Source organism: Physella acuta, unplaced genomic scaffold (assembly GCF_028476545.2).
Source record: "Physella acuta isolate Inbredline_101_S28 unplaced genomic scaffold, ASM2847654v3 ptg000141l, whole genome shotgun sequence".
NCBI classification, from domain to species: Eukaryota; Metazoa; Mollusca; class Gastropoda; family Physidae; genus Physella; species Physella acuta.
The window spans coordinates 378,734-522,912 of NW_026731660.1; the positions used below are offsets into that span (position 1 = coordinate 378,734).

The following is a 144,179-nucleotide window of genomic DNA, read 5'->3' on the forward strand; positions in this document are numbered from 1 at the left end:
GGACGTGTGTGTACTGTGCTCGCGTTGTGATGTTTCTCTCGTTTACAAAAAAGCGCGAGCAAGCGAGCACTCGTGGCTTGTGACGATCTTATCAGTTTCAATGCGCTGACATTTTTTTTCGAGCCGTGGAAAAAAAATGCGCATGCGCAATGGAGAGAAACTAAGATTTGCTTCGCGGCGATGTTTTCGATGGTACTGCGCATGCGTGTTTTTACAACCCTAACCCTAGCCCTATCCCTAACTCTAAACCTTGCCCTAGCCCAAACCCTAGCCATATCCCTAGCTCAGCCATTAAGGTCACTGTACATGCACAGAACTATCTTTCACGGACCAAGTGGAGACACAGAGGCGAACATCTTTTTCCGAGTAGTCACTTCGTTTTATATAATAGGCTTGATACACTGTTTGTATTAGTTAGCTTCTCTCGTTGATAAAACTACGAGAGCCTTTGTCGCGGAATGGAATGCATTTCTCGCCTACATGCGATAGATTTTAATACGGCGAAAGTTGTTAAAAGAAAAATTAAATAGATAAAAATCTCAACAAAATATTTTAAACTCAGTCTTTGTGAATATCGTGCCGGTCCCATGCCGCAGTATTGAAGGATGGTTAGATTAATTTTACTATGATTTTACAATCACATCTCAATCTGTTATAAATTGTCCTAATTAAACCTTGCTAAAATACTTACACTTATTTTTCAAAACTAAATAAAACGTGAATAAGAATTTCCTTTAAAAATTTAGATATTTTAAACAACAAAACATTATTATTTTTGGTTTCTTTATTTGGCCTATACAAAAAAATATAGAAACTAGGTTACATAACTAAGTTACAAGTATCCTTTCAATTATGTTTTATTGCAGCATACCTCCACTCCCCCCTCTCCACACATTATCCTTTAGAACATCCTAGATCGTTTTCAGGTCAACTTTAAGAGTCAGATCTCAAAGTGGTTGTCGCTGAAAAACATTTCCCAGCTAGGCTATAAGGGGTAACTCATAACTGAATTCACGCTATTTTGGACGATATTTACCCCCTCTCCCCTCTTTCATACATTTTCACAAAAAGCCAGACCCCCCTCCCCCCTAAAATGACACCACACCTCAGCCTCAGTGGCGGAACTAGAAAAAAAGGGCCACCCCGCAAAAACATTTTTGGGCCCCCCTATATATATATATATATATATATATATATATATATATATATATATATATATATATATATATATATATACATATATTTGTATATATATGTATATTTTATTTTTATTTTTTTTTTTTTTAAACAAATTTTTCCTTTTGTTTTTTTTTTTTTTTTTTTTTTTTTTTTTTTTTTTTAAATACTTTTATTTGCAATTAAAACAAGTACATCAACATCAAATTTTTTAACATAATTTTGAACACCAAATGAAAACGAAAGGTTTTGCAAATGTACATAATGAATATTTACATGAAGTCATGTATTTGATTATAAAAAAAAACTTGCAAAGGATGACAATAAAAGGGGTGAAGGTCAAATGAAAGTGTCAGAAGTCTGGGTGGGGAGAGGAAAGGAAATTTTTCAGAGAGGGTCAATGGGACAGTGAAGCATTTTCTATGTAGGGAAACAACTTAAAAGTTGACTAGTTGAAAGGGTGTTGTAGTGGTCGCATTGAGTATATTTATTTATTTTTTATTTATTTATATAATATTATACATGTTAGTTTAGTAAGCGGTCAAAAGAATATGAAGCATGAAAGCTTTGTATGTGTAATGGTTTCTCGCCTTATGTTTATCTTAAAGATTTTTTGTACTTATATTATTAGTTTTTAATACATTTCCTTTTATACTATGTTATTCTTTATTATGTATTTTTTAAAATAATAAATAAGAGAAGTAATTGCTTTTTTAATTTGTTTAGTGCAAAAAAAAGTTTCTTAATTAAGAGCACACATATTAGACTATTTAAAAAAGGGAAATAAGTCATGGAAGTGGTTTGAACGTTTGCCTATCTTTCCCGCTACAACTCATGTAGCCATATATGTTTTTCCCTTATGAAACAGCGTGTGTTATCTACTGCATCACTACTGTAGTAGATCTGTTTTTTGTTGTTATTTTCTTGCAAAAAATATATTTTTTTAACTATAAAAAGTTGATTCTCGTCGGCTATGGGCCCCTAAATGGCCTGGGCCCCCCCCCCCCGCATTGCGGGGTCTGGCGGCACTGTAGTTCCGCCCCTGCTCAGCCTCCAACCCTTTCATGAGTGCAGTTGAATTTTTTTAAAACAGCGATATTTTCACCAAATCTTGTCTGAACTCGGGCAACCTAATGTGTTTTAATCAATTTCTATTACAATTTATTAAAACACTTTTCTAAAACGCGAAGTAACGGCTAAAATTCGTTTTTTGGCATTGCTTTTTTAAAAAGAAAAAGTGTGAAGTTACACCATCTGAACACCCTCTCCCCTCCCCCTAATCACATACCGCCAAAATATTACGAACCCCCCTCCCCCTACGAGTGTGACGACCCCCTAAGGCCCCAATAATTAAAAGCATGTATTTTAGCCCCTATTGAGCTAGAACCATCAAATGTAGGGCCTGGTTGGTTACAGATATATCTATAGTTTTCATTGGTATTGTTTAAACTTAAAATAATAAAAAAAGATTTAGTGAGTTTATCTGTTAAATATGGTGAACCTTTATTATTTGTAACGGTATGTGCCATTTGATAATTTTATTTAGAAGTGAAATTACAGACACATTTACTGCTTGAATACATTTTAAAAAATAAAACGACAACAGGGAAAAGTTAAAATAGGAAGTAAATCATATCATTGTCATATGTAATACGTGCTATTTGACAAAGCATTCATTAACAAAATTGTAATACTCACACGTTGCGATTGTTTTGTTTTTAGTTTCGGATATAGAATACGACTCAGCCCCAACTATTTACAATTACTGAAATTGGGGATTTTCAATAAAAGTCAGCAGTAACAGTAAAGTGTGTTTAACTTCACCAGCTTAGCCAAACACTGTCATCGCAGATTGCTCAGAGCTTGGTCAAGTAGTTTATTTTTAGCACTTCCGTTTGAACATGGTAAACACGGAATTTCCCCTGTGTAGATAAAAAGAAAGTGATTACTTTATAAATAATATGTAAACAAAATTCACACATAAAATAAAAAAGCTCGTAGGTAAGTGTGAACAAAACAAAAAATAATATTTGGCAATATGTAGCGTCTTTAAAAAAGCTTTAAGGCATTAGGCCGTTGTATTGACAAATGTATCTGGACAGTTGACCGCAATAAACATCGACGAGGAGGGGAAGAAGTAGTCCCGGAGAAAACATTGCGCAGTCTTTAGCAACAGATAAATTGTCCGGGTTACCTAAAGCATGAAAAATACAAGAAAAAAAATTTGATCGAAAAATGAGCATTCGAAAAACAAAATCATGTTCATGTAAAATGAATAGCAGTAAACAGTACCATTATAATTACTATCGTTGCTACCACCAACTATTAAAAATATACAACTAGCATCACTGTATAAGTAGCATTTATTTTAAATACATTAGTGCGCATTGTTCCTACATTTAATAGCAAATACGATAAATCAAATAATATTAGTATCCACAATTATAGCAAAGATTACTATGTTTATTAACCATCATTGTTTCTTTAAGAGATACATAAGTAGATGTTACTTAAAACTGAATTAAACCCCATTCGCTTTTTCAATCAAGTTTCTTCCCATACGTCTGATAACTCTTACAAAACGTTTAGTATAAATTGCCCACAGTAAACATTATATTACTCTACAGTTTGATACCTTAAACCCGTCATTTTATTCGCTAAAACAAAACATTTAAATAAGCGTCCCCCTCACCTAGAGAAAAGTAATCTGCATACGAATTCACGTCCAGCCTTGACCTATCATCCTCAAACAGGAATTGACCCTCAATCTCCATGTCCGTGAGTCCGTACCAGAATGGTGCAAATATACCCTTAACTATGTCCAGGTAAAGGTAAAGGTCGTCTTTGTTCTTTCCAGAGTAGAGATATCCATTTTTTGCTTGAATAGAATTGAAACCATTAATTTTCAAATTTTCTTTGTCATTTGAGTACTTGCATGTTTTATTAATATTCTTAGCAGGAATCTTAACGAAATTAAAAAAAAAATGGCGCTGTGAGGTAGCTAAAGGGGGTAGGGGTGGGGGAACCAGATGAAACTATTTAAGGTGAAGACACCCATGTAAAAAAAAAAAGAATTAAAAGCTGGTTAAAAATATCTGTGTTTACGGTTTATTTAATGATTTATGTACATCGCAGGGCGAACAATCACATAGTCAAATTAGTGGGGGCAGGGGCATGGTGCGTCAATGGGCATGAAGGCGGACCTTTTAAAACTTTACTTACCAGAGATACGATAGGTGGGTTACACCAGAAATTATCCCACTATTTGACACCCAACATAGTGACGCCACTGCATCTCAGCACGAGAATTAACCCTAATCGGTCTAAATGAGATTATAGTTAATACTAACCAGTCTCAATAAGATACGGTACAACACAAGCTGGTCTTAATGAGACTGGGATTAACCCTAACTAGAAGTGGTTCTTTCAGCCTTTTTTTTTACAGGTCGGCACTTTACATTTTTTTGGCGGGAGGGGGCGGACAATAAGCCAATCGAAGAAATGCCTGGAAGAAACTCTGCTAATATCGATGAGATTAGGATATTTAACCCTAGCTGGTCTGAATCAGTCTAGAATGAACCATAATAAAGAGTACATTTTAGCGATACTTGTTTTGACAAGACGGTATCAGCGGGATTTGTCCTGCGTGTAATGTTACAAGATTAACTTTCTAACCATTGTTTCTTGTCCTGCAGACGTGGTCAAATGCTAGAATGCTCGGCTGTGAGGATACAGTTCTTCAGTTCGAATGTCGGCTAGGCCTTGAGATTGCCGTTCGTCTCTGAGTCCACACAGTTCTGATGGGTACCTGACCACGTTAGAGAAAATAAAGGTGGCTGGGCAAAGTGCTGACCACACGAACCCTTAATATTTCGAGGTAAAAAAAACAACATTCTTTCTTATCTGCCCTATGTGACGTAGGTCTAAAGGGGAACTTAAACAAAAGATAGTTATTACTGGATCAAATCAGAATGGATGGTTTTCAAGGAAGTTGTTTAAAAATGTGACGTACATGGTAGAAGTTAATCTGAAGCCAACTGGAGTTAATAATTTTCACTTGCGACAAACTTTTTGATTATTACATCAAACGGAAAAAATGATGACTATTTTTCTTTAATGCATTCGAAACTTGATTAAAAGAAGAAAAAAAACTTTATTTATTAATGTATGACATGTCTTTTGTGAATATTTATATAACGAAAAATGGGATTATGTTTTTTTTTAATTCAAAATTCTATATAATTTTAGTGATAGATGAAGCAAACAAAGTCTATTTATCTGCTACTCAACAAGGACTGCAGCTACGTACCGGGTCACACAACAAAACATACAAATAGTAGCAACTGTAAAACAGCTTGTATTTTTTAAAAATATACCACAAATAATATTATATAATTAAAATTATTGAATATAATTACAAAAGAGTTGCCTAGAACCTGTTAGTATAAATAAGCTACGTACATTTAGGTAGTAAAATGACTACACCTCTTTATTTCAAGCTGGGCGTTTTTACTAAATTTAGAAATAATTATTTGATTTTAAGAATTTACGTGCGAAATAATTTATGTAAATACGTGTATATGCTTTACCGAAAATATATTTACATTTTGTTACAATTTTCAAATAAAAAGTGTTCATCTTTTTAAATAAAATGTTTACAGTTTGTTAATTTTTTTTCAAATAAATAGATCAGACTTTAACAAATAAAATGTTACGAGCCGACCCGCGGCGTATCATACGCCGCTATTTAAATGTTTTTTTTTCTACTTTTCAGTAATTTATAATTTGTGAATTCGACAGTACCATTGCTGTCACTTAAAAATATTTGCTTTAAAACACTAAAACCCTCCTCCCCCCCTCCTCCCCCCCCCCCCCGTGAAAGCAGCCTCCGCATAGTTACCTCTCCTAAGTTTAAAATAGTTTCAAACTAAATTATCTGCCCCTAATAGGCGTCACTAAACACTACGATTGTAAACATTTAGTGTGAACCACAGCTCACCAGACCATGTGGGTGTGGGGGTGGTTGCTATATGCCTAGAGAGGAAAAGAGGGGACTGCTCGGCGCGCTTACAGCTTGTTTTCTAACGTCTCTCAGAAGAGAATTATATATATAGATAATTGAGTTCCTAAAACACGTCATTTTTAAGCTACAAAAAAAAGGTTACACTTGTGTTAAATTTATCAAAAAAAGACTTACATGATGGAAGTAATCTCGCAGCTTCAGCGTCTGGCTTCAAATGTATCCACAACTATATCGTAACTAACGTCGTCATAGTGCAAGAACCACCCTGAAGCTAGTATTAAATATTCAACTTAGACACTTGCTTGCCTCCTCTATTACTTTACTTCGAGATTCCATAATAAGAGAATGTGCATTTCATCACAAAGTGTATAATTAATATTGTATGTTGATAAGGAGTCTCTTTGATTTTTAAAACCTGTGTATCTCTCTCTCTCTCTCTCTCTCTCATCTGTTTTTTTTATTAAATATGCAGTATAAACATGTCAAATGTATTGAGATTGTTTACATTATGTTTTAAATATGATCTGAATCCGTGGACTAATCTAGTACTTGAGTGTCAACACAGATATTTTTTAAACGTTTTTTTGTTTTGTTGGTTAAATAGAATTGACCGTATTTTGTTCATTTGGATAAATAGCAAGAATGTTTACTGGTTATTCCTGTTAGTAACACACAAAAAATTTCGGAATAAGTGCTAATATTTGAAAATTAGACTATTTTAAAAACTTGCGCTTTAACAAACTGTAGTTAAATTCATCATAAAACTGAATTCGATATGTGAATACTTTAAAATGTCAAAAAATTTTATAATCACCACTCCCCACCCACTCCGATTTCTGAACTTACCAAACCATTCCACCAACATACAGCATATTAGATTTAAGATATTACTGTACAAAATGCTTTTTAAGTTAACCCTAACCCCATTACTTACTTCCGATCCACTCTCGATAATATAGTCTTGCGCACGGGTTCCCAACCTGGGGGTCGCGACCCCCTTGGGGGTCGCGAAGGTCTTTCTGGGGGGTCGCCAACTGGTATACTAAACCTTAGTAATTTGAAACAAAACATAAATATTTAGAAGAATTTTTGAAATTCGACTTCATTAATATCACTGGAAATGTAATAGAGAAGAAATAAAGCGCACTGTACAAAGTTGTTCTCAGTCACGAATATATGAAATCTTTAAAACTAAAACGTCATTTGAGTCGCGATAGAAAAAGCCAAGCAAAAAAAAAAAACAATAGGAGAAAATCTCATCAAACGCTGCATGTACGTAAATGTTAAACAACACATTTTTATTGAAATTAAGCTTTCACCATTGTTTGCTTTTCAAGTTGATAAATCAACAGACGTGAGTTCGTGTTCGCAGTTGCTGTTCTGTGTCTATATTCATGCGGATGATAGCAAAGAAGGGTTGCTCTTTTGTGAAGATAGCATGGAGAAAATAAATACCTTTTTTTGAAACTTGATGGTTAAAATGGGTTAGAACGGCTGTGGGGGTTTGTACGGATGGTGCGCCATCTATGTTTAGCTCAAAATCTGGCTTTTCAGCTCCCTAACCACTGCCCTAACCAATCGACATCATGAGTCAATTGCTGGTATAAGTCGTAAATTATATAAAATCTGGAGCCTTCAAAGAACTGAGCAAAAACATTAATATAGATCACAAGGTTCTGCTCTTCTACACTACAGTTCGCTGGCTGTCAAACGAAATGTTGTAAATTGTGTTTATGAAAACTAAATCTGAAATCAAATTGTTCTTGGGAGTGCAAAGGAAACAAGACTTTACTTTTTGGTATACTTAAAACGACATAGAGTGGTTGGAGAGAGTATCATACCTAGCAGATGTGTTCGAACACAAGCTTAACCTGAAGCTTTAGGGAAAATGAACGAATATTATCACTTTCCATGATAATCTCGGGGCTTTTTTTTATCAAAGCTGCAAAATCGGCGAATAAAATAAATCTTGGAAATATTGTAAATTTAAGAAACTCTGCAGTGTGGTAGATGAATCTGATTGTGAGATTTTAGTTTTGAAAGAAGCGATTTTTGGGCATCTTGAATCTCTTGAAAACGAACTGCATCGCTATTTCTCTGAGCTGAAAAAAGAAGAGTCTGCATTTACGCATTACCCATTCTCTTCTTCCCTTGATGTTGCCAGCATTCCCGATGAAATTACAAGATGAATTCTTTGATTTGCAGAATGAATCCGAGTAAGATGAAAAACTGCAGACACAATTCATACCCAAACGTAAAATTGATTGACTTTTCGAGAATATATTTTCAACACTATTCTTCGATTAAAAACAAAATTAAGATAATTATAATGACATTGGTTGGCGTTAACAATTTTTTTAAAATTAAAAAGTTAACCACGAAGATTTAGTGAATAGTATGCAATTTTACTCATGCTATTAAAACAGTTATCAAGAGTAGTTCATATTGAAAGTCTACTAGAAAATCTTATTTTAGTGCTTATTAATTTCCATACTAATTTCGGCTTTTTAATTCTATGGGGGTCGCGGGTCACTTACTTTTTATAAAAGGGGGTCGCCACTCTAAAAAGGTTGGGAACCACTGGTCTTGCGTATAAAATACGATGAATAATACTAGTTGAAAAGTAAATTACTCTGAGTAACAGTCGAAGTACTAATAGATGATTGGCATATTGGAGTAAAATAAACTCGAGTTTCGCATTTTAGACTTTTATTTATATAGTCTGTTTTTCAGAGACGTTCCTCTGGTTAATTAACCAACACAATATCTTTTAGATTAAACAAACCATGCGACCCATAGACACATAATGTAGACACCCTGTTTCTCTTACCACAGGTTATATACAGGGCCGTTGGGTAGACATTACACTAACCCGCCTTTACTTTTCCTTTCAGCATCTGAACTAGTTAGTTCACTGTTAATATTTTATTTTCAAATCTATTTAAGACTGACTCCATAATAATAATTGATTTAGTCGATTTGTAATGTGCATCTGACGCAAGCTAGTTAGCGTGACGCGGCTAGGCAAAGAACTGACTCCGTATCTGCTGTGTTCTATCAGCTATTTGAGTCTAAAGTTGAATGGACGTATGGAGTAATTGTCATGCTTTTCACGCTTTATCAATTGTTTACTTCTTAAATAATAAATACAGAAAATGTTAATTTTGATTCCTGCCTTACAACCGAAATTCTATGTTTAGCGGATCTCATAAAATAAGCCATTTTTTATAGTATGGTTGTGTTAAATATTGCTTTTTAAAATTATTTTATTACTTGTACTTGTTTATGTCTATATCGTGCCACCATATTTAATCAGATATAATCAAAAGAAACAAGATGGTGCTGGATGAGGCATATCCTTAGAATGAGTCCAGGTGATGTCGAAAAAACGGTGCTAAACTGGACGCCTCTTGGGAAAAATGAAATATTGTATTATGGGTTAGGGACCGCTTTTAAACTTTCCCGGGACTCTTGGACACATTCAGTCAACCACAGAAATTTAATCCTGTATCATCAATTGAAAATGAGGACCAGACTGAAAATAAACAAATCGGTCATTTTCTTTAATTGTTTTATTTTTTAAATAACCAAGAAAATTTGTAAAAAATTAAAATTACTATACGAATTTACTTTTAAGAGATGCAGATACCTACATTTTTAAAAACAATTTTTTTACTATATTTACATAACTAAGTGTAAGATTTATTAGCAAAACCTGTTTGCATAAGTGATTTAGTGTTTCTTAAGCTACTACTAAATGATTAAAAAACAAAGCAACATACTTTATTAACAGAAAGAGTAGCCTAAATGTGAAAAAAATGCTTACAAAAAACTGGTTAGGAACTATTTTAGCAGTATCATACAAAATTATGCAACACAAATTAAGGAAATAATAAGAAAGAAGTCAATCGTCAAGTTGTGCATCTTTTAAGTACATTGGTGCATTTGTCGTTTTGATGTTTAGATTCAAAACAAAACAAAACATCCAACTGAACCTATGTATCTTCTTAAGATATTCAAACCATTCATCATATTCGTATTTTACAAACATTCATTACTTCTGGTTTATCTTCAGTAGCTACTAAAAAGAAGTCGGCATCAAAACAGCGTAGTGCCTTGAGATCGCATGTGCTATGCTGGTAAATTTAAGATACCGATCTCGATGCATGGGAGACCATTCATCTCTTCATCACTTGCGTAATTATACTATTTGGTTAAGACTCTATAGTGAACGTTCATTCCTTTTCACTTAAAAAAAACCCACAGTGTGTTACATTTTTTTCCTCACTTGACTGACTCTAAAAGTGAATTAATCTTCAATTAGCCTACATCACACATTTCACTAATTATTTTTTTAAATCTGTAAACACATCGTAATATCACAACTTTTAAGAAATTAACCGTCAAAATGGGCCTCAATGAACCTAAAAATAAAATTTCTTGCCATTTATACCACATGCATGATACATTTAGGGCATCCGGCCGTTATACGGGCAAATATATTTGACGCTTACAGCACAAGAGAAATCGATGTGGAGAGGAAACAAAGATGAGAGCATCACACAATATTCAAAGGACAACTTGTTGTTCGGTTCTCCTACAGCGAAGGGAAACAAAAGAACAAAAACATAATCAGAACATACATTCTTTTGAAAACAAAAATAATTATAGCTGGGTATCAATATCACTCTCATCGCATACAACATAAACGTTTATCACTATATTTATCATAATCACTTACAACATTTCTGTCACAATATCATAATTATCAAGGGATGGCGTGGTGTAGTGTTGAGGGCGCTTGACAGCTCGCGAGATGGTCTCGAGTTTGGAGTTAAATCCGGACTTTGGACTAGAGTGTTTATGTTCTGATGTGTGCCTAAAGTGAAATCGATTGGCAATTGTGCTGATCACACTATCCCGTGACATGCTGTGATCACGGAAGCAGATAAACTCTACATCACCTTCCCCATGGACCGTCTGGCTTGTAAGGGCACTATAATTTACTGACCTATAGTGAAGAACTCTGGGTACGATGCCACCTCCAGTCTCGACACATCGTCCTCAAACAGGAAGTGGTCCTCTGGTACCTGTTCCGTCAGTCCGTTCCAGAAGTGAGCACTGAGTCTTTTAACTATACTCAGATACATGTGAAAATCGTCTATGTTATTTCCTGAATAGAGGTAACCCTTTTTACCTTCAGGGGAATAGAAAACAATTCTTACTTATTATTTTTTTACGGTAGATCAGATTAAAATTATAACCTTTCACATATCATATATTGAGGTGATTTCTAGAAAAAAATATTTTCAATCTATCATTAGCGTGAAGTTTTTTTTTTCAATTGTCTCGTTTTACTTTCTCGTATACAGAGTATAGAGTTTAGTAATCGTGCTTAAAAATCATCTGAAATTTTGACTGTTTTCACCGTTTTACACATTAGTACTTCATTACATATGGAGTATAGGGGACTTATTTTAATAGGGCAAAAATTATAAATCCAGATGTATCAAAATGTCGACGTTTTATTTGTATTCGAGTCGGAAAAACTGGACTGCCATTATGTCCGTATGTTTCTGTGTGTGAGTGTGTGTATGTCTGTAAACACGATAACTTGAATAACGTTACAACTAGGTTGATGAAATTTCATATATAAGTATTATATCAAATTGTAAATTCTATAACAACTTTTCAGCGTTTTCCGATACACGGAATTGGGACTTATTCAAAATACTATAACGTGAGTACTGTTTTAGGTAGATAAACAAAATTTCATGTATAATTAAAAGATCTGATGTTTTGCCTTTTTGCAAATTTTGAGCAATTCCGTTGACAGGATATAGCAATTTGGGATTTTTCAAAAAACAAATATGAATTTATAAAGTACTAATAATATTCCGCACTATTATACAGATATTGTTTGCCATTCAATTGGTGCGCGATCATTTTTTTTCTACTAGATTCTATTATATTTTTAAAAGTTTAAGTAATAAAAAATGGATTTAAAATAGTGTCTATATCGCGAGTTGCCATCCCCCATAGTGTTATATAAGAATATTCGAGAAAGTTTAGGGGGGGGTCACTCCTCGTTAGTGTTACAGCTACAGCTACAGCTACAACTACAGCTAAAGTTGGAGCTAGAGCTAGAGCTAGAGCTAGAGCTAGAGCTAGAGCTAGAGCTAGAGCTAGAGCTAGAGCTAGAGCTAGAGCTAGAGCTAGAGCTAGAGCTAGAGCTAGAGCTAGAGCTACAGCTACAGCTACAGCTACAGCTACAGCTACAGCTACAGCTACAGCTAGTGCTAGAGCTAGAGCTAGATATAGAGCTAGAGCTAGAGCTAGAGCTAGAGCTAGAGCTAGAGCTACAGCTACAGCTAGAGCTAGAGCTAGAGCTAGAGCTAGAGCTAGAGCTAGAGCTAGAGCTAGAGCTAGAGCTAGAGCTAGAGCTAGAGCTAGAGCTAGAGCTAGAGCTAGAGCTAGAGCTAGAGCTAGAGCTAGAGCTAGAGCTAGAGCTAGAGCTAGAGCTAGAGCTAGAGCTAGAGCTAGAGCTAGAGCTAGAGCTAGAGCTAGAGCTAGAGCTAGAGCTAGAGCTAGAGTTAGAGCTACAGCTACAGCTACAGCTACAGCTGCGGCTGTGACTACGGCAGCAGCTGCGGCTAACGAAAATTCTTACCTATTTTTCAGCAGAGTACACATTATTCAGCCTGCCATTTAAAAAAAAGACTTAAAAATTACAATTATAATTATAAACATAAATGTGCAAACAATGCATTCAAAAAGATGTACTCACCCACAGTACGCACATTGGTTGACGCCACCTTCGTTTAGCACGAGCACAGTTTTGAGTGCTCCATATACATCACACTACGCGCCAGGTTAGAACTACAGGTATACCTTGTCACATTCAAGGGGCTGATGGTATAAGCGTGTTGTTTGGTCGTTTGAACAACACAGATCTTTTAGCACAGTTGATACGTCTCACTGCTGTTTTTAGGGGAGGAAAAAAATCGATATTGTAGAGCTAGATAGAACGACACAAATACGTATTAATAGATATGGCGACACAAACAATGTTAAAAATTATTCCTAAATACAAAGAAGCAATTTTTTTTTCAAAATAAAATATTTTAAACTTTAGCGACACAAATGTTTTTACAAAAGTATTCCTAAATACAGCGAATCAAATAGTGTTAAAAATTATTCCTAAATACAGCAAATCAAATAGTGTTAAAAATTATTCCTAAATACAGCGATTCAAATAGTGTTAAAAAAATGATTCCTAAATACAGCTAATCAAATAGTATTTTAAAATTATTCCTATACACAACGACTCGAATAGCGTTCAACACTTATTCCTTACTAGACTACCCGTTATCTAGTTAGATAACTGTGGGTTTCGGGGGTTATCCATAAATGACATCACGTCGGTGACTTATCATCACAAAATAACCAGACCCCACGTTAAAAAAAAACACGTTTTTTTATCTTTTAAAAACACCGATTTCGGTTGAGCATGGGTCTGACCACACTATCCATTCATAAACTGACGTCACATGTGACCTTTTAAAAGTTCTATTAATTTTAATGAAACCGACTTCAAAATTTAGCCTTCATTCTCAAAAGCAAATTTTAACATGCTTTTCTGGCAATCTAGCCCTGGCCACCTATAGCATGCTTATATAACGTGAAAACCCGCCATTTTACTCGTGGTAAACATGGCCTAAAATGGTGAGAAGTCATGCAACCGGTCCGGACGCCATTGTTGATAGCAACCGACCACGCCTCCAAGTTAGCGAGTAATCCTACTATATCTAGATCTAGAACCCAGATCGATATATCCCATGTATTCTCAAATTAGATGTTCATTGAAGCTAAACAAAGATTTATATAAATAATTAAGGCCTGAAATAGATTCTAGATCTAGAATTTACGTCTTGTGGCCTAGATTTAGATCTAAATCAAGACCTCTAGATTCATTCATAACTTTTTCTTCTTTCGACAGCTGATCTGTAGATCTAGAGAAATGTATTGTATAATAAAATAAAAAGAAGTGTTAAAACTTTGATAATAATGTTGAAAAGTAATAAATACAGCAAACGGACGTATTATTAAAGTTATAGCCGGCAGAAAATTAGCTTTATAACGCGTTAAACTTTTGAATGGGCCATAAAGTCAATGATGGAAGTCGCCATATTATTGTACTAATAAGTAAACATTTCATGTGACATCACTATTCAGTCAAAGTTAAGCCATTGTTCTAAAACTTTAAAATTAATGTGGTTAATCTACCTATGAATAAATCAATAAATTAATTAACGTCTTTAAATAAATTTGTGATTGACAGTCTGTCTGAAAACAAAATTTTTCTCTACCTACATACTATTTTACAGTTCTGCATTTAGCTTAGATCCTCTACAGTAGTCAATCAGACAAACAAACAAATAAATATTCAAACATGTAAACAAACTTGAGTTTTAGTAGTATATAGATAGATTGTTCGCCAACACTATTTGCAAAATTCATTTTGGTTTTGTTTACTTGCGAAATAATCCTTAAATTATGCAAAATAACCTTATTTGACTTCAAACGACGATCTTCCTTTTTGATCAGAAAGAAAGTCAAAGCTTGCCACCAACTTAAATCCATTTTTTCCCCAAATACCCATCAATATGAATATATTTGTTTAGGTTTTTTTAAGAGAAGTACAATAATTATGGTGCAATAAAACAATAGTAGTAATAATTGCAATATTTAGATTAAAACAGTATTTGTTAAGTTGCAAAAGTGGGCGTCATAATTTCTACGCTACCTCTCCCTAAACTCATCAAAGATCGTCACTAAATCCCACTACCGACCGCCATTCTTTGCAATGACCCGACTAAAATAACGCTTTTGCTATTCATTACTGATCTAATCAATATATCGATGAGTAAATTTAACAAAGCAAGTTAATAAAAAGTCTAGTGACAATTTAAGCACAATTTCCTTATGTTATCCATAACAATTTTTATTTTTTTGTGACCGAACGAAAGGATATTTTTTTGCGCTAAAAAAAGACAATTATATTAACCTATATCAACGGAAATAGTTTTATTTTAACGAGTAGGCCTACACGATGCTCAGTTTAAAAAAGTTGTATATATCATCCTAGGCCTACACGATGCTCAGTTTAAAAAGTAGTGAAGATCATCCTATAAATATAAACTTATTTGTTCTTAATTAATTTTTTGTGACCAAACGAAAGGATATTTTTGAAAACTTTCTTTGGCAATATTGTTCTAAATCATGGAAGGAATCGATTGGTAAATGTCTCAAGTCGCTAAGTGGTCTGGTTGCCGAGACAGGGGCCAAAAACTGCATTTTTTTTAGGTTTTTTGGCTTTTCCGGGAAATCCAGGAAGGAATTCCGGGAATTTTTTTGGCCCACAATCATCCTCGGAACTTGCTTAACATATTTGCTTTTGGAACTAGTCCTCGATATTGCTTCGTTGAGGAAGAGATACGACTCAAAGCTGCCCACATCCATCCATCCATCCATACAGAAATGACGAGTTAAAAATCGCAATTCCTGTAAGGAAATTGCGCTAAAAAGTTAAACGTTTACCTGCAAAAAATATTATGAGTAAAATTTAAAAAAAAATGAAATATTTGAAAATTGTTTGTTGAGATCACGCAGCAACCTAAATGGGAGAACATATTAAAAGGTAAATATTTATCAAGTCTTTAGCCTAGTCATAATACCTAGATTTACCTATCTTTTCTTTTGATGAGACGTCGTGGTCGACTGGTAGAAAGTTTGGCTGTTAAGCTTATAGTCTTAAGTTTGGTTCTTCGTTCGGACTCAAGTTTACCCAGCTTAATGAAATTGCGGCTAGGTATAGTGCTGACCACTTTATCCCTTGAAAAGCGTATAGTTCACCCCGGGCGCCGGAATGGGCGCTACGCCTCTGATTCGAGCTCGACACTTTCGAGTTAGCAGTCTAGCACTCTACCGTCCCATAGTTGAAGCATTGAGTCAAGGTATAATGAATCTGTTTCTGATAGTAATTTAATGCAATTGATTAGTGTTCATAGCGAATTAACTTGTATTTCATTGGAACTGAGTTTTTTTGTTGTATGTATTTTTACACTGGAAATACCGACAAGTCTTAAGTTAATGAAAACGACTTATATTAATGTACATATTAAAGTACCCCTCGCTCCACACTACCAATTGTAATTGTTTGGTCGAATGGTAGTGATCATAATATCTAACCTAATAGATCGTATTGCAATAACATTTAAACATCAATTTCAATAGATTTTTAAATTAGACGTAAAACATTGTTAAAACATTATTATACTTAATAAGGAAAAAATGTTGAAAATAATCTAGCGTGAGTTAAATAGTTTTCGTAAGCGACCAACGTTTTATTATTGCATCATAATAACAAAAAATTTTAAAATGTTATTTATTGGGGGGGGGGGGGGAGACGCGTTTGTGTTATTGTTTTAACTTTGTCCCCTTTAAAAACTCATTGAAAAATGAAATGTTGGTTGCTGAAGAAAGATATTCAGTCTTTTCAACATATTTTCGGGCTTTTACTATATCTATATATTACACTCTCCCACTCCCTAATAGAAGAGATGCATGAAAGAAACTATTCTCTAGTATGTCAAAGACACAGAAATAGGTCTACAGCTTTTGCCGCTATACTTTCAGGTCATGGCAAGTAACTTCATCTTCGTGTAAAGTTTTACAAAATCTATGGACAATATTATTTGTGTATGCAAAAATACACACACTCACAAAATCCATTATTCAATTATAAACAGAGAAAATGTTAATTTTGATCCATGCTTTACAATCGGAATTCTTTTCTATGGGGAGTCTCGTAATTTTTGATACAACATTCATGCTATTTTGTGTTAAACATTGCTTTGTTTGAAATATTTGGTTATTTGTTGTTGATAATCTCTAAATCATGCAACAATTCTTTGACAACAAGACATTTTCTGGTTGCCTTATTAATTGGCTATGTGGTTCTGTGTGTGTTAGTAAAATCTACATATACTTTATTCTAGTATAGCAATGTTATTCAAAAACAATATGGTATTGAATCTGTGGATTTCACATGTACGTAACATTTTTACCAACCTACAAATTAAATTTTATTTCGGCTTATCGATCAACATATATGTTTAAAATAGTTTACTAGTCAATTTACTTTTTCACACCTTGAGATTCATTAGGTTGATAAAATAGAGTTCACCTATTCGTCTTATCTCGGCTATGAATGGATATTTTGATCTTAACTTTCCCTGAAGCATTTTTTAAATTTAGCTAAATGAACTATGTGATTTAAAAAATGTAATTTTTTGCTCTATTGGGAAAACTAATAGATTTATTCTTTAAAAAATAATACTATTTGAGAGTTATTTATTTAATAAATATATACAAATGTGTTTTAAAGTATGTTTAATTTACATGTGCGAAAAAAATATTACGCCTCGAATAATAAAAAAAAATATCGTTTTTGTGAATTATTTCTCTAAAAATGTGAATAATACTAGGAAGAAACTATTTTAGGTTAAATTATTTACTTTTAAATAATACTTCGATCACACTTAAGGAAGCGATACAACACACTCAACAACTGTATTGGAATAAAATCACTTATCTTAAAATGCGCCGAATTATTATTAAAAGTAAATAAAGTATAAGACGTCAATCTTTATAAAACTGAATTAAAAAAAATAAATGAAAATAAACCAATAATTAAATTTAAATGAATTTTAAAAGTAATTTAAAGATTTAAATGAATAATAACATTGGAACAAATTAGCAGATTTAGTGTTACCTATAGTGCGTCGAAGCTCATGAATGAGAAAGGTAATCACGCAGAAAATTTGATATAGAAAAATTCAAGATTTGACAAAAAGTATTTTGATGTACATTGATATAATGATGAAAAAATAAAAGTATTAATTGGACCATATTGACCAAATATATCAATTTAAAATTATGAAAATCATATGCCTTCTTAATGAAAATGAAAATAAATAAATAAATAAATAAATATATATATATATATATATATATATATATATATATATATATATATATATATATATATATATGGCCTCTCTCTCTCTCTCTCTCTCTCTCTATATATATATATATATATATATATATATATATATATATATATATATATATATATATATATATATAATTTCTTTCTTAATATTTATTGAAAAAAACGTATCAGATACAATCACATATTTGAAACCAACCACTTTATACCCACAGAGCTACATTTGGATGTGGTGAGAAATAACTAAATATTTAAAAAAAAACTAACAAAAAGTTATTTGAAATAATATTTTCAGCTTTTGTCATTAGAGTTTTCAATGAACTTCTTAGGGGTGCAGATAATTCTCTTACAAAATATCAACCAGCGTTATGAAGTCAATTAAATATAATAAACATTTTAAATTTGAGTCGGCATGGGCTTCGAAATTACATACCTCATAGCATCAGTAATCAATAACTTATCGGCATGGTCGAGACGGTAAAGCCCATGGATTCTAAACCGAAAAATCTCAAGTTCGAACCCTCGGGCAGATGAGCAGTGGACAGCAACTCTTCTATGAGAGACAACTCCAAAATCAACCAACTGCTACCTTGTAGTTTGTTTTTTATTATGGGGGCAATTCTAAAAAGAAAAGCAGGCTGAATTTTGAGTAAATTGTCTAATTGGCGCATAACCAGTTAACACATATACTTACTTGTACTGGAGGGAATCCCTTCCAACACTTAAATTAAGAGCGAAGAGGAAAAACACGAATAACATGTCTTAATTAAACATTTCTTTAACGTATTTGGTCGTTAAATTAAAAAATGTCACTGGCAAATGAGCCGGTAACTCAGAGAGTATAACTATATAAATTCGATTAAGACGATTGGGTATAAGAATGATGTTTTTTGCTGCAAGATATTTCATGAAATCTTTTAAAAATTGTGCTGTTTATTATATTCATGGAGTAGAGTATAAAGTGTAATAAAGGATACAGTCAAAACAATTTTTATCATAAACAAATTTGAACATCAATAAAACATCACTCGACAGTAAACAGTTTTTAGCATATATTATTATAACAAAAATATGTCAAAAATATTATAAATAATTGTAGTGTACATTTAAAGATTAAAGTGAACAATAATAAACACGGAAATAGTAGCGTTAAGTAAGAGGAGTTTTGTTCATGCAGTATAATTGTAATCAGCAAAAAATTAAAAAAGACAGAAAGATCAAATATTGAAAAAAAAATGTAAGTAAAACATGTTTATAAAAACCTTGAATAAAATTATAAAATGAAAAGAATAAAAAAGGATTTGTTTAAATTATGTAATAATGCACCATTATTTAAATAACTAAAAATATTAGCTTGTATAGCAAAATGTATTGCATGCTTTTGTCCATTACTAAATTGTAAGCTTTTTAGTTCTTTAAGTTGTATTTAATTGTACTTAATGTCAACATTTTAAAAATAAAATAAATGTATTAAATATTAAATGCATAAAAAATATACAATACTCTGTTTTTCTCATTTTAGATTTTATTACAACAACATATAGTGATAGAAATCTAATTTTACTATTGCAAAATATCATTCAACTTCATTATAAAAATAAAATTATAAGGGTCCAAATATAAAACAAACAACAAGTTTATTATAATAATTAATATAAAGTCATAATGTTATATTTTAAATACATGTTTTTCCCAATAAAGTTTAAGATAAGTCAATTTCATTACATCTAAATATATATATAACTGTCTGTGTGCCTGCCTGCCTTCCTTCCTTTCTGTCTGTCTGTGTTTCTGTCTGTCTCACGGTCCATCTATCCATCTATCCATATATGAATATATATATATATATATATATATATATATATATATATATATATATATATGAATCATTAAAATTTAAAATACATTAAAATATTCAGACATGTACAAATTGATGCTATGTCCATTAAATTAGTTCTCAAACTATGTTAAATAATAAATTGATTTTCCATTAAGTAAATCATCCAATTACAAAATCAAGTTTGGCTACACGCCTTGGTTTGAATATTGTTCACACGTGTTTTTCTATCAACACTGATGCAGATTAGTTTTATATACATGTGCTGATGTGTATTGTAACACTACTGATTATTGATTTTCATTTTAAAAAATCATTTAATGTCATCTAAACTCTCCAGACCGTCACTGCCCAGAATAAACGGATCATTTTTTAACAGCCATTCAGCTGTTGGCCTTAACTTAGAGTCCCGATGTAAAATCCTGTTTAAAAACTCCTTGAAGTAAACGGATGAAGATTCAGGCAGATGATATTGTAGTGGATTCCCCAAAGCAGTGTGGAAGATTATTTGGGGTGTGAGAACTGATGAATACGGAGGTTTTCCTGTCACCATCTCTACCGCAGTGCAACCTACACTCCTGCAATAAAGAAAAAAGCGTTTATATATATATATATATATATATATATATATATATATATATATATATATATATATATATATATATATGGACAGAAAAATTAATCTTATTACTAAATTGCTATTAAATAACCCTAAAATTAGATTTGAAAATAAACAAATAATTCCGTCTTATATTTTAGATAATGTAAAGAGCACATTCTTATTGAATAATAAATAATAGATTTGCAATCTATGTTTAGCAGGCAGTAGGGATAGATATTCTTATATTGAATCGTTTTTTTATTATTTTTCATAAACTATTTTCAAATATCCAAATGTTTACCATATATCTGCTCTGCTTGTGTAGTTTCGTATTACGTTGCCTTCTGTATAAATCACTTCTGGTGCCATGTATCGCACTGTACCAATTTCTGTAGAGACCCCATTGGCATCTACAAACTCAGATAGACCAAAGTCTGTAATCTTTAGGTTCCAGTCATCTTCCATAAGAACGTTATTGCCTAGAAAAAAAAGTTTGTATTACACATGATAACAATAATCGATGTAAGTTTTCATTACAAATGGGCCAAAATTTAATTTTATATTATTTCGGCAATGTTTTTAGTTATCGGATTGTATTTAAACGTGGCAATAGAAAAGCAGAATATTTACTACACTTTTATTGAAAATTTAAATATTTGTAACGAAAGCTACAATTTTTACTCTAATTTCTACAGAGCATAGAAAAAGTGTAATCATGCTGCTATTTGGATAGTTTCCGAATACGAAGTATTAAGGATGTTGTGTAAAACCTTGACGTTTTACATGAAAACATAAGTACCGTTTTAGTTATGTTGAAGACATTTTATATATAAATATTATTTCACTGTAAAGTGTTTTGTCAGCTTTTGAGCAACTTCTATTCACCAAAAGTGATACTTACCTTATTTTATGTTACTCCTAACCAATATATAGAGCAGCATTTAAGTTAAGTAGATGTCATTTCACATATAAATATTAAATTGTATGCTCTTGTTTCTATCAGGTTTTAAATTATTTCCGTTAAACGGATTAAACTGTACTTTATTGCACGTGAATTCAAAAACTTAAGTACTGTTTTACTTAGATAGTCAGCTATACAGATGCATATAAGATCTTATTCTTAAATTATGATCAATTAGTGATTAACCTCTGACAAACGAAAGTGGCACTTTGTTCTATTTCTAGTTTCTAAAATAACTCTCAGCTACTCACTGTTTCAGTTAGGTGGACGTGGGAAGAGGGTAATCTTTAATATCACAATGCAGAATTTGAATAGTTAAGTGTCTTGTCAAACTTTTCATCAAAATTACCTCTCTCTCTCTCTATGATATGCAACAAACCTTTGATATCCCTATGCAGAATACTGTTCTCATGCAGGTACTCAATACCTTCCAGAATTTGAGTAGTAAAGTGTCGTGTCAACTTTTCATCCAAACTACCTCTCTTAGATATAAATTCTGCTAGTGTGCCCTAAAAATGACAAAAACAATTATTCATATCTAATAGAACTGACAATATTTTATACTCTATATTACAAAACTCATTAAAATATTAAAATTAAATAATTTCATGGAGTTTTGCTTACATTTTTCAAAAATTCTAAAAATATGTAAAATGCGTCTTCTGTTTTCTTAAATCCGTGAAATTGAACTATTCGTCTGTGCTTTACTTTAAGTAAAATCGTTGCCTCTTTTTTACACATATCCTAAAAAATATTTTTAAAAAAGAATATTTACAGAGTAATACATACCTATCTGATTCAGCTTCCTACAAATAAACTAGACTTTTCATTACTTAATTTAATGAGGAAAACTATAGCCACTGAGGTAAGTGGAAATATTGTGTTGTTATTAACTCTTGTTTTATTGACAGAAATATGTGCCTCGTGCAAAAACGACTTGTAATTGAGCCTGTCTCTATTAAGTGATTATGTTATCAGTGGCGTAGCGAGGTCCGGTGTCACTCGGTGCGGCACTTAATGGTGTCAACCCCCCCCCCCAGAGGCCGTAGCGACCCTTCCCGGGGACAAACTTTAGATTTTCGATTTGCACCCCCTCAAACTTTCAATTTGCACCCCCCCCCCTCAAATTTTCTCTCTATATTTTTCTATTTTTTGCCTTGCTGTCACCCCGTAAATGGTGTCATCCGGTGCGGTCCGCCCCCTCCCCCCCCCCCGTCGCTATGCCTCTGTATGTTGTAAATGCTAATAAATTGTGGTTGTGGTTGTAGATAATAGACATAGGTCTCTGCTCTGGTGTGTCGGGTGAGGTTGGAAGTGGATCTAAAGTTAGATGATACACTTTCACCACCGAAAAGGAATATTAAAAACTGAATGTAAGTCATTTAAAAGTTATTTTACAATTGAAATAAAAATGATAAATATATGTACCGTTAATGGGGTTTAGTAAATATTTTCGAATGAAGTCGCTGTTTTAAAAACAAAAACACAATTTAACAAAATGAGTTTATTATATTTATAAGCCTAATATAATAATACAGAACATGTTTCTACTGATTAACCTTTAATTTGTATTAATCTAGGTTCCCGTTTCCGCGCGATGCCTATCTCACTTCTTAAACGAACTTGAGCGCTATGGAGCATACGTTCGTTTAAAACATTGCGATAGGCTATAGATAAAATCGGGCATTATTGTTCACTAACTTGAATCAGGCGCAAGTAGTATATTAGGTCCCTTTTGGGTATCATGGGTGAGGCGGATGCGGATGCGGAGCAGGATGCGGAGCAAAAGATATATAGTAAAATACTCACCCGCCTGGGTGAGCCGTAGGGACAATGACATATAGTAAAATACTACCACACCTGGGTGAAGGTGGGCGAGGCGGAGGAACCGCAGGGACAACGACATATAGTAAAATACTCACCCACCTGGGTGAGCAGGTGGGTGAGGGTGGGTGAGCCGCAGGGACAATGAGATATAGTAAAATACGTCTGGACAACAAGTCATAGTCAAAAAGGCCTAATTCATTACAGATCTATAGGAAACCCCCTTTTACATTTACTTACGTTAGGGAAAGTAAACTCGGTTGAATCAAAAAATGTATTTAAATATATAGTTATAGAACCTTAACGTCAACAGATGTTAAAAAATAAAAAATTAAAATTAAAATTAACATCCACCTCCTCACCACCCTCACCCAGGTGGTGGAGTCTTTTACTATATATCCTTTACTTCTACTTCTACTCCCCCTTCACCCACCCGCTCCCCCTTCACCCACCTGCTCTCCCTTCACCCACCTGCTGACCCTTCACCCACCTCCTCACCCACTTCACTCAGGTGGTGGAGTCTTTTACTATATATCCTTTACTCCTACTCCTGCTTCCCCTTCACCCACCTGCTCCACCTTCACCCACATGCTCTCCCTTCACCCACCTGCTCACCTACCTCACCCATGTTACTATAAGCGAGTATGTATTGAACGTTTGTTAAGTTTACAGCATGATATTTTAAAAGCCTTTGATGACTTGGAAAAAACGTTAATAAATAAATAAAATATAAGAAGAGTTTTGTTATAATTTTAGTGTACTTGTGAATGTGTATACGTGTATCTCAAAAAAGGTGTATCACACTGTGCGTATAACTGTTAGTGGAAGGTGTGGCGCCAGCCTGTCTCGCGCTGGCCGGGTCATAAAAAAAACCACGACGCTGCACGACGGGTGGCACTCAGTGCATTCCCATTAATCCGCATTCCACCGATGGTGCGTACGTACCAAAGCACTCAGTGAACTCACCCGTCAGCTATAAACAAGGTCAAACCGACCGAGAAAAGCCATTAATCTCCGTGCGGTACCTGTCAAAAGGAAAGCTTCGTTGGTGGTCAATATCTTTGATGTGTGGGAAAATTTGAAACAGATGTCGTTAATGGTTGTTGGAAGTCGAGACAAAGAACTTTCTATTTTTGTACACGTTCGTTGTGGTGGATAATTTAAAAATTAAAAAACATACAAACAAATAAAATGAATTAAACCAAACAATCAAATAAACAACAAATAAACAACAAAAACAAATATTAAATTAATTAAAAAATAATAATTTTAAAAATTAAAATTAAAAATTAAAAGTTAATTAAAAAACAAGCAAAAATTACAAAATAAAAATTTAAAAATTAAAAAATTTAAAAATTAAAATCAAATTAATTAAAATCAAACTAATTAAAAACTAATTAAAAATCAAATTTAAATTAAAAAATAATAATTAAAATAAAAACAATTTAACTAATTAAAAAATAAACAAACAAAATATAAACAAAGTAATTAAATTAAAATTATAAATTGAAATAAAATTAATTAAAATCAAACAAATAATCAAATTACGTAACTAGTTAATAAAAATTACAAAATTTTAATTTAAAATTTAAAATTTAAAAAAAAATAATTAAAAAACAAACTAATTAAAAACTCATTAAAAACTAATTAAAAACAACAAACTTATTTTAAAAAAATAAAAGCTCTTTTAAAGTACGTAAAAAGGTCACCGATGTTGATTACGTCACAAGGTCACCCCCTCACCTGACCTACTGACCTACTCCCCATGCGCCTGCGCCACCTGCTCCCCCACCACCAGGTGCGGCTCATACACCCTCACCCACCTGCTCACCCAGGTGGGTGAGTATTTTACTATATGTCGTTGTCCCTGCGGTTCCTCCGCCTTACCCACCTTCACCCAGGTGGGGGAGTATTTTATTATATGTCATTGTCCCTGCGGCTCACCCAGGCGGGTGAGTACTTTCCTATATATCCTTTGCTCCGCATCCTGCTCCGCATCCGCATCCGCCTCACCCATGAAACCCAAAAGGGACCTAATATACTACTGGCGCATCCCTGATCGCCCCGGCAGGGTACGATTTGGCGTCCCAGACTATTGTATGGGCACTATGACTATCCTGAGCCCACGTTACACTACCGAAGGGGCGTCGCGTAACACCCCTTGCTCGGTTTTATTATCAAATGTCGTATGCCTCCCTACCAATATTTTAGGATGCATTCCAAACTAACGTAGGCGCCATAGTTTCTCACTTTTACGCACAGTAAATAACGTACTCTTGATCCTGTAGTGTTGTCAAACCAGTGCCCCAACATACATGATCTTAGAAATATAACGCGGGCATTGTTTACATTTAAGTAACTCAGTTTTAGAAAACAAGGTCACGCAGCAAAAAACGTAGGATTAGTTACACTTTGTTAAAACTATCTTTAAAAATTTCGTCATTCTTTGTTCTAAACTAGAAAAAAACACCTTTTTAACTATTTTCTGACAGGCTTTGCAGCTATTGTTAATATAATTTACAGTTCATAAACCATGTAACATACTAGGAAACTATCCCCGTTTTCAAGTGACGTTAGACACGATTTCTTAGCAACGAATTTTTTCTCATCAGGTCTAGCTTCATTAGTCACAAGATGAACGCTACCAAACGAGCCTGCACCTATTGCTGATACATTAATTGTGAAGTTTTTCGGGAATTCTTCAGATAGGACAATATCTGCGAAAAAAATTTCCATTAATTTATAAAATCACAGAGCATGTTAACCTCTTTTGTTATAATAAAGAGCTAAAGTGTTTAGCGTACAGTGGAAGTTTAATTGTCTATTTTTTTTAAAGAAACAAATGAAAAGTGGGGGAAAAAAGGTAAAAATGTAGTGCACTTAACATATTTTTCTTCGTACTTTCATAAAGCACACAGATTCATTTTAATATACACATTCTTTGAAATTTAAGAATCAAACCTCTTTTAGTAGGCAAAGTTCCAGTACTTTGGCCTGATCTCCAAAATATTGAGTTAGCATTTGCTGAAATAATTTCGTCTTCACTGGTGGTAAGCTGCCCTAACAAGTCATTGAATGTTTCGTCAAATAAAATTCTTTGGCTGGCCTGCATGCTCCTACATAACTCCTTTAAACACGCCGTCAAATTTCTGTGTTCCGAATCATTTTCAAGAGCGAGAATTTCTTTAAATCTTGGAAGCAATGGGAGTATCTATAAGATCATTGTATTATTAGTATATGCAAGTAAACATATACAATTTTAAAATATAAATGCATGAATATCAAACAAAATAACTATCTTTCCTCATTACTTACACACATTATCACAATGAAGTGGTTGAAGAGAAACATAATTATTAGTTAGTCTCTAGTAAAGTAAATTAGACATACCGATTTCAGATAATATTTTAAGGGATAAGCAATTTTGGTTTTAAAAACAAAAAGTTCGATTACACGATTAATTGCGGATAAAGAATTAATAATTCATCGGTCCAAATTAAAACTAAATAACATTAATGTAACATTTAAATTATGGAATGGTAAAATAAATTTAATAATACGTCTTGAAATTCATCTTCTCCTTCTGCCAGTTTAGCCAGACATTTCATAAGACCATTCAATTTTATATTAAAATGTGTTCTACTAGGATTCATAGCAGCTAAGGTAATGCCTTCAATTATTGCTCGTTTTAGCTCAGCTGTTGAGACAATGAAAAAAATTTGATTTAAAAATTGGAGACTCAAAAGCTATGTATAAACTCTGTAAACTAAAATACATAGGCCTACGTTTTTATTTTTCTTTCATTTAAAAGCGTCCCGAAATTTTTATATTGGTATTTTCCATGCTTTCGCATTTTCTAGGGCAGGGTTAGGGTAAGAGCACTTGGTGTGGCGACAGAAAACAAAGCATGTGGCTACATAAAATAAACATTGCTTTTGCTGTGTAGGTTAAGCACGTATCATACTTTGTTTAAATTCAAGGTAAATGCTTTTTTAAAAATAATTGTATTCGTTAAAACTAAAAACAAAATCTAAACAACTGCAATTACCAATGCAGAGTTAATTTAAATATCAGCATAAAACGAAATATTTGTATACCTTTCTTCTCATAAGTCAAATTTTCTCCAATCAAGGAAAGTAAAACTTTTATATACATTGAGACACTTTTATTGCTAGATTTCAATTTGATGATTACCTTGTAGGAAAAATAGAAAAAAATCGTAAGTAAATGTGAAATTCAGAAATACATTTTATGTATACAACACTGAACAAAAAAGACTTTCAACAACACATAAGACCATAATAAGTAACTTTGAGCTAACTAAGAAAATATAAATACTTCTATGTTGTCAATTTTAGTTTCAATAAAATAATATTTTTTTTTCATCTTTGTTTTAAAAGTAGCAAAATATTAATGCTTGGTTTAAAGCTAGTAGAGAAAACATGTAAATTAGCCATAATCATAATTTTCGTGAGTTATTAGCAAAACAAATACTAAGGGACTCTCAAAACTGTACTTACCGCTAAAATGCTTTATGGCTGACAAAAAATTATAGAAACTAGGCGCCGAAGCTTGTATAGTTTATATACATTGTCTATGTAATACATATATACGTTAAAATGGAAAAATGCTTACGTATAAAACTAGAATTACACAAATCTTAAAACATGACTTTAATACATGATACTTGTAGTGGCAAAAGCTCTTGGATCAAGATTTTAAACGGAAAATTATTTGTACTAAATATAACTTGACTTTGTGAGCCTTCTATACCGTTTCGTAGGTATGGGTCTTAAACAAAGCAAAGCCTGCTCAATTAAATTTTCGTGCCCGACACGTTGCGATTTTGCCTCACCGGCTTTCCTGTGAGCACTATATCGTTTTAAACAGCGCAGTAGACTATGGGTAAGATGGCGTCCCGGCAGGGTGCGATTCAACATCTCGGGCTATAGTGTCAGCACTATGGCGCCTAAGTTCGTTTTACAATATTGACACGGTGGCACACGACATTCGATGCTGAAACCTAGCTAGGGGCCGTAAGCTGCGCTTTTTGCGGTAGTGTAACCACGGGGGCTCCCGAGAGCTCCCCACACGTCCGTGACACATTGGCGGTTGCCAGTGTGTTTATTTCGCTATAACGTAGAGTGATTAAAATGCACACAAGGCTTTTTCATCGTCAAAAGGAGAATACAATACTAACATTATACTTTGAATACTAGAACTACTTTTACTGTCGATCCACAATCTCATCAATTTCTAGCAAACGAACTTTACTCCAAATAAAAGACCAAATAATAATTTATTGACTCTATCTTAAGCTCCATCCCACAAGTGGTGAAAATATGGCTAAGACTCCTAGCTGGCGCTAACTAAAGTCTCTTTGATTTTTCTCTCGTGTTACTATTATTGGCGATCAAGTTATTTTTTCTGCAGGCTAACTATAAGTTATGAGGATCTCTATCCTTTTTATAATCAGAGAATTTTTCGACAGAAAATACACCAACAGTTGAAAAAGATATCCATTAAAATAACTTAGAAGCTTTGGGGTAAACAGTACTGTGCTCGCTTTTAATCAACTGGTCGTTTTAGGTGTTAAGCACACATTCTCTAAATGTATTAAATTTTTTTGCATTTTGTTTCAGGAGCTCAATTTAGCCTTATTATTTGTGAATTGCATTTGATTTAGGAAGAATATTTTCATACTATTGTTAAGTAGATATTTTTAATTTTATGAGGAAACGGGTTGACGCATCAAGCATTATTGGCATTTCACGAAACATATCTGCATCTAAATTAAAGGGTTTAAAAATTTTCTTATTTAAAACAGGCATTTTAAACTGAGGTTACTGGGGGGGGGGTAGTGGGGTGAGAAGACAAGAATTAAGATTTGTTTTAGGGAATTGATGTTCAGTTACGTCTAGACCAAAAGTTGTGATACGCTATAGGCCTATTTCTCTGCAGCCAAATTGTTCGGTGAAGTTTTGTAGGAAGTCTTTTTTTCTGGGAACTAATATATTAGGAGCTAATTTGTCTAAGAATGAAGCAAATTCGTCGAGGCTTTTTTTTAAAGAGTCGTGTTGTATAGGGTCGTTTTATGGGGTCAGGGTCTGTTTTGTTACTGGATTAATTATTTGTTTACGATTAGTTTATTTCGATTTGCAGTTCGTCCAATCGTCTATTTTTGGAAATATAAATGAATAATTGTGAAATAAAATTAAAAGTAAAAACCTATTTAGAATGCACTAAGTGTATCATCCTAATAATGAATATGCATATTAAGGAATAAGTCTTCAGATGAATATTAAGATTGGATTTTAATTTTATTCAAAGAAATGAGGCATTTCTTTTCTCACTATCATTGTATAATGCTAAGTGCATTGAAAATGTTCTTAATTAAATTTTAAATAAAGTTAGTTTTCAATTTTGATATTTGGATGTTTTATCTATAAAAACCAAAGTGTAAACTCCTAATGGATAACAAGTATATCTCTCAAAATACTCATTACTTACCTCATCAGTATTTGCATTACGAAAGTAGTCAATTCTTTTTGTGTGGCAAGCAATATTGTATAAAATGAACAACAAATTGTTCAGAATACAGTTCGAGTTGGTACTCTGGTAAAAAAGATGTTTTCAAATATAAATTATTTGTACGCTGACTTTAGACAGGTCTACTAAAAGAATTTAATTACAGTTTGTTTCTATTTTAAAATTTACCTGCAAATTACTTTGCCTGTTTAGACAAGCTGTCAATATTTCAACAATGTTACATTCGGCTATACGCTTAAGAAAATAATGGGATTAAAAAATCATTATTATTAGATATTATTTCAAGATTATTGAGTATTTTAGTAAATTGATGAATCTTAAACTACGCAATTTTAGGAAATATTAAAGTACTAAAAAGTATGAAAACAATCGAGGCACAGAAAAAGGTTAACTCTATTTTCCCAGACATATGGACCGCCAGGTTCTGAAAAGTATAGTACATTTTTATTTTTATAAAACTTGAAACCATTTATAAATGTGGCTTATTATCCAAACAACTTTACCTTTGAGAATTCAGGGCAATTAGTAAAAGCCCATCGTAAAAACAGCAGCAAATAAACTGTTAAAGAAGATTCTGTAACTGTTGTGTTCAGTAGATCTTCTTCAATGATGTATTTAACTGTAATCTCTGTTTGATATATATATATATATATATATATATATATATATATATATATATATATATATATATATATATAGCTTATACCCGTGCTTCGCTACGGTGTGGATATTGATAATACCTCAGCGCACCACGCTGACCGTGGTGGGGGTCCCCGTATTGAGACGGATATTTCTACAGCGCAACGCGCTGCGCACGGGTTTCGGTAGCACCTTGGGGTGTACATGAATATTTACGAAAATTAAGCTACTGTAAAATAAAGTGTCGCAATGCTCTCATGGACGCCCAGATATCCCTCCTGGAAGCCAGGAAAAATCTCTGCTCCCTTCCCCCCCCCCCCCCCATCTCTTCCTCATTTCCAGGACTTTCGGCATGATAGTTCCGCCCCTGACTCTATACAACATGTGTATAATTTAAATATTGCTAACTTTATAATAGTTTAATGTGTTACGAATTGTATTTATAAACCATATTTAACTTTGACCTTTCATTTCCCCAGACGTCTGCAACACTATTTAAGACAACAATTTCCGATCAAGGCTATATTCCGTTGAAACAAATTATCCCGTGCCAATGCTTATCATTACTCAAAGAAATAATATCAAAACAGAAAAACCTCCGACATTTACCTTACCTACCAAAACAAAAGAAAAACGTGCACTAGCATTGAGAAAAAATCAAGCACACCAAATATCCAAATGATTATAAAAAAATCGGGGTTTCCTTCTTAAATTCCGGTAATTGTTTTCAAAGCATAATATGGTGACCCACGCGTTTTGTTTTAGTTTTTCAAATGGTAGTGTGTTGATATGTATTAACAAAAATAATATATTTTCTCGTTTTTAGTGCATTATGAAATAAAAGTGTTATATTAAAACATTTTTATGAACTTTTTCACTTTTGGTTACTAAATAAAAGTAATTAGAACATTAGGAAATTGGATTTGAAGACAAAATTAACATTGACATATTAGATTTTACCACCATATTTGTACTGTAAAAGTAATTTCTGTATGTTTGTCCTTTTGTGGTGGTATTCACTGTACAAAATATCGACAAAGCTGTATAATATTCTGTGATAAACGTAGAAATTCACTGCGGAAAATGGTCTCACAGATGAATATTCTTCTAACACTTCAGAAATACTGCTTAGTAGCAAATCCTCAGTTAAAATCTGGGGGCAAAAGAATAGGAAGCGTTGAATTTTAGTTTAAAATTATGCAATAAGAATTAACAATAAATAGATTGATAATTTTTTTTTTAAATGATTGATACATTTTTTCATTGTAAATGAATACTATTACTATACGACTATCATGCAGAATATAGCATACGATATATAATATACGCCGTAAAGTCGTGTACGCCAGCCATTGGTATGGACACTTTTTTCTTCGATAAATCTGTAGAAAATAGTCTTTTACAAGCTTTTACTTAGCATACAATGTCTATAAATAGGTAGATTGCAAATTTTGGAAATCAATTTTGACCTAGTTCTAATGCAGCGATTTTAATTAAACATTCGAAAGACAATACAGTGATATGTAGTTGAAATCAAATTAGATAGATGATCATTTAATAAACTTTAACTTTATAATATGTGTAAATTTGGTATCAAACCTTCAGCGATTAAACGATAAGCCTATTTACAGCGATGAACTTATGTTTTTTCCCTAGCATCTGCCACAAAATGAATAGAAGCAAATAACTGATTTTTCAAAGATTATACGCTACTTGTCGTGTTTTTGAACGAATACATTTTAGTAATAGCTTTTGTAGTATTAAACTTCATTTAGAACGAATTAATAAAATGTGAAAATAAACCAAATATAAAAATCGTTATAATAGCATGGTTTTTAAATGCACTGAGAATAAGAATTAATTCAAACTATAATAACAACTGTGCTTGCTAAAATATGTTAGAGATTACATGATTTACAAAAGCTTTGTTTTTTTTTATTTTAAAGAAAGCACGTTTGTTTTTTATTTTCTTATTTCCAGTGCATTATAAAGCTTGCTTGTTAATGTATTGGTTTTTATATTTGGTTAATGTTGTCCTCATACACATCTCTATTTATGCTTCAATTAAATTTAAATAATTATTTAAAGCTAAGTGGTTAACTGTCGGTTACGGCACTTGCCGCTGCTGCCAGAGTCATCTTATCCATTAAGCACTTTAGACATTGTGCCTAAGGCCTACGAACTTTTGGGGGCATACGAAAACAAATAACTGGAAAAAAAAATTTAGAGGTCTGCAAAAATCAGAAAATGAGATACTGAGAAAATACATTTCTTGTATACTACGACTAAACAATTCTAAAATATAAAAACCCATGAGTGGAATTCTCTCTCTCCCTCTCGCTGATGGTCTGTTAACATTCTTACTTGGCAATAATATCAGTACTTTCTATAATGTGTGTAGAATATAAAGATTCGTACTTTAGTTAACAAAAACCTAATGATAATTCTGAAAGAATACCGAAAGTACAAAAGAAATTTTAATTAAAGACAGAAATAAAAATAAAGTCGGATGCGGAAACAGACCTTTAATTATGCATCTTTAGAAATGTTGCTTTCTTCAACAAGAACGCTTTAGAGAAAATAAACATAATAACTAACAACGGCAACGGCAACGAAAATTACATAATTTGAACTACGGCAAAGTACCTACAATAAATGACGTTTGTGACCTACTTAGGTCTGGTAATGTTTATTTTTACATTTGGCTTTAATACCATATATGGTCTGTGGTGCAATGACCGGTTTTTTCCGCTGTCTTACTAAGAGAGTCTTAGACTCAGAAATTTTCCATCAAAAGATGATTGATTGATTCAGACCAGATGACCACCCCAACCAATGGCCTTATGATTTGAAGGTGACCTTCCATGTTGCCTAAGTCTATAAATAGACTGCTCACAGGCGTCTCGAGGCAGTTCATTGATCAGACGTCGTTGAGAGACATAAGCCCTGTGTTGCCGTGTGCCACTAAGTTGTTTAAGTAGCATATTATTATATTACTTGTGGTTAAGTAATTCTTTATGCTTATAGCATAGCAGTGATGTGTATACTGTGGAGATTTTTCTGAAGTGTTAAAAGCTGTGATAGTATATCATATTATTATTTCCCACACATTGTAAGTTGGGTTTTGTTCATTCTGTAAATCTATTTTATTCCTGTATAAATCTAGTGTTCTGCCACGACTTTGTACACTCATTACAAGTTATATGCAGATTAAATGTATTGTTGGCATCAGTAGTTTCTCTAGTGTTTCCCCTAGACATCAATTACGAGTCCTAGCGAACTAGTGTGTTAACTTTCTTTTATTTAGGCTTGTCGCCATCTGTGCATAATCAGTTAAACGAATCCAGGAGCGTTCGCCATCTATCTGGCTGATAGATTGGTGTCCGTTACACGTTCTTGATTTTAGAATAAAAGTTGCAATTAAAAGTTTAATGGCGAAAAGGATATACATTACTAATTACTTCACTTAATTTAAAAAAAATTATTATTACATTTCTCTTACTGGTTAAATTTCCGTTTCTTGTTGATTTTCCGTCTACGGATAACGTTCTGTTTTTTTATTAAATGTTATCTCCGGTTAAATATACGGATCAGGATTAAACGCTTAAATTTTTTTTCGGCTAAAGGATATATTCTGCAGAAAATTGCAATTGTTGTTTAAGTTCCTTTTTTTGCTTATTTTGAGATCAAATTTCCTGTTAAGATTAAAGTTTCGGTTCGCTTTGATGTTTTGTTTCAGACTTAAGTTCTGATTGCGGTAAAAATAACAGTCGTGTTACAGCTGTTGTTCTAGTTAAATATCAGTTTCCAAATTAAATTTTACTCTTTATTAAAATTACATTTTATTTTTAAAGATTTTAAGTTCATGTACTGTTAAAGTTCCTGTTTTAATAGAAAGTAAAATGTTCCGGTTCAAATCCTTATCCGAATGTGAGAACATTTCCAGTTTAAAAAAAATTCCGAGTTCCACTAAAATTGCGGTTTCCGATGTTGGTTCAGATGTTAGGGTTTAGATTTAGTTTTTGGTGTTGATAAAAGTTATGGTTCAACTTCCTGTTCTGGTCAAAGTTTAAGTTCCAATTAAAATACCGATTTAAGTTTATTTTCTGGTTAAGTTAGGGTTTCAGTTATAGTTCAGATTCCAGTTAAATGTCCGTTTCCGATTGAAAATCCAGTTTCAGTTTACGTTCTAAAATAGGTTATGTTGCCATTTTTTGGGTAAATTGTATGGTTCCAACAAAAGTAACCATGACAATACCGACCACGAATAATTTAGCGCTTCTTTAGAAATGTTGCTTTCTTCAAACAAGAACGCTAAGAGAAAATAAACATACACATACATTATTGTTTCCCGTTTAATTTCCTTTCCAGGTAGATTTTCAGTACCGATTCAGAGTTTTCAGTTGAGATTTTGGTTTTATGCAGGTATATGTTATTGTTATTAGCTAATACATTGTTTACGATTAAAGTTATGTTCTTGACAATTCTATTTTAGTCACACTAGCTACGTCACAACAACTTGTTTATATCGCAGTTACACAGTAACTCTGTTCAATTTTGGCCTTGACTTTGTCCTTGTTGACAGACAATTATAACGTTGTTATCAATTGTGGCGTTGGAAACTTTCAACTAGTTACACACACATACATATTATAAGGGGCGGAACTACAGTGCCGCCAAACCCCGCAATGCTGGGGGGAGGGGGGGGGGGGCTATTTCGGGGCTCACGGCCGACCATAATTTTTTTTTAAATTAAAAATAATAATTTTCGTGCTTTTTTTTTACTTGATGGTTGTTTTGTAACAAGAATACTGTAGCTGCTGTTGGATTATCTTTATTCTATAGACAGTATTTCACGAACTTGTATATTATTTTTCTCTTTGTTTTTAAACAATTGTAAAAGTCAAGCAACCATTTTTCTCCTACAATCAAAAACACGCAGTTGTTAATTTTAAAAATTTGAAAAAAAAATCAAAGTCCATTGCCCGAGAGGACGCTAGATATTAAGACAACTATAGGTGCTTCTTTATAGCGTAGGTTAGTGTCCACAATTCATTGAGATTTTAAAAGCAAAATGTACGTTGTTGTATTGGTGGAGCTACTATTCTATACTATAAAAATCGAAAATTATATAATAATAATAATTACGGTTTTATTTATTTACTTATTTTTGTTTTACCAAAAACGTGTTAGTAAACGTGTATAAATTTGATTTCTCTCCCTTGAGTATTTTACAATAGCATTCATTTTTCTAATTCCGAAACTGGCACCTTGATAGATCTACTACAGTACTGATGCTCTATAGTAGCTAACACAAGCTGTTGCGTTAAAGAAATAAACATACATATATACATGAGCTGTAGTGTGAAAGATAGGTAAAATATCAAACCACTTCCATAACTTATTTCACTTTTTAAGTTAGGTTTGAACGTAAGCTCATTTTAATAGATTTGTACTAAACACATTAATAAGTAATTACATATTAAAGTTATTAGTTTTCTTAAAATACATAAGAAAGAATGACATAGTATAGGAAATTTATTAAAAATTAATAATTTAAATAAAAAACAACAACATAAAAATAAACATAAATAAGAAACCATTACACATGCAACATTTCATGTGCATACAATGTTGACGGGTTCGCGTGGATTAGGGCAGATATAAAATGAAACGGGAATTTTCTAAACAGACTTATGCACTCACACACATTATTTGTTTGTCTAATGTGTATATATATATATATATACATATATATATATATATATATATATATATATATATATATATATATATATATATATATATATATATATATATATACAAAATATCTCAGGACAAATTATCTCAGACAAAATATCTCACGGACAAATGATCTCAGGATAAATGATCTCAGGACAAATGATCTCACGGACAAATGATACCAGGACAAAATACAAAATATATCAGGACAAATGATACCGCGGACAAAAGATACCATGGACAAATGATCTCAGACAAAATATCTCACAGCAAAATTTTAATAGTGTATTGGATGATTTTAGTTGATCTAAACATTTTTTAAATTGACTGTCATATGATTTAGTTATTGTTATTTTCTCGTATATACGAAGTATAGAGAAAATCTTGAAATCAAGCAAAAAAAGAACATGAAATCTTGACAGTTTTCACCGTTTTACACCTTAGTCCTTCATCACATCCGGAGTATAGTGGACTTATTTTGATCAGGCAAAAATTATAAATACAAATATATAAACATTTTGGAGTTTTATGCGTTATCAAGTCGGAAAAACTGGACTTTGCAATTCTGTCCGTATGTCTTTGTGTCTGTGTGTCTGTGTTTGTGTGTGTGTGTGTGTGTGTGTGTGTAAACACGATAACTTGAGTACCTTTACAGCTAGATTGATGAAATTTCATATATAAGTATTATGTCAAAATCGTAGATCCGCATTAACTTTTGAGCGATTACCGATAACCGGAAGTGGAACTTTTTTTACTTTGAATTTTCCGAAACCCTATAACTTGAGTACTATTTCAGATAGATAAATGAAATTTCACATGTGAGTAAAACATTTAATACTTGACCTTCTATTAATTTTTGAGTAATTTCCGTTGACCGGCAGTAGTAATTTACGCTATTTCCAATTTCTCAAAAAACCAAATGTAAATTTTTAAAGTAATAATAATATTCCGCACTATTATGCACATTTAATTTGGCGTTCACAGGTGTGCAATTTTTTTTTTCTACGAGATTTTATTCTATTTTAAAAACTTTAAGTATTTAAAATGGATTAAAATTCAAGTCTATATCCCGAGTTCCCATCCCCTGTTTTTTTATATAAGAATATTTGAGAAAGTTTGGGGGAGATCGCTCCCGGTTTTTTTTTTAATATTGTTAATAGCCTATATAAAAAGTGTGAGAAATGCTTGCCGTATAAATTGTAATATTGCACTAAACATTTTAAAATTAAGATTGCTAATATAGGATGCGAGGATTAAAGAAATTTGTTCGATAGACAGCGTAGGTGCTCTTGACAAGCAGGAGAGAATCCTACCACGTCAGGTGGACGAAACCAGATCAAAGGGGATGAAATAACAATAAAGACATCTTTGTATCAAGGTGGCCGCCTGCTTTGATAGCAGAGACATGCCTTTAAGGGAAAGACATCCGCCCTCCATGGACAATACATCTAGCATCTAAAGCCAATAGTTATGCTTCGGTCAAACGTTAGTGATCAAGGGCCAAATACTTATTTAAACGACAGCGGTCATCGTTTTTCGTAGTGTGCATGCAAACAAAGCAATATTAGTGGTGCTTATTAAGCTATGGCCCCATTCGTTACCTAGCAGAGAGGTTTTAGGACATTAGACAGCGGTTATCGTAAGTTTATCGTAGTGTGCATGCAAACAAAGCAGTATTAGTGGTGCTTACTAAGCTATGGCCTCATTCGAGCAGAGAGGTTTAAGGACATTTGTTTCTGGTGAATTTATGTTTATAAAAGCCATAAATGGCGCAGCAGGCAAAGAGATTTGTAAATGTGAAGTTAGAACATGTCGAGCAAAAGTTTACACAATACATAATCACATAATCACATAGTGATCATACCGATGTAACTTCCAGCAAAGAAACGTAAACGCTTGTGTTGATAATGCAATAAAAACAATAGTTTTACGTTACGAACACGTAGACCAATTCAGATTTTTAAAAATATTTCGCGTGTTTTGAACATTAATGTTATATTATTTGTTATATTTTCAGGCTAAAGGAGTAAGTTTGTTTTAATTTTTACAATTTCAAATCAAATGCTAGTACAAAGATTAAGTTTAATAAATCTTTTGATGATTTGTTAAGTTTAAGAAATTCATTTTATTCTCAATTATTATGCGTAAAAAAGTAAACAAAACCATATTGACAGTCAATTGAAAAAAAGTTCAAATCAACTAAAATCATCGTACATACTACTAAAATTTTGCTGTGAGATAGTTTGTCTGAGATATTTTGTATGTGAACATTTGTTCATGGTATCATTTTGTCCTGGTATCTTTTGTCCTGAGATAATTTGTCATGGAACCATATATATATATATATATATATATATATATATATATATATATATATATATATATATATATATAGGTGTGTGTGTTTGTGTATACGACAGTCTGGCACAGATTAAGTAATTAATTGCGGTGTATGATTTTTGCTCGATAAAACTTTACTCGACGCCAATTAAATTCCCCTTAGGATGCGTTATCATTTAAAAAAAAATTAGTAATGTCAGTAAAGAATAAACCTCTCAGTTAGGATGGAAGTTTGTAGCAGGAGCTAATTCGTTTACGGCAGTCTTTTTATTTTCTATCTTTGGAGCTTTCTCTATTATGATATGTTAAATAATTGGATTATATGTTTGTTGGAATAAGATCATACAAGTGACATACAATAGCAAATTATCAAAAACATTCATTGTTCAGATTGGAATACATGGTTGACTGTATAATGAAACAAGCTAGAGGAAATAAACTGGAATCCAACGGACACAACAGCTCGAAGTCTTTGTTTTCGCAGATGTGCGCAGCCTTCTTGAAATATTCAACAACAAATGCAGAACAAAATATTCTTGTTAAAGAGGTAGTAATAATCGGTTCAGATTAGAATTAGCATCAATAAACTGCGTTTTAACATTTTTTTAACCATTGTGGAATTCAAAAGAATTGTTAAAATAATTTAATCAGTGTCTATAGTTAAATATGTATCTTTTACTGTATGGTTCGGAGCTAGGTAACAAATAGTTGGTAATGAAATAAGAGAAACGACAAAGTGGTGGTTAGGGCACAATAACAGAAAGAGTAAATAATATAACTAAGCAGGTGCTGGTGTATAGTACACGGGGAAAGAGGGATATAAGAAAACAATTAAACATTGAAGGAAATAGTGTCAAACAGATAATATGGGGGAGGCTGGATTATAAGGGTGTGTCCTTCATAAAAATCAAGTGCGTTGACGAAGTGTTGCCTACGCCTATGCTCGTTAGGAAGCCGAAAAGAAGAAGAAAATCAAAAGAGTTTAGACCAGGGGGTTCATAAAATGGGTTTGATGGAGCCCAAAATTTCGGTAAGTCAGTCTCAAGGCTACGACAGCGATCAAGACACTAGTATGATTTACGATCGGATTTTGTCAGGGTGGACGATAAAACTATTTAGAAGTGTTCGGTGAATGAGTATATGTAACTGGTGGGGTCCGTACCTCCAAAAAGTTTAAGAACCACAGGTTTAGATGTAGTTGCTAGAAGGGGTGCGCTTATTTGGTCTACTTTTTGTCGTGTCTTTTGAACAATTTCCATAGTAACATATTACAGTTTTAAATTATCGGTTAGGTTGAACAAAGTAACAGTTGTCCTGTTGTAACTTTTTTACCTCGTTTAGTATGTCTAGTGGCCATAATTATACGAAAATCGCAGTATTAAAACATGTCATAAAACAAGCAATAAAAATGAGCTATTCGGTACAATATACTAGTTTTCTTACTTCTTAAAATTTTAGCAATGAGTACCGCCTTCACCCACCCGTTTCGACTGTATTCTATTTTACTGATCGGTTAGAGATACAAGAATCCGTAATATTTTTTTTTATAATTGTAATACTGTGATCCAGGCAAGAAGTAATGCAATCAAGAAAAAGTATCTGATATCTAATGTTAAAGTTGAGAGAATCGTAAAAATTGGACAAAGAACTGGTCGTGTTATTTCTCTATAAACCTGGCTAGTGAAATCGTACAATACGCGTTAATACAATTAATTTCTATTTGAAGTGTTAAAAGATTTGTCTAACCACTTTTCCGGTGTAAACCCAACCTATTTACCTTGGCAAAAATGCGCCCCCACCCACCACCATTTTCTTATTTTACTGTTACACAAATATATACTCGGTTTCTTTTCAAAGCGTTTGATGACTAACCTATCACCAATCCTTGATTATTGTTTACGAGAAAGCTTTCCCTCCCCCTCCCCACTATCTTGGACAAAGTTGGTAGAGCAGGTTTTTAACGTAAATAACTCTTTTTTAATGTTACACAATCGTACAAAAGTAATCATACATTAGTAAAATTATTTCATTCCTTTCTAAGTGATAACGTTTATCAAACAAAAATTTTGGGTAAATCTTCTGATTTTAGTCGTCGAAAAAGCGCCCCACCCCCATTTTACAAAATCTGGAAAGCAGTTTTAGGGTCACTGCTTCTTAAGGGTATATGCTTTACAATTACATAATCAATGTAGAAAACAAATACATCAGTACGCACAGGCTTGTAGCCGCTATGTTTCTTAACTTTGACTGTTTATAATTCAAAACTGCAGTTTAAAATAAGTTTTCTACATTTTCTTTCTATCCCTTTTCTACCCCCGCTCCCACCCTCTAGCTATGCCTCTACTTACAAACTGTTAGAACATAACATGTTTTGAGAACTGGTACCAATGATATAAATTTTTTGGCGTCTGTTTTATTCAATAAACATACATCGATTGTATATATTAAAACTAAAATTGCCAATATACCTTAGTATGCAGCTTGTTCAAATATTTAGCTAAAAAGCTGATCATGGACCTGAAATAAAAGACATTCAATCAGTTACACACACAATACAATTTAACTATTTAAATGTCGTTATCATCGGTAAGTTTCTTGAAATGAATTATTTAAATACCTTTAAAATGGCATGTAGCATTTTTACTTTCTCGTAGATAAAGTATTGTAATCTTTAAAAGTAATCTACATTTTGGCATATTTCGACGTTGTACAGAACAGTATGTTAGTCTATTTTTTTTTAAAATACCGTTAGTTTACAACTTTCGGAACCAGAAAATCGTTGTCGTAAATATCGTTTAAGCTATAGGCCCAGTAATATGTCAAATTTGTAGATTCGTTTCAACATTTTAGCAAATTCCCGTCTACCATAGCGTATTTAATCTACTTCCGGTTTCTGTATGGTCATTAACTTAAGTATTGTTTATGGAGGATGAAATTCACATGACTGTATAACATTCTCGAAGTTTCCTATCAAGTTGAGAATTTTTTTCTGGTAACAAGAACCGCTACTTTATTTCCATATGAACACAATAGCATGAGTACTCTTTCTTTTAGGTAGACGAAACTTCTCATAAAACATATTTTACTCTGACTACGTACAATATTTGAGTGACCTCTAATAACTTAAGTGGTACTTTACTCTTTTTTTTAAAATAAGAAATACTAAGTAAAATACAAGTTAGGTCGACAAAAATTCGTATTTAGGTAAATGGTCTTATATATATATATATATATTTAAAGTATTGAATGATTTCCTGTAACAGTATTACTTGCTTTTCTTTACAAAACCATAAGAATGTAAACTGTTTATATCGCTTTTAGAGCGCAGTTATTTTTTTTTCTTTTTAAATTACGTATGACAAAGCTTTAAAATTGAGTACAGATGTTCAGAATAAGATTATTTTATATTGTATTCTTATAAAGCTCTTCGATCAAATGTTCTCTCAAAAACTGGTGTTTTGGGGCCTCTGAAATCTAACTCTCTCTCTCTCTCTCTCTCTCTCTCTCTCTCTCTCTCTCTCTCTCTCTCTCTCTCTCTCTCTCTCTCTCTCTCTCTCTCTCTCTCTCTCTCTCTCTCTCTCTCTCTCTCTCTCTCTCTATATATATATATATATATATATATATATATATATATATATATATATATATATATATGTATATATATATATATATATATATATATATATATATATATATATATATATATATATGTTACGGTCAAAGCCCGAAGTGCGGCCAAAGCAGAAATCAAGCTTAAATCCTATTCAAGTACCGATTCTGGATAAAAATACGTTTTCAGTGTCATTTTTCGTTTCCGGTTAATTTGAATTAAGGTGGTGATTTTGGTTTTGGTTTTAGTTTAGAGAAAATAGACAGCACTATCAACCTAGCGCCCGTTGTATTCTTCCTCAACGGGCCATTTTTCTTGTTTATTTATAATTTCGCAAGGGCGGCGTCAATAGAGGGTGCGATTTTTCTATCTGTACGGTATATAAAAATAAAAGATGATTTTGGTTTGACACCGATCCACCGATAGACTTTGGGGGAGTTGATTAGGACACTCTGGGGAAGGGTTCTTAAAAACAAATTATTTATAATTTCGCAAGGGCAGTGCCACGGGAGGGTGCGATTTTTCACTATATATAGTATATAAAAAATACTTGATTTTGGTTTGACACCTTTCATCCGATCGCCATCAAACTTTGGTGAGTTCATTAGAACACGACCTGGAAGGGTTCTGCAAAAGTATTTTTTTTTTATTTCGGCGCCACTGGAGGGTGCGATTTTTCACAATATATGCGGTATATAAAAATAAAAGACGATTGCGGTTCGACACAGTTTATCCAGGTGCCATAAAACTTTAGGGAGTTGATGAATACTCCCTAAAGGGTTTTTGGTGTGGGTGGGAGGTGGTGGGAGGGGGAATTCAATTTTGCATGGGCAGCCCCCCCCCAACCACCCGGAAGGATGCGATTTGGTGCCCTGGACTTTTCCGTGAGCGCTATGGCGACTACGTTTGGTCTAAAGCAATGGTTCCCAAACTTTTTCGAGTGGCGACCCCCTTTTATAAAAAGTACGTGACCCGCGACCCCCATTTGATTAAAATGACTTAATTAATAAGGAAATTAATAAGCAATAAAAATAAGATTTTCTACTAGACTTTCAATATGAATTACTCTTTTAGGGGGAACGACGACACTGTTAAAAGTATATATTTTCTACATAAATTCCATTTGTTTCCAGGGGGGGGGGGGGTGAGCTGAGCCGCAACTCCCCCCCCCCCCCCCCCGAATTCGATTTCATCTTTCAATTAAAAACACGATTCAATACAGTTCGTTTGACATCCAGCGTCCTGTATTATAGAGAAGCAGAACCTCGTGATCTTTATTAATGTTTTTTGTAGTTCTTTAAGTGCTGCAGATTTAATATAATTTAAGACTTTTAATAGCAATAGAGTCGGAAGAGTCTTACTGGCAAGGACATACAAGTGAAGCATGCAGTAGATTCCCGTTGGTTAAGGAGCTAAATATTTTACTGTTTTCTGAAAGCCCAATTTTGACCAAAATATAGATGGAGCACCATCCGTACAAACCCCCACAGCCATTCTAACTTATTTTAACCATCCAGTTGTTTTTTTTTTAAACAAAGGTATTTATTTTCTCCATGATATCTTCACAAAATAGCAACTCTTCTTTGCTATCATCTAAATGAATATATTTCACAAAGACAAGCAACTGCGAACACGATTCACGTCTGTTGATTCAATTCAAAATGTGTTCCTTTACATTTACGGACATGTCTGCTATACGCCGCTGAATAGTATTATAAAACAGAGATATTTGTTGCATCTTTACTGCAATGGAATCCCCAAAAAATAATTTCACCATCTACAACATGCATGGTTTGATAAGAATTTCTCCTATTGTGTTTTTTTGTTTGTTTTTTTTGCTTGACAATTTCAATCGTGACTTCATATGATGCTTGCACTAATGCAGTGTTTCCTTGGTGAAAACTTCCTGTTCGAACAGGTCTCTGACGTTTGCAACTAGCTTCATGCCGACGAAAGAACTCCATATCTTTTTTGGTGTCTTTCGAATGACTCGTCATAAAATGAGGTTTTACTTTTGAAGGTTTCATAGAAGCAAGACGCGGAACAACTTTGCACAGTACGCATTGTTTATTCAATTTCCAGTGATGTTAGTAAAGCCAAATTTCAGATATTCACGTAAATATTTAAGTTTTGTTTATTATTTGCTAGGGTTTAGTCTACCAGTTCGCGACCTCCCAGAAAGCCATTCGCGACTCGCGACCCCCAGTTTGGGAACCCGTGGTCTAAACAGTGTGATAGACAATTGATAGGATAGGGCATTACAAACGTTCACTAAATTGAATCAGGCGTCTTCACCTGTGCCCTGGTAGGGTGCGATTCGGTTGCAAACAAAAATTTCAAAAAAAAAATATTTCAGTTTCGGCACCCAAAGGTTTACAAAGGCCGCTCAGGCCATGTAATACGTTTTATTTTAATAATCAGAAAAATTTACCAAGGTTAGATTATTAACTGGGGTGTTTTTTCTTGTCCGTAAAAAATCCAAACAGTTTCGTCACTTTGCGAATGATGCAATTAGCATCTATTTTTAGCTAATTCAATCAGAAATTGATAACTAGCATCTAATAATAGACCATTAGTAATGGTAACATATTGCATCAGCCAAACTGATGTTTAAAACACGTCAAATATTTTTTTTACGTATTAAAGAAACAATCCTGTTCATTTGGTGAATGACGCAATCTGCATCATGGTTAACTGGATGCTATTTGGCACGATGGCGTCTGTTAGTTTTAAGGAGCCAGGGGCCGTACTCGGCGCCTATGCGGTAGTGTAATCGGGGGGGGGGGGCTCCTGAGAGCACCCCTCTACGTCCCTGACACATGGGCGGTCACCGAAGTGTGTTCTACCTTATTATTTCTGTGAGTGATTAATGTGCACTCAAGGTTTTCATACGGTAAAGTAGGTAAACTCGTGTCCCGATATTTATGATCCAAGCACATGCATTGTTTACATTTAAATAACTCAATTAAAAAAAAACAAGGTCTAAGAATATAGGATTAGTAACGCATGGATGAGACCCTTCTAATATATTTCGTCGGACTTTCTTCTATTCCTGCGGCGACGCGTGGGGACCGGTACGCCAGTATATATATATATATATATATATATATATATATATATATATATATATATATATATATATATATATATATATATATATATATATATATATATATATATATATATATATATATATATATAACTTCTTAGTATTATTTATCATTATCATTGGAGTTATCTAGTCTACTGTATTATGCGCTATACTTTAAGTAGTCGTTTAAAACCCCTAGACTTAAGAAGCGAACACTACAGTTATACTTACATCCATTCTTAAAGCAATTTGTCCTTATTTTCTATATTGAATAGGGTTTTCAAATTATTTGTTAATGAACTTGTCTTACAAAAGTTTGAACCAAAAAAGAGCGAAATTTGTAAAATTTGCATTATTTTTATCAACAGGTTGAAACAACTGCCAACTTTGATATTGTCGACTTTAAGAAAAAATATTATTGAACTCAAAAATAGAATAAAGATGAGTGTGAGGTTATTCTAAGTTGTGAAGCATTGTAACTATACAAGTTAACTTACAATTCAGATTGAATTGAAGTATAAGGTTCATAAAATAAAAGCTACCTTTTTATGTTTTTGAAAACGTCTTGATTTAGACTATTCACATTTAATTCCGGTTTTGTTTTCCAAGAGGCAATTATTGTACTGCTGTTCAATTCCTTACCTATAAGATAAAGAAAAAGTTATTTACTCAAAAATAATCATTAAAAAAAAGATTTGTCTGGTAAAAATATAATCATTCATCTCGAATATATAAAGTGGGGTAAATAAGTGTCTACAAGTAAAAGAACTTGTACAATACCAGATAATATGGGTAGTGGTAGAAATGGAGTGCCTTCAAAACTCCTAATGCTAAACGTGTGTGATCTATAGATGCCCCAATTCCAATTTTGAATAAAATAAAAAGTTTAACTTTAAGATGTAGATTTCGCGCAACTTAGTCTGGATATAAGATACACATGTTTTCGATTAAAAAAACCATTTGCTCCCCAAAATCTTTATTTCTAAATATCTATCTAACCTGAACATTTCGGACTTCTACAGCCTACGGTTATCCATTTATTGCGATGTGAAACATGGTACCCTCCGGCAAATTTCCATTCTACTACGCGGACAGGGCTATCTTCGAGCGGGTATTAAATTATTTATTGTCCGCGGGGCACCATAAACTCTACAGCAATCTATCGGCCAAGCACTCGTGTACCCGCTAAAGTCGTGACCTTTTCTTTTGTTCTAAAAATAAGTGGGAAAAAACGCGGTTTTCTACAAAGTAAATATTTGATGTCAAATTCCATATAAGGAAATGCGCGTAAAAATAATGAATGAGGAGCGATTCATTGATACGCTTGACCAATAATATTATAGTACCGTAAATCAATAAGTTGCAACTATCCACGTGTGCTAGGCAGCCATCTGGTTTCTAGATAAAAAAAAACAATCGCCTGTTTTTTTTGTTTACTTTATTTGCATAATATACTCTTTTATTTGTTATTTTGAAGTTACACATCAACATTAAGTTTAATAATTGAAACTTTGCCAAGAAGTGCATTGTATATTGTCATTTATAACACGATTAAACACTGATTGGCGCGCTTTATACAAAGCTGATGCAATGCGTCATGGACATGTCTGTCAGTGTTAAGAATGTACTAAGTCTATCCCCTTCACCCCCCTCATCCCCTTCTCGCTATTCAACCAACGGCCAGTTTATAAACTTGTTACTGCATGCAGTGATAGGCTTGAAAGCGTTCATCATACTTTAAACCGGACTGTATACGACACATGTGTTAATGTGTGTGCCCTTCTCTCCGTATAGGGTATGCTAGCAATGAATGTAAATACTAGATGGGATAGCTGATAAGTATTCACTTAGGCCCTGTACAGAAACATAGTGCTTAACCCTATCTACACGGGTGTAATATTCACGGTTCAATAAACATCGGTAATCTATATCTCATTGGATCTTCACTCACTATTCAGCGTTGGGGAGGTGTGGAATAAAGGCGTGTCTATTTTTACTAAAATAGGAAACGCACAGTGCCTTTTCCGCCCCTCTTTTCAGGTTTTCTCAACTTTGCATTTTTACTCAAAATTCATTATTCAAATCGCTAAGGCTTTAAGAATAGGAACCACGGATATATATTTTTTTTTAATTTAAGGGGTAAGGCTCCGTTAAAAAAAAAACTTTTTTAAATACTCGTTAGAAAACAGTTATTTCTTTACAGTTTTATTTAGATGCATCCGCATATGCATTTCAACAAAAAAAAATTCGTGGAAAAATCTTGGTAACTATGACAACGGCGGCCATCTTGAAAAAGTAACCCCTTCGTAGGTTTTCCACCATAAATTTTTTGAAGATATGCACATAAAAGTTTTAGCTGAGTGCCCCAAAATATGGAAGAAAATTATAAATTCATTGTTTATTGGGCATAAAATATAATATTTTACAGAATAAAGTTCTATTTCGGGTTAAATTTCCTTACATGATAAATTAAAATTACAATATTTAAGGTTAAATATCGTTTCAAGGTAATTTTTTAAAAATTTTCTCTTAAATGTCCGGATTAATTACAAATACCGTTTCCGAATAACGTTCCGTTTCCGATTAAATTTCTTACCTGCTAAGGTTCTAAATTTCTGTTTCAGCCAAAATGTCTGGATTCGGTTAAAAACCTGATTCTTGATAAAACTCCGTTTACAAAGAAATTTAATTTCCGGTTAAATTTCCGTTCATGCTTCAATTTCCAACATATGATACAGTTAAAATGCCGATTTTTAAAAAATAAATGGTTCATTGAAATTTTGTTTTGAAGTTAATCTCCGGTTCGTATTTAATATTCGGTTGTGATTATATTTCCAATTCGGTCCAATTATGGTTCCGTAAAATTTCCGGTTCTGGAAAAAATGTAGATGTAATTTCTCTTTTCGGCTCTGAATACTGTTAAATTTTAGGGTTAAATTTCCGTTAAGATTTAAGCTCCAGCTCGGTTAAAATTTTGTTTTCGGAAGACATTCCAATACCTATTACAATTCGGCGATGAAAAAATACCGGTTTCGATTAAAGTTCAAGTTTCTGAAAGAATTATGTTTCAGGGAAAATTCTAGATCAATAATATCTTCGTTTCCGGTTAAATTTCAAGTTTCGGTTTCTGTTTGATTTTCGGTTTCTTTTAAATTTCCCTATTCATGTTAAATTTTCTTTTCACTTTGAAAATTACTTTGCTGTTAAATTGCAGTTTGGATATTATTATTTTTGTTGTTTAAACTGAACTTTTGGTTTAGGTTTAGGAGGGTATTTTAGTTTTGGTTTCGGTTTAGAGAAAAAAAAACAACTATCAAACTAGCACCAGTTGTCTTCCATCTATACGGGTCAGTTTACTAGTATATATATAGTATATAAATATATTTGTAATTTTAAGTATATATAAACACACATAATATTATTCAAACATAAATACGTACATATTTCATAAAGCAGTCGAACAAGCCTCATCTCTTTAAACGACATTTTTGAAATTCCACTCTCAAAATAAAAGTTTGCAATATATTCAAATGTAGTTAATTTCTGGTTTTCTACTGCGATAAAAAATGATTCTAATATTGAATTATACATTTTACGCTGGGACTCATACGAAAGATGTACATTTCTGTAATTGTCATCAACAAGTTTTTCTTTCTTAAGTTCCGTATTTATTAACATCTCTGCGTTTATGTATTCTATATTTAGGCAAGCAATCATTAAAGCGTTTTGTCCAAATATATTAACAAAATTTATATCACATCCCATGTTTATCAGTATTTCAACAACATTTACATTGCCGTCTTTTGTTGCTTGCATTAAAGCACTATTTCCTTCATTATCACAGTTATTTAAATCCACTCCGATTTGTATCAGCAATTTTACTATGTTGAAATGTTTTTTTCTAGATGCATGCATTAAAGCATTATAGCCATCACAATCTGTACGACTAAAATCATCGATATGTTTTTTTAAAACTTCTATAATTTTTAAATGACATTTTTTAAGTGAAATCTTTGCTTCAGCTGATTCCTTTTTATTTATTTCATCAATGCCCAATCCTTCCTGGAATAATAATTCATAAGCTTTATCAGAACCATAAACACTTGTGAATAATAATAGGCTCCAACCATCTTGTGCAATGCGTTTACGAAAGTCTTTGTGACTGTTAAACAACAACACAAAAATGTCAACATGTAATTCTCTGCAGGCTATTTGTAAAACATTTAAATCCTTTTTATTTACATGATTTAAATTACATCCACTTTGAATAAGTAATTCAACAATTCCAATATGTCCTTTTTTTGTTGCATGCATTAATGCATTGTTGCCATCAATATCAATAAAAGTTAAACACGCCTTATGTTCAATAAGTAATTCAATAATTTTGTAATGACCCTTTTTACAAGCAGTCATTACAGCCTCACATCCACGTGTATTTATTATATCTATTTCAGCTCCATGTTGTAATAATAGTTTTAAAACTTTGTCATGTCCATGAACACATGCGAATAATAATGGATTCCAGCCATTTTTTGCTGAGCAATTCGCATCGACGTCATATATGAGCAGTAACTCTAAAATGTCGATATGTAATTCTCTACATGCAATCAGTAAAGCATTTTCACCTTTTTTATTTAAATGGTTTAAATTACATCCTTTTTGTAGCAGTAACTTTACAGTTTGAATGTGTCCACTTTTAGTTGCGTGCATTAATGCAGTATATCCATCTCTGTCTGTGAAATCCATATCTGCATGATAATTAATTAGTAATTCAATAATTTTACAATGACCCTTTTTACAGGCAGTCATTACTGCCTCACATCCACGTGTATTTATTGTATCTATGTCAGCTCCATGTTGTAATAATAGTTTAAGAATTTTGTCATGTCCATGTACACATGCGAATAATAATGGATTCCAGCCATTTTTTGCAGAGCAATTTACATCGACGTCATATTTGAGCAGCAACTCTAAAATGTCGATCTGTAATTCTCTACATGCAATCAGTAACACATTTTCATTTCTTTTATTTAATTGGTTTAAATTACATCCTTTTTGTAGTAGTAACTTTACAGTTTTAATGTGTCCATTTTTAGTTGCGTGCATTAAGGCAGTATATCCATCTCTGTCTGTGAAATCCATATCTGCATCATAATTAATAAGTAATTCAATAATTTTATGATGACCCTTTTTACAAGCAATCATTACTGCCTCACATCCACGTGTATTTATTATATCAATCTCAGCTCCATGTTGTAATAATAGTTTTAAAACTTTGTCATGTCCATGAACAATTGTGAATAATAAAGGGCTCCTGCCATTTTTTTTTGCGCAATTCACATCGGCGTCATATTTAAGCAGCAACTCTAAAATGTCGATATGTAATTCTCTACATGCAATCAGTAAAGCATTTTCACCTTTTTTATTTAAATCATTTAAATTACTACCGCTTTGAATAAGTAATTCCACAATACCAATATGTCCATGTTTTGCTGCAAGCATTAAAACAGTGTTACCTTTCATGTCAACAAAATTAAAAGAACAATCATATTTAATAAGTAATTCTATTATTTTTTTGTAACCTTTTTCACAAGCAGTCATTATTGCTTTACATCCTTCATTATGCAGTGAATTAGTTTGAGCTTCATGTTTTAATAATTGTTCTAGAAGTTTGTCATGCCCATGAATACATGCAAATACAAATGGAGTCCAGCCATATTTTACATAACCGTTTACATCAACATTATTACTAAGTAGCAACGCTGTAATGTCCACATGTAATTCTCTACACGATATCAAGAAAGCAGTATCGTATTTTTTATTCAAGTGATTTAAATCAATTCCACTTTGCATAAGCAGTTCTACAATTGGATAATGCCCATACTGTGTTGCATACATTAAGGCAGTGTTACCATCTATGTCAACAAATGTTAAACAAGCATCATATTCTAGAAGTAACTTTATAATCTCGAAATAGCCTTCTCTACAAGCAATCATTACCGCCTCACAACCTTTCTTGTTGATAATATCAATTTCAGCTCCATGTTTAAATAGAAGTTGTAAAAGTTTGCGATGTCCATAAACAATCGCGAATAATAATGGACTCCAACAATCCTCTGCAATATAGTTTACATCAATGTCATATTTTAGTAGAATCTCTAAAATATCGACATGTAATTTCTTGCAAGCTATCAGGAAAGCATTATATCCTTTTTGATTTGTACAACTTAACTTTATTTCATGTTTTATTAGTAACTTTACTATTTGAAAATGTCCATTTTCGGTTGCATGAATCAACGCATTATTACCCGAACTGTCTACACATATTAGACTTTTACCATTCTCTATTAATAACTCAACAATTTGGGTATGCCCCTTTTTTATTGCCAAAATTAATGGACAATAATCGAGATGGTTGTGATTGTTTACATCCAACCCAGCTTTGATAAGAAAGACACATATTTCAAAATGTCCATTTTTACAGGCACCCAATAAAACTTTATAGTCATCGCTTTCTTTGTTGCTCATATCGGCACCATATACGGTTAGTAATTCTTTGATTTGATATTGTTTTGTTTTATATGCAGTCAATACTGCCTCACATCCCAGCGTTTTCACTTCTACATTATATTTGAGTAGCAAAACTAACATTTCTTCATTTAATATTCTAAAGGCTATAGATAAGGCATTTTCATTTCTATTATTTAAATGGTTTAAATTACATCCTTTTTGTAGTAGTAACTCTACAGTTTGAATGTCTCCACTTTTAGTTGCGTGCATTAAAGCAGTATTGCCATCTTTGTCTGTGAAATCCATATCTGCACCACATTCAATAAGTAATTCAATAACTTTATAATGACCCATGTTACAAGCCGTAATTACTGCATCACATCCACGTGTGTGTGATGTTTCTATGTCAGCTCCTTGTTGTAATAATAGTTCTAAGACTTTGTCATGTCCATGAACACATGCGAATAATAATGGATCGATGTCACATGACGTGAGTAACTTAACACATTTGTAGTGACCTTGATCACAAGCAATCATCAAAGATGTCCATTTGTTCTTGTTGACCCTGTTAACATCAGCTCCATGTTGAATAAGTAAATCTACAATTTTTTCATGCCCAAATTCACAAGCAATCATTAATGAATCCCTTCCTTGTGTATCAACTTGATTTAAATCAGCACCCATTTTAAAAAGTAAATTAACAGTTATTTCGTGTCCTTTTCCACAGGCAATCATTAGCGCACTCCAATTGTCTGATTGCAGTCTTTTAACATCTGCACCTTCTTGCAAAAGTAGTTCCACTATATTAGCACGTCCATTTTCGGATGCAATCATCAATGCATCCATTTTATTTATGTCTGTTTGATCTAACTTGACACCTTTTCTGATCAGAAGCTCTATAATTTTACAATGACCATTTAAAGCTGCAATCATTAAAGCATTCCATCCAAATGTAGAAACACGTTCATAATTTGCTCCGTTTTCTATTAATAATTTTACAACCGAATAATGTCCATTTTGAGATGCAAGCATAACGACATCGAGCTCATCTTTATTAATAATATTTAAGTCTGCACCCTTGTCTATTAGAAGTTTAGCAATTGTATTATGTCCATTATAACATGCAAACATTAAAGAATTCCATCCTGCGTCATCCAGAGTGTGTACATTATTTCCATTTCTGAGCAGCCGTTCTACCGTTTGATGATGACCATGTAAAGATGCGGCCATTAAGTCATCCATGATCTTTGTTTTTTTTTATTTACTTCTTGCAATGTTTTGACTTCTTTTACATTTATAAAAACTTCAAAAATTGTTTTTAATGTCTGCTCTTCCAACACCATAGAAGAATCTCATGGTCGTTAATACATCTGAAATAATTATAACATTTCAGGATTACATATTGCTATACTAGTAAACTATATAAAATACAACTTGTGCACTAAAACGGATGATGTTATCCTGTGGTTTTCCCATCATCTAATACATACACACATAACTGCACGGAAGCAATACTAAAAGCAATAATAATGAATACTCAAGTAATAAAAAAAACATTTACACACAAAAAAAAGGATGACAACTATTCAAAGGTTATTCAAAGGCTCATTCATTACCTACATTTTAATTGCTGGTGCAGAAAATACATTTTATTGGTCTACGCAACAGTTTTAGTGAATATTGCCTTTTGTCCATTTTGAACAGTTAAGCTATGGAAATGTACTGTATTCATTGTTGATTTAACTATTGTAAATGAACAAATGAACAATTTATCTTCTGTCCTTAAAAGAAGAGACCATAAGAGCAACCTTGAGTCCATTTTAATTTAGTCTACATCATACACACTTGTATAAACCAAGACGGCCCAATATTGTTACAACATACATAAAACAGTATATAGCTACATATTGACAAATAGAAATAACAAAATCATCAGTTTTAGATTGCCTTTACATTTTAGTCCTGTGGTTTTTTTTTCGATGTACAACTATCTTGTGCAAATATTATAGAATAAATTAAATAATAAAACCTAAATATTAAATATCTATCTATAAAATATATAAAAAGCAATGCATGTCTGTGTATCTGTCTGTCTGTTTGTCTTGTATGCATTAATACACCTCTAATCACATCGCCATGAAACGTTGGGAAGTTGTTAAAAATATTCCTGGGGAGGTTTCTGCGAAAAAATATTTCAAATTCGCAGGGGTGGCGCCTTGTCAAGGAGCGATTTGTTTTTTCTCAATGTACGTTATGTAAAAATAAAAGTCAAATTTGATTTGACACCGTTCATGCGATAGGCATGAGACTTTGGGGAGTTAATTATAAATCTACCTGGAAAGGTTCTGCAAAAAGATGTTTGTTTTTTTTAAATTTCGCGATTTTTTCTATGTACTGTATATAAAAATAAAAGTCTATTGCTGTTTGACACCGTTCATCCGATAGGCATGATAATTTGGTGAGCTCATTAGAACACTCTGGGGAAGGGTTCTGTAAAAATTCATTTTTATTTCGCAAGGTAGGCGCCACAGGAGGGTGCGATTTTTCTCTGTATACTGTATATACAAATAAAAGACGATTGCGGCTCGACACAGTTTGTCAGGGTGCTATAAAACTTCAGGGAATACTCTCGAGAAGGTTTCTGGAGTTGGAGCGGGGCGGGTGGGGGAGGGTGTTGGGGGGATTTAATTTTGCATGGGCGGACCCCCACAGGATGCGATTTGGCGCCCTGGTCTTTCCCGTGAACACTATGGCAACTACGTTCGGTCTAAACAGTGATGTAGACAATGGAAAGGGTGGGGCGTTACAAACGCTCACTAAGTTGAATCAGGCGTGTCCTCTGGCGCCCTGATAGGGTGCAATTTGGCTGCAAATAAAAATGTCTGTTTCGGCCCCCAAAGGCTCACATGAGCCGCTGAGAGCCCTGTAATACGATTTATTTTAGTAATCAGAAAAATTAACCAAGGTTAGATTATTAACTGGGATATTTCCAAACAGTTTTGTCACTTTGCGAATGATGCAATTAGCATCTATTTTTAGACAATCAAATCAGAAATTGAGATCGAGCATCTAATAATAGACCATTAGTAACTCTAACATATTACATCAGTCACACTGATGTTTAAAACACGTCGAATCATTATTTTTACGTGTTAAAGAAATGAAGGGTGTTCTACGTCATTGTTTCGATGAGTGACTAATGTACCCTTGCGGTAGTGAATGTGAACCCCTGTCCCGATATTTAATGATACAAACGCAGGCATTATTTACATTTAAATAACTCACTTTTAGAAAATAAGGTCACGCGTCTAAGAATATAGGATTGGTAACGCATGGATGCAATTCTTCTTACATATTTCGTCGGACTCTCTTCTATTCCCGCGGCAATGAGCGGGGACGGGTACGCTAGTGTTTTATAAGGAATAAACAAATATTTTAAAAAGTAAAAATAGAAATACTGACATTAACTTGACATCATACCAAAGACAATCATTATAACTAATTCAAAAATAATAGCGTTTTTACCATACAATTAAGATATATCCACATTTAATCCGATTTACGATTCATGAACTAAACGGTATTATAAGAGCAGCACTGACTAAGCTAACACACTAACGGCAACGATATGCGATAAGAGATTTAAAACGGGTTATCTAAAAATAACATCAAGTAGCATTGAATAAGTATACCTTTTGCGACCAATCGTTGCTATTTGTGACAAGCAAGTAAGATAAGCCTTTAAACAACTTTCCTGATCTCATCTTAAATCAGCAAAATAAGCAGCAAAATAGAACATGTAAAAATTCAGTACTTAAATAAAATTCCAAAATAGCAAGCGTAATTTATGTCTATTTTAGACACCGGTATTTAGTAATATAATACTTGAAAAGACACGAGTTGCTTTTTGTAAGAATGGATCTAAAAACACCATTATTCATTGGCTTAAAACGACTTTTCTTCGACCATATTACTAAGTAGGCAAACGTACTAAATGTAGTCGTAGTCATAACCCTAAAATTAACATATAAGCTCATACTTGACAATAGTCGCATTTAGAGGTTAACTAGCCGTCCAGGCCAGGCCCTGCACTGACCTCTGTGAAAAACCTTGTCTTGTGTGTTTATTACGCAGCATATACCCGGCAATGCTAGGGCTTAGGAAATATATTAATTTTCGAATTAACTCAAACCACAAACAACCAAAATCAAATTACACAAAAAAACGCAAGCATAACACAAACGAAAACAAAAACACAAACCGACCACAAACCCAATCACAAACGCAAATACAGATAGAAGCACAATCGCAAACCTAAACACAAATAATAACGCAAAATAATGTAAAAGTAGATGAGAATATTAACATAAACTTAAATAGAAATACGAACGCAAAATGCTCACAGTCAAAAATTGCACTCTGCTGGGGCGCCGGCGGAACAGTCTGAATAAATTTAGTAAACGACTATTCATAGTCTTTTGCACTCACTTAAACGAACGTAGACGCCACACCGAACATGTGAAGGCCCGGGGCTCCAACTAACACTCTGTTGGGGCGCCAAAGAACGCTCTGGATTTGATTTAATGAAGGACATTAGTAAGCCTTCTTATATATAGTCTATCCGTAGCCTATCACACGGTATAAAGCGAACGTATGCGCTATAGTGCTCATGGAAAAGCCCGGGGGCTAAATAGCAACCATTCGGGATGCCAGAGAACGCCCAAATTCGGTTTAATTAAAGATTAAGTAACCTTTCTCATCCATAGTCTATCGCACTGTTTAGAACGAAAGTATGCGTCATAGCGATCAAAGCATAGGCCAGGGCACCAAATGGAAATCTGCCTGGGCGCCGGCAGAAGGACGTGATTACATTTAGGGAACGACACTAATACCCCCAGCTTTTCTGCAAACTGAAAGATAGAAACATTTAGGAGCGGCTTTTAAACGGTTATTGAATAAAAATTATAATTATAATTTGAGTCTCCGGCGTCTGCGCCTGTTAAAGGTTTAACGCTGAATATAGTTGTACCCCTTACCCGCTACATTTCCATTTTATTTTCATCAAGCCTATGACCCAATGTTTCACTTTCGTAAGACAAACATTGATTGGCTGTAAAGGAACTCCGTGATCGATTTCTGACAGCCCCGCAATATATTTTTTTTGTTTACAAAATTTTGCAGATTAAGTTTTTATTTAAAAATGCAAATTTAAACCACATGACATAGTTCTGCCATTTTTTGTTTACAATAAAATTTATGATAGCCTATCGAATATCAGGATGCCATTGTTTATGTCGCCATTACACGTATAAACCAAATTGTTTTTGCCTCTTTTTTTTTCCTTAAATTTTTATTTAGTTACCGAAAATATTAAAAACATCAAATGCATCCAATATTTAATAAAGTCCGAAAAACCAAACAGATAGAATGTTATCTCCATAATAATTTAAATTAAGCCGCGCATGATTTTTTAAATTTTTAATGGGCCTCTGGAATACCTTTGAGACTTTTCTCGCCTGCGTCCATTAGAATACCCAAGTGTTATGATGTGTGTCTAATCAGGACATATTCGAGCGAACAAATGTTGGTGCGAAATATAAAATGAACGTTTAAAATAAAATGACTGTTTATGGTCATGGTATCCTAACATAGTTGTAGATAAATTGGCCCAACCGTATCAAAGTCACAACACCAAGTTTGGAACATGTAAACTGCTCCAGTTTAAAAAAAAGCAGTGTTCTATGGCACTACTTAAAAAAAAACCAAGTTCTCGCCCAGTGGTTTTAAAGAGATAAGACGTGTGTTTGAACTAAGGCGTGTTTTCAACAAAGTTATCGTACGTTTTTTAACGTGTTTGCCAGAAATAAATATGGTGGTTGATAACAAAATCTCAATATAGGTGAATGTGAGACACGTAGTTTACAGTGATAAAACATTTTTAGCTTACCTATTTATTCCCGTTATTATTTTCTGTTAACTGACGTGTAAAATATGGACTTTTATGTATTGATATTAGGTATTTAGGCCTTAGACGTTTAAAGCCCAAAAATAATCTGATCACATCTTGTCCACTATTAGTTGTGTCTTTAGAACCTTATTAAATTACACTTTTAAATAATCACATAGGTAGAACAAAGTAACAAAGTAGTAATCCTCCCTTGCAGGGGCGTCGCAAGAGGGAGGCGGGGGCGAGATTTGCAGACCGCACCGGATGACACCATTTAGGGAAGTGATACCAATGTGTAATAGTAATATATATATTCCCGCTGCAACGCGCGAGGACGGGTACACTAGTATATATATATATATATATATATATATATATATATATATATATATATATATATATATATATATATATATATATATATATATATGTGTGTGTGTGTGTCCACATATATGTGTGCACATATATATATATATATATATATATATATATATATATATATATATATATATATATATATATATATATATATATATATGTATATATGTTTATATATATATATATATATATATATATATATATATATATATATATATATATATATATATATATATATATAACCCGATCATTCCAGCTAAATACTTGATTAATTAGAGTTAAAAAGTCTTTTAATTAAGAGAAAAATTGACAAATCATGACAACATGACTTAAACCTGCTAACGATATAGAAAACAATATTACATGCAGCTGTTATAACTGACAAAAGATGAACATCGTTAGTTTTATCTGTGGACAGTTTTAAGATATAAACGGAGACTGTGGGAGGATGGGTTAGGCGGACACCAACTTACCCTTGGAAAATTTGCCTGAGGAAAAATATTTTCTTGAGAATTGTAATAACTGACACAACACGTCTGGCCTAGATATCACCACCTTTGTTAAGTATGCCCTACACCAACTTGCAACTGAAGAATGTCACGTGTTAGGAAAAACCCGTATCTGGCGTTCTAGTTTGCTTGTTTACCATATAAGGCGTGTATAATATCGCCACGATTCCTGCATACTTGACGTGTACGCCGTTTGATATATCAAAGTTGAACCAGCCTACAAGTCGCCCTGTGAACATACTATAAGAGATCACATAACATGTTTGTAGTAAAAAAAAAGTATCACGACTAAACGTACACATCATCCTATCTAGGTGAATGCGTTGACTGATTATAATAAATGATGAAAGTAGTTTTGAAGATTCTTTATGGGTTTTAAACATAAAACCTCTTGACTTTATTATTTATTTATTTATTATTAAATAAATCAAATTATTTAAATCAAGAAAAGAAATAAAATCACGAAAGCCGCCTTTGGGAATTTTGTTTTTTATCAATCCACGATTAAAACCTCACATTTCCATCAAATATCTTCACAACTAAAGCTCAAAACATTACATAGTTTGGAGCTTTCCGTTAAAATATATTTAAAACGTTAACACATGCTAGCATACAAGGTGGTAGCTATCACTGGCTAGGTCAAGAACGCTAGTTAAGATTTAGTTAAGAAGGAAGAAAGTAAATCGATATTTCAAAAAAAAGAAAACCAATAACTGAAGTGTCGACTTACACTCATACTAAAATGGCTTTCATAGAAATAAAAAGTTTTAATATATACTGAAATATAAGCCGTTTAAATGTGATTACTATAAATGCATACATAAAAAAGCCTTAGCATTTTTAAAAGTACCAAAAGAATTAAAAATCGCGAAGGTTTTTTCAGGCCATCATGACAACCAAAATGGTTTTCGACCTTTCATTTTTGCTTTTTAATGCTTACTTTTATGTTCAGAACATAATAAAAGGATTCAAAAGACTATATATCTTAAATTGTAAAAAGGAGAAAAAACAGAGCATGTATCCTTATTAAAAAATTTGAAATACATCGAATCATTGAAGGAATAGAGATGAGTGAAATTATTTTTAATTTGTATTGATATGTTAACGCATATGTGGGTTTTTGTATAGGTAGGATTGTGAATGTAAGCACTCTAGTGTGTTTGTTCTTCTGTATGTGTGTTCATGTGTGCAAACGGGATAAATCTGTTTGATAAAGATTGATGGCACATTTTTATGCAGGGTTACACCGTAAGTTTCTTAAAATAGATGAGGAAATTATGTACGTTATAAATATAGTGACGTGTGTAACAACGTGAATAAAACGTTCGCAGCAGTCGAATCAGCAGCCTATTTATTAAAAGAAGCCCAGCAACACATTTTTGAACAGATAAATGTAGTGTTATATCTGAGTCCAATATTGATACTAGTTGGTTATCTACCCCCCCTCCCCACTCCTCTCCCGTCCCACATCTAAACTGGCAGAGCCGGCGTTAGGGGGTGGCGAACGGGGCGGTCGCCATAGGCCCCGCGCTTGAAGGGGCCCCGCTCTTCAGCAATGTCATTGTTATCTGAATTAGTTTGTAAACTTAAAAAATTGTTGATGAATTCAATTGGGAAAAACAAAATGGTCGAATGCCGACGTTGTTGATTGTTATAACTGTGGTCACGGTCGATGTTGGTGAGTCCCACCTGAACTGGGAAAGGCCGTAATTCGATACAAAAATAGTGCCACACCTCCCCTTTGTGTAGGGTACGGTCGCCTGGCATTTGACCTGAGCTGACTGGAGATGGCGGTCGAGAATTAGCCCACGACGTAAAGAGATACCCTATTGTATGCGACCCATGAAGACGTCCTTTTAGTGAGCCGACGGGATGTATGTAATAGACAGTTAGTGACCTGATGAACTCTAATCCTGATTTTCTTGTTGTAGATGTCGTATAATGTCGTATATGTACAGTGTTTCTTCCAGACTTTTTTCTCCGGGGGGAGGGGGGGAGGGGCACTTGAAATTTTCGGGGGGGGGGGGTAGATTTTCTTCGGGGGGGGGGGGGGTGGACACTGTTAAAAGTATATGTTTTCTATATAAATTATATACATTTCATTTCGTTTTCGGGGGGGGGGGGGGGAAGAAATGCCTGGAAGAAACTCTATATGTAGGCCGGTATAACAAAATTAACATTCAGTTGCGTGCAGAGGGGTGGGAGGAGGGCGACGAGGGGGGGGGGGGCGCCTTAGGATCTAAATCAGGCAGCATTAAACAGAGTGATTTATTATTATTTTTTGGAAGAAAGTTAAAACTGTTATGTTGTGTCATCTTAAGGATTCACCCGTTTAATAATTAAGACAATAATGTTTTTGGTTTTAAAATATTGTATGAATTCTAAACAAATTTTAAAGTCTATACTGTTTTGATAAATCAGGCCGAGTTCGCTGTATTGTAAACTTTATTTTCCTAATTATTCGGCACATGATTAAATGTTCTTAAGTGATTTGGTATGAATTACATAACTGTCAAAAGTGATTTAATATCTTAGCAAAGGAAAAAAACTACGAACGTTGGGTTAATACATGCCATGGGAGAGATAAAAATCTGTTATTATAGTGGAAAGTTTGACATTAGCTTATAAACTCCAAAACATTTGTGTTATTATGTGTACATCACATTATATAGGCCTTTATATATATATATATATATATATATATATATATATATATATATATATATATATAATGGAAAGGCCCCGCGCGGATGGTTGGCCCTAGGCCCCGCGTATTCCTAACGCCGGCTCTGTAAACTGGCACACAATTCATCCCTGTCCCACCTAGCTATGCGCAGGCTAGGGCACCCGCCCCTCCCCTCGCTGGAATGCCGGGGTCAGGCAGGGGTTAAAGAACCCGAGGGTGAAGCTTGGGTCGATAGAATAAATTAGGACAGTTTAACGTTAGCCTTAGTACTAGAAGGATGTAGTCGTGATATATATATATATATATATATATATATATATATATATATATATATATATATATATATATATATATATATATATAAATTTGAACCCCCCCCCCATGAGACGACCCTAGCTGGCGACTGCTCACATATGTTAAGTCTAGCCAACATGGCAAACTGGGTCGACTTCGTGGCAACATGGGAATGCGGAACGTCTAATGTTTGAACAGTTTCTATCGATTTACTTATAGAACAAATGCACGACTCGCGAGTAGTCGTGTTTCTCTTACCACAGCTTATAAACACGACCGTTTGTTAGGCGTTACGCGCAGCCGTCTTTACTTTTACATTTCCTTTCAGCAGCTGAAGTAGTTAGTTCACTTTTAGTATTTCATTTTCAAATCTATTTACGGATGGCTTCTTAGTACTAATATATTTAGTTCATTTGTAATGTGCATCTAACGCAAGCTAGTTAGTGTGACGCGGCTGGGCAAAGAAACGACTCCGTATCTGTTGTGTGCTATCAGGTATTTGAGTCTAAATTTAAATGGACGTGTGGATTGATTGCCAAGTTTTTAAAGCGTTAACAGTTCTTTACTTCTTTAATAATAAATACAGAAAATTATAATTTCGATTCCTGCTTTATTACCGGAATTCTTTTTTGAGCGGGTCTCATAAATAACGAGTATGTATAGTATGGCTGTGTTAAATATTGCTTTGTTTGAATTATTTCTTTACTTGCACTAGTTTATCTCTATAACTTGCCACCATACTGGTAAACGGATATAATCGAAAAAAACAAGATGGTGATGGATGAGGCATATCCTAAGAATAAGTCCAGATGATGTCGCAGAAAAGGTGCTAAACTGGACGCCTCATGGGAAAAATGAAATATTGTATTATGGGTTAGGGACCGCTTTTAAACTTTCCCGGGACTCTTGGACACATCCAGTTCACCCTAGAAATTTAATCGTTTACTATCCTTTTAAAAAAAATTACAAGACTAAAAATAAAAAAATCTGTCATTTTATTTAATTGTTTCTTTTTTTTTTAAATAAACAAGAAAATTAAAAAAAAATTACTATACGAATTTACTTTTAAGAGATGTAGATACCTACATTTTTCAAAACACTTTTTTATACTGTATTTATATAACTAAGTGTAAGATTTATCAGCAAAACCTGTTTACATAAGTGATTTAGTGTTTCTTAAGCTACTACTAAATGATTAGATAAACCGGGAGTGATCTCCCCTAAACTTTCTCGAATATTTTTATATAAAATAACAGGGGATGGGAACTCGGGCTATAGACATACTTTTTAATCCATTTTAAATACTTAAAGTTTTAAAAATAGAATAAAATCTCGTAGACAAATTAATTGCACACCAAGTGAACGCGAAATAAAAAAGCGCATAATAGTGCGCAATATTATTAGTACTTTTAAAATTTACATTAGTTTTTTGAGAAATCGGAAGTAGCGTAAATTACTACTTCCGGTCAACGGAAATTACTCAAAATTTAACAGAAGGTAGAGAATTAGATCTTTTACTTACATGAGAAATTTCATGTATCTATCTGAAATAGTACTCAAGTTATAGTCTTTTGAAAAATTCAAAGTAGAAAAAGTACCAATTCCGGTTGTCGGAAATCGCTCAAAAGTTGAAACGGATCTACGATTTTGATATAATACTTATATATGAAATTTCATCAACCTAGCTGTAACGGTACTCAAGTTATCGTGTTTACACACGGACACACAGACACACAGACACACAGACACACACACAGACATACAAACAAGATTGCAAAATTATGTTTTTCCGTATCAGTGAGGTGTAAAACGTCGAGATTTGTAAAAATCTCGATTTTTTTTTGTGCACGATTACAATACTTTCTCTATACTACGTATATACGAGAAAGTAAAAACAAAGCAACATACTTTATTAACAGAAATAGTAGCCTAAATGTGAAAAATGTCCTTACAAAAAACTGGTTAGGAATTATTTTAGCAGTATCATTAAAAAATTATGCAACAAAAATTAAGGAAATAATAAGAAAGAAGTCAATCGTCAAGCTGTGCATCTTTTAAGTACATTGGTGCATTTCTCGTTTTGAAGTTTAGATTCAAAACAAAACATCCAACTGAACCTATGCATCTTCTTAAAATATTCAAACCATTCATCATATTCGGATTTTTCAAAAATTCAATACTTCTGGTTTATCTTCAGTAGCTACTACAAAGAAGTCGGCATCAAAAAAGCGTAGTGTCTTGAGATCGCATATACTATGCTGGTAAATTTAAGATACCGATTTCGATGCATGGGCGACCATTCATTTTTTCATCACTTGAATAATTACACTATCTGGTTAAGACTCTACTTCATTGTGAACGTTTATTTCTTTTCACTTAAAAAAAAAACCACAGTGTGTTAAATTTTTCCCTCACTTGACTGACTATAAAAGTGAATTCATCTTCAATTATTTTTTTTAAATCTGTAAACACATCGTAATATCACAACTTTTAAGAACTTAACCGTCAAAATGGGCCTCAATGAACCTAAAAATAAAATGTCTTGCCATTTATACCACATGCATGATACATTTAGGGCATCCGGCCGTTATACGGGCAAATATATTTGACGCTTACAGCACAAGAGAAATCGATGTGGAGAGGGAACAAAGATGAGAACATCACACAATCTTCAAGAGACAACAGGTTGTTTGGTTCTCCTAAATCGGGAGGAATAAAAAAATATAATAAGAACATAAACTCTTTAAAAAACATAAATAATTATAGCTGGATATCAATATCACTCTCATCGCATAAAACGTAAACGTTTATCAATATATTTATCATAATCACTTACAATATTTCTGTCACAATATCATAATTATCAAGGGATGGCGTAGTGTAGTGTTGAGGGCGCTTGACAGCTCGCGAGATGGTCTCGAGTTTGGAGTTAAATCCGGACTTTGGACTATAGTGTTTATGTTCTGATGTGTGCCTAACGTGAAATCGATTGGCAATAGTGCTGACCACACTATCCTTTCACATGCTGATATCACGGAAGCAGAGAAGCTCAACATCAGCTGCCCCATGGACCGTCTGGCTTGTAAGGGCACTATAATTTACTCACCAGTGGAGAAGAACTCTGAGTACGATGCCTCCTCCAGTCTCGACCCATCGTCCTCAAAAAGGAAGTTTCCTCTGTTACCTTGTCCGTCAGTCCGTACCAGAAGTGACCACTGAGTCTTTTAACTATAATTAGATACATGTGAAAATCGTCTTTGTTTTATTTCCGGTTTAGAGGCAGCCCTATTTACCTTCAGGGGAATAGAAAACAATTCTTACTTATTATTTTTTTACGGTAGATCAGATTAAAATTATAACCTTTCACACATCATATATTGAGGTTATTTCTAGAAAAAAATATTTTCAATCTATCATCAGCGTGAAGTTTTTTTTTCAAATTGTCTCTTTTTACTTTCTCGTATACAGAGTATAGAGTTTAGTACTCGTGCTTAAAAATCATATGAAATTTTGACGGTTTTCACCGTTTTACACATTAGTACTTCATTACATATGGAGTCTAGGGGACTTATTTTAATCGGGCAAAAATTATAAATCCAGATGTATCAAAATGTCGACGTTTTATTCGTATTCGAGTCGGAAAAACTGGACTGCCATTATGTCCGTATGTTTCTGTGTGTGAGTGTGTGTATGTCTGTAAACACGATAACTTGAATAAAGTTAAAACTAGGTCGATGAAATTTCATATATAAGTATTATATCAAATTGTAAATTCTATAACAACTTTTCAGCATTTTCCGATACACGGAATTGGGACTTATTCAAAAGCCTATAACGTGAGTACTGTTTTAGGTAGATAAACAAAATTTCATGTATAATTAAAAGATCTAATGTTTTGCCTTCTTGCAAATTTTGAGCAATTCCGTTGACCGGATGTAGAAATTTGGGATTTCTCAAAAAACAAAAATGAATTTATAAAGTACTAATAATATTCCACACTATTATACAGATGTTGTTTGCCATTCAATTGTTGCGCGATCATTTTTTTCTACTAGATTCTATAATATTTTTAAAAGTTTAAGTAATTAAAAATGGATTTAAAATAGTGTCTATATCGCGAGTTGCCATCCCCCATAGTGTTATATAAGAATATTCGAGAAAGTTTAGGGGGGGGGGTCACTCCCGGTTTATTTTTTATGTGATTCTCTTCTATGTAAAAAAAAAAAACAATTAAGGGGAGATCATTCTGCTTTACCGAAAAATTGTAATAACCACTACAGTTATCTCTTGCTTCCACGAATGTTTGCGTATCTGTTGGTGAGGAGATCCATATGCAGACAGTGGTTTTCTCGTTAGTGCTACAGCTACAGCTACAGCTACAGCTAAAGTTGGAGCTAGAGCTAGAGCTAGAGCTAGAGCTAGAGCTAGAGCTAGAGCTAGAGCTAGAGCTAGAGCTAGAGCTACAGCTACAGCTACAGCTACAGCTACAGTTGGAGCTAGAGCTAGAGCTAGAGCTAGAGCTAGAGCTAGAGCTAGAGCTAGAGCTAGAGCTAGAGCTAGAGCTAGAGCTAGAGCTAGAGCTAGAGCTAGAGCTAGAGCTAGAGCTAGAGCTAGAGCTAGAGCTAGAGCTAGAGCTAGAGCTAGAGCTAGAGCTAGAGCTACAGCTACAGCTACAGTTACAGCTACAGCTACAGCTACAGCTACAGCTAAAGTTGGAGCTGGAGCTAGAGCTAGAGCTAGAGCTAGAGCTAGAGCTAGAGCTAGAGCTACAGCTAGAGCTAGAGCTAGAGCTAGAGCTAGAGCTAGAGCTAGAGCTAGAGCTAGAGCTAGAGCTAGAGCTAGAGCTAGAGCTAGAGCTAGAGCTAGAGCTAGAGCTACAGCTACAGCTACAGCTACAGCTACAGCTACAGCTACGGCTACGGCTACGGCTACAGCTACATCTGCGGCTGTGACTACGGCAGAAGCTGCGGCTAACGAAAATTCTTACCTATTTTACGCATTATTCAGCCTGCCATTTAAACAAAAAGACTTAAAAATTACAATTATAATTTTTAGCATAAATGTGCAAACAATGCATTCAGACAGATGTATTTACCCGCAGTACACACATTGGTTGACTCCACATACGTGTAACACGAGCACAGTTTTGAGTGCTCCATACACCTCACACTACACGCCAGGTTAGAACTACCGGTATACCTGGTCACATTCAAGGTCTGATGGTACACAGCGTGTTGTTCGGTCTTTTGAATGACATAGATCTTTCAGCGCAGTTGATACATCTCACTGATGTGGTAAGGAGAGGAAAACAAATCGATATTGTAGATCTAGATACAGTTATACGAATCGTCATAAATTATTCGTAGATACAGTGACATAAATGCTAATAAATTATTCCTAGATACAGTGACACAAATATTCATAAATTATTGGTAGATACAGCAACACAAATCTTCATAAATTATACTTAGATACATTGACACAAATCTTCATAAATTATTCGTAGGTACAGCGACACAAATCTTCATAAATTATACTTAGACACATTGACACAAATCTTCATAAATTATTCGTAGATACAGCGACACAAATGCTCATACCTTATCCCTAGATACAGTGACTTAAATCATATTCAAAATATTTTCGCAGGTACAAAGACTAAACTGATGTTAAAACATATTCCTTGATACAACTACAAAAATGTTTTTTTTAAAATTAAACTTATTCTCAGATACAGTGACACACATGCTGTTAAAAGCTCATTCCTAAGTACAGCGAATTAAAGGATGTTAAAACATTATTCCTTGATACAACAATACAAAATATGTCAAGAAAATATTCTTAGATATAGCGACGTAAATGTTGTTAAAAAATACAGCGAATTAAGTGCTGTACAAAAAAAAATACTCCTTATTGGCCGCCAACACGAATTTTCAAAATGCATTTCGGTTTAGCTTCCTTGCGAGGTATTTCTTTAAGTATGCAAAAGAACCACGATCTCCCTTCTTGTTATAAAATTAAGTCAAAGCTCTCCGCCAGTGGCGGAACTACAGTGCCGCCAGACCCCGCAATGCGGTAGGGGGGGAGGGGGTAAGGCCGTTAAGGGGCACACGGATGACAATAATTAAATGTTTTTTTACAAATTTTGAATTTAATTTTCGTGCATTTTCGTCTTGATATTTGGTTTGTAAAAGAAAAACACTGTAGCTGCGGTAAGATTATCTTTATTTTACAGTCACTATACTACGCTCTTCCACAAAAAATAAAATCCATGACACAAACTACAGTGTAAAATATAGGCAACTCTTCAAATTTGAATTATTTCTTTGACTCGTTGCCCCCCTTTGATCCTCCAAAGTGTACTGTGGCGGATGGGGCAGAGGATGGGGACAAAAAAGGGGGCTAAAAATTGTCGTCAAATTTTTTATATTTTTAAAAATGTTATTTATCCCATATTCTGCTAGCGTCCCACTTATGGGACGCTTGTGAAAAAAATTGCTAAAATTTATTAAAAACTAGTTAAAACACAAATTATGTTTCATTGTATTTGAAAATGGCTAGACTATTGACTTTGTGTGTGTTTTGTGAAAAAAATTAATTTAGAAAAATGTTATAGTGCCGGATTTGCAGGACTTGTCAAAATGGCGGAAAAAAGAAAACATGCGCACAGGAAAATGCATATCTTCTAAAATATTAACATTTTAAGTGCAAAATGCATTTGAAACTTGTAGCAGTACCATATTTCTATCTGATAAAAATTTAAGAATAACAATTTTTTTTTACTACTTCGTTATATCAAGTGTACAACAAGCGTCCCATAAGTGGGACGCTAGCAACGAATGGCCCCATGTAGATTGTTGCACAAACGTCACATTTATTGGACACTAGCGAGAAACACAGATGCAAATGTTTATGTTAAATGGTTATTTATGGTGAAACAATTGTTGACTTTGTTAACTGCTGACTTTGGGGTGTTAAGTAGTATTTATAGATATTTAATTATGACCTTGACCTATATTTATGCAGATTGTTACACAAACGTCACATTTATTGGACACTAGCGAGAAACACAGATGCAAATGTTTATGTTAAATGGTTATTTATGGTGAAACAATTGTTTACTTTGTTAACTGTTGACTTTGGGGTGTTAAGTAGTATTTATAGATATTTAATTATGACCTTGAGCTATATTTTCTTATATATTATTGTATTAAAGAATTGCAAATATTGAAAAACTTACATTTTATTTTTAAGTTTTCAGAATTACACTTACTGAAGTATTTAATACCATTGAATACAAACTAATTTAGTATTGCTGTAAATTTACTAGCGCGTGATATTAAAATTATAACAAACCAGAATAATAACAATGGCCACGATTTAGGTGAAATGATTCAGTCATGGGGGTTGGTTAACTCTCTTCATATAAGAGAGCTTAAGCTACATATAGTAGAAATGTGAATTAGCTGTGTACAGTTGTCATGCCCCAATACTATTCCCCTCCAAAGGTTACCGATACCAGCTTTACTTTGTTAACTTTTTAAGGAGATTCCTGGTGTTAGATTGGGAGCTGTTCGCATAGTGAGGTGCATACATGGATGAGAGCCATGAAGACTCAATACAAGCCCCCAGAGACGGATCCGTGCCCTAGAAATAAGATGTCTGATGTCCTAATGTACGCCTGTGGGGGGGGGGGAATAGCGAGGGTAACAAAAGAGAAGATGGCTGGATGACATCTGGGACTGGACCGGATCATCTTTTGCAAATTCACTGAGGGCAGAGTTTCTTTCAGGCATCATTTCGAAGGAGGCGGGGGGGGGGGGCTCTGCCCCCAGAAGAAAATGGAATTTATATACAAAACATACTTTTACCAATGTCCACCCTTTCCCTGAAATTTAAGTCCCAACCCCTGAAAATTTCAAGTACGCCCCCCAAAAAAATCAATTATTTATATATAATTTTATTACAATTTCGATGAATAATAACAATATTTGTGATCATGTGTGTATAATTAGATGTACTAGTCACAGATTTACTTATTTCCAAGTGTTGTTCACTTTGATGGATGCTAGATTGAAAGAAAACTAGACTTTTGAACATAATTTCTGCATTTTAGACCATGGTATGGCTAACCCAATTGATCATTATCAGTATTTTTAGCTGTCCTAAACAATGTAATCATTGGTCTAACAATACAAAATCAGTATACAGCTTAATTTTTGCGTGATTAGCAATATTTCGTGAAAAATGATTTTATTTTTCAATAAATGTACATGGGGCCGTTCGTTGCTAGCGTCCCATTTATGGGACGTTTTTTAAAAAATCGATATTTAAAAAAGTATTGATTTTAAAAAAAAATCCATAGTCATTCCTTCATTCAGTGCCCAAAAGCTAAACCATATCAAAAAATTATCAAAATTTGAGACCTTGGGATAATATGGGTTAAAGTTGTATTTTTTAACCATCGTCAAGGCCGAGTTCTATTTCCCTAAAATCAAACACACTCTGTCGCCGGGAAAATTCTTTAAAAAAAAAAAACAAAGTCCATGGCACGAGAAGCCCCTTCATATGAATGGGCTTTCATGATGCGCGGTTCTTCTTTGCGGCATTAGTTAGGGACCCGAAATCTATTGTACATTTTTCAATGTTAATATGTTTTTGTGATAGTGGTTGAATTTGTATCCTGTACTATCTTGTATCCTACAAATAATAAAAAAATAATATAATACTAGAAACTTCGGTTTTATATACGTTTACTTGTTTTTGCTTTTACAAGAAATATCATTGTAAACGTTTAAGGCCTATACTTGGAATTATCTCCCCTGAGTAAGTTTTACAAAGGGCGATGCTGACGTACATAGGCGTACGATTCACCACTTCAGCACATTTTGTCAGACTCTAGACAGCACTAGTCAACAGATATTAATTTACTCACATAGTATTAGGCACATCTAATTCACAAAACAGGGAAGGTAAGATTATTTTTAAATGATTATTTAGAAATTAATTTGAACGTTTAGAATTAATTGAACATTATTAATAGTCACTTACTATTTATAAATGACGAAATTTAGGTGGGGGGTGTGTGAGGGTCTGGCTTTTTGTTAGTCGTTAAAAAATGTGACGTCATTTGTGGATTCCACCCCCCCCCCCCCCCTCTAAATCAGAAGATTATCTGACGCGTGAGCTGGCCACATACAGTTGTACATGAGCAAAACATTTTTCTGTCTATCATGCATTACTGTATCATTCACCCAATCGCCATGAAAACTTGGGAAGCTGTTCAGTACAGCCCCGCAACGGTTTCTGCCGTAGACCTAACATTTGTTTACATATTGGAGTGGGGACGCCTAACAGAAATATGTGATTTAGCGCCCCAAAATCCTGCATAAGTGGATGGGGTTACTACTTGAATACACCGGCGGCAGTGTCATCTTGAGCGCATCACATATGAGCAGATTGGCCCCCACAGACAGTCGTTTAAAAGTTCCCACAACACTAGGAATAAGTCTCGCTACTATACTGGATGACTAAATCTAATCAGGTAGTGCCCCAATGTTTCTTCCAGACTTTTTTTTCTTCTCCGGGGGGGGGGGGGGGGGTAAGGGAAGGGGTGCACTTGATAATTTCGTGTGTGTGTGTGGGGGGGGGGGGGGTCAGATATTGGTAAAGGTGTAGATTTCACTATATAAATTTCCATTTCGTTAGGGGTGGGGTAGACTGTTTTCGGTGAAAGGGGGGGGGGGGCTTTTCCGGAAGAAACAGTGTGTCGCACAAATCACTTGTGTATCAGATGGAAATTTTGAAAGAAAATTAGATCGACCCTTGTTTTCCATATATATATTTCAACTGGTTAAATGTTTACCTGCAGAAAATATGACGAGTAAAACAATAAAAAGGAAATATTTAAAAACGTTTGTTGAGATCACGCAGTAACCTAGATGGGAAAACATTTTAAATGACTGAGATTATCAATTGTAAGCTTAGGCATAGTATGCAGATTTCACCTGTTTTTCTTTTGGTGGTATGGCGTTCCGTAATGGAGCTACTTAATATAAGTACTCAAGCTTGTTCTAAAAAAAATCTATTTAATTTAAAATATGCTACTAAATCTAAAAAAAAAAAACAACTTGAGATGTTACTAGCTTTATAAAGTTCACATATCAATGTGATTTTTGAGAATGTGATGTAGCCTTTACAACTTAACATCTGAACATTTTATTAAATTTTGCAATGAAATTTCAACACAAAAAAAGTAAAATTTGAATGAATCCATTTGAATATACTTGGGTACTTTGGGGTTCAATACAATTTATATTAGCACTATCTTCTATTTTTGGTCAACATATTTTCCACGGTGTCTTATTGATTTAGTTCAATAGAAATAGTTGTTTATTGCTATTCCAAATGGTTATTTACTTAAAGCCTATGCTATTCTATAATTCAACTCTCCCTGATCTATACGTAGTGTTGCGTCCTCCTAGAGAGTTGTATTTTTTAAAAATGTATCTACTTTACGAACTGACTTTATAGGACGTAACTGCTTCCAGTGTTTCTTTGTTTTAATTTTATTCTGGAAGGGAGGAAAGGCACTTTAAGCTTTCGGGTAGACGGGTTTAGTTATGCATGGGGGGGGGGGGGGGGAGAATGAATACTGGGTAAAGTGTATATTTTTGATATACATTAAGGGGTCGGCGTGGTCGAGTCGGTAAAGCTCCTGGTTGCTAAACCGAAAAGTCTCAAGTTCGAACCCTCGGGCAGATGAGGCTCGTTAGCTGGGGACAGCCACTCTGCTAGAAGAGACAACTCCATAATTAAACAACTGCTGCCTTGCAGTTTGTTCATGGTTGGACAAAGGCTATGGAAGCAAATCCAAAAAGAAAAGCAGGCTGAAATCGGAGTCAATGGTCTCAATGGCGCATAACCAGTTGACACGTAACGCTTAATTGTGTTGGAGGCGTGGTCGAGTCGGCAAAAAGTTCATGGTTGATAAATTCGAACAAAGTCTCGAGTTCAAACCCACTGGCAGATAAATCTCGATCCCCTTCTACACTAATAATTAAGAACAAAGAAGAAGAAGAAGAAGATATACATTATATTTCGATTGGGCGAGGAAACTGCAGATGGGAATAAGTGGAGACGACCCCAAGTCCATCCTCAGCAGAAGAGATGCATGCAATCAACTATTATTTAGTATGTCAAAGTCACAGAAGCAACAGTATTTTGTCGTCGTACTATCAGGTATGTGCGAGAACATTCAACTCGGCGTGTAAATCTTTACTAAATTCAACAACACACCGTTGTATGCTAATATCCACTCACTCATAAAACCCCATGTTTCAATCATAAATTGAGAAAATGTTAATTTTGATCTCTTCTTTACAGTCTGGTATTCTTTACAGTCCTGGTCTGGTAACTTTGATACTTCCTACATGCATTTATGTGTTAAATAATGCTTTGTTAAAATTATTTGGTTATTTGTATTTGATAATCTCTAGATCATGGCAACATTCTTTGACAAAAAGACATTGTCTGGTTGCCTTATTAATTGGTTATGTGGCGCTGAGTTTGTTAGTAAAATTTACATATATTTTATTCTCGTATAACAATGTTATTCTAAAACAATCTGGGGTTGAACATTTTTACCAACCTAACAATTAAATCTGATTTCGGATTATCGACCAACATATCTGTTTCAAAATAGTTAGTAAATTTACTTTTTCACACCTTGAGATTCATTAGGTTGATAAAGTAGATTTCACCTATTCGTCGTATCTCGGATGTGAAAGAATATTTTGGTCTTAACTTTCTCCAAAGCATTTTTAAAAATTAGTTAAATGAACCAATGTGACTTAAAAGATGTAATGATTTGCTTTTCGGGAAAATAAATAGATTTATTTTTTTGAAAAAATAATACTATTTTAGAGTTAGTTATTGCATAAACATATACAAAGGTGTTTTAAAGCAAGTTTAATTATCATGTGCGAAAAAATATAACGACTCGAATAATTTTTAAAAAATTGGCTTTTTATGAATTATTTTTCTAAAAATGTGAATAATATAAGGAAAAAACTATTTTAGGTTAAAATATTTACTTTTAAATAATATTTTGATCAACACCTTTCTTGGAATGTAATCAATTATCTTAAAATGCGCAGAATTATAATCAAAGTAAACGAAGTATAAGACTCAATCATTTAAAAAATGTATGAATTCTATTATATTTATGTTCTCTTGATTAAAATGATAAGTGATAATCACAAAAACATGCTAATCATTTTTCAATCAACCAAACATTTTGACATCTTTAAGCTAAATACAACTGAATTGAAAAATAAAAAAAAATTAAAACCAATAGTTAAATTTAAATGAATTTCAAAGGTAATTTAAAAAATTAAATAAATAACAACATTGGCGAGAATTAGCAGATTTAGTGTTACTTATAGTGCGTTGATGCTCGTGCATTAGAATGGTAATCACGCAGAAATTGCAATAGAGAAAATTTCAAGATTTGACAAAAAATACTTTGATGTACATTGATATAATGATAAAGACAATGTAAACATTTAATTGTGCCATATTGACCAAATATATTAAATTAAAATTATGAGAATCGTATGGATTCTTAATAAATATATAAATATATATATATATATATATATATTATATATATATATATATATATATATATATATATATATATATATATATATATATATATATATATATATATATATATATATATATATCGAAAAAAACTATCAGATACAATCACATTGTTGTAACGAACCCCTTTTAACCTACACCTACAGAACAACATTGGGACGTGGAAATAAATAAATAACATTTACAAAAAAGCTAATAAAAAAGTAATTTTAAACAAAGTTTACAGCTTTTGTCATTATAGTTTCCAATGATCTAATTTAGTGTGAAATACAGTCTCTTTCCTATTATCCACCAGGTTTATAAAGTCAATTAAATCAAATAAACTTTTTAAATTGGAATCGGTATGTTGTTTTTTTAATTCATTCATGATATTTCATAAAAACTTTTAAAAATTGTACTTTTTATTATATTCATTGAGCTAAGTAGGCTATAAGATGTAATAAAGCAACCATGTTAAAAACAAATCATAAAATATCATAAACAATTTTGAACATCAATTAAAAAAATAATAAACCGGGAGTGATCTCCCCTAAACTTTCTCGAATATTCTTATATAAAATAACAGGGGATGGGAACTCGGGCTATAGACATGATTTTTAATCCATTTTAAATACTTAAAGTTTTAAAAATAGAATAAAATCTCGTAGACAAATTAATTGCACACCAAGTGAACGCGAAATAAAAAAGCGCATAATAGTGCGCAATATTATTATTACTTTTAAAATTTACATTAGTTTTTTGAGAAATCGGAAGTAGCGTAAAGTACTACTTCCAGTCAACGGAAATGACTCAAATTTAATAGAAGGTAGAGAATTAGATCTTTTACTTACGTATGAAATTTCATTTATCTATCTGAAATAGTACTCAAGTTATAGGCTTTTGAAAAATTCAAAGTAGGAAAAGTACCACTTCCGGTTATCGGAAATCGCTCAAAAGTTGATACGGATCTACGATTTTGATTAAATACTTATATATGAAATTTCATCAACCTAGCTGTAACGGTACTCAAGTTATCGTGTTTACACACGGACACACACACACACACACACACACAGACACACAGACATACGGACAAGATTGCAAAATTATGTTTTTCCGTATCAGTGAGATGCAAAACGTCGAGATTTGCAAAAATGTTTTTTTTTGCACGATTAGAAGACTTTCTCTATACTTCGTATATACGAGAAATAAAAATCACTCGGCAGTAAACATATTTTAGCGTATATAAATATAACAAAAATATGATAATTATCATAAATAATTGTAATGTACATTTAAAGATTAAAGTGAACTATAACAAACACTGAAATAATAGCGTTAAGTAAGATTTGTTTTGTCCATGGAGTATAATTGAAATCACCGAAAAAAATTAAAAAGACAGAAAGATCAAATATTGGATAAAAAATGTAATTGAAACATGTTAATAAAAAGCATGTATGTAATTATAAAATGAAAAGAATAATATAAAGATTTGATTAAATTAGGCAATGATGTACTTCAATTTAAAAAAAAACTGAAAATAATAGTTTGTGCTGCAATATTTATTACATGCTTTTGTCAAATTACTAAATTATATAATAGGTGTCCCAAACTTTTTTTCTGTTATTTATAATAAACTTCGCTTCAAAATTTGAAATAAAACTGTAAAAGTAAAATTAATTCAATATATAATGGATATATAAATACATACATACATATATATATATATTCATATATATATATATATATATATATATATATATATATATATATATATATATATATATATATATATATATATATATATACATATACATATATATATATAATTATGCTATGATTTTTTCTCTTTTTAGATTTAATTACAACAACATGTAGTGATAGCAAGCTAATTTTACTATTTTAAAATATTATTGAACTTCATAGTAAAAATAAAATTATAATTGTCCAAAAATAAAACAAACAGCAAACTAAATTATATTTATTAACATAAAGTAAAGTCATAATGTTATATTTAAAATATGGGTTTACCAATACAGTTTAAGATAAGTCAATGTTATTACATCTAAATATAAGTATGACTGTGTGTGTGCTTGACTCCTGCCTTCCTTTCTGTCAGTCAGTCAGTCAGTCAGTCTGTCGTTCTTCTGTCTTTGTGTCTGTCTCTCGGTCCATATATATATATATATATATATATATATATATATATATATATATATATATATATATATATATATATATATATATATATGTATAGCTGTGTCTCAATTTGATCACATTTTTTTCTGTCATAGAAAATGTGTTACAAATTTAAAATAAAACAATAAAACATTATAATTTAAAATACATAAAAATATTCAATTATGTACACATTGATGCTATATCCATAAAATTAGTTCTCAAATTACGTTAAATTATAAATTAATTTTTTTATAATGTAAATCATTCAATTACAAAATAAAGTATTGTTACACGCCTTGGTTTGAATATTGTACACAAGTGTTTTTCTTTCAACGCAGATGCAGATTAGTTTTATATACAGGTGCTGATGTGTATTTTAAGACTGCTAATTATTGATTTACAAAAAAAAACAACCGTTTAATGTCAACTCAACTTTCCATCTCGTCAATGCCCAGAATAAACGGATCGTTTTGTAAAAGCCACTCAGCTGTTGGCCTTAACTTAGAGTCCCGCTGTAAAATCCTGTTTAAAAACTCCTTGAAGCTAACAGATAAAGATTCAGGCAGATGATATTGTAGTTGATTCCCCAAAGCAGTGTGGAAGATTATTTGGGGAGTGAGAACTGATGAATACGGAGGTTTTCCTGTCACCATCTCTACCGCAGTGCAACCTACACTCCTGCAATAGAGAAAAAAGCGTTTAAATATATATATATATATATATATATATATATATATATATATATATATATGTATATATATATATATATATATATATATATTTATGGACAGGAAAAATAATCTTATTACTAAATTGCTAGTAAATTACCCTAAAAGTAGATTTGAAAATAAACAAATTCTTATTGAATAATAATTAATTGATTTGCAATCTATGTTTAGCATGCAGTAGGGATAGATATTCTTATATTGAATCGTTTTTTAATTTTTTTTCATAGACTATTTTCAAACATCCAAATTTTATCGATAAAAATGTTTACCATATATCTGCTCTGCTTGTGTAGTTTCGTATTACGTTGCCTTCTGTATAAATCACTTCTGGTGCCATGTATCGCACTGTCCCAATTTCTGTAGCGACCCCATTTGCATCAATAAACTCAGATAGACCAAAGTCTGTAATCTTTATTTTCCAGTCATCTTCCATAAGAACGTTGTTGCCTAGAAAAAAGGTTTGTATTACACACGATCAAAAAATCGATGTAACTTTTCATTACAAATTGGTCAAAATTTAATTGTATATTATTTCGGCAATGTTTTTAGTTATATGATTTTATTGAAACATGGCAATAGAAAAGCAGAATATTTACTAAACTTTTATTGAAAATTTAAATATTTATAACGAAAGCCTCCCTTTTTACTCTCCTTTCTACAGAGCTTAAAGAAAGAGTAATAATTATGCTGTTATTTGGATAGTTTCCGAGTACGAAGTATTAAGGATGTTTTGTAAAACTTTGACGTTTTACATCCTACCGGATACGGAAATACTTTTGTCCGTGTGTATGTGTACATGAAAACTTAAGTACCGTTTCAGTTATGTTGAAGGCATTTCATATATAAATATTATTTCAATGTCAGAGTGTTTTGTCAGCTTTTGAGAAACTCCTATTCACCAAAAGCAATACTTACCTTATTTTAGGTTACTCAAACCCAATATATAGAGCAGCATTTAAGTTAAGTAGATGACATTTCACATATAACTATTAAATAGTATGCCCTTGTTTCTATCAAGTTTTAAATTATTTCCGTTAAACGGATTTGATACTGTACTTTATTGCACGGGAACTCAAAAAATTAAGTACTTTTTTACTTAGATAGTCAGCTATACAAATACATATATGATATTATTTTGAAATTATGTTCAATTAGTGATTGCCCTCCGACAAACTAAAGTGGCACTTTGCTCTATTTCTAGTTTCTAAAACACCACTCAGTTACACACTGTTTTAGTTAGGTGGACGTGGGAAGAGGGTAGTCTTTAATATCACAATGCAGAATTTGAATAGTTAAGTGTCTTGTCAAAGTTTTCATCAAAATTACCTCTCTCTCTATGATATGCAACAAACCTTTGATATCCCTATGCAGAATATTATTCTGATGCAGGTACTCTATACCTTCCAGAATTTGAGTAGTAAAGTGTCGTGTCAACTTTTCATCCAAACGACCTCTCTTAGATATAAATTCTGCTAGTGTGCCCTAAAAAATGACAAAATTAGTTATTCATATCTAATAGAACTGACAACATTTATACTCTATATTACAAAACTCATTAAAATATTAAAATTAAATCATTTCATGTAGTTTTGCTTACATTTTTCAGATATTCTAAAAATATATAAAACTCATTATGTGTTTTCTTAAATCCGTGAAATTGAACAATTCGTCTGTGCTTTACTTTAAGTAAAATCGTTGCTTCTTTTTGACACATATCCTGAAAATCATTTTTTAAAATAATATATTATTATATATATAGAGTAATACATTCCTATTCAATTGATTCGGCTTCCTACAAATAAACTAGACTTTTCATTATTTAATTTAAATGAAGAAAACTATAGCCACTAGGGTTAGTGGAAATGTTTTGTTGTGATTAACTCTTGTTTTATGGACAGAAATATATGTCGCATGCAAAAACGACTATTGTAATTGAGCCTGCCTCTAATAAGTAAATATCATGTAAATGCTAATAAATTGTGGTTCTGGTTGTAGATAATAGACATAGGTCTCTGCTGTGTTGTGTGTGTGTGTTTGGGGGGGGAGGGGGTGGCTATAAGGTCTTCTTCTTCTTCTTAGTTCTAAATTTTTAATGTTGGAAGGGACCGAGCCTATCTGCCAGAGGGTTTGAACTCGAGACTTTTTCGAATTTGCCGACTCGACCACTCCTCCATCACAATTAAGGATACGTGTCAACTGGTTATGCGCCATTCAGGCCATTGACTCCGATTTCAGCCTGCTTTTCTTTTTTAATTTGCTTCCATAGCCTTTATCCAACCAAGAACACACCACAAGGCAGCAGTTGTTTGATTTTTTGGAGTTGTCTCTCCTAGAAGAGTGGCTGTCCCCAGCTAACGAGCCTCATCTGCCCGATTAGGTAAGGTGATACACTTTCACAATCGAAAACGTATATTAAAAACTGAATGTAAGCCATTTAAAAGTTATTTTACAAATGAAATAAAAATGAGCAATATATGTAACGTTGATGGGGCTTAGTGAATATTTTCGAATTAAGTCTCTTTTTTAAAAACAAAAATACAACTTAACAAAATGGGTTTATCATATTTATAGGCCTAATTTAATAAAACATAACATGTTGCTACTGATTAACCCTTAATTTATATTAAACTAGATTGCCCGTCCCCGCGCGTTGCCTATCTTACTTTTAAAACGAACTTGAGCGCTATGACGCATACGTTCGTTTAAAACTTTGCGATAGGCTATAGATGAAATTGGGCATTATTGTCGTTCACTAACTTGAATCAGACGCGTCTCTGATCGCCCCGGCAGGGTAAGATTTGGCGATAGGATATTCTATGAGCATTATGGCACCTACGTTATTTTGAAAGAGCACCCTAGAATATTGACAGGGAGGCATAAAAACATTTGATGATGAAGCCGAGCAAGGTTTGGTACGCGGCGCCACTTTGGTAGTGTAACATGGGCTGATAGCGCTTCACTGCGTTCCTCACTATTACGGACAGTAAATAACGTACACTCGAGGCTGTGCAAACCAGTGCCCCTACATACATGATCCTAGAAATATAACGCGGGCATTGTTTACATTTTAATAACTTAGTTTTAGAAAACAAGGCCACGCATCAAGGAACATATGATTGGTTACACTTTGTTAAAACTATCTTAAAATTTCGTCACTCTTTGTTCTAAAGTAGAAAAAAACACCTTTTTAACTATTTTCTGACAGGCTTTGCAGCTATTGTTAATATAATTTACAGTTCATAAACCAGGTAACATACTAGGAAACTATCCCTTTTTTTAAGTGACGATTTCTTAGCAACGAATTTTTTCTCATCAGGTCTAGCTTCATCAGTTACAAGATGGACGCTACCAAATGAGCCTGCTCCAATTTCTGATACATCAATTGTGAACTTTTTCGGGAATTCTTCAGATAGGACAATATCTGCGAAAAAAAATTCCATTAATTTATAAAATCACGGAACATAGGTAGTATGTTTACCTCTTTTGTTATAATAAAAAACGATAGTGGTTGGCGTATGGTGGAAGCTATATTGTCTACTTTTTTAAAGAAAGAAGTGAACAGTGTGGAAAAAAAATTAAAATGTAGTTCATTTCAAATACTTTTCTCCTTTCTTTCATAAAGCACACAGCGTCATTTCAATATACACATTCTTTAAAGTTTAAGAATCTAACCTCTTTTAGTAGGCAAAGTTCCAGTACTTTGGCCTGATCTCCAAAATATTGAGTTAGCGTTTGCTGAAATAATTTCGTCTTCACTGGTGGTTAACTGCCCTAACATGTCATTGAATGTGTCGTCAAATAAAATTCTTTGGCTGGCCTGCATGCTCCTACATAACTCCTTTAAACACGCCGTCAAATTTCTCTGTTCCGAATTATCTTGAATAGCGAGAATTTCTTTAAATCTTGGAAGCAATGGAAGTATCTATAAGATCGTTGTATTATTAGTATATGCGAGTAAACATATACAATTTAAAATATAAATGCATGAATATCAAACAAAATAACCATCCTTCCTCATTACTTACACACATTATCACAATGAAGTGTATGAACAGAAACATAATTATTAGTTATTCTATAGTAAAGTAAATAAGACATGCCGATTTGAGATAATATTTTAATAATTATTAGTTATTCTATAGTAAAGTAAATAAGACATGCCGATTTGAGATAATATTTTAAGGGATACGCGATTTTGGTTGTAAAAACAAAAAGCTCGATTAAACACGTTAATGGCAGATAACGAATTAATAATTCATCGGGCCAAATTAAAACTAAATAACATTAATGTAAAATTTAAACTATGCAGTGGTAAAACAAATGTAATAATACGTCTTGAAATTCATCTTCTCCTTCTGCCAGTTTAGCCAGACATTTCATAAGACCACCCAGTTTTACACCAAAATATGTTCTACTTGGATCCATAGCAGCTAAAGTAATGCCTTCAATTATTACTTGTTTTAGTTCAGCTGTACAGACAATGAAAATATTTTGATTTAAAAATTGGAGACTTAAAAACTATGAATAAACTCTGTAAACTAAAATACTAAACACAAGATATCAACGATTAAAACAAATTAAATCAATTTTTTAAGTGTTTTGTTTCATGCTTTTATTTTTCTTTCATTTAAAAGCGTCCCGAAATGTTTTTATTTGTATTTTCCGTGCTTTCAAATTTTCTAGGGCATGGTTAGGGTTAGAGCACTAGGTGCGGCGAAAGAAAAAAAAGCCTTTGACTACATGAAAATAACATAGCTTTTGCTGTGTACATTAAGAATGTATCACATTTTGTTTAAGTATACGGTAAAAGCTTTTTAAAACTAATTTTTTCAAACGAATGCAATCTAAACAACCGCACGTACCCATGCATAGATAATTTAAATATAAGTTTACAAGTAAATATATTATACCTTTCTTCTCATAAGTCAAATTTTCACCGATCAAGGCAAGTAAAACGTGTATACAAAATGAGACTTTTTTGTTACTAGATTTCAAATTGATGATTACCTTGTGAGAAAAATATAAAATTTGTGTGTAAAATGTTACATTCAGAAATACATTTTATGTATACAACACAATAAAAAAAGACATTCAACAACACATTAGACGATAATAAGATACTTTGAGCAAACTAAGAAAGTATAAATACATCTACGTAGTTAATTTTAGATTTCATAAAATAATCTTTTTTTTTCAATTTTGTTTTAAACTTTTAATGCTTGTTTTAAAGTAGAGAATACGGTTTAAATGAGCCATAATCATAATCAAGACAATCTCTAAGGGGCACTCAAAACTGTACTTAAAGCTACAATTAAGACAAAATATTATCATAGAAACTAGGCGCCGAAGCTTGTATAGTTTATATACATTGTCTATGTAATACATAGACAAGGTTAAATGGAAAAATGTTTATGTATAAACTAGGATTACACAAAACTTAAAACATGACTTTAAAACCTGATACTTGTAATCTCAAAAGTTGTTGGATCAAGATTTAAAAAAGGGACATTATTTGTACTAAATTACAATATATATATATATATATCTATCTATATATATATATATATATATATATATATATATATATATATATATATATATATATATATATATATATATATATTAAACGAAGCACAGCCTCCTCAATTCTATTTCGCTGAGGCGGCGCCCCGGCACGTAGCGATTTTGATAACTAGCTATCATGTGAGCACCATGGCGCCTACATTCTTTTAAACAGCGCAATAGACTATGCGTAAGATGGCGTCCCGGCATGGTGCGATTCAGCATCCCGGGCTATCCTGTCAGCGCCTTCGTTTGTTTTAAAGAGCACCCTACTATATTGACACGGTGGCACACGACATTTGATTCTGAAACCTAAGTAGGGGCCTTAAGGTGCGCTCTTGCGGTAGTGTACCATTGGCTCTCGAGAGCTCTCATCTTCAATTCTGACACATGGGCGGTCGCCAAGTGTGTTCTATTTCGCTATAACGTAGAGTAATTAAAGTGCACACCAGGCTTTTTAATTGTCAAAAGGGAATACAATAATAAAATTAAACTTAAATAATATATCTACTTTAACTGGCGATCCATAATCTCATCAATTTCTAGCAAACGAACTTTACTTCAAATAAACGGCAAAAATAATTATTTATTGACCCTATCTTAATCTCCTTCTTACAAGTTGGGCAAATCAAGCTAAGTATCTAGGTTGACTGCTCGCGCTAACTAAAGCCTCTGCTTTTTCTCCGCTAACTCTTTTTTGTTATCGGGTTCTCGTTGTTATTTGTATTTCGACTGACTATACGTTATGAGTCTCTATAACCTATTTATAATCTGAGTATTCTTGAGAATGAAAATTAAAAAAACAGTTATAAAAGATAGCCATAACAATAACTTAGTAGCTTTGAGTTTTGAGGTAAACAGTATTCGCATTTAATCAACTGGTCGTTACTGGTGTTAGGCACACATTTTTTAAATCTATTAAGTTTTTTGGCACTTTATTTTGGGAGCTAAATGTAGTTTTATTGTTTCTGAATTGCGTTTGATGAAGGAAGAATATTTTCATATTATTGTTAAATAGATTTTTAATTTTATGAGGAAACAGGTTGACGCATAACGCATTACTGGCATTTCACGAAACGTATCTGTATCTTAATTAAAGTGTTTACAAATAATCTTATTTAGAACAAGCATTATAAACTGAGGTTACGTGGGGGATAGTGGGGTGAGAAGGCAAGAATTAAGAGTGCTTTTAGGGAAGTGATGTTCAGTTACTTTTAGACCAAAATTTGTGATATGCTATAGGCCTATTTCTCTGCATCCAAATTGTTCGTTTTATTGCGGTCAGGGTAAGTTTTGTTACCGGATTAATTATTTGTTTACGATTCGTTTATTTCGAATGGCAAATAGGCAAATCGTCTGTTTTTGGAAATAAAAATAAGCCGTTATAAAATAAAAGTACCATTACAAAAATTTTTAGAATGCACTATGGTAATCATCCTAATATTTAATATGCATATTAAAGAATACATTTTCAGATTAATATTAGGATTGGATTTACATTTTATTCAAAGAAATGAGGCAGCGCTGTTCTTACTATCAATATATAATGCATTAAAAAGTTCTTAATTAAATTTTAAATTAAATTTTTAATTTGAATGTTTAATCTATAAAAACTAAAGTGTAAACTCCTAATCGATAACAAGTATATCTCTCATAATACACATTGCTCACCTCATCAGTATTTGCATTACGAAAGTAGTCAATTCTTTTCGTTTGGCAAAAAAAATTGTATAACGTGTGCAAAACGCTATACAGAATAAAGTTCGTGGTGGTATTCTGGTAAAAAAAGATGTTTTCAAATATAGATTATTTTTACGTTGACATTAGACAGGTCTATTAAATGAATGTAATTAAAGTTTATTTTTTTATTTTAAAGTTTACCTGCAAATTACTTTGCCTGTTTAGACAAGCTGTCAATATTTCAACAATATTTAATTCGACCATACGCTTTAGAAAAAAATGGGATTTAAAAAATCATTATTATTAGACATTATTTCAAGATTATTGATTATTTCACTAAATTGATGAATTTTAAATTACGTAATTTTAGGAAATTTTACAGCACTAAAAAGTATGAAAACAATCGAGGTCACATAAAAAGGTTAAATCTATTTTACCAGACATATGGACCGCCAGGTTCTGAAAAGTATAGTACATTTTTATTTTTATAAAATTTTAAACCATTTATAAATTTGGCTTATTATCCAAACATCCTTACCTTGAAGATTTGATGGCACATTAAACAAACCAATCGTAAAAACAGCAGGAAACAAACTGTTAAGGAAGATTCTGTGACTGTTGTGTTCAGTAGATCTTCTTCAATTATGTATTTAACTGTAATCTCTGTTTATATATATATATATATATATATATATATATATATATATATATATATATATATATATATATATATACATTTATAAATACTACCTTATACCCGTGCTACACTACGGTGTGGATATGGATAATACCCCAGCGCACCACACTGACCGCGGGTGGGGGTCCCCGCATTGAGACGAATATTCCTTCAGCGCACCGCGCTGGGTAAGTGTTTCGGTAGCACCTGGGGTGTACATGATTATTCACGAAAATTAAGCTACTGTAAAATAAAGTGTCGCAATGCTCTCATGGACGCCCAGATATCCTTCCTGGAAGCCTGGAAGAAACTCTGCTCCCTTTCCCCATCTATTCCTCATTGCCGGGACTTGCGGCATGGTAGTTCCGCTCCTGACACTTTAAGCAATATGTGTACAATTTATTTAAGCAATATGTGTACAATTTAGATAATCATAACTTTATAATTGTTTAATATGTTAAGAATTTGATTTATAAATCATATTTAACTTTGACCTTTCATTTCCGCCAGACGTCTGCAACACTACAGGAGACAACAACAAATTCCGATCAAGGCTATATTCCGTTGAAACAAATTACTCCCGTGCCAATGCTTGTTATTACTCAAAGAAAAAATATAAAAGCAGAAAAACCTCTGACATATTTACCTTACCTACCGAAACAAAAGAAAAACTAGCACTAGCATTGAAAAAAAACATCAAGCACACCAAATATCCAAATGATTATAATAAAATCGGGGTTCCCTTCTTAAATTCCGGTAATCGTTTTCAAAGCATAATATAGTGACCCACGCGTTTTGTTTTAGTTTTTCAAATAGTAGTTTGTTGATATGTATTAACAAAAATCACATGTTTTCTCGTTTTTAGTGCATTATTAAATAAAAGTATTATATTAAAACATTTTTATACATTTGTTTTCAACTTTTCAACTTTTGGTTACTAAAATAAAGCAATTAGAACATGAGTAAATTGGAATTAAGACAAAATTAACATTGACATATTAGATTTTACCACAGTATTTGTACTGTAAAAGTAATTTCTGTAATGTTATTCTTTTGTGAAAGTATTCATAGTACAACATTTGGACAAAACTGCATAATATCCTGTGATAAACGTAGAAATTCACTGCGGAAAATATTCTCACAGATGAATATTCTTCTAACACTTCAGAAATACTGCTTAGCAGCAAATCCTCAGTTGGAATCTGGGGACAAAAGAATAGGAAGTGTTGAATTTTAGTTTAAAATTATCCAATAAAAATTAACAATAAATAGATTTGTAATTTTCATTTTTTTTTTCAAATGTTTGATAAAGTATTTCATTGTAAATGAATACTATAGGTTATCAGGCAGAATGTAGCATACGATATATAATATACGCCGTAAAGTCGTGTGCCATACCGTACGCCAGCCATTTCTATGGGCACTTTTTTCTTCGATAAACCTGTAGAAAATAGTCTTTTACACTTTTACAAGCTTTTACTTAGCTTACAATGTCTATAAATAGGTAGATTGCAAATTTTTAAAACTCAATTTTGACCTTACGTCTAATGCAGCGATTTTATTCAAACATTCGAAAGACAATGATATGTACTTGATATCTAATTAGATAGATAATCATACATTAAACTTTAACTTTATAAAATGTCTAACTTTGGTATCAAACCTTAAGCAATTAAACGATACGCCTGTTTACAGCGATGAACTAATGTTTTTGCCCTAGCATCAACCGCGAAATGAATAGAAGCAAATAACTGATTTTGCAAAGATTATACGCTACTTGTCGTGTTTTTAACGCAAACATTTTAGTAAAAGCTTTTGTAGTATTAATTTTCATTTAGAACGAATGACAAAAATGTGAAAATAAACCACATACAAAAATCTTTTTAATAGCATGGTTTTTAAAAGCACTGAGAATAAAAATCAATTCAAACTTGCTTTCTAAAATAAAAACTATATATGTTAGAGATCACATGATTTACAAAAGCTTTGTTTTTTTAAGAATGCACGTTTGTTTTATATTTTCTTATTTCCAGTGCATTATAAAGCTTGCTTGTTAATGTATTGGTTTTTATATTTGGTTAATGGTGTCCTCATACACATTTCTATTTATGCTTCAATTCAATTTAAATAATTATTTAAAGCTAAGTGGTTAACTGTCGGTTACGGCACTTGCCGCTGCCGCCAGAGTCATCTTATCCATTAAGCACTTTTGACATTGTGCGTAGGGCCTACGAACTTTTGGAGGCATAAGAAAGTTAGAAAACAAATATCTGAAAAATAAAATTTAGAGGTCTGCAAAATTCAGAAAGTGAGATAATGAGAAAATACATTTCTTGTATCCGACGACTAAACAACCCTAAAATATAAAAACCCATGAGTGGAATTCTCTCTCTCCCTCTCGCTGATGGTCTGTCAACATTTTTAAGTGACAATAATATCAGTATTTTCTATAATGTGTGTGGTGTCATCCATAAGTGACGTCACGCTTTTTTTGACAATTTTTACCTCCCCCCTCCCCTCCGTCGTCAAAAAAAGCCAGACCCCCTAAAATGACGTCACACCTCAGCCTATAACCCCCCCCCCCTCAAAATTGCAGTTGATTTTTTTTAAACAGCTATATTTTTTCCAAAATCTTGTCTGAACACTGTCAAAATAGAGTATTTTAATCAATTGTTATTACAATTTATTAAAAGAGTTTTCTAAAACGCAAAATAACGTCTAAAATTCGTTTTCTAGCATTGCTTTTTTATAATGCAAAAGTGTGAACTCGCACTATCTAAACCACCTCCTCCCCCTCATCACACACCGTCACAGAATTGAAGACCCCCCTCCCCCCTACGAGTGTGACGTCATTTATGGACGACCCCTGTAGAATGTAAAGATTCGTACTTTAGTTAACAAAAACCTAATGATAATACTGAACGTACAAAGGAAATTTTAATTAAAGACGGAAATAAAAATAAAGTCGAATGCGGAAGCAGACCTTTAATTATGCATCTTTAGGAATGTTTTTTTCTTCAAGAATGCTTTAGAGAAAATAAACATCCATATAAAGTATTGTTTCCCGTTAAATTTATTTCCAGGTAGATTTTTAGTACCGATTTAGAGTTTTCAGTTGAGATTTCGGTTTTGTGCAGATATATGCTATTTTTATTAGCTAATACATTGTTTACGATTAAAGTTATGTTCTTAACAATTCTATTTTAGTCCCACTATCGACGTCACAACAACTAATTTATATCGCAGTTACACAGTAACTCTGTTCAATTTTGACCATGACTTTGTCCTTGTTGAGAGACAACTATTACGTTTTTACTAATTGCGGCGTTGGAAACTTTCCTCTAGTTACACACACATACATATTATAAGGGGCGGACCTTAGTGCATCCAAACCCCGAATTGCTGGGGTGGGGGAGGGGGGGGGGCAGGCTATTTCGGGGCTAACTGCCGACCATAATTTTTTTTTAAATTTAAAACTAATAATTTTCGTGCTTTTTTTTTACTTGATGGTTGTTTTGTAACAAGAATACTGTAGATGCTGTTGGATTATCTTTATTCTATAGACAGTATATCACGAATGTGTATATTCTTTTTCTCTTTGTTTTTAAACCATTGTAAAAGCCGAGCAACCATCTTTCTCCTACAATCAAACACACGCAGTTTGTTAATTTTTAAAATTGAAAAATCCATTGCTCGAGAGGCCGCTAGATATTCAGACAACAATAGGTGCTTCTTTATAGCGTAGGTTAGTGCCCACATTTCATTGAGATTTTTTAAAAGTAAAATGTACGTTGTTGTATTGTTAGAGCTAATATTCTATACTATAACAATCGAAAATAATATAATAATAATAATTTCGGTTTTATACACGTTTACTTCTTTTTGTTTTACCAAAAATGTGTAAGTATACGTGAATACAAAGTAACAGTTGTCCTGTTGTACCATTTTTACCTCGTTTAGTAGGTCTAGTGGCCATAATTATACGAAAATCGCAGTATTAAAACACGTTATGAAACAAGCAATAAAAAGGAGCTATTCGCTACAATATAGGCCTACTAGTTTTCTTAGTTCTTAAAATTTTAGCAAAGAGTACCGCCTTCATCCACCCGCTTCGACGGTATTCTATTTTACTGATCAGTTAGAGATACAAGAATCCGTAATAATTTTAAAAAAAAATGTAATAATGTGATCCAGGCAAGAAGTATTGCAATCAAGAAAAAGTATCTGATATCTAATGTCAAAGTTGAGAGAATCGTAAAAATTGGACAAAGAACAGGTCGTGTTATTTCTCTAAAAACTTGGCTAGTGAAATCGTACATTAAGCGTTAATACAATTAATTTCTATTCGAAGTGTTAAAAGATTTTTCTAACCACCGTTCCGGTGTAAACCCAACCTATTTACCTTGGCAAAAATGCGCCCCCAACCACCACCATTTTCTTAATTTACTGTTACACAAATATACAAATGGTTTCTTTTCTACGCGTTAAAGAACTAACCTATCACCAATCCTTGATTATTGTTGACGAGAAAGCTCTCCCTCCCCCTCCCCACTAACTTGGACAAAGTTGGTAGAGCAAGTTTGTAACGTTAATAATTCTTTTTTAATGTTACACAATCATACATAAGTAATCTTACATTAGTAAAATTTCTTTCCTAAGTGATAACGTTTATCAAACACAAATTTTGGGTAAATCTTCTGATTTTAGTCGTCGAAAAAATGCCCCACCCTCATTTTAAAAAGGCTGGAAAGCAGTTTTAGGGTCACTGCTTCTTAAGGGTATATGCTTTACAGTTACACAATCAATGTAGAAAACAATTAAATCAGTACGCCAAGGCTTGTAGCCGCTATTTTTCTTAACTTTGACTGTTTATAATTCAAAACTGCAGTTTAAAATGAGTTTTTATATTTTCTTTCTACCCCTTTTCTACCCCGCCTCCCACCCCCTAGCTAAGCATCTACTTACAAACTGTTAGAACATAATATGTTTTGAGAACTGGTACCAATGATATACATTTTTGGCGTTTATTTTATTCAATAAACATACATCAATTGCATATATTAAAAAGAAAATTGCCAATATACCTTAGTATGCAGCTTGTTCAAATATGTAGCTAAAAAGCTGATCATTGACCTGAAATAAAAGACATTCATCTAGTTACACACACAATATAATCTAACTATTTAAATGTCGTTATCATCGGAAAGTTTCTTGATATTAAATATTTAAATATCTTCAAAATGGCATGTAGTATTTTTACTTTCTCGTAGATAAAGTATTGTAATCTTTAAAAGAAATCTACATTTTGTCATATTTCGACGTTGTACAGAACAGTATCTTAGTCTATATATATATATATATTTTAAATAACGTTAGTTTACAACTTTCGGAACCAGAAAATCTTTGTGGTAAATATCGTTTAAGCTATAGGCTCAGTAATATGTCAAATTTGTAGATTCGTTCCAACATTTTAGCTAATTCCGGTCGACCATAGCGTACTTATTCTATTTCCGGTTTCTATAGGGTCATTAACTTGAGTATTGTTTATGTAGGATAAAATTCACATGAATGTATAACGTACTCGAAGTTTTCTATCAAGTTATGATACCTGTTCATTCAAACCATTGGGTGCCCATGTACCAAATTTAAGTATTAGTCGCGTTTCAGTGCTAAGACGATTTTTAAAATTGTGGCAAAACAGAACGGCGGTTACACAAAAGTCCTTTTTTATGTCATGTCCTCTCTTGTTAAAGTGTTTGGCCACAGGAAGACTGTCTTCATTGTTGATTGAACGCAGGTGTTGGCTAACCCTGTCAGACAATCGTTTCCCCGTTTGTCCAATATAAAAGATGTTGCATCGCCTGCACTGGATGACTTAAACTACGTTACGGGGCTCACAGGTGAAGTGATTTTTAATTTTGAGGGTTCCCTTCGGCAGCTGGATTGATTCAACCTGAAGGGTGAAATGACAGGTATTGCATTTACGGGGACAAGGAGTGGTGCCAAATCTGGTGGTGATAGTGGGTGGAAGGCGGCTGCGAACTAAAAGTTCTCTAAGATTACGTTCCCTTCTATACAACACCAAAGGATTCTGTTGAAATAAATGGCCTAATTGGGGGTCTGACTTGAGGATAGAATACTTTTTGTAATGATAGTTTTGGAAATTGTTGAAGGGAGGCTTGGTGGTCAACAGTTCTTATGCGGTGACTGGAGTATATCCTCTGGAGTATATCAACAAGTACCAATCTCCACTCCTAATGCATATGAACGTAGGCTTTTTAACCAGTTAAATTCTAAATACTCATTTCAACAAATGCGCTTAACCATCCAGCATTACAAACGTCTTAACTCAACATTAGATAAGAGGATAGCATCCTTGGAGCAACTTCTATACTCACACACATCATGAAACCTACAACTCTACAACCTTATACGCTGCATTATTCACAAACTCAATCGAGATTTTTATTCCTACCTGGTGAAACATAAAAATAAGAAGCTCAAAAACCTCTCTCCTACCCCTAAATAAACCGACGGCGAACAGCCACGCCCCTTCCGATACAAAAGTGGTCTACATACCTGACACCATCCCCCTCTCGAGTGATGAACGATCTGTCCTAAATAAAGGCTTGAAATTTATACCCCTGAGGCCAACCACTGATAACTATTTTTAATGTATACTCTCTAACATCTACGACCAAGCCTGACCAATGCTATCAATTTGTATGTATAATTTCTTTTCAAACAAGATTAATATTTTATTAAATGTTGGCCTAAGGATGAACATTCTAAGTTAAAACAAATATTTTAATTTAAAAGATGCTGATTATCGCTCTGTGTGAAATATGAAATATTTACATCGTAATAGTCACTGCATTGTTTCATCAACAGGTAAAAACAACTGGTAAATGTGACATTGACCATTTTAAGAAAATTATTATTGAACTCAAAAATAGAAGAAGAATAGGGTGGGGTTATTCTAAGTAAATACTAGTTGTGAAAAATTCTAACTATACAAGTTAACTTACAATTTACATTTAATTAAAGTATAGGTTTCATAAAATAAAAGCTACCTTTTTATTTTTTTGAACAAGTCTTGATTTAGACTATTCACATTTAATTCTGGTTTTGTTTTCCAAGAAGCAATTAATGTACTACTGTTCAATTCCTTACCTAAAAGATAAAGAAAAAAGTTATTTACTCAAAATTATTCATTTAAAATCTCATATTGCTAAACCTGTTAGGTGTATAAATGCCCCAATTCCAATTTAAAATAAAATAAAAAAGTTTAACTTTCAGATGTAGATTTCGCGCAACTTAGTGTCAATAGTTAGCTTAAAAAACAATGAGTAAGCAATTCTTTTCTAGGCTTGAAAGACTGGTTCCAAATGGTTCAAACTGTGTGTTGCCAGAAAGCATGTATTTCAACCAAAATTTAATATTTTATAACATTTCAGAAATAAGTACAAAATTACTTTCGGTTTTACTAAGGCTAGAAATATTAAAACAAATAATTACTAGTAATATAAAACTAAATGTAGCTAAAACTTTTATTTAAAATTTTGATTAGTAGAGTCAGGGTGTTGTGGTGAAAGGGGATGCTATATTATTTATTATTAATAAAATACTAGACTATACCCAATCGACTGCTATATTGTATTATATCATGAAAAATCAATTGTTGTGACTTTCAATGTTTTATTTAAGCTGGTCACTCCGCTTGACTTCAAATGCGTTTTTTTTTTAATTATTTGAATTTAAATTTAATCCTGCATAGCTTTTCAGTGGCTTATATTGGTTTGTATATTTAGCTCTATATAAACATTTTGCTATTCCGTCACTCTACTAGTCTGACAAGAACGATCAAGAGAAACCACAAGGAAAATAAAATGGGTTATTGGCATGTTAAATGACGTCACATGAACGAACAAGGAATCAAACAAAACGAAACAATGTTTAAAAACCCCCAAAATACTCAAAAAGAAGTGTACCATTAATTGTTTTCTTAAAAAACAGATTTAAAAATCGAATTCCGAAAAGAAACACCAAAACGTAAAAAAAAATAATGACTACCCTAATAATAGAGACAAAACAATATCTAATTTTATAAGTGTGTGTAGATATACAAACAAAAATACCTGAAAAATAAAAGATATAGTAAGAGTGAGTGTTAGGATTACGGTTAAAATTTGGGGTTATTATGAGTTTTATTTCAGCTTAAATTTCCGGATGTTTAAAAATATCTCTTTAGAATAAAGCTTCGTTCCCAGTTAAATGTCGGACCTATTAAGGTTCCGAATTCGGTTAAATTGCAGGTTGCGGTTAAATTTCCGTTTGAGTCAAATTTCAGTTGAAGCATAAAGCTCTATTTCGGGTTAAACTTCGTTACCGGATAAATTTACATACCCTTTTTAAGGTTGTATAGCGTTTCAGGGTAAAATATTTATTTCCGATTAAATATCCGGTTTAATTTAAAATGCCGTTTCCGAATAAAGTTCCGTTTCAGATTAAATTTTTCAGCAGCTAAGGTACTAAATTTCGGTTTCAGTCTAAATGCCAAGATCTGGTAGTAATCCCGATTCTGGATAAAAATGTATTTTAAAAGAAATTTTGTCTCCGTTTAATTTTCCGTTCATAATTTAATTTTCAACAATGCCGATTCGTGAAAAAAAATATGTTCATTGAAATTTCGTTTCCAGGTTACTTTCCGGTTCCAGTTTAATATTCGGTTGTGATTAAATTTTCTTTTCGGTCAAAATTATTGTTCCGGAAAATTTCCGGTTCTGGATAAAAGTTCTGGTTCTTGTAAAGGTTCCGACTTCAGTGTAATTTTCTCTTTCAAAATAACCTTAAAATGCTGGAGAATTTTAGGTTTCCATTTCGCAAAGGTTTAAGTTCCAGTTTGGTTAAAATGTTGTTTCCGGAAAAGATTCATATACCGGTTATAATTCGAGTATGAATGAAAAACGGTTTCGATTAAAGTTCAAGTTCCTAAAAGAAATACTTCTCAAGTAAAAGTGATATATCCATAAAGCCTTCGTTTCCGGTTACATTTCAACTTCCCGGTTACTGTTTGATTTCAAGTTTCTTTTAAATGTCCCTACTCAGCCTAAATTTTTGGTTCATATTGAATATCACTATCCTGTTAAAGTGCAGTTTAGATACTATTATTATGTCGTTTGAACTGAGCTTTATTTTTAAGTTAAGGTGGGTATTTTGGTTTTGGTTTCGGTTTTGAGAAAAGAACAAAACTATAAACACGGACCAGTTGTGCTTCCCCATCAACGGGCGAATTTCCTATCATATGTGTATGTTGGCGTTGGCGTTTGCGTTGCCGCTTGCGCTTGCGTTAGGTTTAGGTTTAGGTTTAGGTTTAGGTTTAGGTTTAGGTTTAGGTTTAGGTTTAGGTTTAGGTTTAGGTTTAGGTTTAGGTTTAGGTTTAGGTTTAGGTTTAGGTTTAGGTTTAGGTTTAGGTTTAGGTTTAGGTTTAGGTTTAGGTTTAGGTTTAGGTTTAGGTTTAGGTTTAGGTTTAGGTTTAGGTTTAGGTTTAGGTTTAGGTTTAGGTTTAGGTTTAGGTTTAGGTTTAGGTTTAGGTTTAGGTTTAGGTTTAGGTTTAGGTTTAGGTTTAGGTTTAGGTTTAGGTTTAGGTTTAGGTTTAGGTTTAGGTTTAGGTTTAGGTTTAGGTTTAGGTTTAGGTATAGGTTTAGGTTTAGGTTTAGGTTTAGGTTTAGGTTTAGGTTTAGGTTTAGGTTTACGTTTACGTTTACGTTTACGTTTACGTTTACGTTTACGTTTACGTTTACGTTTACGTTTACGTTTACGTTTACGTTTACGTTTACGTTTACGTTTACGTTTACGTTCACGTTCACGTTCACGTTCACGTTCACGTTCACGTTCACGTTCACGTTCACGTTCACGTTCACGTTTAAGTTTACGTTCACGTTCACGTTTACGTTTACGATTTTGTGTATGTTTATTTTCATGTAATTTTTGAATTAATAAAGTGTTGTAATCTCAAGCCTGCAGTCAGTTATTTATAACACAAATCTTACTGAAATGAATGATATTTTTATACGTTTTTATTTAACTCACTTCCTCGTCAGTCGTCAGTCGTCAGTTTTTTAGTTGTCAGTCTGTCTAGATCGAAACACCCGAGCGAAATTGCAAGCACTTCTTACTGACAGATACGGTTCGTAGTTGGAATGTGGGTCAAGACATAAAGACAATGCATCGTGACATTCTTTGACTTAATTGGTCGCCTAATAAATATTTTATGAATTAATTCAAATTTGGACCGAATTAATAGGCAGTTCTATCATCGCGGCAAAAGCGCGTCATCACATCCCATAGACGCGCAATGGTTTTTAGTCATGTAACTCTATTGTAAATAAAAACATGTAAAGTACTGAATATTTTTCATAGAAAAACGTTTTAATAACTAGTTTTTGTGTACTATGCTTATATGATTATAATGAAAAGCGTGGGCCTCTTCCTAAACATCACTAAAGGTATCCAATAGATACTAAAGTTACCCTCGCTTTTCTTTATAGTTATGTAAATAGTAGTCTTTAATTTTTTTTCTCCTTTTTAGTGCATTAGTACATAAAAGCTTGTTATTAATAGGTTTTTTAATGAAAGTTTTCGTCATTTTCTGTTTATGTTTAAAATAGTATAAAATTGTTTGAAAAAAAATATTTAAAAAAGTTACCTCTCTTGTAAATTGAACAAATGACGGAATCTTTGTTTTCTTTTTTTTTTCACAAACAGTTGCTATGCTTATATAAGACAATACAGAATCTGGACAATTTTAATGACCATCATAGTCTTTTCCCGAAGGGTATAAAGTTTTTTGGTACCCTCCAGGGTCGGTTAGGAGGATCGTTTTTAATTTATAGCTCATGTAAGTAAAATTTCACTCTTTGTCACTTTTTAGCATTCGCCTTGCGAGCAGAGGCTGACCGATAGATTATCAATAAGCCAATTTATTTACCCAGGTTTATGGAAAAAAATGAGCCAGATGCACAGAGCCAAAGTACTCTTTCGAAAAAAGTCATCGTTTTTCAGAAAATTAACAATGTTTATATACGGAAAATTCGGACCGGTCAGTTCTAACGGTCTTCCTTAGTTTTCCCAAATATATATCAAAGTGTTTTTTGCCACCCTCGAAGGTCGGTCTACGACCTCAAGAGTTATGAAACACTTTTTTTTAATATACAGCTAATATAATGCGCCGGTCAGTCAAGGTCAGTTTTGACCCCTCTTCGTGGAATCTTCAGAAAACCGGCACCGGTCCTCGTGTTCTATTGACCCAAGGCTGGTGTTGCAGACCGGACTACGATGTTGCCATACGATTGCTTAGTCGCAGGCGAATACGTTGCTGACACGATCGGGCACTAGCCAATAAGGCCGTCGTTTGTCTAATGGTATTTAATAATTCTACCCGAGTCAGCTACAGTGAAATAATCAACGGGACAGGAGCACTTAGTTTGTGCTGTTTATTAACTCGCTAAATGCTTGTTCTGCTGAGCGAGGCTTCCCCTAACAGCTAACGTCGGGAGCGCTTTTTGCGAGAGAGGGAGAGAGAGAGACTAACTAACCTGCCTGTATTTATACCCCTGTTTTAACCCCCTAGCTATTCCCACGCGACAATGGGATCAAAACCTGTGACCCAACAAATTATCCCCCGTGGCGCTAACAACCCTGGCTACTGGTCAGTATAAAGGCTACTATTGTCCTGTCAGAGCGGTCAGTCTCTTTAAACGTGTCACCTACTTTCCATCCCTACTGTGTACTCTGTATTTATTTAGTAAATGGATGTTTGTGGAATTCTGACCCAACATCTGGATCCTGCCAAATTTGACGCAACTGCGGCGCCGTGAAGTGCCCTGGCGGGTACCCGACAACTTTGCTCTCCCTCTTTCTCTCTCTCTCTCTCTCTCTCTCTGTATATATATATATATATATATATATATATATATATATATATATATATATATATATATATATATATATATATATATATATATAATTTTTTTTCTTCTTTTTTTTTTAAATTTATATTTATTTTTTTATTTAGTTATATATAGGAGCTGCATACCCATAGCTCGCAATGAACTTTTCTTAGTAAAAAAATATCAAATTTCACTAAAAATAATAGAAGAGGGTATATATAAAAAATATACCTGGACATAGCTTAAGAATTATTAAGGGCGCGGGACAGGTCTAGGGTAGGCTTAGGCTTATGTTTAGGGTTGGGCTTAGCTTTAGACTTAAGCGTAGGCATTGCCTTAAGTTTAGGGTAAGATAAAAGTTAAGAACTAGTGTTATAATTCACAATACGCCACACCACACACTAAGTAAAAACATTACACGGAGTAGATCAAAACCCATACCACCAAGTTTTATACATAATACCTAATACCGCACGACATAACAACCAACAACGTAGTGGTAAACTGTATGTGTCTAAATAGCCCGGGAAATAAATACCATCGGCCTAAATTTCAATAGATCATCTTTTTAATCAACGCGTGAGGACCGATGACTACAAAGTCATGTAGCTTAACAAAGTGCAATAAACAATAATCACAAAAAAGTAAAATACGAATAGTCAATTAAATGGACATAAACAATATCAAAGCATTTAGGCCTATTACAGCGCTGATCCATCTCTGTCTGACTACACCTCAAAGATTTGTTCAGGTGTCCCGGTGGCCCATTTCATACCCATGGTTTGGGGGGGGGGGGTATTGTTGGGTTGAGGTTAAGCTAGGGTGTAGTTAATGGTTTACTATCCTCCAAACAGTACTTTTAGATTTTCACACATATAAACTACTATTTCCACAATTTTACCCACATATACATACTTACATATTTTACGTAATTGATGAGCTAGATGTTCGACTTCAGTGCATACATTTGAATTTCCAGTCTCAAAAAAAGTCTTCGCTATATTTTCAAACGTAGTTACTTTCCAATGTTCAACAGCGATTAAAAAAATTTCGTATATTTTAATAAATCGTTTTCGCTGGGTCGCAGATGAAACATTTACAATTCTGGAATTTTCGTCCAAAGGATGTAATTCTTGCCATTGTTCCATTTTTAAAAAGATCTCTGCAATTACGTCATATCCATCCCTACATGCAATCATTAATGCGTTTTTTCCAAAACAGTTAATATAATTTATATCACACCCGCTGTTTATTAAGAATTCTACAGTTTGTACATTTCCGAATTCCGTTGCTTGCATTAAAGCGCTATATCCGTCGTCATTGCAGTGGTTTAAATCAACCCCGATTTGTAACAGCATTTCTACAATGTTTAAATGCCCTTTTCTAGATGCGCACAATAAAGGAGTATTACCTTTAGTGTCTGGATGACTAAAATTATTTATATATTTTTTTAGTAGTTCTATCATTTCGAAATTACTTTTTTTACGAGCAGCCGTTTTTGCCTCACATTTCTGTGCAGTTATTTCCTTGGTTATATAATAATATGCGCCATTTTCTAGTAATAACTCGACTATTTGTGTAAACCCATGTTCTATTGCAATAGTTAATGGACAATATCCGAGTGTATTAGGATGATTCACATCGACTCCAGCTTTTATAAGATAGTCAATAATTTCAAAATGACCATTTTTAGAGGCACGCATTAAAATATTACTTTCATCAATATTAGTATTGCCCAAATAAGCACTATATTCTCTTTGTAATTCAATCATTTTATAATTACCTGTTTTATAGGCAGCCAATACTGCGCCCAACCCCCTCGGTTTTACATCTACATTATTTTTAAGTAGCAAATCTAAGATGTTAATATGTCCTTTTTCGAACGCTATTAGTATAGCACTATCACCTTTATTATTTAAATGATTTAAGTTGCATCCGCTTTGTATTAGCAATTCAACAATACGAACATGGCCACGTGTACATGCGTTCATTAAAGCATTGTCACCTTCAATGTCAACAAAAGTTAAAGAAGCGCTGTATTTAATAAGTAATTCAATGATTTTATCATGACCTTTTTCACAAGCAATCATAACAGCATAACCGCCTCTCTTGTTTATGATATTAATGTCAGCTCCATGTTTTAATAAGAGTTCTAGGATTTTGTCATGGCCATAAACAATTGCAAATAATAATGGACTCCAACAATTTTCTCCAATGTAGTTTACATCTATCTCGTATTTAAGCAGAAATTCTAAAATGTCGACATGTAATTTTTTGCAGGCTATCAGGAAAGCATTATCTCCCTTTTTATTTGTATGATTTATTTGTATTCCATATTTTATTAGTAATACCACAATTTGTAAATGTCCACATTCGGTTGCACGAATTAACGCATTGTTGCCTTCACTATCAACACGTGTTATACTTGCACCATTTTCTATTAATAGCTCAACTATTTCGGTCAATCCTTTTTCTATTGCTAATAATAATGGGCAATATCCAAGGTCGTTGCTGTGATTTACATCAACTCCATCTTTTATAAGGTAGTCTACAATTTTAATGTATCCATCTTTAGCCGCATACAATAAAGCATTTTTGCCTTCGTTGTCAGTGCAGGCTAAATCTACACCATGTTTGGTTAATAATGTAATGATTTTATAATGACGTTTACTACAAGCAGTCAATAATGAATTATTTTCTTTTTTTTTAAATTGTTCCAAACTAACTCCATATGCCAATAATAGCTCGAGAATCTTGTCCTTTCCGTACACACATGCCGCAAATAAAGGACTCCAACCATTGTTTGTAATACAGTTTACATCTATATCAAATTGCAGCAGTAACTCTGCAATATCGACATATCCCTTTTCACAGGCGATCATCAAAGCTTTGTAACCTACACAACTACTATGATGTTGGACTGTCTTGTCAACATGTCTTAATCCATTCACATCTGTTATTAGCAATCCGTGTGGGTGATCCCCTGTCATTCTATACAAATCAAGGTTACATAGAGTTAGTAACTTGACAACACTGTAGTGACCCTTATTGCATGCAAACATTAAAGATGACCATTTGTTGTTGTTTAACCTGTTTACACCAGCTCCATGTTGTATCAGTAAATATACAATTTTTTCATGCCCGAATTCACAAGCAATCATTAATGAATCCAATCCATGTGTTTCAAATTGATTTAAATCAGCACCTTTTTTTAAAAGTAATTCTACAATTGTTTCATGTCCTTTCCAACAAGCAATCATTAACGCATTCCAATTGTCTGATTGCAATCTTTTAACATCCGCACCACCATCCAAGAGTAGTTCTACTATTTTATCGTGCCCACTTTCAGACGCAATCATCAATGCATCCATTCCATTTGTGTCTGTTTGATGTAAGCTTACGCCTTTTGTCATCAGAAGCTCTACAATGTTACAACAACCATTTAAAACTGCAATCATTAATGCGTTCCATCCACATGTAGTAACACGAGTATAATTTGCACCGTTCTCTAAAAGTAACTCTAAAACAGCATAATGTCCTTTCTGTGATGCAAGCATAACAACATCGAGCTCGTCTTTATTTACAATTGTTAAGTCTGCGCCATTTTGTATCAACAGCTTGGCAGATTTAGCATCGCCATTATAACAAGCAAGCATTAGAGAATCCCACCCTGTTTCCTCTAATTGCTTTACATTATCACCTTGTGTGAGTAACCTTTCTACTCCTGTATAGTATACATGTAACGATTCTGCCAATAGGTCTTCCATTTTATAGTGTCGGGTTAAAAATGATTTTTTTTTTGTACAAACATAAAAATATATCTTTCAGATAGGATTTTTTTTCATTTGACGATTCGTTACAGTTCAGACCTGCAATAAAAAAGCAAACAAATTGTGTTAGTTTCATTTAAGATTTTTAATTTACAAGAAAAGATGATCAGTGTCCCAAGTGGAATATTATTCTGCGGTTAGAAAAGAAGGATGCAAGCAGAATGGTGTGTTTTTACTTTAAATAATTAAAAATGGTCTTTACGTTATGATTGACGAAGGTTGTTGTGTTTTTGATAGTGTCAAGTGTCTGTTTTAATCGATTTTTTTGTTTCAGAAAAAACTATTTTCGCCCATTACCTCCCACTCTACTCCAAATGGTACACTTGTTTAAGGCGTAATATCATATTTTCTGTAATGATTATCCATGAAGTATTTACCCATTACAACAGATTGCATTAGTTGTCAACAGAAAATTCAATATGGCGACAGTGCAATGATAACTGTCATTATAGTTAGTTTGCTTTTCCGGCTTGCAAGCACGTGTATACATGTAAGATATATATATATATATATATATATATATATATATATATATATATATATATATATATATATATATATATATATATATATATATATATATATATATATATATATATATGTATATATATATATATATGTTTATATATATATATATATATATATATATATATATATATATATATATATATATATATATATATATATATATATATATATATATATATATATATATATTAATATTACCTAATACTTTTTTTAGCGCAATTTCCATTCTGGAAAATTGCGTTTATTAACCCGTCATTTCTGGATGTATGAATGAATGAATGGATGTGTGTCCGCAGCTTTAAGTCGTATCTCCTCCTCAACCAAGCAATATCGAGGACTAGTTCCAAAGCAATTATGTCAAGCAAGTTACGAGGATGAACATAGACCCAAAAAAATGCCGGGTTTCTTTCATGGATTTCCCGGAAAAGCCAAAACCCTCGAAAAAATGCAGTTTTTGTCCCATATCTCGGCAACCAGACAACTTAGCGACTTGAAACATGTACCAATCGATTCCTGTCGTAATTTAAAACAATATTGCCGAAGAAAGTTTTTAAAAATATCCTTTCGTTCGGTCACAAATTTTTTTTTTAATTAATTAAAATTTGGACCGAATTAGTAGGCATTTTTATCCGACCACACCACACGCGTCATCACGTTCAATAGCTGCGCCATCACGTTCAATGGCTGCGACATCACGTTCGGTAGCTAGTCGCGCAATGGTTTTTAGTCATGTAACTCTATTGTAAATAAAACATGTAAAACACTGAAAAAAAAATGATAAAAAACGTTTTAATAACTAACTAATGGTTTTACTAACCCTGCTCTTGATTTACGCTACGACAGAGCTATTTTTAGATAACATAAGGAAATTGCGCTAAAATTGTCACTAGACTTTTTAATTACCTTGTTTTACTATTTCTTTATCGAAATATACAAAACGACCATAGTAAAACATGTGGTGTGATTATTTTTACAGCCTGTTTATATTACAACTTGGCATACTCCCTAGCTTCGCTTAGGTTTTAAAAACAATTGAGAATTTGATTACTTAATTATTTAGTGATGGTTGAGATTTGGAGTGCTTATATTTAAACAGTAATGCTAATTTTAGAGAAAATGTTGTTGTTGTTTGATGTTTAGACTTCGTTTACAGAGAAAATATTGACTTTTAAAATTAATTAATTAATTAAATAAGGATACGTACCTTAATTAGCAAATTAATTTTTAACTGAAGCAAATGCAATACTTAATCATTTTCTGTTCATGTTTAAAAGAGTATACAATTGTTTGAAAAATAATTAATTTAAAAAAAGTGACCTTCCTTGAAAATTGAACTAATGACGTATGTCTTTGTTTACTTTTTCACAAACGATTGTTTTTTAGAAAATACGTCATCTAACGACCTTAGGTTTTTTTCGACGGGAATAATGTTTTTTTTGTTATCCTCCGGGGTCGGTCTACGACCTTACAAAATATTAGGGAGACCGTTCGTCAATTTTATATATATATATATATATATATATATATATATATATATATATATATATATATATATATATATATATATATATATATATATATATATATATATCATATTTGGAGAATTTCACTCGCTTTGAGTCTGACCAACAGATTTCCATACGGTCTAGTCATCTATAGAGGTGCATGCAAAAATTAATTAGACAGATATACAGAGGTTAAGTACCCTAAAATTTGTGTTGAAGTTATCGTTTTTCACATAAAACACATAGATTATATAGGGAAATACGACTGGTCAGTTTTGACCCATTTCCAGATTTTTCACGGATATGGCGAGTTTTTTCTAAAACCTCTAGGCGTTCTTCTACCACCTGACAAAATATCAAGGGGGGGGGGGTCGTTCGGCTAAAGTTTTTTTCGTAATAGAGCTCATATAAAGAGAATTTCACTCGCTATCACGTTTTAGCCCTCATCGAGAGCTTTCAGTTAAACCGACAGGTTAGCCCTACGGCCTAGCCATTTACCTAAGAGCATGCCAAAAATTATAAGGGTAAGTACCCTGAAATCTTTGTTGAAATTACCCTCTGTTTTTCACATAAACTACAAAGATTATATAGGGAAATTCGACTGTTCAGTTTTAATCCATATCCAGATTTTTCCAAGACACGGCGATTTTTTTATGACACCCCTAGGCGTTCTTTTACCACTTCACACAACTTCAAGGGGGGGGGGGGCGTTCGGCAAAATTTTTTATCGTAATATAGCCCATGTAAGGCGTCGGTCAGTCGAGTTTTGACCCCCTCTACGTGGACTTGTTGGCCAACCGGCACCGGCTCTCATAATATTTCGCCCCAAGGCAGACTCATGCCAAATTTGAAGCGCCTTTATATGTAATTGCTATATCTATATATAGATGCAGTGGGTTGCATTTTTATAGCACTCTAGTCAAGTGAGTACAATGGGCAGATCTGTACTAAAATATTAATATTTTGTAGCTACACAGTTTCTACAATAGCATCCTTTTACAAGTCAAAATAACTATATAATGCTAGCAAACAGCTCTTGAATCGATAATGGCTGATGATAATGATAATGAGGAGTACGATGTTCTCTTGGTTCCACCAGAATCTGCTGTTGTAAATGATGAAGAAGAAGGAAATGATGATGATGATGTTATCTCTTCAACTCTTCAAATAGTTGTAACAGGTACTATCAAGGTAATACCTCTTCATCTCGATCTCAATTATTCAGACCGAAACGGCGGGGATGATATACCACTTTTGTTGTTCGAAAATGTTTTTGTTGAAAGTGTAATGAACATGATTGTTGGAAAAGTATGGTGTACGCAAATTAAAATAATAGACATAGTTTTGAAATGAATCAAGCAGATTTGAAGACATTTTTGGGAACATTAATCTTAACAGATTATCATAAAGTGCCTACTAAGCGGGCTTGTTGGAATTATGAAAGAAGATTTTGGAATGACATTAGTGACGTATTGCATGCAATACCACAGATTTCAAGAAAACAAAAGAAACCTACATTTTGTTGACAATGCTCAAGGTACAAGATCGAATGATAAAATGTTGAAAGTCAGACCGTTGTGTAACCTTCAGAGAAACACGTATCAGTGGATAAAATACTTTGGGCACCATTCAGCCAGACATTTTATTATGGGAAAACCCACACGATTTGGTTATTGTAATTGGGCTTCAACAAGTTGAGATGGCTACAGCTACGCCTTTAATTTTTATTGCGGAAGTCCGAAGAGTTTTCCGTTGATCCTTTTAGTGCTAGAGCAGTTAAATCTCTTCTTGAAAAGTTTCCTGTTGTCCCAAAAAGAACATACCGTATACTTTGAAAACTTTTTTACAAACCTTCAGTTGTTATGTGAGTTGCACACAAGAAGAAACAAAGTAGAGCTAAGTACGATTACGGATTTGACAAAAAATGAATTTATAATTGTACGTTGTAAGGATAACATTGCTGTTGCTTTTGGATCCAACTTGGATCATGTAAAGCATGTGGGAAAAGTAAAAAGATGGTGTAATGCTCAGAAGCAAAATGTTGATTTTAATATCGCAAGACTTATAACAAATTATAATATTATATAAAATTTATTGGGCGATGTTGACCTAATGGATCAATCTGTACAGGGTGTCTATATGACGAAAAAATTTTGGGGGTTATCTTTAATTATGTACTGGATATGGCCATTTCTACTGCTTGTTGGCTGCATGTTCTGATTAGCAGGACTGATATTGCTGACATATATTGATCAGTTATCATTCAAATGAATATTTGCATAACCGTATTTACAACAGAAAAGTGCAAAAACTCATCCAAGTTCATCAAAAGTGGATAAAAATTAATGATGATCATAATCCAGAGCAAATTGAAAACCAATTGCGTTGTGTTATTTGCCATAGCCGGTTCCGCTGGCAATGTGAAAAATGCAAAAAAAAAACAAACAAAAAAAACAACTACACTTTGTGTTGAGCGACTTTGATTTGGGCATTTTTACTCCTAATCTGCCCAGTGTACCCAATTAAGTGCACCCCTTTACTCGTTTGGCTATATTTGATTATGTGAATTTCTCCGTTTTTTTTTGGTTTAATAAATGTTCTAATTTACTCAATATGTCAAAATAAATAACAATTAAAAGAAATATTTACATGTAATTTTCTTTTGGGCGTTAATGGGTTAGTTAAGTACATGTGTTGATTTATTTAAATATATTACATACTATATTTTTTTTAAATGTTGAAACGGCTGTGTGAATTATTTAATTGTAAGAGATATTTGCTTAATTAATCTATATATATAAAGCAAAGTGGTCAGGTGCCCGATAGGGCACTTTCCGGCGCCGCAGGCGCGTCAAATTTGGCACGATGGGGCCTTGGGGCGATAGAACACGAGGGAGAGGGGGTCAAAACTGACCTCGACTGACCGGCGCCTGATATGGGCTTTAATACGAAAAACACTTTCGTCCAACGACCCCCCCCCCCCTTGATATTTTGTGAGGTGGTAGGAGAACACCTAGGGGTGTCAGAAAAAACTCGGCATATCTGGGAAAACGTCGTAAAGGGGTCAAAACTGACCAGTTGTATTTCCCTATATAATCTTTGTATTTTATGGGAAAAACAGAGGGTCATTTCAACGCTGATTTTAGGGTACTTAAACTCAGTATATCTGGCTTACTTTTTGCAAGCTCCTAGGTAAATGGCTTGACCTTTAGGGAAAACTGTCGGTTTGACTCAAAGTCCTCGATGAGGGTTAAAACATGACTGCGAGTGAAAATATCCTTATTTGAGCTATTTAACGAAATAAATTCTTGCCGAACGAGCCCCCTTATATTTTGTAAGGTGGTAGGAGAACACCTAGGGGTGTCAGAAAACAACTCGGCAAATCTGAAAATTTCGTAAAGGGGTCAAAACTGACAAGTTGTATTTCCCTATATAATCTTTGTATTTTATGGGGAAAACAGAGGGTCATTTCAACACGGATTTTATGGTTTTTTAACTCAGTATATCTGGCTAATTTTTTGCATGCTCTTAGGTAAATGGCTTGACCTTTAAGAAAATCTGTCGGTTTTACTCAAAGCCCTCGACGAGGGTTAAAACATGAACGCGAGTAAAAATCTCCAAATTTGAGCTATTTAACGAAAAAATTTCTTGCCGAAAGACCCCCCTTGATATTTTGTGAGGTGGTAGAAGAACACCTAGGGATGTCACAAAAAACTTACCATGTCCTGGAAAAATCTGGAAATGGGTCAAAACTGACCAGTCGTATTTCCCTATTTAATCTTTGGGAAAAACAGGGTAATATCAACACAAATTTTAGGGTACTTAACCTCTGTATATCTGTCTTTTTTTCTGCATGCACATCTATAGATGACTAGACCGTACGGAAAAACTGTTGGTCAGACTCAAAGCCCTCGACGAGGGCTGTAATTTGACCGCGAGTGAAATTCTCCTTATATGAGATATATATAAATAATTTGACGAACGATCCCCCTAATATTTTGTGGGGTCGTAGACCAACCTCGTAGGTTAACAAAGAAACATTATTTCAGACGAAAAAACCCATTAGGGTTGTTAGATTTATCCAGATTACGTATTTTCTTATAAGCAATATTTTGTGAAAAGTATACGTCATTCGTTCAATTTCAAGTAAGGTAACTTTTTAAAATAATTATTTTTCAAACAATTGTATACTTTTTCAAACAGAAACAGAAAATGACTAAGTATAGCATTTGTTTTAGTAAAAAATTAAGTTGTTAATTAAGGTACGTATCCCAATTAAATAAGTTAATTAATTTTAAAAGTCAATGCAATATAAATTATGAGATATATTGTTCATGGACCCTCTGTAGTTCTCATTCCATTTTAGTCATACATTTCGAACTTTCCGATCATTTATCTGAAAATGGACTTCAGAGATGAACAAAGAACAACAACAACATTTTCGCTAAAATTAGCATTACTGTTAAATTTAAGCACTCCAAACCTCAGCCACCACTAAATAGTTAAGTATTCAAATTCTCAAATGTTTTTGAAAACCTAAGCGAAGCTAGGCAGGATGCCTAGTATATATATATATATATATATATATATATATATATATATATATATATATATATATATATATATATATATATATATATATATATATATATATATATATATATGTGTATATATATATATATATATATATATATATATATATATATATATATATATATATATATATGTATATATATATATATATATATATATTGAATACTTTTATTTTCCAATTTAAAACAAATACAGTAACATTCCACTCCGTTTGGGTGGATATTTACAAGGTAGTTACATTGATGTACAGAGTATAGTAAATAAATAGCGAAATAAATAATTGAGTACAAAAGATACATCGAAAATAAGGCTTGTGGCTTCAAAAATTGGACAAAGGCTGGTTTGGAAGAATCTACAATGACATATTAAAACTGAAGTAGTGCAGGAATATATAAGATTAGAAGTATAACGACACAGCTAATCTTGTCTTCCAGTAAGTAGGGGACAGACTAGACATGGTGTTCGAGATTTTCTTTTTGTTTCGTTACTATTTGTTTTATAAACTAGTTTTAGCTTTTGGACAGACATTTTAGATGGCTTAACTTTTTTTAATTTTTTTATTTGCAATTAAAACAAGTACATCAACATCACATTTTAGCACATTTTCCATACGGACAATTGCGATTATTAATTCGTTATTTCTGGATGGATGGATGTGTGTCCGCAGTGTGTCCGCAGCTTTAAGTCGTATCTCCTCCTCAACGAAGCAATATCGAGGACTAGTTCCAAAAGCAAATATGTTAAGCAAAGTCCGAGGATGATTGTGGGCCCAAAAAATTCCCGGAATTCCTTCCTGGATTTCCCGGAAAAGCAAAAAAAAAACTCGAACCAGACCACCTAGCGACTTGAAACATTTACCAATCGATTTCTGCCATAATTTAGAACAATATTGCCGAAGAAAGTTTTCAAAAATATCCTTTCGTTCGGTCACATTTTTTTTTAAATTACATAAACACCTACAAACCGATGGTTCTTCTAGCTTGAATGCACCTCAGCAGTATACGTCTTGTGTTTTATCCCCGTGTGTGCTTTACGCTATGACAGAGCTACGGGTTATGAACATAATACACTACAGTACTATATATCAATATATAGATATAGATCTATGGGGAAAGGGATGTGTCAAAATAATCTATTTTTCGCTGTCTTTTAGATCTTGCTATTTTTTTTTTTACTTTATTTATTTTTTACTTATTAATTCAAACGTTATTTTTGTACCCTATTAATTTATTTATAATTTATATAAGAGTGATAGGGAGTTACAATTACAAGGATTTGTTTCGCTAGGCTTAATCTTTTTTTCACATTTTTAAAAAACAAACTTGATCACTATCTATTTTTAGATAACATAAGGAAATTGCGCTTAAATTGTCACTAGACTTTTTATTAACTTGTTTACGTAATTTCGAACATCAAATGAAAACGAAAGGCTTTGCAAATGTACATAATGAATATTTACATGATGCCATGTATATGATTATAATAAAAAAATTACAAAGCATGACAGTAAAAGGTAAAATGTATAATCCTTCACAAACATTTCAGAAGTGTACAAATTACATCAATTTGCTCCTTTATTGCCTACTACTTCCCTTAATAGATCACAAAAAGCATTGCTTTTCTTTAAAAGAAAAAATTTGTATTAGTTTGTAGGCCATATTGGTGTTGGAAAAAAAATAATTATATAATTAGTGTGGAATGATAAACTGAGATATGACAAGTAAAAAAAAGAAATTTTAAATACTGCCTTTTATTTATCGTATGCACTGAACGTACTGTTCACTAATACTTAATTTAATCCGTCAATTTTAAATTCTTATACTATGTACACATGATTAAGGGGAAACAAATAGCTATCGGTGTAAACATTGGCGTATCCAGGATAGTCTCATGGGGGCGGGGTCATTTTTTTCCCTACTATATATATATATATATATATATATGTATATATATATATATATATATATATATATATATATATATCCCTTACATGTAGCGTACCTGATTCTGTGTGTTGTGTGTGCTCCAATAACAGGCACCCTCTCTTTGTATTTAGTTGTAGCCCCTGGTTGAGTGTGTTTTCATGGAGCGAAATGGCTTTTCGTGATGATTGTCACTTAACAATCGTCAGAGCGTATGCTTGGGTCTCTGGCAGTTGGTTGGAATGCGGTTTTACAGGAGAACGCGGAGTGTGTTAAGTATCGTGAATTGTGAATTGTTATTTGTGTCGTAACAAATTATTATTTATTATATTAAAATCTCTTTACAATTACACATTGAGGTGGTAATTTTGAGCCTCTTCTAATGCAGTGATTTCGTTCAAACATTCCACACACACACACACACACACACACACATATACATACATACATATATATATATATATATATATATATATATATATATATATATATATATATATATATATATATATATATATATATATATGTGGGTAAGCAACACACGATACAAGACGTTTTATTTAATTACGAGGCGGCCCGCGGCATAACATACGCCGCTATTTAGTTGTTTCTAATTTTCAATAATTCATAATTTGTGAATTCGACAGTACCAACGCTGACACTGAAAATATTTCTTTAAAACACTATAAGTAACTCGTTAAGGACCATAACCCCCCCCCCCCCCTTCCTTCCCTCCCCCCCCCCCCCCTCCCCCCCCCCCCCTACGTTTAAAATCGTTGGCTCTGCTTGTAAACATTTAGAGTGAACACAGCTCACTAAAACCATGTAGGGGTGGGGAGGTAGGGAGAGCGTTTGCAGCTTGTTTTCTAACGGCTCGAAGAAGAGAATTATATATATAGATATATACTCTTTAATCTTTCATACATCATTTTTAAATCTAGATTTAAATTTTTAAAAACCATTTAAAATAAATATAGTTTTAAAAAATCTTTTTAAAAAAACTAAAGTATTGAAATACAAATTAACATACCAGAGATTCCTATTAGAAATATGACAACGGTGAACTTTAATAGTAATGGTTTGTTATATCTTCACTCGTGTATGCATTGTCAACCACAAAGACCCTAAAACATATTCATGACCTATGCAGCACACAGTGTATGTTACATTACTGAAATGTCGCCCGCTAATAAAACGTAGAGCCCTGTACATGAAATATATAACTATAGGAGCCTGTTGGTTAAGCTAGCAGATTGAAAACTAGGCCACACGCTTCGTTGGAGACACTTTTTGAATGTGCACACGTCAAGTTAGGCACACCGCGGTGTAGAACATTTAATACAACTAGAGTTGGTTTATGAATTTCATCTCCAGTCTATACGATACACGTGTAGGTAAATTAACATTAACCAACACATGTGGTCTAAAAAGGTGACGACTTACATTTCGCGACTCCTGATTTCGTTAATATTAGATACCGAAAGAAAAAAAACAACACAATCATTCTCAATATTTATTTTAATATAGAGAATATATTTCATTTTTTATTCATCACCTTAAGTCATGTTTATTGTATAACGTCAATACACGTTGTAGGTAATCTCTATTTTTACACATACAAATCACTCGCTTGACTCCCATAGAAATTATTTGGTATACATAATCCTCTTATGAAAACCGTTTTAATACCTCGGTATAGCAAGTGTACGAAAATATAAAAGGCTAGATTTCAGTGACTTAGTGAGAGGTGACAGTATAGAGTAAACAGTGAATGTTAAGTTGTTAAACTTTCACGTGTTTGGGTTTATGGATGTGTGCACCATCCCCTACAAGAAGCATAGCAATTTAAACAAGTGACGAAAGATAATCGCACATGCTTATACATCTAACATGCACTGATGTCGCCGCTTAGGACTTGAAAAATAAAATTGGAAAAATTTAAAATTAATGCTTCGTGGTATAATATCTGCCAAGACTAGGATTATCTCAAAATAATACACTTAAATGTAAGGAAAAATTATTGTTTGCATAGATAACAGGCGTTAAATGTGGATGTAGAGCTCGGCAAGATTGACCCATCCCGAGGATCGATCGACACAGTAAATCACCAAATGATGACGGCAATAGGGCAAGCGGCTACCAAGAGTATCCCAAGGGCGTGCCGGAAAACGTTCAAGCCTCTATGGTCCCGTTAACTCACACGGTTGATAAGAGAAAGACGGCGATCCGTAAAGTCGAGGAGAAATCTGGAATATTGGAGAATAGATGCAGCAGTGCGAGCTTTGCGAGCTGAGGCCACCGCCCTTACGAAAGACAAATGGCACGCTAAGACCGAGGAACTCGACAGGGCTAGAGGATTGTGGCACTGATAGGTCTCAGGCTTCACTCCGCAACGACGCATCCGCTAACCGAGAGACAGCAAAAATCCTCAACGAGTTCTTTGCTAACGCCATTAAGGCCATAGAGCCATAGGGAACTCAGGAAGTGGAAGGCTTATTGAGCCAGGCGGAGACGGTGCAGCCGGCGGTGCCCGAACCGATCTTCTCGTCCCTTTCACGATGGCTGAGCTTCAAAGAGCTCTGCGAAAAGCGAAAAACGGGAAGGCCGCGAGGTCCGACCAAGTCTCGAATGAAATGTAAATTAGTATAGGACTCCGCGGTAGAGAATCTCTACTCGCCCTAATCAACCGCTCATGTGAGAAAGGTGTCCTCCCGACTAGTTGGAAAAAAGCAGAATTGGTGGCACTGACAAAGCTGGGACAGATTTTAGCTCAGCCGCGGCCTGCAGACCGATTTTACTCTGCGCGAACATGAGTAAGTTCATGGAGAGACTGGTTAATGCGCGGTTGTACTGGTACTTTGAGTTCCATAAAGTCATAGATTTTTAGACAGTGCGGCGACCGTAGAGGAGTTGTACTCACATTAGCCAAGCAGGCCTCGACATAGTGAACTCAGACTAACTGGCAAATTTGTGGACTGAAACAGTCTCACGAAGACGTCGGTTTGAATCATATGTTGGTCGCTAACCATCCGTAGGTTCGCACTAGGCTAACAAATACATCTTCCTGGTCAGGGATCACCTCTGCATCAAATTTGGTTATTGAAATCAGTTTCCTGTAATAAATACAAGTGCGTAGAGAGCCATCTTTTTTAACCATCAAAACAGTTGACGAATAAGATAAAGTACTTGACTCTATGATACCCAGGTTCATTTTTTCTGATTTTCGTATCCATGTCTGCTTTTAGACTGAAAGGCCCTGAGTAAGGCCTCAATGTAAATGATATATCGCAAGTAATCTCAATTTTAAATTATTCAACTTTTGAAATCGTATAATTGTAGTTCATACATTTTTATAAGCATGAGCTTCACCTTCTTTTTTGAGTCAGCAGCTTAACTAACAAATAATTTTTATCAGGTTTCTTAATCAGCGTGTGGAGAATAATCAAAATGTCAGTGAACACTCCAGGGGTAGATAAATACTAAGTTAAACTGTGTTTTACATGTCATTTAACATATTCTATACATTACACATGTAGTATTTTAATGTGCATTATTTTTACACCTGAGTCATGCAAAGATATCTGAATTGATTTGTAGGAATGTTTACGTTATGTATGCAGATGTTACATAATCGATATAAATTATGTGTAGATCCGACCGTACTTGCAGATTCAATGTAACATCTGTGAGAAATGTCGCACGCAGCTACAGTTAAATAATCGATTTAGGTATAAGAAAAATGCATTCGGAAAAAATGTTGAAATACGCAATTAGAATGTATGTATGATATATAATTTAATACATTTTTTGCGTTATTTGAATCACTAAAGTAATATTTTTATTTTACGTAAAGATTTTTTCGTAAGTCAAACTGTTTTATGACTAGTTGATGTGTTCCAAAATAGGCGTTTAATTGGTAATACCAGTACTAAAACAATCCTAGTAGTTCATAAGAAAATGTATTTTAATTATTTTTTTTTGTTTATTGGCTTTCATAATAGCTTTAGTATGGATCCATGAATTCGATGCAAATAAATTAATAAAACATACTTAAATAGTTTTGATTAAATATCATTGTATATCATTATATTCTTTACGGCATGAGAACAATATTAAGATGCGAGTCTAAATATTTTAATATAAAGGGAAGCATTTAAATATGCTTTTTTTTCTAGACAATCCCCTAAGAATAACAAACAGGAACACCATCATTGTCTTAAACCAGAGGACCATCTGAAGGCACAAAAAACTTGTGTTTCTTTCAGACTTTTTTCCCCGGGGGGGGGGTCTTACTAAATTTTCTCGGGATGGGTGAGGACACTGGTAAAATATATATTTTCTATATATATTTTCCATTTCGCTCGGGGGGGGGGGTGACTTTCTTCTGGAGGGCTCCGCCACACCCCCCCCCTCCGAAAATATGCCTGTAAGAAACACTGCATAACACTACACGACGTAGGATTGGCTTCAGGATTGTAACAACTTGGGGTCGTTCTTAGTAAGCTAACTCAAAAATAGGGGTCACTAATGTCATTGGGGATGTATGAAATTTTGTTTTATGTTTGTTAGCCACTGTGCACGTGTCATGAAACGTAACCGGGGGTAAATATCAGTTCGCCCACCTAGTGTCCCGGTGGCAATCATTTCACCTGACATATGTTAATTGGGTCCACTGCCCAGGTTTCATGAGAAATACTTGATTTAACGTTAAAATTAAATCTCCGACGGCATTGTGGCTCCCCAGTTGACAGTATGGGCGTACATTCGTTTCTAATAGCACCATACCCTACGATAGGCCACTAATGTGCGGCGGGATTCTCGAGTTCCCCAGTTGTTATCTTCGCATGTGGGGTCGGTTAATTGGACGTCCTTCATAGGTGGTGAGTGGTACTTCTTTAATTCCACTTAATTCAACGGTCAAACTGCACCAGACGTATTTCCCTTTGACCATATGACCTGGAATGCAGCTGTCTATAAGTCCTATGAGCCTACATTCTTTTTAAAGTCACGGCGGACACAACAATCGATGAATAAACCAAGCCAGATGTCACACTCGACGTCCCTGCGTTAATGTAGCTTATGGCTCAGCGTTAGCGCCCCGCGAAGCCTATTAGTTGTCCAACTCAATTTGACGGATAGTTATCCAGTATACTCACGTTTTTTCATACGTACACCATGGCGTCTAGTGGACGAAAACACGCAACAATGTGTCTTAATATTAGTTAAAAATGTGAATAGCAGTAGTCCGATATTGTTGTAAAAGTCGATAAAAACAGCACGTCTAAACTAATAAATCAACTCATCAACTGCCTAAACAGTTTTAAGTGTTTCAATAATCATCAGAAGGCAAGTAACTAATTATTTAAAATTGTGTATATACTCCCATGTTTTCATATTTAACCAAAAACATAAACCACACATATAGTTATTTATCTACTTTTATTATATGATCACTTAGTTTAATTGCCACAAACGGTAATAATTGTATTTTCATCAACTTTATTGGGGAATTCCTTCTCTCATGTTTTCTTAAAATAGAGCGACTCATTATTTAGTCTCACAGTTCGACCCCTTTTATAGAGCAGTAAGGTGAATTATTGTTGCTGTCTATATTTGTAATTTTCTAAAAATTCAAATAATATTTTATTTCTCTATTTCTTGTTGCTACTTAACATTAATACTAACCTAATACATGAACACTTATATTTATCTATAGAACATGAACTTTTAAAGTAAAATACTCAAGTATCTGGAGACTCGATATTTTTATTTTTAGTTTATTTCATTATTTTGAGAAGATAAAAGTACTCACAATCGTACTCTGTTTTATTGATTTCAAACTCATAATAATATCTGATTACAGTGTGATTCCTTTTCTGTATTTCGTCTACGATTTATTTAGATTGGACTGGTATTTTTCTGCTGCCTATTTTCTTAACACAATTCTTAACAAGCATTTGATAATATCTCACGGCACATATCATCCCTGTTGTCCATTTGAAGATGAAACTTGGATGACAGTTTTCAGTAACAAAATCAGCAACTGTCTTTTAGAGCTGATGGTCGGCTTTTCATCAGTGGTTATGGTATTAAAATAAAGGTTAATGACATACTGGAAAATTTATAGCCCATTAAATATACATCAGGTAAATCTATTTTAATCTCCACATTTGATGATAATTTACGTCGATGATTACAACTTTTAGCAGAGGTAGCTAAGAGGAGGCTGTTTTCACGGGGAGGGGGGGTAGGGGTTGGGGAAAAGGAGGGGGGCGGGGGGCTATCGTCCTTAACGACTTACTGATAGTGTTTTAAAGTAAATCTTTTCAGTGACTGCAGTGGTAATGTCGAATTCACAAATTATGAATTACTGAAAAGTAGAAAATAAAACAACTAAATAGCGGCGTATGATACGCCGCGGGTCGGCTCGTATATAATAAAAGAATTTTTACTTTGAACGACATAAATATTGAAAAAAGTAGCAAATTTCTATTTTAAATATTTTTTAGCGGAAATAGTTTCACAAAATATAACTTGAAGATATAATTAAATAAGTGATTGCCAACAGAATCTGCAATGAATAGTGTCATTATTTTCCGGCAAGTATTCTGTTGTCAAGGCCGAGCATGATGGCCTAATGGTCGGGTCATACCTAGCTTATTGAAGAAATATAAAGTTGATGGAAAGTGTTTGACAAATCTAAATGTTTGCTGTTATAAATATGTGATTTAAATTTAAATTTTTGGTAGCGTCTGGCCTATATGTTGACATTTTGTTGCGTTGTCTGGCCAAAGTGTGTACATTTTGTATTTGTGGCAGGCATTAAAGATATTAAACTGTTTAAGAAATTTACCCCAGGATCCAAATCAGACCTATTCGGATAAGAGGGCAAGCTTTTACATCTTAAAATATGTGCATCTCCCAAGTATATACATAATTTTTATTTAGCTGTATTATTCTTTTTTTAAACTTCCTTTAGTAGCGTTAGTTAAAACTTTATATTACATTATCTTTGTCAATGCTGTATTGTGTTTAACATCAAATGTCGTTTTGAGAAGAAATAGATCACTGGGCAACTCTCTTCAGTTAAGAGTGTATATATGTGGTCTAATATCAGCTGGTATGTGAAAGTCAGTGTGCGGTATAAAATATATCACTCGCGCTTTTTGTATTAAGGACATGGGCGGGTGTACTTTTCGTCATAAATCCACTAAATCATCGATTTCCCATTTTTACTTGATCTATACAGAATAACCATCGTTGAATCTAAAAATGACATTGTTATGACCCTAAAAACAGTATTTATTTATGAGAAACCGGGTTCAAAGTAGTGTGTACAGGGTCATTTGTTAATTTTTTGGTAAAAATAGCAATTTTTCGACCTAGAAAAGTACTATTAGGCTTCGCGGAAACCTAATGTGTTTCATATCAATGGAAAGGCCGTGACCTCCTTTCTTTATATGTTCTAAAATTAAAGGACCAATCAAGATACCAATTTTAATGTGATTATTTTTCTACGTCATAAAGTTGTTTATTTTACTCATTCGGGTTTTTCCGGTATGCTAATTTTTTACCTCAATTTTTTTCATTGGCGTTCAACGGCGGAAGCTAGTTAGCGATTGGTCGTTTCACTTCGGTAGTAAACATTCCCTTAGTTTCAGCGCGTTGCTTAGTTTGATCTAGTTTTGTTTCTCTAAGCTTCTGTGAAATACTTACATTATTTTAACATATAATTATTTCAATTAAATATACTATTAACAGTTTAGATTAGTTTGTGTGAATTATCATAAGCAGTGAGATGATTTAATTTGTTTCTCTTTCGATAATGGGTAGAACAAAACACTTGCTAAAAATAGATACACACATCTAATTAATTTACCAAAGCAAGGGCACGTCCGAATGCAACTGATTGCAGCTACCTCTACTCAATCTAGCACTATTCAGACAAGCACTGGTGCAGATGTAATGTGCACATTTACCAAGAAACTGCGGCAATGTAAGACACAGTTTTTACAGACAGAAGAAAGCACTGTTAAATCTAGTACTGGTAGTGCTAATTGTAAACCACAGCCATGCAGAATTATTGTCGAATGTGATTTGCTTCTTGATGTTATCAATACATTTCCTCGCCCACTGTGATGTAGTGGCTACTATTGATGAAAAAAGTGTAAAGGGTTTGCTTCAAGCATGGTGTGGCAGTAATAAAAATGTTGTAAACCGTAAGTATACAACTGCAAAAGAATCCAGAACAAGGCCATTCACAATAAACAAAGACATCGTCTTATCATAATTGGCTTTAGACATGACACCATGCAAAATATACTGCTGTTTCTGCGATAGCATAATTCAATTTTGGGCCTAGGCATGTTATGGCATTGCTGTCAAAAGAAGGAAACCATAGTCGAAGACTCAATGAAGGACGCCAAAAAAGACGCGTTGACAACAGCTTTTCTACAGCTCTAGGTAAAACAAAGAGCGCCAGAAAAAAAGAAAACTAACAGCTGAACAAGCTCAGAAGGAACATATTCAGCAGCACCATACTTCAGGCTATCAATGTGGTCGATTTTAGTGACATACAGCGGTAAATTTTCATTTTTTGCAACTTTTTGTTGTTTTTTTGCGTTTTTCTCAGTTTGATGTTTTTTTGTACAATTGTTGAAATAACTTTGTTAATAATTATCAGAACTGAACTAAATTTGCTCCAGTTACTCTGTATATATGTTCAAATAAAACTGATAGAACACTTTTGGAATTTTTGTAAAGATTTTTTTTATTGTTTAAATAGTGAAAATATTGGACGAAATAATGACATTTTTACAGTGATGTATCGAAAAAAAAAGTAAAAAAAACTATCTTCTTTTTTAAAAATGTAATCTATAAGAAGTCTTAAACACATGTGTCTGCAGACTATATTAAGTTTTCAAGAAATTTGTACAAACCATTTTTGAGTTATTTCCATTTAAAAGTCGTCAATAAAATCCAATATGGCCGCCGTCACCATGGCAACGGAGGATTTAAAAAAAAAAATTAAAAATATTTTAATGCTTAACTCTTTGAGTTATAACTATTAGCCAAGTATTACATCTTTAGACTCGGAAATAAAGAAGTTGGTACTCATCACCCGCCCATGAACTTAATTAGTGCAGGTTTTTAATGTATCAATGACTGGTTAATTGATTGCATGATTGCTTGATTGCTTGATTGATTGATTGCTTGATTGCTTGATTGCTTGATTGATTGATTGATTGATTGATTAACTGATTGATTGATTGATTGATTGATTGATTGATTGATTGCGCCATACATTACGTAATTCAAAAGCTAACTTTTGAAATTATTGTCTTTATATCTAAATAAATTTAAATAGAGAAAGAAAGTTGTATTAACACAACCATTTTAAGTTGGTGTATCTGTCATAATCAAAACTTTAATATGTAAAGTGGACATATAGGTTAAATGTAGACATTAAAATCGTCAGGCTGATATCTGAAATGTAATTGTAAAACGTAATGTTGGAAACACCGTTAGTAACTTTCCATTATCAGCAAACCAACCAAGTAGAAGCTAACCAATGAATATGATTTAACAACCATCGGATCATCAAAAAAAAACCACTGAAACAACACATCCCAACAAGTATTACTGGTTGATTTGATTCGAAATGCGGGCCAAGCAATATTTTATTCTATCGTTCGTTTGGGTAACAATGGTATATCGCAGTTTGACTAGTTGGAACTAAACCAACTACAGTATTCTTAACATTTCCTAGTGGTTAACATAAGATTGTATGTATTTTGTTACCAGATGCGGCCAGTGTACCAAGTACAAACGCTTTCACCTCTTCTAAACCACCTGGAACTTATGAGAGATGTTTTAAATCCGTTAGTGTTCTCGTTAAATCAGGTGAGCGAAGCATGGAAATTATTGACTAATTGAAGATACTGTACATGTTCAGACTGACTAAAATTACGGTATCATATACATTTTTATGGAAAAATTATTTCATTCTATGACACAGACCATTGCTGAATGCCAACACTGGATCGCAGACGATGACAGCAAATCGTTTAAAGAAATGATGCTACTGTTGGAGAACACAAACAGTTCAACGTTACAACAAATATTGCCGTTGTTAGGTACTTTTCTAAAGCTAATCTACTAATCTAAACCAGTAAATGACTAGTTATCAACCGTGTTACACCGAACAAGTATTTCGATGTGATTTCTCTTGGGCTAATAGATATATACCACTAAGTCGGTTTCAATCGAACAGTATTAAAACATTCTCAATGCAACACTCTAAATATCAATACAAACGTTTTAGTTTATTTATATAAATCAGGTCGTTGATATATATATATATATATTATATATCTAGCTAAATGTTATAATAAAAATATACTTAATAGAATATTATCAAATAATTGGATTCTACACATCATGTATATGTAACAGACTGTATTCTTGGGTATGATTTATTATATTGTATTAAACATGAAGTTATTCGAATGTAGAGTAGCCTATAGTGTGAGCGACTAGTCATGTTTTTCCATGCTTTTTGTGAGATCGCTCACGTTAGTGAAGAGAATGTAGGGTATATAAAAGGGGAGCGCAAGGTTGACTAAGTGTGCTGTATAGAAGAATGTTGTAAGTAAGCGGTCACCACCACGTCACGCTGTCTCTGGATTGTAGTTTGATTGCTGTTATTTCACAATCGATTTTCATTATTAATTCCTATGGATTCGTTTTAGTAATGTAAATAAAGTTACAAGAACTGTTGATTGTATTCTTGGACGAAAGAACTCACAATAACACCGTATTGTCTCATCCACAAATACGCGTTGTTACAGTATATATCGAAAGTATACAAATTATCATTATAGTTTCTGGTTACTTAATGATTATATACATTTACAGCTGGCGAACACTTGTGTGTAGAAGAGAGTTCAAGACAGATAGAATGGAACATTCCCTTCACCAACCCACCAACCACCAGCACAAATCTTTTAGCTTCACTAGAGTCGTCACAACTAGACAACACAGAGGTCAAAACATGTTTCAAGTCTGGTGAGGGGTTTTTGATACATTTGATAAAGGAGCAATTTAGACATTTTTGTTTGGACTTTAGACATCTGTAATCCTATTTTCATCTGTTTTTTAACAGATATGAATAACATCAATATGTCAAAACTAGAAAACACAGAGGTCAAAACATGTAGCGGGTTTGGTGAGGGGTATTTGATACACTTTATTAAGTATCATCTAGACATTTGTGTTTAGATTTTAGACATATGTAATCCGATTTTCATTTGTTTGTTTTTTGTTTTTTTTTCAACAGATATAAATACCAACAATATGTCACCAATAAGGCATCAATGTGCGTATTTATTTTTCTCTTTAAAAATGTACAACAACATAGCAAATATAATGATTGTTAATTATTTTCTTAAATAACGTGTTACTGTTATAGTAATAACACAGCAGCATAATTCTGATTGGTAGTCAATTGCATGCATTAAATAAATTATATTCTATTTATTTTGATTTAATCCTTTAATATGTAGGCGTCTTATCTAAAAAAAAAATTCCTTTTTGTATCCAGTCACCATAGAAGAATTTCAGTCTCTGCTACACATGCTAGACATCACTGACAAGAAAACTGTTTCACTAGAAAGAAAATACCTCCAGATTGAAGAAAATATCAGCACTATCAATAATAAACTCACATGTTTTGAAGGGCAAGGAAAATCTCAAGAACAAGATAGACGGATAGATGAGATAGAGAGAAACATGGAAGAGATGACAAATAGAAAGACAGATGAAATAGAGAAAAACATGGAAGAGATGACAAATAGGAGGATAGAGGAGATGGAGAAAAACATAAAAGTATTGACGAGAAATTTTAAAGAACAATGTAACGCGACAAAAAACATATCTGATAACATGAGCCAAATGATGACGTCAATTCAAGAAATAAATGACAATGAGAAACACATAGACGAGTTAGATGCGGTCACGAAATATCTAATTAATAAAACAAATGATCATGAAAGTTATTTCCTAGAAATATCAGAATGTTTGTCCAGAACAGATACAAAATTAAAATATGGAGCGTTTAAGGTAACTAAAAATGTGTTTTTTAGCAGTGTATACACTTATGCCCATTCGGAATTAACCCCTTATCAAATAAAAGATAATTAATGTTACTTTACAACTCACGAACCCTTTATGTTTGTAATGAAAAACTAAATGATGATGAAAAAATAATTAGCCTCCTAATATTTGCACAGACTGGAATCGTACAACAAGTACTGTCACTAAAATGTACAAAATTAAGATCTTTACAAAATGACCTCTTCCAACTGTTGGAATCTAGAGAAAGAAGCTCTCCTGAAGTAAGTGATATTTTAATTTTACTATTGGTCTTTTGGTAAATTTAAATCTAACCTTGGATAAATATTATTTCTTAGGATGTTATTTTGTGAACAAAGTTATTTCTTTAAGCTATTATTACGCTATTAATACAGCTGGAAGTAGCAATGTTTTTACTTTCTCGTATACGAAGTACAGAGGAAGTATTGTAATCGCGCAAAAAATCAAAATCGAGATTTTCACAAATCTCGACGTTTTACACCTCTCTGAGTTGGGAAATAGTTTTGCAATGTTGTCCGTTTGTCTGTGTGTATGTATGTATGTGTGTGTATGTATGTATGTGTGTGTGTATTTCAGTGAACACGATAACATGTATTGTTACAGCTAACTTGATGAAATTTAATAAATAAGTATTATATCAATTTTTATATTTGTATCAATTTTTCCGCAATTTCCGGTAACCGGAAGTGGAACTTTTTCTCCTATTTGTTTTTCAAAAGCGTTTAACTCGATTGCTATTTTACATAGATTAACAAAATTTCTTATATAAGTACAAGTAGTAATTGTCTACCGTCTTTTAAATTATGAGTAATTTCCGTTGAACAGAAGTAGTAATTTACGCTATTTCCGATTACTAAAAAAAACGAATAAAAATTTATAACGTACTTGTATTCCGCACTAGTTTTTTTTTCTACCAGATTCTATTCTATTTTTAAAATATTTAAGTATTTAAAATCACGTCTATATCCCGAGTTGCCATCCCCATAATGTTATTTGAGAAAGTTTAGGGGAGACAACTCCGGCTTTATTTCTATATTTAGCAAGTTGACGTAATGTTGGAAACACCTAAAGTTACTTTGTTTTCCCATTATCAGCAATCCAACCAAGTAGAGGCTAACCAACGAATATGATTTAACAATAATCAGATCATCAAACAAAACAACACTGAAACAACAGATCCCAAAAAGTAATACTGGTTGATTTGATTCGAAATGGGGGTCAAGCAATATTTTATTTTATCGTTCTTTGGGTAACAAGCGTGGGTCTCTGACTAGTTGGAACTCAACCAACTACATTTTCTAGTGGTTAACATACGATTGTATGTATTTTGTTACCAGATGCGGCCAGTGTACCAAGTACAAACGCTTTCACCTCTTCTAAACCACCTGGAACTTATGAGAGATGTTTTAAATCCGATAGTGATTTCGCTAAATCAGGTGAGCGAAGCATGGAAATTATTGACTAATTGACGATACTGTACATGTTCAGACTGATTAAATTTACGGTATCATATACATTTTGATTGAAAACTTATTGCATTCTCTAACACAGACCATTGCTGAATGCCAACGCTGGATCGAAGACGATGACAGCAAATCGTTTAAGGAAATGGAGGACACAAACAGTTCAACGTTACAACAAATATTGCCGTTGTTAGGTACTTTTCTAAAGCTAATCTTATAATCTAAACCAGTAAATGACTTGTCATAAACCGTTAGGCTAATAGATATATACCACTAAGTCTGTTTCCATCGAACAGTATTAAAACATTCTCAATACAACACTCTAAATGTATGTCAATGGAAACGTTTTAGTTTATTTATATAAATCAGGTCGTTGATATATATAACAATCTAAATGTTGTAATAAAAATCTACTTAATAGAACATTTTAAAATAATTGGATTCTACACATCATGTATATGTAACAGACTATATTATATGGTATGATTTATTATATTGTATTTAACATGAAGTTATTTAAATGTAGAGTACCGTGTGAGCGACTAGTCATGTTTTTCCATGCTTTTTGTGAGATCGCTCACGTTAGGGGAGAGAATGTAGGGTATATAAAAGGGGAGCGCAAGGTGGACTAAGTGACTGTGTCTGTATAGAAGAATGTTGTAAGCTGTCACCACGTCACTCTGTCTCTAGAATGTAGTTTGATTGATGTTATTTCACAATGGATTTTCATTATTGATTCCTATGGATTCATTTTAGTAATGTAAATAAAGTTATAAGTTGTAAGAACTGAAGATTGTATTCTTGGACGAATTAACTCCGTATTGTCTCATCCACAAATACGCTTTGTTACAGTATATATCGAAAGTATACAAATTATCATTATAGTTTCTGGTTACTTAATGATTATATACATTTACAGCAGGCGAACACTTGTGTCGAGAAGAGAGTTCAGGGCAGATAGAATGGAACATTCCCTTCACCAACCCACCAATCATAAGCTCAAATCTTTTAGCTTCACTAGAGTCGTCACAACTACACAACACAGAGGTCAAAACATGTTTCAAGTCTGGTGAGGGTTTCTTGATACATTTGATAAAGTAGCAATTTAGACATTTTTGTTTGGACTTTAGACATCTGTAATCCTATTTTCATCTGTTTTTTTGTTTGTTTTTTTCAACAGATATAAATATCAACAATATGTCACCAATAAGGCATCAATGTGCGTATTTATTATTCTCTTTAAAAATGTACAACAACATAGCAAATATAATGATTGTTAATTATTTTCTTAAATAACGTGTTACTGTTATAGTAATAACACAGCAGCATAATTCTGATTGGTAGTCAATTGCATGCATTAAATAAATTATATTCTATTTATTTTGATTTAATCCTTTAATATGTAGGCGTCTTATCTAAAAAAAAATTCCTTTTTGTATCCAGTCACCATAGAAGAATTTCAGTCTCTGCTACACATGCTAGACATCACTGACAAGAAAACTGTTTCACTAGAAAGAAAATACCTCCAGATTGAAGAAAATATCAGCACAATCAATAATAAACTCACATGTTTTGAAGGGCAGGGAAAATCTCAAGAACAAGATAGACGGATAGATGAGATAGAGAAAAACATGGAAGAGATGACAAATAGAAAGACAGATGAAATAGAGAAAAACATGGAAGAGATGACAAATTGGAGGATAGAGGAGATGGAGAAAAACATAAAAGTATTGACGAGAAATTTTAAAGAACAATGTAACGCGACAAAAAACATTTCTGATAACATGAGCCAAATGATGACGTCAATTCAAGAAATAAATGACAATGAGAAACACATAGACGAGTTAGATGCGGTCACGAAATATCTAATTAATAAAACAAATGATCATGAAAGTTATTTCCTAGAAATATCAGAATGTTTGTCCAGAACAGATACGAAATTAAAATATGGAGCATTAAAGGTAACAAAAAATGTGTTTTTTAGCATTGTATACACTTATGCCCATTCGGAATTAACCCCTTATCAAATAAAAGATAATTAATGTTACTTTACAACTCACGAATCCTTTATGTTTGTAATGAAAAACTAAATGATGATGAAAAAATAATTAGCCTCCTAATATTTGCACAGACTGGAATCGTACAACAAGTACTGTCACTAAAATGTACAAAATTAAGATCTTTACAAAATGACCTCTTCCAACTGTTGGAATCTAGAGAAAGAAGCTCTCCTGAAGTAAGTGATATTTTAATTTTACTATTGGTCTTTTGGTAAATTTAAATCTAACCTTGGCTAAATATTATTTCTTAGGATGTTATTTTGTGAACAAAGTTATTTCTTTAAGCTATTATTACGCTATTAATACAGCTGGAAGTAGCAATGTTTTTACTTTCTCGTATACGAAGTACAGAGGAAGTATTGTAATCGCGCAAAAAATCAAAATCGAGATTTTCACAAATCTCGACGTTTTACACCTCTCTGAGTTGGGAAATAGTTTTGCAATGTTGTCCGTTTGTCTGTGTGTATGTATGTATGTGTGTGTGTATTTCAGTAAACACGATAACATGTATTGTTACAGCTAACTTGATGAAATTTAATAAATAAGTATTATATCAATTTTTATATTTGTATCAATTTTTCCGCAATTTCCGGTAACCGGAAGTGGAACTTATTCTCCTATTTGTTTTTCAAAAGCGTTTAACTCGATTGCTATTTTACATAGATTAACGAAATTTCTCATATAAGTACAAGTAGTAATTGTCTACCGTCTTTCAAATTATGAGTAATTTCCGTTGAACAGAAGTAGTAATTTACGCTATTTCCGATTACTAAAAAAAACGAATAAAAATTTATAACGTACTTGTATTCCGCACTAGTTTTTTTTCTACGAGATTCTATTCTATTTTTAAAATATTTAAGTATTTAAAATCACGTCTATATCCCGAGTTGCCATCCCCATAATGTTATTTGAGAAAGTTTAGGGGAGACAACTCCGGCTTTATTTCTATATTTAGCAAGTTGACGTCAAAGTATCACCCCCACTTCCCAACCCTTTTGCCTTGCATAACAATTTGTACTTAAAAGTCTATTTAACTCTAATTACATATTGAACTGGCGAAAAGCATGTTGCTTTTAAAAATTTGGCAATTATTTGCCTTGATGTCACCCGTTCCGCCCCCCCCCCCCCCTCGCAACGCCTCTTTTTATAAATATAGACCTATAAGATACTATTAATCATTAAGTCATAATGTACCCAATCATTACTAATGTACAGATCAAAGAGATTTGCATTCACGTATTTATAAATAGTCTGCATTGTTGAGACGTAACTAATTAAATTTATTTATGTCATTTTTTGATAACTTTATTGCTTATGAAAAGTGTATTTTATTCTTACTTAATACGTTTTTCTTTTGCTTTTTGTAGTTAACCACAGAACACATAACACTAGGTGAGTAATGCATAAAAATGTAATATTTGGCATCTCATATATGCATATTGATTTGTAAGTTCATATTAGACATCTAAATTATTTGGGTATATTCGTTTTTCATAAATTGTTGCGAATTATTTCACCAATGCGTTGTCGAGTACTTGAAGATAACATTTTTGTTCATTTTAATAAAATGATAATTAATTAATGAACTAACAGTAACATGATGATTTATTCATTAAATGCAGAAACAAATTGGTTTTGATCTATTGTAGGGTTCAGTGCCAAGGTAAAAGATTGGTTGCCGGTCACGACTGGTGATGTCATTACAGAGTTTGATGGTGTGATATGTAATACTGGCACATGTTTTCAATCAACGACTGGAGAGTTTACATTATCCTACGACGGAGTTTATTGCCTTTATTTTAATGTAGAAAAAACGGGTAATGGTGAAATTAGTATTGACATTTGTCGCAAAACACAAGAGCCAATTTTGACATCATATTCTCCTGACGAAACATCTCACGATGACTATGTAAACTACCCAGATGATTGTATAAGTGATGTTTTGATTCAGGAGAACGCTACATATGGGTCGATAGTATCAGTTCAAAAACTACAACAGGGAGATACATTGTATTTAAGAGTTGACCATGCTGACCCTGGTGTAAAATTGGCTAGTCGAACCCTGCTTAGTTGTTTCCTAATTACTTAACACATTGTCATCACAATACAGTAAGAACTATAACCGGGTTACATAGTTTACTACATTTAAACATAGTAATGATACACTGTGTCAACACATTCACGGAAGTAAATTAAGTACAATTAAGTTTATCTTTCACTTACTTATTTAAATGTGTATTTTTCATTAATATGCATGCTTGTTCATGCTTGATTTGTTATCTTGTTTATTTTATTAAAAATATTTAAATAACAATAACAATAGCAATAACAATAACAATAACAATAACAATAACAATAACAATAACAATAACAATAACAATAACAATAACAATAACAATAACAATAACAATAACAATAACAATAACAATAACAATAACAATAACAATAACAATAACAATAACAATAACAATAACAATAACAATAACAATAACAATAACAATAACAATAACAATAACAATAACAATAACAATAACAATAACAATAACAATAACAATAACAATAACAATAACAATAACAATAACAATAACAATAACAATAACAATAACAATAACAATAACAATAACAATAACAATAACAATAACAATAACAATAACAATAACAATAACAATAACAATAACAATAACAATAACAATAACAATAACAATAACAATAACAATAACAATAAAGATAACGATAACGATAACGATAACGATAACGATAACGATAACGATAACGATAACGATAACGATAACGATAACGATAACGATAACGATAACGATAACGATAACGATAACGATAACGATAACGATAACGATAACGATAACGATAACGATAACGATAACGATAACGATAACGATAACGATAACGATAACGATAACGATAACGATAACGATAACGATAACGATAACGATAACGATAACGATAACGATAACGATAACGATAACGATAACGATAACGATAACGATAACGATAACGATAACGATAACGATAACGATAACGATAACGATAACGATAACGATAACGATAACGATAACGATAACGATAACAATAACAATAACAATAACAATAACAATAACAATAACAATAACAATAACAATAACAATAACAATAACAATAACAATAACAATAACAATAACAATAACAATAACAATAACAATAACAATAACAATAACAATAACAATAACAATAACAATAACAATAACAATAACAATAACAATAACAATAACAATAACAATAACAATAACAATAACAATAACAATAACAATAACAATAACAATAACAATAACAATAACAATAACAATAACAATAACAATAACAATAACAATAACAATAACAATAAAGATAACGATAACGATAACGATAACGATAACGATAACGATAACGATAACGATAACGATAACGATAACGATAACGATAACGATAACGATAACGATAACGATAACGATAACGATAACGATAACGATAACGATAACGATAACGATAACGATAACGATAACGATAACGATAACGATAACGATAACGATAACGATAACGATAACGATAACGATAACGATAACGATAACGATAACGATAACGATAACGATAACGATAACGATAACGATAACGATAACGATAACGATAACGATAACGATAACGATAACAATAACAATAACAATAACAATAACAATAACAATAACAATAACAATAACAATAACAATAACAATAACAATAACAATAACAATAACAATAACAATAACAATAACAATAACAATAACAATAACAATAACAATAACAATAACAATAACAATAACAATAACAATAACAATAACAATAACAATAACAATAACAATAACAATAACAATAACAATAACAATAACAATAACAATAACAATAACAATAACAATAACAATAACAATAACAATAACAATAACAATAACAATAACAATAACAATAACAATAACAATAACAATAACAATAACAATAACAATAACAATAACACTTCTTAATATTATTTTTTCGACATATTTGGTCGTAAATTGAAAAACGTAGCTGGCAAATCATCACACATGGACCATAACATGATACATATTCGATCAAGACCATTGGGTATAAGAATTGTTTTTTTTATTTAAGATAATTCATTAAATAGTTTTTAACATTGTAGTGATTATAATATACTTGGAGTTTAGTATACAATGTAATAAAGGAACCCCGTCAAACAGGTTTGAGAATACGATAATTATAATAAACGTATTATATAGTTAGTTTAAATGAATGTAATGTACATTTATATATTTAAGGTGAATAAAAAAATATTCGGGAATAAGTAGCGTTAAGTAAGATAAGTTATGTTATTACTGTAGAATTGTTATCACAAAAATATTGTAATAGACAAAAAGTTCAAGTGCTGGAAACAAAATTTACTAAAAAATGTTAATAAAAAGCTTGTAGGCCTATATAACTAATAAAAAGAATCAAGTAAATGATTTTCTTTAAATTTGTAATTAAGAGAGACAGCTCAGTTCAAATAATGTGCAACAAAACATAAAGAAAATACAAATTTCAGCAAATTTTATTATGATTCAATCCTTTAAAACCACTGGCGAGCATATAGCTGCAACCACACCTGCCTCTGTTTTGGGCAGCTTTCTTCCTTGTAATGTAAACTGCTTACAAATAATTATACCGGCATTTTGCCGTTGTATTGACAAATGTATCTGGCCAGGCCAGTGCATGAGTTGTCGATCAGTCCCGCGCTCTTGGGGAATAACTGGGCACAGTCATTGCCACTTCCGTTAGGTTCTCCTACAAACCGAAACATTGAGAAAAAATCAGAACACTAGAAAAACAATTGTATGACTTAGTGGTTATGTTTCTTTCAGACAGCGTGAAAATTGAGAAATAGCAGCAGTGTTTCCTTAACAGGTCGCTTCGGGGCGGTAGCGCCCCCACCTCCTCCTCGAATCAAGTCAACCGCCCTACCCCCCTTCCCCCCAAACCGCCAACGAACCATAGTTTATACTGAAAATATATAAATTTATATATAGGTCGTCTATAAAGGACGTCACACTCCTAGGGAAGTGATGAGGAGGGGTGGGATTATATAAAGTAGGGGTATCACGCCACATTTTTTCAACTTTGAAATGTAGAGCTAGAATATGATTTTATTTTCTAGCCTCATTTTTGCGTTTTAAAGATAGTTTAGATAATTTGTTGCGAACTTTGAACAATACAAACTCGAGCGAGCATAGACAATATTTTAGAAATTTTTTTTAAAAAATCCTTGTTTTTAAAAGACAAATGTTGGAAAATTGAGAAGGGGTGGTATACAGAAGTTTGATGTGTTTTAGTGGGTATCTGGCTTTTCGTGGTGATTTGTGGTAAGCGGTTAAAATAGTTATATCATTTATCGATGATCTATTAAGCTTCATCTTATACAAAAATTATACTATTGACTGTATTATTGACATCAATATCATTATACATCACATATATTTTTCCTTAAGTACTCTGACTTAGATACACAGGAATAAATAAAAAAGGGCTTATTAATTAAGACGTTTTTTCTTCTGTTTTTCTTTATAGAGTCAATCCACTTAATAGGAATCAACTTAATTATAAATGCTATAACTATTATTATAAAAAAAAATAACTTAGATTTAGTAACAACGCTATCAGTCGTTCTTAATCAGTAACAATTATCTTTCGATTTTCTTGCGTGTTACTAAGATTGAGGGGAAAGTATCACCCGAAAACGAAAAAAAAATTCGCCAACAATATGTTATATATATATACACAAGATTATAACCTTTGCGATTATCATTTTTATCAATGATAAAAAATGTAATAAATAATTTGACGCTAAGAATTTTATTAGAGAAACATTGTTTTCCCAAATAGAAACCGAATGTTTTGAAACTAAGGAAAAGGCTGCTTAACATTAATTATAGCCGTGACTACCTTAATTTCTTTGTTGTTATATTTTAATATAAATCATCACTCGCAGTACTAAAAGTTTGTAATTCATAGTATTGTCCTAAACCATTTTGAATGAATAGATGTTTTATCAACCTTATGGACGTTTTATGCAAAAGCTTTTTTATTATGTTACGGTGTTTCATCTTGCTTATATTAATGTAAAAAGAAAATTGTTAAATATGTTTTTAAAACAACTTTGTAAACGGTTTGCTTTACATATTTGCTATTACATAAATAATATATAAGAACTGTAGAATGATATGTTTTTCTGTGAAAATATATAGGTTAGTTTTTTGGCGAAAAGTTAAGTTCCTTGCCCTTTGTCTGAATGGTATTTCCCCCTTTAAACCACACTTACTTTTAATCTTACATTGGTTTTTTTTTATAATGCTTATTACAATATCAGGTCAAGTAGTTTTTAAACTAGCATATCTAAAATTGCAATGATATGATCAATACTACTACTGCTATTATATTTGTTATAGTTATTACATGTAGTTATATCATGTTTTGTATACCTATTTTAAACCCCTCTCCTACCACCACCACCTTATTATGAAACTGAGTCTCAGGGAAAATAATAAGCTCCCGAATGATGCTACAAAATTAAAAAAAAAAACCTTCCCATTATAAAAGACTATAAAATCTATACTTCTAACCAACTTTAACCAGATTCTAAAAGCTTTTTTGGTCCGATTGAAAACATACACAATAATTGACTGGACACACTTTGTTAACTCCCTCCAACACATTATAAGTGAACGTTACGTGATTTACAAACCGTACGTTAACGTTAAATAACATAAAAAACATACAATCTTCTTCGTTAATAATGTCAATATTGTTTATTAGTGAAGTTATTTACAAACTGCAACTAAACGTTATATAAAAAAACGTATATAACTTTCTTCGTTTGTAATTCAATTTATTCAATTTAATTTCAATTTATTCAATAACGTTAACAACAATAGACACGGAGTGTGGCAATTATTAACTGATACTGACGTGCCTGGGGGAAGTATATCTTGAATTCATAATCTTTTGTTTACTAAAATAGAATCTCCTATTTGTAAAAAAAAAATACAATACCTGATTTAAAGGAAAATAATTGTGATACTGATCCTGGATTGAGTTAAAAAATGGGAGTATATTAAGTGATATTGATTCTATTCAGTAGAAAATCCCTGCTCAGATGTGTACCTAACTCACGTTAGAGAATGAAACAGGCTAACTCAAATCAACATTCCCCCCATTGACCATCTATTACGAAAATGGATATGTCTTACCTGGATTGAAGAGGGTAGAATACATCGTCTTGTTTAGGACTGATTTATCATCCTCGAACACGAATACCTTATACGTCACAATGTCGCTGAGTCCGTACCAGACCGAGTCTGTAAACCCCTTGGCCGAGTCCAGGAAAATACGGAGCTCGATTTTTGTTTTACCGGAGAAGATGAATCCACTTTTAGCTTAAAAAATGTGAATTCGTGTTGACAAGATAACTTAAAAATAATAATAAGAAGAATTTAAGAATGTTGGTATTTTAAGGTTTTAGTGGAAACAGTGGCGTCGCTAGGTCGGGTGTCACCCGGTGCGGCATTTTTTGGTGTCACCCCCCCCCATGAAAAAAGTATATATATATATATATATATATATATATATATATATATATATATATATATATATATATATATATACGTGTGTGTGTGTCGGCATACATAGGCCTATAAGTTAAATAGATGCCACATACGATTACGTGTATGTCTATAAGCTATAATCACTGCAGACTTTAACGATGTTTATCTATAGTCTTAACATTTTGCAATTTTTTGCCTTGAAGTCACCCCCCCCCCCCCCAAAATGGTGTCACCCGGTGCGGCCAGCACCCCCGCCTGCCCTCGCTACGCCTCTGGGTGGAAAAACATAAGAGACAACCATTTACTCTAGGGCAGGGGTCTCCAAACTTTTCAGTCCGAGGGCCGCATTAACTATCAAATTTCAGTTTGGGGGCCAGTTTCTTCCGGGCATGTCTTTGATTTTTCTGGGCAAAGTTCCTCAGCCATCACAAACAAGCGTTTTTTTCCGTGGACAAAAAGATCTCCGCGGGCCGGATGAGAGGACCTCGCGGGCCGCATTCGGCCCGCGGGCCGTAGTTTGGAGACCCCTGCTCTAGGGGAAAGGCGTAGTTTTGCGGTATAGAGCTAGGCTGCTAACCCGACAGTTCGAATTCGGGTTCAATTCAATAGAATGTTCCTGAGTCCACCCAGTTCTGATGGGTAGCCTACATAGCTCACGGTAGGGAAATCAAAGGCGCCTGGGCATAGTGCTGACCATACTATACCCTCATATGTCGAGGTCCCTGAACTCTACTTCATCGGCCTTGTGTATTGGACACGAACGCGAAAAGATGATGATAACTTACTTTATCAGTAAACATAATGGTAGCTGTGAAAAAGGAAATTGTTATTATAAAAATGCTTGCCTTAGCCACACAGAAAAGGAAGGTTAGCCAAATTTCTTTTTTTTTTTTAAATTCGGAACCCAAGCAGATTAGGTTTGTTAGCTGGGGTCAGTAACATGTCTGATAGAGAAAAACTACACAACTCAAACAACTGATGTCTTTAATATTGTTCTTGGGTAGACAATGATAAATCCAAATATAAAAGCTGGCTTTTCTTCTTTTTCGTTTGTTAATTGTTACTGTTGGAGTAAATTTCATTCAACACAATAACATATTGCGTGTTAACTTGTTATGCGGTATATAGTCCGTTGACTCTAATTTGAGCATGCTTTTCTTTTTGGATTTGCTTCCATAGCATTAGTCCAACCAAGAACAAAACTGCAAAGCAGCATTTGATGGATTTTGGAGTTTTCTCTCCTAGAAGTGTTGCTGTCCCCAGCTATCGAGCCTCATCTGTCCGTGGGTATGAAATCGAGATTTATCGTTTTAGAAACCGACATGATCACGCCGACACCTAAAAATAGGCTTAAATCGGAGCCAACAAGACATATGGGGCATACAATTTTGACACATTATCCGTTACATGTTGCATCTATTAGGTTATTGTGTTGTGGGGGATTTTCCATTTTCCGTACAGTTAAAAGCGGAGATAAAGAAAATATCACATGTTGTTATGCTAACCTTGCTTTTTATCACAACCACACCATCTCTAACATTGATTTCAAAGTAAACACAAGCTTTAAAAAAAATTAAAAAGTATATCTTTACCTGCACAGGCGGTTCTGGAGTTAACAAAATTTGCTGTGGTTGTTGAGATGAAAATGCAGGCAGTCGTGTTGACGTTGGTGACGATCTTGTAGCTAAGTGCGAGGTCGCAGTATTTGCCGTTGGAAAAAATTACCCCATCGGCAGGCAAATAACCGTACTGTTTCGGAACAACCCAGGAACCTAGTGAAGAAAATTCCTCGATTAATATTTTTTTAAATAATTCATTCCGTGGTTAACTGTGGAGATGTTAGTCGTTAACGCGGTTTTTTATAGTCTCTTTTGGCGGGTTGTATCTCATAGTGCGGGCTATGTACTATCACGGTAACTGTCAAGGCCACGATCAAAGTTATGTTAATCTTCCTTCTACTTCCCATTATCAAATTATTATATCGCTTTCTTGTACTTAAAGTCATTCTTGAGATAACCCACGTCTCCTAAAAGTACTCAAACCTAAATAAAGTAAGTTCCCTTCCAAACCAACGGTCTATGGGGCAAGTGAAGTAGAGTTCATTTGTTTTGGCATATAAAGGGATATTACGTCATCACAATACCCAGCCGCCTTAACTTTCCCTAACATGAATTAGCTGGGTGGACTCTGGGACGGCCTAACACTTGAACCCGGATTCGAGCTCTTGATTTTTGGGTTAGCAGTCTAGCTCTCTACCGCGTAGGCCACTCCGTCCCAAACCTACTGATAGGTAAATTACCACCTTCACGTTTAAAGATCCATAGGGAAAAATGAATTAGAGTTCAAATGTTAATCAAAAGCAGCTTATGTAGATATAGTGTGTTGACACTATGCCCACCCATTAGAGCTAAGTGGACTTAGGAATGTCCTACAGTCTCCAGTGTGGCCAGAGATTTGAGCTCGAGTCTTTCATACTAGAAGTCAAGGTAATCTGAAGGATGCGCAACGGAAAACTGCGCAACGGAAACATGGGCACAAAAAAAAAGCGCAAAGGCATTTTTTTTCTAAAAATCGAGCATGTATAGACATTAACGAAGTGAATACATGTACGTTTCGGCTTAGTAAAACATATTTCCAAGATATATAACAAAATTTAAGTGTATTGGTATAATTTGTTGGTATTTGCGCATTTTTCAAAGTGCGCATGTTTTCCATTGCGCATTTTTCTGAGAACTTTCAAACTTTGAAATGACCGTCGTTACAGTCGCTTACCTAGAGTACACTTGTCAGGGGAGGCTAATTACACTTCTAACTCATTGTTTACATTTTGAAACGACCATCGTCAGTAACTAACTTAGGGTACATTTCACAGGGGAGGCTACTCTCACTACTGATACATTGTTTACATTTATTAAACGACCATCGTCGTATTCACTCACCCAGGTTACACTTCACATGGGAGGCCACTCTCACTTCTGATACATTGTTTACATTTATTTAACGACCGTCGTTACAGTCACTTACCCAGGGTACACTGGTGGGTGGAGGAGTTGTAGCTGTAGCACGAGCAGCGGTTGGATTGCTCCATACATCTCACGCTGCAGGTCAACCCGTTGCTGGTGGTGTAGGTGACGTTGAGTGGGCTGATGGTGTACTGGGTGTTGCCTGGTCTCGTGTAGGTGACGGTTTTTAGGGCAGAGTCGACCTGTCGGACTGGTTACAGCAGGGAGATTGATAGCAGGGGGGGGGGGTTGATAGATTGAAGAGAAATGGATCAAAATCAAAAGTAAAAGGTAAGATATGAAAGGGAAAGGGATATAAATCAAAGGAAAAATCAAACAAATGTATACAAATTAAACGGAAAGGGGTAAAATCAAAAGAAAAGGCAGAAAAAAAATGATAATAATAAGAAGAAAAAATTCACTTTGAATGGAGAAAATTATACGGAAAAAGGGAGAAAACTCAAAGAGTAAGTAAAATATTGAAAGAAAAGGGACATAAACCAATGAATGAAAATATGAACTTAATACAAATTAGAAGCGCGCATTTTCAACATGAAAGGGAGAAAACAAAATAAAAATAAAAACGTTGAAAAACCACCTAAAAGTTGTGAAAAAATGAACGGGCGTCGTCAAATCAATGGAGCAAAAAAAAAAAAAAAAAAAAAAAAAAAAAAAAAAAACACATAAAATAATGCCTTTTTGAAAGGTCTTAGTAGGAGTAAGTCTATATCATCTATATAAGCGAGACGTATGTTCCATATTTTTCAAGTTAATTTAACAATGTTTTCTGTTCAAAATCGTTGTCTAACAATAAATCTTTCTTACATTTTAAAAGTTTTCATAACGATTGTTGAAGCCTAGCGTTGTGGGCATTTGTTTTAAATAACTTAACTTCTTGGTTGTTTGCAATTTAGTAGGCCTATATGTTGTAATATGAAATGCATAAGACATTTTATTTAATTTGAAGTGGGGTGTCCCCCCTTGCGAATTGTTTTCGCACTATTGGGCTGGTAGATGTGAACGCCACAAACATAAACAAATAAAAATTATCTTTTCTTTAGTATAAATTATTTTATTTTTGAAACAATTGTGTTCGCTATTTCAAAATATTTTATTTTTCAACAATGAAACGAAATCGATATTATAACAAAAAACAAGGTCTAGGATACCGAATTTTTAAATAATTATTGCTTTAGTTATCAAATTAAAAGTAACATATCACAATTTGTTAATGGTTTATATACTTTATAATAAAGTATAAAATAATATGCGACGCTCTATTTATAAATGAAGTCTCATTAAACACGTTTTACTCTGTTTTTTTACGTAGGCCAAGTATTTTTCATGCTGCAATATGAAAACTTTAAGATTAAACAATAAAATAAACTTGCCTTTCAGTGCTTAAGGTGAAGATATGTCAGTGCTTATCTACTATCGATATATAAACAATGCCTATATATTCCCCAACTCGTCACAGGTACCCATAAATGCTGGGTGCACTCTGAGACGTCATATTAAATAGAGACAGCAAGAATAGAAAAATTAATAAGTTTTTACCAGAAAAGAATATGATGGCTGAGATCACAACTAGGAAAACTTTTGGAAACATTCCGCGGGACTGATAAGGCAACCTTAAAGTGAGATAAACAAAAAAATGTTTATTATATTGCGTATATATAAACACACACACACACACACACATATATATATATATATATATATATATATATATATATATATATATATATATATATATATATATATATATATAATTCTCTTCTTCGAGCCGTTAGAAAACAAGCTGCAAACGCTCTCCCTACCTCCCCACCCCTACATGGTTTTAGTGAGCTGTGTTCACTCTAAATGTTTACAAGCAGAGCCAACGATTTTAAACGTAGGGGGGGGGGGGGGGGAGGAGGGGGGAGGGAAGGAAGGGGGGGGGGTTATGGTCCTTAACGAGCTACTTATAGTGTTTTAAAGAAATATTTTCAGTGTCAGCGTTGGTACTGTCGAATTCACAAATTATGAATTATTGAAAATTAGAAACATTTAAATAGCGGCGTATGTTATGCCGCGGGCCGGCTCGTATATATATATATATATATATATATATATATATTACTAAACAGCAAATTTTCTAAAATACAAATTTTAGACTGAGAAACACGACAACCTTCTAAATAATATTTCTCTTAAATTTGTGGAGTATTGTTTGAAGTAAGAAGCAATGCAACTTATTCATATGATACAATACATGTGTATGTTTACTATTTAGTCTAAACAATACAATTTACACTACAAAACAAGTAGTAGGCCTATCTACATCAACACTAATTATACTTACGACAAAAACTTCTTTCAAGTAATTTAAATACATTTTAAGGTTAATGTTACTATTTCAAATTACTAAATATACAATATAATACATTTACAACAACTTCTTACGAAAAGGATAGTTCTGAAAATTTACTAAGATACAATAATTAATATTAACATTTCAATAATTACAAAGCAAGACTTACATTAACTTTGAATTCACTATATAAAACAACAATGTAGTAAATGAAAGATAGTAAAATAATGATTTACACTGCTTCAAATTTGATAATTTAACTTACATGACAGTAGTAGTATAATTATAGTACCTACAACTTCTGACTTACAATTAAGTAGAAATAAGGATGCGTTAGCTGTCACTTCTAACTTGCAGCGCGGTGCTCGTATCGGTGCTTGAGCTTTCACTTCTATGTCCACAACTAGATCTATATCTTTCGAAACGAACACCTTTTTCCAACTTCCACGTTGTCTTGCATATTTATGAACAACCGTTTTTTTTTTTTGGTTTCTTGATTGTGTCTGAACAATTTTCAGCCGATGCAAAGGATACATTATAATAAGAACGGCTTTTTGAATAATGTACAATGGTTAAGGGTTGAAGTCTCAGTTGTTCTTGAATAACTCAAATATATTTCGAAAAGTAATGTTACAGCGGTTACCAAACTATCGGTTACTGTGCCTGAATTGCAAGCCTCAAACGTTTGATTCCAAATCTACCACCACTACACACACACATGTGTATATAAATATACACAATGAATTACTATATATATATATATATATATATATATATATATATATATATATATATATATATATATATATATAAGACCTCATTAACTGAAGCTAATGACCACTACTTTTTGACCAAAACATTGCTGACCAATATTATAGTTCTTAGCATTCAGGGTTTAACATTTGGTCAAAGAATGTTAAACAAAGGAATGAATTAAAAACAAGCTGCTGACTGTACCATAAATGTACATTCAAAATGTGCACCCAGAGACAATTCTTGACCATATTTTCACAACTAATTTTACAACTTTTTTTTTATTTTTTAATATTATCCTTTTCTTCTAAAATAAGTATGGCAAGAGTATCTTAAATTCCAATAAAACTAATTGAAAAAACATCATAATTTTATCCTCTTAAAATTGTATCAATCAGGAAATATCAACGTAAATCGATAATTCCAGCTTTCTTTTAGCAATATACACTTCTCACAGATTGGGAACCGCTGGGTTATGTTATTGTGTTATTGATTACGTGATGTAAATTTCAACAAAAAGAAATGCGTGGGACGTGAGTGTAATGTTTTATATATGACTTCATATTCCAGATTTAAAAACAAAACAACAGTATGAGCCCAGACTTTTATCTATGGATGCCTAAGCAATTTACTTATAATACAGTCGTATGACAAATCAATTAACAAAAAACTGTCGGAGAAACTGTCGGAGACGTATGGACAGAGAACATTAGAAATGCAAATCATTGAATTGAAAATGATAATGGAGCAGACTCGTTCTAAATACAGGACAGTGAAATCAAAGCCAGAGAGGTAACGGGGTGGAAACATAATGCTAATGACTCGTAGACAACAGTGTCGACTCGAGAAGATATAAAGGAGATAAAACAATACTGGGCATAGAATGGGAAGAATGCTAGTTTTAAAAGAAGCCCTTTGATCAAAAGAAACGATGATGATAATTATGATAATGATTGTAATGATGATAAGACGGTGGTGAATGTTTTAACAGTAGGCGTGGTCGGATCGTTAAATGTCATGGTTCATCTCTTCCCGTTCGTGCTCAAGACATGGTGCAGATGAAGTAGAGTTCATTCGCTTCAGATACCTCAGCACATGAAGAGATAGTGTGGTCAGCAATATGCCCAGCCGCCTGTTTTCCTAATGTAGGTTAGGTACCCATCAGAGCTAAGTGGACTCAGGGACATTCTACTGACTATCAGGTTAGTAGTCCAGTTCTCTACCACTAGGCCACACCTTCCAATACATTTCCTGGTTACTAAACCGAAAACTTCCGAATTCAAAGCCCGATGCAAACGAGGTTCATAAGCAGGTAACTGCGACCCATCTAGGAGTACCAACTCCATGGCCAAGCAACTGCTGCCTTTTAGTTTGTCGTAAATACTCACCAACATTACAATTAACAACGAAGAAGTTCTAACGGCCTAGTATTTCTTTTAATATATAACTTACTTGACAGAAGCAAATTCACTACTTCAGCAGCTAATTTCGAACAACACAAACGTACGGTTAGGAACAGATTATAATTCTACCCCTACACTATCCCATATAATAAGCAGTCACGCTTAGTCGCGTTGTGGCACTTGAAAAAACCATAGTTGAAGAACACAAAAAAAAACACGAAGGAAGATAGTTAATATTACATGTTGGGTTGACGTAATCTCCGTGATTTACATATGCGATCATTACGACAGCGGTTTCCCAAATTATTGCGTCGGTACCTTCTTTACAACCATAAAAGCCATTTCGAGTGTGCGTACGCATATGTGTATGAATGTATGTATGTATGTATGTATGTATGTATGTATGTATGTATGTATGTATGTATGTATGTATGTATGTATGTATGTATGTATGTATGTATGTATGTATGTATGTATGTATGTATGTATGTATGTATGTATGTATGTATGTATGTATGTATGTATGTATGTATGTATGTATGTATGTATGTATGTATGTATGTATGTATGTATGTATGTATGTATGTATGTATGTATGTATGTATGTATGTATGTATGTATGTATGTATGTATGTATGTATGTATGTATGTATGTATGTATGTATGTATGTATGTATGTATGTATGTATGTATGTATGTATGTATGTATGTATGTATGTATGTATGTATGTATGTATGTATGTATGTATGTATGTATGTATGTATGTATGTATGTATGTATGTATGTATGTATGTATGTATGTATGTATGTATGTATGTATGTATGTATGTATGTATGTATGTATGTATGTATGTATGTATGTATGTATGTATGTATGTATGTATGTATGTATGTATGTATGTATGTATGTATGTATGTATGTATGTATGTATGTATGTATGTATGTATGTATGTATGTATGTATGTATGTATGTATGTATGTATGTATGTATGTATGTATGTATGTATGTATGTATGTATGTATGTATGTATGTATGTATGTATGTATGTATGTATGTATGTATGTATGTATGTATGTATGTATGTATGTATGTATGTATGTATGTATGTATGTATGTATGTATGTATGTATGTATGTATGTATGTATGTATGTATGTATGTATGTATGTATGTATGTATGTATGTATGTATGTATGTATGTATGTATGTATGTATGTATGTATGTATGTATGTATGTATGTATGTATGTATGTATGTATGTATGTATGTATGTATGTATGTATGTATGTATGTATGTATGTATGTATGTATGTATGTATGTATGTATGTATGTATGTATGTATGTATGTATGTATGTATGTATGTATGTATGTATGTATGTATGTATGTATGTATGTATGTATGTATGTATGTATGTATGTATGTATGTATGTATGTATGTATGTATGTATGTATGTATGTATGTATGTATGTATGTATGTATGTATGTATGTATGTATGTATGTATGTATGTATGTATGTATGTATGTATGTATGTATGTATGTATGTATGTATGTATGTATGTATGTATGTATGTATGTATGTATGTATGTATGTATGTATGTATGTATGTATGTATGTATGTATGTATGTATGTATGTATGTATGTATGTATGTATGTATGTATGTATGTATGTATGTATGTATGTATGTATGTATGTATGCATGCATGCATGCATGCATGCATGCATGCATGCATGTATGTATGTATGTATGTATGTATGTATGTATGTATGTATGTATGTATGTATGTATGTATGTATGTATGTATGTATGTATGTATGTATGTATGTATGTATGTATGTATGTATGTATGTATGTATGTATGTATGTATGTATGTATGTATGTATGTATGTATGTATGTATGTATGTATGTATGTATATATATATATATATGTAATCATCTTTTGGGTTGTAGGGCTTGTTGTATGAAGTATTTGGTCTAGAAAATTTTGTCTCATGTATCTAGTCTGTAAAATATTGTTTAAGCTATTGAGAATTGCGACATACAGCCCTTCTTCTTATAGAATCTATACTAAAGATACACCATTGCCCCCCATCCACCCACACCCCCCCCCCCCCCCGCCCGCGTACCCTTTTTCCTTTGTTTACTATTTTACTATTGATCAACCATAACGTCTCATATTTTAAAAATACAAAGGAAAATCGAAGCGGTATAAATTAGCGTTATATATAGTCAGGTACACATGTACGAACATAGATGTATTATAGACAGCAAGGAGCTTCATATTTAAAAAAAAAACAATATTATTTCTCTGTAACTCCCTCCGCTTATCCCTCAGTGCCGATATACCAACCCGGAGCATATCCAGAACCACCACCACACCTCCTACACAAGATCCAGACGAAAAAAAAACAACCAATATACACGAGTTATATACAAAATAAATGATTTAACTAGTGTTCGTTGACCCCCTCTACTTGAAATTTTAAGTGCTTCCAATACCGTGTCATTGTATAGTTTCTTCCAGACATCTCTTCTGGGGAGGGGGGAGGTTTAAAGCCACACCGAAGAAAGTCTATGGAATTTATGTAAAAAAAAAACGTTATACTTTTACCAGTGTCCATTCCCCCCCCCCCAGGAAAATTTAGTCCGCCCCCCCTTTTTCCCCACCCCGAAAAATAAATCAAGTGCCCTCCTATCCTGGAGAAAAAAAGTCTGAAAGAAACACTGTGTCTAGTGTTTTATAAACCATTATATATATATACATATATATATATATATATATATATATATATATATATATATATATATATATATATATATATATATATATATATTTGTATATATACATATATATAAACTATGGGGGGGGTGCAAATCGAAAGTTTGACGGGGGGTGTGCAAATCGAAAGTTTGAGGGGGGGGGGGGGTGCAAATCGAAAGTTTGTCCCCGTGTAAAAATTGGAACCCCCTCCCCTTCAGACGATCGTGGCTACGCCTCTGACCTGAGGGGTTGCTTTTTCTCGACATTTCGATGTATTTTCCATTCTTTCAATCTTCATAAACGCGCGTCTAAATGTTAATATATACACATTTATAGAACACTTCATTTATTATAAATACAATATGGTAATTTCAAATACCTTTTTACAAAAATCGGTATTGTATTCAACGCATCTTAAACCTGTTTCAACTGAGCTCTTATTGTTTTACCAAGTGAATTATCGCTAAAATTATTGTGCAACATATTCTACATATTTCATTGTTCAAATTATACTGTAAATCTCTAGACACAAGTGGGTATAGCCTAGCCATGATGTCGTTCATTTATAAATTATTCATGTGGTTGTATAATGCTTAGGATAAACCAATCAGTTTGGTTCTCAGAAATCAATATTATCCTAGAAATATTCGGCATTGATTCACAGGATTTTGCTAGTCATCTGATTGTCAGATTATCGATGGTTATGTGCTATTATATATCGGCAAATATAGTGTTTTAAAGTTCAAATTCACACTAAAAATACACAATTTAACACACTGAATTGCTTGTCAATTAATCAAAAGTAAAATATAAGTTTTAGAATTGAATTAAGTTTATCTTTTAAAAAATCGATGTCCAAAAAAGGTGTCACAATCCTAAACTGGGAGGGGGGAGGGTGGAATTGGACTTGATGTAGTTGTAAGACACGTAACTGTTTCCCTAGATTAGCATAAAAATTGATTTAATACGTATTGTTCGCTGTGTTTTAAATT

The 144,179-nt window shown here is 33.0% G+C and overlaps 2 protein-coding genes across 2 annotated transcripts; both read right to left on the reverse strand.

Moving 5' to 3' along the window:
- Positions 1-20,345: 20,345 nt before the first annotated feature.
- Positions 20,346-85,620, reverse strand: LOC131935282 (mitogen-activated protein kinase kinase kinase 2-like). The gene is made up of 9 exons (XM_059291668.1): positions 85,507-85,620; positions 82,255-82,351; positions 81,677-81,813; positions 81,017-81,266; positions 80,602-80,765; positions 22,296-22,415; positions 22,051-22,180; positions 21,012-21,189; positions 20,346-20,687 (listed from the first exon to the last, which is right to left on the reverse strand). The coding sequence occupies exons 1-9, from the start codon at positions 85,618-85,620 to the stop codon at positions 20,423-20,425; spliced, it is 1,455 nt and encodes a 484-aa protein (XP_059147651.1). The 3' UTR covers positions 20,346-20,422.
- Positions 85,621-92,331: 6,711 nt separating this feature from the next.
- Positions 92,332-100,985, reverse strand: LOC131935283 (ankyrin repeat domain-containing protein 50-like). The gene is made up of 2 exons (XM_059291669.1): positions 99,195-100,985; positions 92,332-92,435 (listed from the first exon to the last, which is right to left on the reverse strand). The coding sequence occupies exons 1-2, from the start codon at positions 100,978-100,980 to the stop codon at positions 92,332-92,334; spliced, it is 1,890 nt and encodes a 629-aa protein (XP_059147652.1). The 5' UTR covers positions 100,981-100,985.
- Positions 100,986-144,179: the final 43,194 nt, after the last annotated feature.

Coding starts and splice junctions, on each gene's coding strand:
- LOC131935283 (XM_059291669.1), bottom strand. CDS start 100,980: ATGGAAGACCTATTGGCAGAATCGTTACATGTATACTATACAGGAGTA. Junction 92,436..99,194: donor CAATGCTTTAATGAACGCAT/GTACACGTGGCC, acceptor TTTATCTTTTAG/GTAAGGAATTGAACAGTAGT.
- LOC131935282 (XM_059291668.1), bottom strand. CDS start 85,620: ATGCCGCAAGTCCCGGCAATGAGGAATAGATGGGGAAAGGGAGCAGAG. Junction 81,267..81,676: donor GAGAAGATGAATTTCAAGAC/GTATTATTACAT, acceptor ACGATCTTATAG/ATACTTCCATTGCTTCCAAG. Junction 22,416..80,601: donor AAAAAAGGGATAGTTTCCTA/GTATGTTACCTG, acceptor AATATTTTTTAG/GATATGTGTAAAAAAGAGGC.